The sequence below is a fragment of the Uloborus diversus genome, unplaced genomic scaffold, assembly GCF_026930045.1.
Source record: "Uloborus diversus isolate 005 unplaced genomic scaffold, Udiv.v.3.1 scaffold_309, whole genome shotgun sequence".
Taxonomy (NCBI): Eukaryota; Metazoa; Arthropoda; class Arachnida; order Araneae; family Uloboridae; genus Uloborus; species Uloborus diversus.
Window position 1 is genome coordinate 299 of NW_026558471.1, and position 144179 is coordinate 144477.

Below are 144179 nucleotides of genomic sequence, written 5' to 3' on the forward strand. Positions count from 1 at the left end.
CACGTCGAAAGAAGTTTTCGTTCAGCCATGAAGCTTTAAGTAACGTAACTTCTGGACCAAATCAACGCAATTTCCGACAGTAAAAGATGTTAACTGAATGAATAGCTAGTTGGTATGAAGCTGTGCCAATGTTTAAAACAATGGAGAAGAGATACATTGGGTTTATATGAATCTTTCGTAGAGCATAAAACCTGGCACAGTGCGTCAGAAGGAATCTGACTTTTTGAAATCTCACTGATATAGAAGATTTCAAAATATTTGTTAATTAGGTTAACCTCTCTACAACTAGGGTCTTTGTGAAGTGTCACATTAGGTCCAAATTGAATTAACTCATTACATTTATCCAAATATGAACGCTTTTATCAGCCTCAGAAACAACTAGATCAGGATAAGCACGGAATAAGACGGAAAAAAATAATGCTTGCTAAAAGTACTTGAAGTCAATTTGGAACTAAAATCCACAGCATTAGCAGTGAGATGACTTATTGTGCTCACTCAAAGTCTGAAGACTTCCTCAGTTGGAGCAACAAACTTAAAGAACGAAGGTTGAAACATGAAGCAACATTGTTACTTAATTTTAGAGCATTAAACTGATCTGAAGTTGCGGCTTTAGAAGCTAGATTAAGAACTGCATTTTGAAACATCTGAGAAAAATTTCAGATGAATAATTGGCAGAATCAGTAAAAAGACTCCAAGTTTTTCTGAAGAATAGAACTATGCTTGAATGTAGACTGAAAAATACCATTCAAGCTTTTACTATCAACAAAATCAAAATCAGAGATGGAAATTGAAAGTTTAAGATGTAAACCAAACTACTCATTTCGAAATTTTCCTTCGAGTTTCATGAGTAAGAGCTATTAACTCAGCGAACTTAGAGCGGAGAAGCACTTGGTTAATTTTCGGCGATGAACTGAAGGAAACAAACTTGGTAATAATACTCTTACGTTCTTTACGTATCGAAGGAAAAATGATCCAAAAACCTATACTTTTTCAGTCTAAGACTACGAAGTCTGTTCAGTTTAGATAATAAATTTACAAATTGGCTTCAGCGGGTATTCGATCATAAGTTAAATGAAAATCTATTGTTGATCTTAGCTATTGTTGGTGAATCTTTTTTTCATTGTTAGCTAGCATTTGTAATCTATTGCCAAGAAAGTACACACAAATTGTTTCGACTACACTACAAACAAAGCTCCTTTTTTAACTAACTTTAATAGTTATCGAGGACTTGTCAGATTCAAAATAATTGAATTCTAGAACACCTTCAGAGAGAACGAAAGTGTGTGTGATTTCTAGATTAAATATAATGATAATATTTATTTATTGCGCATGATATCATGAACTTGTTTCTTTTCTTCAGCTTCGTTTCACATCTTTTCGCTTTCGATTTCCAAAGTGCAGCTAACTCCAAAGTTTGCCTCAGGTGATAGAATTCTCACACAGCTTCCAAACCGAGTTTTAAGATAAAGCGAACAGCGTTTTCGTGCTAGTCCATTAACCTTTTAAACGCCGTAATTCAAATTTTTAATTTTTACTCTTAATTTTTTGCTTAAATGTCTCAATTTACCTCCAGTATAGCTAACCTAAACATGTTTTGGCGAAAAAAAAATTTTAAATAGGAATTCCAGGATGTTCCCATTTGGGAACATCGGCGTTTGGAATGAAGTAAACGGGAGGATTGATCTCGAAACTTTATTATTTCGAAATGGATGAAAAAATATGAATATTTTTGTTTATTTTACATACTATAATACTTTTCTCTTCTGAATGACACTTTTTCTTCCTTATTGTCCATGGTATTGGGGGAAGCAAGATGAGCGGAGTCTCGTTTCACATTTAATGCCCGTTTTCGCACGTTCTTCTGACAAACCGTACAACGTCTCTGAGTGAAGGGGACAAGATAATGGTTATCTGTTTTTAAATTCAGAACAGGAAGATGTGATTTAGGTTCAGGTCTGCTTGACACCTTCACTGAGAGTTAATATGATATCAGCTAGATGTTGCATATAATCCAGAGGAAGTATTTTGAAAAATAACTGCTGGAGATCCATTGCCTGAAGCTCGGGGAATTTTCCAGTCAATTTTTCGAGTTTTTTTCCTGGAAGATTTTCTTCCAACTTAGCATATTTTTTCCATCTGGGATAGGGTTCTTGTTTTCGCTTCTTTGCTTCTGGAGTCGAGCATGAGGTTGTGTTTCCCTTTTGATATCGTGAATTGTGAAGCTGATCATCTGAATTATTTGAACCTGTATCTTCATCGCTAAGCATCAAGTCAACATGGCCGCAGACATCTTTAGGATAAACTTCATTTAAGGCTTCATCATTTATGTGTTCTTCATCACTCAGACTCGCGTGTTTATCAGGCAGCAAAATACGAAGATCATGCTCGTGTTCGTCATCAAGTTCGCTGTTGAATAAGCTGTGCAAATAATCTAACGCAGCTTCTAACGTTAAAAACTTGCGAGGAGATTGCTGTTTATACGGAATGATAGTTCAAAAACACTAAACAGATTAAAACTACATTATTCTGAGTCTAAAAACAAAATTGTTGGTACGTATGAGACTCGCTAAAAGAAACAGAACGCACGTGAGCCGAGTAGTGAATTGAAATGAGACTGGTCAAAGTTCATAAAAGGCCCTTATCTTTATCTACCCGTCAGCCACGAGATACATTTTAAAAGTGTGAAACACATACAATTCATAGACAGTGAGTAGGGTAGAAAACAAGAATTCCAACCCCGAAAACGCGATTTACTTATAATAGAGAGAATGCATGAAGGCGGGTGTGAAGGTTATATTTACAATAGAATAGTGGTGTGAAGGGCAAGCTGATTGATAAAAAATGTATGTTCGTGAATGAAAGAACCGAGCACGCATATTCAACACAAAACAGATCTTCCACAACAAAATATTTGGAATAAAGAGGAATCACACTCAAATTCCGCGATTGACTAAAATCCCCCTCAAATACTATAGTCTAAGCGCCGATGTTCCCAAATGGGAACGTGTCGGTTCTTATGGAAATAACTCACAAGAAATAATAATTGGAAATATTTTGTTAAGTTGAAATAAAATATATGCCCTCTGGCTACTAAATAACGCCAATAAAATATTTCTTACGTCGTTTTCTTTAAAAGCAGATACAAAAAAACTTAGACAAATTCTAAGTTCAGAAATTCAGTAAATTTGACTTTAATTTCAAGATAAAGGTTAAACGTACTTTAAAAATTAAGAACACTTAAAATAAATTCATACTGTTATGTGTCATTTCAGAAAATATGACAAGTCTAAACAAATAATTAGGTTACTAAAAAATTCACAAAAAAATGTTCCCATTTGGGAACATCGGCAGGTAAAAGGTTAAATGGAGCGTTATGATGTTCGAAAAGAAAATTTGCTTTCTTTTTCTTAAGTGAAGTTAAAGTAAAATACTTTTTTTTTTTTTGACATTTTCTTGCTTTTGTGTAATTGAATCAGTAACTCAGTTTTTTTTCATACTATGCCTTCATAGATCGATTTCTTTCTGAGCTATATAATACGGAAAACAAGCTGCCTGAACTTGACTATAAAAATACTTGTTTTTAGTGGATCAAGAATCAAGTTGTACTGCATCAATCGAAGTTTATTTCGTAAATATTTTTTCAGTCTTCTTCCCTCTAAGAACGATTTCTCCAAATTCACGTATTGAAGTGGGTTGAAAAACTGGGAAAAATATACAATACAGCATATTTAAGAGTTACATAATCTTTAGATTTACAACCACCCTCATTTGCGTAACATTCATATAAAACTTATACAACGCAACATTGTACCGAAGCTAAATTGTCGTAATGTGAAATGGTGGTCGTTCTTAGGAAGTTAGGTGAGTTCTATGGGCTTTTCATTAGAATACTTCAACGAAGTTTTATACTTATTTCTCTCTTTAAAATACGCTAATATGTCGTTGCTACTTGTTCGGAGCAGTAAAATAAACTTTAGGCAAACTTGGAAAATCATTCAAGACTTTGATTTTTCAGAATCCTAAGGCCTTAAATCACTTTGAGTTCAATCAACCACGTTGTAGGTAAGTTCTTCGACGCGTTACGTTTCACTTGAGAATCAGCAGTGAGAGCACATCTCTAAAAAAACTCTTGGATGAAGCTGCACAATTGGTAGGTCGCATCCGCTCTTCTGTTGTTAAAAATGTATTTGATTTCAAATGTAACTTAATTAAAATTATTTTGAATAATTTTGAGATAAATATTTCCCGTTTGCGATGGTTGGATCTCTTGAACTCAAATAATCTTTACTAATAATATAGTTGAAAGTCTGAACCCTGTCAGGATGTCTGGATCTCTGTGACGCGCTTGACCGTTCAGCTGATTTCCATGAAATTTGGCACAAAAATTAGTTTGTAGCATGGGAGTGTGCACCTTGAAGCGATTTTTCGAAAATTCAATTTTGTTCTTTTTCTATGATTTTATTTTTACCACCATTGGTGGATTTAATTCCTCTGAACTGAGCGAATTACCATCACATGGACAAGCAAATTAACATAGCATATTGGCGAGAAATTCATCATCCATTATTTATAACTATACAGGCGAACCAAATGACCTTTCAATTTTCTACTCCGGGCAAAGCCGTGTGGGTACCGCTCGTTATTATTAAAACGCAATCCCACTAGGCATTTTCCCATAGCATTAGCACAGAGACCAGGGGGAATTTTGGCTAAATCTACTAGTGAACAGGGAGTACAAGTAGCTGTCTTTCAGTACTAGGAACCGGACTTATTTCACAGATCTGGATTAACACCAGTGTCATTAGTAAAACATTTAGCAGGATTGCTTGAGAAATTAAACATGAATCTGTGATCTTTGGGCCACGACTCAAGTGTCTTTCCTCATTGTCAATGACAAAACATTGAAGAATTTAGCAAACTTTTGATCAAGATTTAACAAGATTTAAGTACAGCATTTTCTGCACACGGTTTTTGTTTTCTCCCACCTCCAACTATCGCAAGAAAACAGATTCGATAGATCATTTCCCATTAAGCAGCGACTCCTGCAAAAGCTGCGTCCGAATGCATTTTCTCATGAAGTGATTCAACGTTAGTAGCAAAGCATGGGCCGAGTTCATGGAGCAAGAAAAACCGCCATTATAATGCTTGAATCTTAAGCTCGTGACAATATGAGAATGAAAAGGCACTGATACCATTAAGCATCTTCTTTTTGTATTTGTATTAATGCAGAATATTTTAGAAAAGTAATAGTAACTATATTAACCAAACTCAATAAATGATCCATATTAATTTTGTCATCTTCAAATGCTACACGTTCAATTTTTGATGTCTAACACTCACAATCATGCAGTTATCGGTGAAAAGTGGCATTTCAATGAAAATAATAGTTGCAATGTAGTTTAACTCCTACATCTACTACATAACAGCTGCCCTTCTCAGCATTCATAGTTTTCAAGGTGTTGCAAATTTGCTTACTTTTCTTTACTGTAAAAAATAGAACTCTCGGATTCCCTGATAAATTGTTTACATCACCCTTTGTGATATGAAAAAAGTAAGCTTTAAACATTCAAGTGGATTTAGCAACAACCTTAGTTGTTCTAATGGTTGCTAATTTTCTCAGCCATTAACGGCTCTGGTTGAAAAATTATATCCTAAATTAATGCTAGGACTTACGCTTGTGCAGAGAGAAGGTTCTACCGTTTTACTACTAGAAATAATTATAGTTTTATCATTCAGAATTTTGACAATATCTCCCCGAAAGTAAATAACTCTCCCTTGTCTGCTTGTGGATCTATGTCCATAGGAACTCTACCAAATTCTGAGGGATTGCAGCTATCCTCCTGCAGCTTTACGTTAAATACATTGGTTTCTGCCTCAAAGCTTGCAATTGTGGGCAAAGTTTGGTTAATTGACTAGTCAACTCGCTTACTATTTCATTTTGCACTCGTTTTCCATTACGATTTCCGACTACCCGACTTATGTCTCTTAAAATTTATTGTCTTCTCTTCTTGCGTAGCGATTGAAGTTGATCCCTTTGACGTACGTAGATATTACTTAAAACGAAACTGCAAAAGTCCGCTTTCAACCCTGAACTCTCAAAGTCCAGTCCCCTCCCCCACCTGCTCCTACTCGCTTTCAACTCCAAATCCACAGAAGTCAGGTTCGGATTTTTTTTTTTTTTTTTTTGAGGTAAATGAGCTCATAATTTTCTCTCTCAGTCCGCAACTCTGCCAGTGCTTGCGAAATTTGACTTTTTGAGGTAAGAGTGAGTCGAAGGCTCCAAAATTCCTGGTGTCGGAGTCGGAGCCGGCAATTTCTCTTCCGACTCCGCAACCCTGATTTTCATCCGCAATGGCGAAGGTATAATTCGCTAGAATTATATAATGCACAAACATCAACAGATAATGAGAGATTGTCCCTGGCAGATCGATCCTTGATATTCTTTGGACTTAAAGAATGCATTCCTTATTTGAAATCCAAATACCACCCACACAAAAGAAACTCCTTCCTCATTTATCAGTGTCAACATATTCCCTATCGCACTAACATATTTCCCCGAACTGTACTACTGTCCAGCAAAACACGCAACAGTTTCGCTTCGCTTGTCACTACTTTGCCACCTAGAATTGATTGATGACGAAAGCATAAATTACGATTGATCAAGGCACCAGACTCCAGAGAGAGTTGCAGTAACTAATATTCGGTCTGCATATCTCTATCATATATGCACCGCCATTTAGTAGGGAAATTTCGATTTGCATTCTGAGTTCTACGTGGTTCTCGTGACCTATTAAGTCTAATCTAGTTTGTTTTGTTGGTATAATTTTAATAAATATTTATATGAGTTCGTTCACTTTGGTAATTTTTTGCTTTACCTATTGAGGTAGGGTGTTATGCACCCTAGAAAAATTGAAAATTTTCAGCATTGTTAATTTACTTTTCAAGCCAATAATAATAATAAAAAGGTGAATGATCAATACGGAGTTAATTGAATACAGTTGAACATTTTGTTGTTTTGGGGTGAAATGAACCCTACATCCCGAAAAGAGTTACACTAAACGCAGTTTAAATTTTTGGTTACACAAATTTATTTTTGAAGTTTTTGTATTCTTTATAAGCCTATTATTTTCCTTCTACGTGACACAGTTAATTTTCAAATTTGTCTTTAAATAGCTTTATAATAGAAATTCCAATAGCTGCTTTTGTATACCAAGCTTTATAATGTTAACGTATAAATTGCGTTATTTGTATATATGCGTTAATATATGGCATATGAGTTACAAAGTTTTCTGTTTAGTTTAATATTCATTATTTCACTTATTGTTATTTTTTGGGTTTCTCAACATAAAAGCCAGTGGATGTTCAAAATTTTTTTCGAGTTTTTGGCACCAGATGAAAATGTGCTGTGAGTGGAAGACACCATTTGCACAAAAACTGCTGGATGAGTGACAAAATCACTGAAAACAACATCACATGTTCTTTTAACCATAACTTAAACGTAATCCGTGATACCTAGACAGAAACATTGCATTGTACAAACGTACATTTTAAGTAACTATAAATTAAAAAACAAACTTACCAGGGTATAGACCGCACAAATCACGGTTTGTTGCAGTGCAACGAGAATTGATGCAATATTAATTAAATTTTGTTTAACCCCTGTTACCTTGCATTTAATTTTAGTCTGTATTACGCGGTTTTTTTACGGCTAAGGGCATCCTTTAGCAGTTTTTTTTTTGTTTAATTTCAGTCTTCTAATTTCGCCAGGTGAGGGTGACATCATCGTTAAGTGACGTGAAAATAAGTATTTTTATGCATAAACAAATAGTTTTCGAGGTTTACTCAAGTGTATGATCATCGTAAAAGACATAATGCCAGGTTATTAAAAAAAAAAAAGTTGAGCATGTTTGCATAAAAAGGTTGAAAAAAGGCAAGCCAGGGGTGTAACTGTTTTCAGCTATTAAAGTTAAAATGAAACTACTTTGGAGAATTGACTGTGTGGGACAAATAAAAGACAATATTCTTTACGAATTAAGCTTAAAATAACAATAATATAATTAGTTTTACTTAAATTTTCTATGCGCCGCTAAAATTCAAATAGCGTATATTCACCCGTATGCAAGAAATAGAAAGTTGGGGTTACATACACCCTATTGCAGCACTAGCGTTGCAAGAAAATTTCTTCACTAGTTAAGGTTTTAAGGAACGATGTTCTAAACCCTGGTTGTATTTAGATGTTGTAGCACAATGCCTTCAATATCAATAAATTTAAAAAAAAGAAAAAAAAAAAAACGTGACGCACTAGCGCAGACAAATTTTCTTTAAGAGTATGGGTTTGTGTTATAGTCATAAGTCTTAGTCATAACGTCCTTACATATCTTTAAAATACCATACAAGGATTGGCAATATCCATGAAACAAAAATTCTTATTGGTCGAATCCTCTCTTACTCGAATCCTCTTTTGCGCTGCTAACATAGCACAGTGTTGAGTCGATGGATATTGGTTTACCAGTACTGGGACCATTGACATCGAAATACATAATATATTTCTTAGTAAAGGCAGGTTTTTAAATTGTGGAAGTCGATAAATTAGGCAAAAAATTAGATGCCAATTTTAATTTAAAATTTTTTTTGCACAATTGCGTAGTTTCTTCCGCACGGACATATCAATCGTCACTAACAATAGTGACTTACCCGAGAAAAAAAATAGATACATATATATATATTGTAACAATGCGACTTCCTCTTTCTTGAAAGGACGACACAGTTCTTGAGAAAAACACAGCTTTATTTACACTATGTACAGGAAAGATCGTTAACAACTGCTAAATTAATCATCAGCAATTAAGCAAATATCAATCAACACCGTAAACTCAGCGGTTACACACGTATTTTCATCCAAATACGAAAAACAACACAGCTGAATGCCTCGCAATAAACAGAGCTAATATACTCAGTACAAATTCTCAATCGAAACTGACTTTTTATCATGCGACGCGGCTTATTTATAGACATCGAAAAGTTTCCACAATATTCCAAAAGATTCCAGAAAATCGTAGACCGTTATTTTATTTCTTTCCATTCACAAATTTTATCATTCAGAAATGGGGGTACCGTATACTTCGGCCGAATGTACGGGGGCTGTATATTCATTACAAGAAACTATTTACAGGTTACGTTACTACAATAATTTTAGATGAAAGATAATTTAATAAACGCCGAATTTCGCTAGATTACGACAAATTAATCATAAAATTAATTACTATTTACAGAATTTGTAACTATATTTAGAGAAATTAAGAGTTTTTCTTGAGAACACGGCATATTATATATTCATGCAAGGACTGAAGTCCAAGGGCAAAATCCGCCGTCAGGAGCACTCAAAGTGGTATACAGGTGGTTTCTCCCCAGAAGCATCCAGCCCTCAAAACCTCCGGCGTACCCCAGATGACATCTGAGCGATTTGCAACTTCCGTTGAATGTTAAGTTTCCTTTTGTACGTCTAAAACATCGAAATCAAGTGCTGGAAATGTGGTGAAAAATCCTCATCTGCACTATCCAAATGGTTTCCGCCTGGCTTTCAAGCAGCTTCTGGCATAATTTGATGCAGTAATTGAGTTCCAGTGGTTCCTTCATAATTCTTATCATTGAAATACCAGACGGGAGCAAAATTATTCTCACGTTCTTTTCTGTTGGATCCCTGGTCATGTGGGAATTTCGGGCAATGAAGCAGCCGATTCAGCTGCCAGAGCTGCTAGTATCCTGGTTGATGATACTGTCCCTTTTGATGACATTAAAAACGCCATTTCAGAATGTCTTAACACGCATTGGCAGAGGACTTGGAATCTTGAAACACAAAATAAATTGCATTCGATCCAACCCTCGACAAAAGGTTTCAAATCTTTACAACTTACCAGGAGAGAACAAGTTTTATTAAGTCGTCTTCGCATCGGTCATACTAGGATCACCCATAAATACCTCTTATGCCGTGAACCAGCTCCAACTTGTTCTAAGTGTAACGTCAATCAGACAGTGTTGCATATTTTATGCAACTGCCCAAATTTTAATCAACTACGTTTTAAATACTTTAATGATTTTAACCCATATTTGAAGGAGTTGCTGGGGGACCCATCCCATCGCAATTTGTACTCTTTCCTCCAGGAGATTGGATTCTCCTTTCTAATTTAGTGTTTGTCTCGTCATTATGCGATTCCGTCCTGTCTTTATTTCTCAAATTTCTCAAGACATTATTTCATCTACTTTTTCTTTATCTACAATTTGCTTAAAGGTTTTTAACTTTTATTTGTTTTAAACGGCCGTCTTTTTTATTACTTGTACTTAAAGTTTTATTCTTTTTCCTTCAAAATGTACTTACTTTTACTTTATTTGACTATATTTATAGATGAAAAATAAATAGCATAAGATAAAAAAAATCGTTTGGCGCAGCATAGCCTTCAATGGCTCTTGCGCCATTATCCTCCACCTGCAGTTTTTCTTGCACTAAGTTGTGTGCAGTTTTACCTCTTGGCAAATCTGGTTCCTCCAATTTATCCTCCACTTTCATTTTTTTCTGCACTAAGTTGTGTGCAGTTTTACTGTTTGACAAATCTAGTTCCTCTAATTTATCCTTTAACTCCAGTTTTTTCTGTGCTAAGTTAACATCATCAGACTTTTTTATTTCAAGCAAACTTTCAGTAGTAGTGGAAGATTCTGCAAATCCAACTGCAGAATCTTTGTCAGTTTGAAACTCAATTTTTACACTTTTTGCTATTCTCATGTAGATTGTTTTCAATTACCTCATTAAACTTCTGTATTTTATTAGAACACAAATCATCATTTGTGACTTCCTTTTTAAATTTTTCCTGCTTAGGTGATTTTTGTTCAATATTAAGTTCTAGATAAGAAGGAGGTATTTCGCTGTTCACATTTGCATCTTGTTTTAATGTCTGCTTATTTTTGTCCAGCTTTGTACCATGAGCAAGTTTTCTTTTATCTTTCTTTAAATTATTTTCATCATTTTTATTTGAAATGGACTCGTGAATGCCTTCAATATCTTTAGGAACTTGAATACAGTCTAACACTAAATTGTCTTTACCTTTAGCATTCTCTGACAAAGTACTTTTCATTGATTTTACTTTCTTCTTTTTTGATTTTTTATTCACAGGATCATCGCTATCACTACTGGATGAACTGCTAGAAGAATCATCACTTCTAGTTCCTGATGCACTGCTAGAAGCACCCGAAGAACTGCTACTTGAGCTGCTGGACGAATCACTATCATCAGAAACACTTGGTTCAGTTTTTCGTTTTTTCTTTTTCTTTTCAGACATTGCTTTATACAGCATTTGAAGAGTAGCCTCAATTTTTTTCGAATTATCAGAAATGTCTAGGCCCGACTCCTGACAGAATTTTTTAAATGCTTTGTTTTTAAGCATTTGAGACAAAAGTTTATTAGTTTTCTTTTTGCGTTTCTTTGATTTTTCAGATTTCTTCAGATCTGCAGAACTGGGCTGAGATTTTTTCTTTCTTTTCAAAGTTTTACTATCAGAAATAGGTGACACTAACATATCCTTATTTTCTTTAAGTTCTTCATTGCTTAGCTTTTTGTTAGTTTGTTCAATTTTTACTTCAGATTTTAAATCATCACAAGTACTTGATTCTTTTTTCAAAGGAACATTTGTATCAACTAACGCAGGTAGCAGTTTTATGTCTAAAGATTTAGAATCTTCATTTTCTTTGATCTTTTCAAAACTTTCAGACTTCACATAAGGTTCATAACACTCAAGGTAATCCTGAGCATCAGCTCTGTCGACATGAGCATCATTTATTTCACACTTTATGCTTGAAGCAACGGAAATCTTTGCATCTGGGGCATCAAGCGAATGAGAAAAAGTTCCTACACCTTTCACTTCAAAATTATTTTCTTCACTCAGTGCCAATTCCTCACGCTCCAATTTTGTTGACTTTGATTGCGCTTTATCACTGCATATCTCATTTAAAGTCGGATGGACAACTTCAGACTTAATTTTAGACACACTGCTACCTCTACTATCATTCACACATTTTTCAATAGAAGAACTAATTTCATTTGCAATTAAATCTTTTAGAACATTGGAACAAGTTTCTTCAGAAACGAACTGTTTCTCAGAGTTTGCAGCTAACACCTCAGGAAGATTATCCTTACATTTTGCAGATTTTTGCTCAAGTTGCTCTGAATCTGCTGCCAACTTTTCCCTTTCCAAATTGCTTGCTTTTTTCGAATCATCTGACTTTTTAGATTTTGAATCTGAAGAATGCTTAGCTCTCTCTTTTTCTGGAGACTTGTTTCGGTCAGCATATTTTCTCCTATCAGTGTCTTGCTTGTCGTTATGCCGTCTATCTTTCGTCCTTTCTGACGATCTATGATCTCTCTCAGCTGATCTTCTGCTTCTACTCCTTTCTTTAGACCGCCTTCTTTCATACTGATCATACCTCCTTCCTCTGTCCCTGTCTTCATACCTGTGACTGTGTCTTTCCGGAGATTTTTTCCATTCACGAGACCTTCGCCTTTCTCTATCTTGTCTCCTGCTATTCCTCTCCTCTGAATGACGACTTCGTTCCCTATCGGATTTCCCTGAATGAGAGCTTTTGTCTGCAATGGATTCCCCGTCCTTTGCGGATGCTTCCTCCGGCTTTTCAGAGTCTTCAACCGCAACTGTCTTAACAAAAGTAAGGAATCCAAAGTTTGGCTTCTTGCTAAATGCATCGGGAGGATGATTTGGATACATCTCTGTTTTAGCTGATGAGCTATCTTCACTCTTTCCAGCATCCTCTTTATCACTTTTTGCGGAAGATTCCCCTCTGCTTTGTTCACTATCTTCCTCCTCTTCTTTGAAAGCTGAAACGACATCTGCACCGACTTTTTGATTGGATTTTTTTGCTAAACTAAATGATAACGAACCAGATTTTGATAAAACAGAATCCCTTTTAGAAATATTTGTTAATTTACTTTGAGAAAAAGCCATCAGCCTCTTTCTTGCTAGTGCTTTCCCAAGTAACACAACAGATTTTGACACAAATGGTTCTTCTTCCTTAGAAACTTCAAAATTATAAAAGTTACTTTCCGATATATCTTCAGCTGTCTTATCATTTGATTTATCAACATTTTCTGACCCCGTCCCTTGGTTAAGTACTGATGTATCACTGGCCATTTCAATTTGATCACACGGTTTAGTATCACCTTCAGGTAACGGAGGCAAATCCTCATCATCAGGAGAATAGAAAATAGTATTTAAATATAGAGAATCCCAAATATCAGATTCATCTTCATCCCCCCCCGTGTCCGTTTACCTTGTCGTGGTGGGGGGGCTTGCGGTGTGGTGAGTTCGGGGCGAGCTCTTGGGAGGAGTAGTGAACCCCCAGTTGCTCAAACAGAATATCGGCGGGAGGGGATTTTTTTCCCTTCCTTCCCTCATCACACTTACCAAATGCGGACGAAAACCCCTAAGCCAAGGTGTGTCAACCGTGCCTATGGCTGCGTGGTACCGGGGGTAGTCGGTGCCTCAAACGGGAGGCTTCAGGGATAGCAGGCGAACCCTGTCGTACGCAGCCTTACCTCTGTGTAGGGGGGCTACACAGGGGCTAGACCCCATTTTTCCCCCTAGTTCTCTGGTTTTTTTATGGATATAAACACAAAGAACACTTCTCCCCCTTGTGGGGAGCGTCAGACTGAATCGCTTACATCTGCAAAATTCTTTATTATCAAAAGGAACGAAAATCTAACATTTACCGCTGTATCCCCATTCTTAATTAACAAGGCATTAATAAATCTTATCGGCGAGTTCCAATCAGTAAAAAAGCTACGCACTGGCGAACTATTAGTTGAAATCAAACATCCTAAACAAGTTCAACCTATTCTAGCTATCAAACAACTAGGCTCATATCTATGTACAGTTACAGCTCACTCAACTCTTAACTTTTCTCGGGGAGTTATTTCGGAGCCAGACCTTCTATTTACATCAGAGAAGGAAATTCTAGAAGAAATGAAAGACCAACACGTAAGTGGAGTGAAGAGGATCACTATTAAATGCAATGGCGAAATGCAGAATACTAAACATATTATTCTGACTTTTAGTACGCCTATCCTCCCTTCACGTGTCAAAGCTGGTTATCTCTCCTGCCCTGTTAGACCATATATTCCTAACCCGCTACGGTGCTTTAAGTGCCAGCGCTTTGGGCATTCCAGACTGTCATGCCGTAGTGCAGAAACTTGTGCCAGGTGCGCTGAGCCCGGCCACGACAGCAATGAATGCAAAAAGGAATATAAATGTGTCAACTGCAAAGGAGATCACCCGTCCTACTCTAGAAAATGTCCAAACTGGCTCTCCGAAAAGGAAATACAAGTAATCAAAACCACTCAGAACATATCATATCCAGATGCCAGAAAAATTGTTCAGTCTCGTACGCCTTCAGCCGGACTTTCATATGCTGCAGCAGTTAGAAAAGTATTCAATTCTACCAGCACACAAACAGATCCTCAAATTATTAATACAATAACCAGCACTAAATCAACTAACTCTCCTAAATCAAAAAATAAACAACTCAATACCCCTAAGCCTCCACAAAAAAATAGTAACGAAACTAAAATATTAAGTACACAAATCCCGAGTTCAAGTTACCCATCTACAATAATTTTAAAAAAACCAACTGATCAAAAACAAAACAAAACTGTGGAAAAAAAGAAAATTATTCAAACGCGCGCAAAAATTGGGGTAGTCTCTAAACAGAGGCCCCCAAAATTTTATAATTTTAAAAAAGAGGACTTTTTACTTTCTAGCAAGAAAGTAAAATTAACAAAGTCCCAAATTGAAAAACTTCAACAACCTTCTCCCCAAGAGGAGGACGAGGATGTCGAATTCGAAGACCTTCCGCCATCCGACGATGAAGGATGGACGGACCATCCTCCTTCATGAGCTGCCCCCTCTTCTTTCGGCCGTTTCTCCTTCCTCTTTTCTCTATGGCCCTGAGCATTCTTTCTTGGAATTGTCAAAGTTACTCGCATAATGTCACGGACATCAAAGATCTTGTCGAATATCACCAACCGGCCATATTCTGTCTGCAAGAAACTTTCCTATCGCCCACTGATAAACCGAGGTTGAAAGGTTTCGACATATACCGCAAGGACTGCTTGTCAGGTGACCGTCGTTGTGGAGGAGTGGCTTTGCTAATCGCTAATGATTATGCATCTAGCCAGCTCAATATCAACACATCCCTGCAAGCAGTAGCTGCGCGCGCTCACCTTCACTCGCTGTTTACAATTTGTACTGTCTATATTCCACCTTCTTACGACTTGAGAGGCGAGGAATTGCAAACACTTGTAGATCAACTTCCTCCCCCATACATCATCTTGGGGGATTTCAATGGCCATAATCCTCTCTGGGGGAGTCCCGACTCCAACAGCAGAGGTTTAACAATAGAGAATTTTATCGAGGACAATGATCTCTGCATCCTTAATAACGGTGAAAATACTTATTTTCATCTTTCTACCCAATCTTACCATGCCATCGATCTCGTAATATGCTCACCTTCTTTTCTGCCACGTTGGGATTTTCAGGTGGAGGGTGGACTCTACTCCAGTGGCCACTTTCCTATCAGGATAACCTCTACTGGACGCTGCGGCCATCAGCAGCATCAGCAAGCTCGACTTCGCATTGATCGAGCTGATTGGGCAGCATTTACCCAGTTGGTAGAAATTAAATCAGAAGACGTGACTGATATTGATATCGATGTAGCGGTAAAGCAAGTAACCGACATCATCTTAAACGCAGCTAACGCTGCTATACCAAAAACCACTAAAGGCAGGATCAAGTATCCTAAGCCTTGGTGGAACCTTGATTGTCAGGAGGCTCATAAGAAACAAAAAAAGGCATGGAACACGTTTCGTCGTTATCCAACCACACAAAATCTCGTGGCACTTAAACGAGCTCGTGCTGAAGCTCGAAGGATTCGACGGAAGAGCCAGCGGGACTCGTGGCAGGCCTACGTCAGCACAATCACGACGTCCACCCCATCCAAGACTGTATGGGGTAAAATAAAAAAAATCGTTGGCAACTACAATACATCTTGTGCACCCATTCTGGAGAATAATGGTCGTATTTTATCCGATTACAAAGAGGTGGCTGACTGCATGGGGACTTATTTGACAGAAGTCTCCAGTGCAAATAACTATTGCTCAAAATTTTTAACCATCAAATCACGCAAAGAACAAAAAGTTCTAGATTTTAATTCAAACATTTTTAACCAATACAACACAAAATTCACCCTTCATGAACTAAATACTGCCTTAAAAAAATCAAAAAACACATCACCAGGTCCAGATCAAATTCAAAATAGCATGTTAAAAAATCTAAGCAGGTCTTCATTAGAAAATATTCTGCAGCTTTTTAACAGAATTTATTCTGAACATAGATTCCCAAAATCCTGGAGTGAAGCAATAGTTATCCCTATCCTTAAACCAAATAAACAATCTGATAAACCTGAGAGCTATAGACCTATAGCTCTCACTAGTTGCCTATGTAAAGTCATGGAACGGATGGTAAACGCCAGACTGATGCACATTCTGGAGTCACACCATCTCATATCCTCATATCAAAGTGGGTTTAGGCGTGGCAGATGCACAATAGACAACCTAATGCTTCTCGAAACATCAGTAAGAGAAGCATTTCTCAAACGAAAACATCTTGTCAGCGTATTTTTCGATATTGAAAAAGCATACGACCGTACCTGGAGGTATGGGATCCTCAAAACCCTTCATGAGTATGGGTTGCGAGGTAATTTACCCATCTTTCTCTCCAATTTTCTGAAACATCGTTCTTTTCGTGTACGCGTCAAGTCTGTTCTATCGGATACCTTCATTCAAGAAGAAGGAGTACCCCAGGGAAGTGTACTAAGCGTAACTCTATTCATTATAGCAATCAATAGCTTAATTGACCAATTGCCTCCCACTGTAAAAGGTACCATATTTGTGGATGATTTTGAAATTTCTTTCTCATCAACAAACATGAGTATCATTGAAAGACAACTTCAAATTGCAATCAATAAAGTAACCCAATGGGCGGAAGAAAATGGCTTCACTTTCTCTGCTCAAAAAACATTCTGTATCCACTTCTGCCGTAAAAGAGGACTTCACCCTGATCCAAATCTTCTCCTCAATAATCAACCAATAGCTGTAAAAGATCAAGGAAAATTCCTTGGTCTCACATTTGATAATAAACTAAAATTTATACCGCATATACACGATTTAAAAAAGAAATGTTCATTAAAATTAAATATCCTTAAAGTCTTAGCGAACACTTCTTGGGGTGCTGATACAGAGTCTCTGTTAAGAATTTACAGGGCTCTGATACGCTCAAAACTTGATTATGGATGTCAAATTTATGGCTCTGCTGCAAAAACCTATCTGAAAAGTCTGGATCCAATACATAATCAGGCACTGCGCATCTGCACAGGAGCATTTCGAACTTCGCCTATCAACAGTCTTTATATCCTTGCACACGAACAATCTCTAAACAATAGACGCCTCAAACTTTCTTTAAATTTTTACTTCAAAACAAAACCCTGCACCAATCACCCACTACATCTCCACATTTTTAATCCATCTAATGTTGCTTTATTTCTACACCGGCCTTCGATGACCCCAACATTTGGGATCCGAATGCGTCTGGTACTCTCAGACCTGCAGCTATCAGACTTCAAAACTGTTAACACAATAAAACTAATTGAACCATGGTGCGAAGTCATACCTTCTATAATCAATGATTTCTCAAAATTCCCAAAACAAACTACATCTAATACAGTTTATCAACAAGTCTTTCATGAGATCAAAAGCAAATATTCTGGATATAAACACATTTTCACTGACGGATCAAAAGCAAACGAACACGTCGGCTTTTCCACAATAATTAATGATCAAGTTACGGCAGAAAAATTAAACACATCTTGCTCGGTATTTACTGCAGAAATAAAAGCAATATTTTCATCTCTAGAATCAATAGCCCAATCTGTTCATAGAAAGTGGGTGATATTCACTGACTCAAAGAGTTCAGTGGAAGCCATCACTCATTGCGATAATAATAGCCATCCTATAGTCATCCAGTCATATCTTTTATACAAAAACCTTATGCAAAATAATTTTCGTGTTCTTTTTTGTTGGATCCCTGGTCATGTGGGTATTGCAGGCAATGAAGCAGCCGATTCAGCTGCCAGAGCTGCAAGTATCCTGGTTGATAATAGTGTCCCTTTCAATGATATTAAAAACGCCATCGTTGTAAGCCTCAACACGTATTGGCAGGGGACTTGGAATTCAGAAATCCAAAATAAACTGCATTCGATCCATCCCTCCACTAGAGGTTTCGGATTATTAAATATCACCAGGAGAGAGCAAGTCTTATTAGCTCGACTTCGCATTGGACATACCAGATTCACCCACAAATATCTCTTATGTCATGAACCAGCTCCAACATGCATTACATGTGATGTAAATCAGACAGTGTTGCACATTTTATGCAACTGCCCAAATTTTAATCTAATTCGTTATAAATATTTTAATAATTTTAACCCATCTTTGAAGGAGTTGCTGGGAGAGCCACCCCATCGAAATTTGTACTCCTTCCTCCAGGAGATTGGATTCTCCTTTTTAATTTAGTGTTTGTCTGGTCGTTATGTGATTTCGTCCTTCCTTTGTTTCTCAAGATATTTTTTCGTCCATTTGGTCTTTATCTTTAAATTGTTTAAATGTTTTTATCGGCTGCACTTTTTTAATATTGACACTTGAAGTTTTATGCTTTCCCCTTCAAAATATGCTTCTATTTACTATATTCTTTAATAAAAAAATAAATAGCATATAATAAAATATCGTTTGGCGCAGTATAGCCCTCAAGGGCTCTTGCGCCATAAAAACCAACTCAACCAAATCATCTTCATCAGCTGTAATAGTTGCAGCCTTCACATCATGTTCGACAGATTCTTGAAGATCATTGCTACTGTTCTCTAATTCATCAGCTGCTGAAGATTCACTTATTTCACATTGAGAGTTTGAAATATCTTTATTCTCACTTTGATTATCAACTGAGTTTGTTTCATAATCTAAGGGAGCAACAGGAGAACTATCTTCACCCTCAAAATCATCCACATTGAAGCTGTCTTGTGAATTGAAGGACTCATCTGCAGCTTCTACCAATTCTGTTGCTTCTGGATGCACTGATTCAGGAAAATCAGCCATTGGTGCTTCTTCAGAAGCATTGGAAGCCATATTAGACGAACAATCTTCGAAGTCTATCATGTGCTTGGGCTCAATATCATCATTTTGAAAATCACTGTCTGTGACATTTTCTCCATTTTTGCTATCAATCGCCTTGAAACCACCACCAGGTATGAATTTCTCACCAGTTCCCATTTCAACAGGACCTCTAAAAATAAGAAAAACCTTTTTAAAAACATGGAAAAAGATTCCCTTTCTTTAGAATAGTTTATACTGGAGATATAGCAGCTGTTAAATTATAACAAACTGAACTAAAAGCATCAAAACCACGCATGCTGACAAATATCACTGGATTTCTTTAAAGGAAAATTTCAATATGGGAATTAGTTTTTAGTAACAAATAAAAAATCAATATCAAATGCAAATAATAATAAAAAAATTTCCACACACGTGTTTTGAGGCTACAACAAATCCCTTTTCCCCAAGGCAAAGGAGGAGAGTTTATCAAGGGTGATAGTGAATTCAAGTAAAATTTTCTGAAACTTTGAACACTAGAAATGCATAAAATACTACTGGATAGGTCAATATTTCATTTATTTCAACATTTAAAAAAAATAAAAATCATGAATTTTCACGGAAAAAAAAAACCCTTAAGGAAAACATACCAGTAGTAGCCACGTCAAAGTTTATATTTTGAAAAATAGAATTTCAGGTCTCCCAGTGAATTCAAAAATGCATTAAATATACAAGAGGTATTATCTCCTGCATGTTTGACTCAATTGGGAAACTTGGAATCCTATTTTTTCAAATACAGTGGAGTCTTGAAAATTCCGAGGTAATTGGGGCTAACCTCACCTCAGATTACTGAAAACTCGCAATATCCGGAAAATTCTTCCAGATTTAAAATTTACACTACTCGGAAGACATAGGGAGGAGCACTTTTTACTTCAGGGTCATTCCATACAGATTCAACGGATGAGTATGCTCGACCATTTTTAATTTTTTTGAAACTCATATCCCAAAAAGATGCATATGAATGATGTTTAAAACCACTTTTATTTTTTCTCTAACCTTAACCCTTGATTTTTTAGAGGTCGTCAAAAGTCATTTTCGCAGTCAAAAATGGGACTTTTAGACCTTTGCATTTTGGCCAAAATCTATTTGAATTACATTTATGGCAGTTAATTTTTCGCTTTGATCTTAAAGTGCATAAGATGATAGTTTTATCTGCTGAGTTACGTGGCTGTAACTTAATAACTAAAATAATGGCAACAGGTTAAATTTCAAGGTCAAATGTAAAATTTTTACTCATTTCAAAAGGTCATAACTCGCTTAGGGGATAAAAACACAAAGTGAAGTATGGCAAAAACTAATCACTGGAGTCACACTAATGAGAAAATATAGCTGTAATTGTGTGTTTGTTTACCCTTTATAAATTACAGCCCCTCAAAGATCAGAAAATTGAGAAAAATGACATTTTTAGACCCCTGTAAACCAAAAGGGGATGGAATTAAAAATTTCTTGGCTAAGTGAATATTCCATTCAAGTACTATATATGTTATATATATTGTTTTGTGTATTTGGTTTGTAAAAAAGATACGGGTCTTTGAAATTGAGCAATTTTGCTGGTTAATTCACACACTAAAACAGAAATAAAAAGTGTGAAAACTTCATTGCACTTTCTTAAATTATGTATAGTGTGCTCTATGTAATATATTATATTGGAAAAAGATATTTGAAGTATAAAAATAATTATTTTAATTTGATAACTAAGAAATATTTGGACATAAATGAGTAGTTCATACATGATTGACAGCTTAAGTAGTTAATTTATAGACTATCTACACAAACAAATTTTCAATACATACAAACATACGCTCTGTACATTGCCTTATGTAACTTGCCTAAACACGTGCAAAAGCATTATCTACATAGGTTAAAGGAAAAAATAGGTGCATTTTTCATTTCTTGTTTCAGTGTTTTAAGAAAATGAACTCACACAATAGTACTATAGTTCTGGTGGTAACACAGCATGTGGCGTACTGAAATACTTTACTCAAATACACAACAAAACTAGAAAGAACTTTCTTAATTTATGTAATCACGAAACGGATGTCAATTTGAGAGCCGAATGGCATTTCTATGCAATATCACACGGTAATGGACATTGTAACAAAATCAGAAGAACCGTAAAAAGAATTGATACTACTAAGACTAGCTTGCAAACAGGGGCGTAGCTAAGGGGGGGGGGGTTTGGGGACAAAACCCCCCCCCGAAAAGTTAGTCTCAAAAAAAAAAGAGAAAAAGAAGAGAGAAGAGAAAGAAAAAAAAATGAAGAAAAGGAAAAAATTCCAAGCGATTACACACATACATATATATATATATATATACACATATATATATACACATATACATATATACACATATATATATATATACACATATATATATATATACACATATATATATATACATATATATATATATATATATACATATATACACATATATATACACATATATACATATATATATACATATATATACATACATATATATATATATATATATATATATATATATATATTATATATATATATATAATACATATATATATATATATATATATATATATATATTATATATATATATATATAGAGATATATATAAAAGAAGTAACCCCCCCCCCCCGAAAGTCGGGTCTAGCTACGCCACTGCTTGCAAAGAACTACTAGAAGTCACATTTTAATTCCTAAAGAAATGCATACCTTCTGCATTTTTGCTACTAAACATCGCATGTATCCTTGAGAGCATTCAGTATATTAAATTAGCTGAAAAAATGCTGCAAGAAAGGTTTCACTCTGCAAATAAAATTCCCAATACAACATTTAATCACTGCTTTATGCCACCGTATTTACATATTATCTCTATAAAATTATTGTCCCCTAGCAATAGGTATGAAGAATAGTGTGTTACTAAAAAGATTATCAAAAGAAAATGCCCATTATTGTCAAAAAAGTTATTACACAGCTTGTGTTGATCACTAAATTTAGAACTCCTGTCATTGTCTAGCTCCTAGTACATTTTCAAAGTATCAAATTATGAATGTGCCTTGGTAAAGCATTCCAAAACGCCACATACTTGAGTCACCATTACAACTATAGGACTACTAGGTGAGTTAATTTTTTCAAAACTACACTCAAACAAGAAATAAAAAATGCACTTTTTAAAATTTAAATTTTGCATATGTAATTTTTTTGCATATGTTTAAGGCAATATAGATATATTAATGTGTATTGAAAATTTGTGTGTGTAGATAGTCTATAAATTAACTACTTAAGCTGTCAATCAAGTATGAACTAATCATTCATGTCCAAATATTTCTAAGTTATCAAATTAAAATAGTTTTTTCTACTTAAAATATGTTTTTACAGTATAATATATTATATAGGCCATTTAAGAAAGTGCAATGAAGTTTTCACACTTTTTTTTTCTGTTTAAGTGCGTAAATTAACTAGCAAAATTGCTCAATTTCAAAGACCTGTATCTTTTTTACAAACCAAATACACAAAACAATATATATATATAACATGTATAGTATTTGAAAGGAACATTCAATTAGCCAAGAAATTTTAATTTTAATTCCATCCCATTTTGGTTTACAGGGGTCTAAAAATGTCATTTTTTGTCCTTTTTCTGATTTTTGAGGGGCTGTAACCAATAAGGGGTAAGCAAACACACAGCAAGAGTTACATATTCTTATTAGCATGGTTTCAGTGATTAGTTTTTGCCGTATTTCATTTTGTGTTTCCGTCCCTTACGCGAGTTATCCCCCCTTGAAATGAGTAAAAATTTTACATTTGACCTTGAACTTTAACCTGTTGCCATTATTTTAATTATTAAGTTACAGCCACGTAACTCAGCATGTAAGACTATCATCTTATGCACTTTAACATTAAAGCGTAAAATTAACTGCCATAAATGTAATTCAAATACATTTTGGCCAAAATGTAAAGGTCTAAAAGTCCCATTTTTGACTCGAAAATGTTTTTTGATGACCTCTAAAAAATCAAGGAATAAGGTTAGAGAAAAAATAAAAGTGCTTTTAAACATCATTCATATGCATCTTTTTGGAATATGAGTTTCAAAAAAATTAAAAATGGTCGAGCGCACTCATCCGTTGAATCTGTGTGGAATGACCCTTCATTGTGTACAGACAAGGAACTATCGGCTTCATACAAATTTATCACTCAAACTTTAACATAAATTCCCTTTTAATTGAGCCTAAACAAATGCGAACTTAATTTTTTCTCGATATCCGTACGCATTTATGTGTGCAAGACAACCAAAACATAACCAACCTCTCAGTTTGTTTTTAATTAAGCGCTTAGTGATAGTTTTTGAAAATTTCTGAGCTTGCTCCTAAATTGCTATATTTCTTCAAGCATTTGTTTGCTGTTAGCTAAATGAAATAATATTTTAAGTGCCCTTAAATTTCTAATAATAAAATGATAAGGAGTAAAATTTAGAATAGTACAGAAAACTGAAAGAAAAAGTATTCTTTGTCACAAAATAAAGTGAAGTTAAAAAAAAAAAAATCTAACGAGTGAGTGATACAAGACAAAATTATTGCAATGCACTACAAATTTATTTTATTGAGTTAATGATGATTCAAAACTGGGAAATAAATGAGAACACAACACGTGTAAAGCTTTTAATGTATTTTAAAGAGTCAAAATATTAATGAGAAGATTGCATTTGTTTACCGCTTAATATTTCAGTCCATTCAGGGACAAATTTCGAAGTACCGATCATTAAGAGGGATTTTAAATGTTCGTCTGATAAAGAAGATCTGTACTTAGATTTAATGTACTTCAATTTCAAAATGTCTGTTTACAACCAGTCACCAAGATGCAATCTTTCACCGATTGACTGTCCGTAAAAGGGTTACCAGCTTTAGCCAAAATATGGCTGACTTTGAAACTGGTTTTTACAGGCTTCACAAATATGTTTCTGAGTTGAAAGAGAATTTTTCAAAGAAACAATTTAATCCCCTCATAGTTTACGGGTTTAATTGAAAAATTTGCTCTTGTGTTTTGTATCAATGTCTACAGACATGAAAATTCTTTTAGAACAGCGACAGCTCTTTGTAAATAAGACACAATGCTTTATTATTGTTATCGATCATGAAATAATCGTGTGTCCACTGTTTATTAAAAGTACGGCACTCAAAATCAACTTTCCATTTTCTCACAAGAAGTCATTGTAATGCTAAATAGCACTATAAAAATAAAAGATACTGTTCACGATCGATGCGCACTTCGTGAGGCGTGTGAAACTACAATCTGCATATCTATAACGGGGTCGACATATACAAATTTAGAAGAAAGAGCAAAACCGCTTCGTGATATTAGAAGAAAAAAAAGCCAACCTGAGCAAAAACTGTCCTCTCTTCTAGATAGATTTTTTAAGGGCTTGGGAATCCACTTTCCCATATTTCTAAGCTAAATGAAAAATTGTGCGTGAATAAAGGACCAAAATTATGAAAATGAAAAACGAAGGGATAAATCAATGGTTGATGTTCTGCTTTAAACGCTATTGTGGGAAACTTTCTCCTTCTGTTAACAAGTTTTTTCACAAAGATCAGAATCTAGCATTAGAGTTTGGCAATAAACATTTAAATCTGATGTCAGTCTAGAACATGTTTTCCCTGGCGCCAGGAAATGCCCAATGCCAGGTGACTAACTGGAGAATGTAGGGCAGAGAAAAGAGATTTGTTCTCGAAAAGAGCAAAAAGAGAGATAGGGTTGGTGCACTTGTAGTTAACAGTAAAAAATGATTAAAAAATGATAAAAAAGACTTTAAATGATTATTTGTAGTTAAAAATAAAGTCTCAATTATGTTTCCAACAAGATTGTCTCTGTTCCGAAAAATAGAAAAAAGTTTGCAAGCTTCCTGCGGGCTGGACAAAAATCTGTTCGCGGGCCAATAAAAAATAAGAAAATGAACAGAACATGCACAATTCTTCCTAGCTTTTTTGAGGAAAACATTTCTAAATCTTTCCCAAGACATTAATCTTATTGAACATTAAAATAATAATTATAAAATAAACAAATTAATAATTTAAAAACAGTAAATAATACTAAAATATTTAAAGTAAAAAATAAGAGACGATTTTCTGCAATGCTCATGTTGTAGAAATTAAAAACTTGTGCATTTATGATTACAATAGCAAGTTCTGGCTAATTTTTCATTGAATGCATTTCATATCACAGTAAAAATAATAAATATTAGATAAATAATGTTATGATAAAACAGCAAATTTACACACAAAAGCTAAAAATTTAAAAGAAAACATTTGGTTCTTATTGCACTGATTAATTAATTTTCTTATCTGAAGCCAGTTTTTTGAACATAGAAAAATTCAAGTCACATACAAGAACAGTGTGTGTGTGTGTGTGCTTTTTTTTTTTTTGACTGAATTGGAAGGAAAAATCAAAGACATTTCCAAGAATGATTAAAAATTGCAATTAAAACATTGTTTTAAATTAATGTTTATTTATCCCAGAAGCTGCTAAGATAAAAAAAATACCACATTGCTTTATAGTATGCAATTTTCTAGAATAAATTTTATAGACATCATCAATCGCAATCATTTGCCATAACAAATAGAAAAGGGCTGAAGAATGCTTCCTTCCAGAAATGCATAGGTATGCTTTGATCATTTATATCATTTGAGAAAAAAAAACATGCTATTAATTTTTTTTTCATTTCATTTTTTTCTCATTTTGAAAGAATAGCTCTGAATCAAGACTTAAGACATTATTTCTAACAAAAGAGAGAAATATAATTTCAGCAATTGGAACAACAAAACATATTCATAAAATTATGACACATTACACTTTTATCAGTAGTCATACTTATTGCGACATGCACTTTATTAAAGTTAAAAAAAATATCAAACTTCAAAAACCGAAAAACTAAGTTAAAAAAAAACCCTTTGAAATAAGTACTAATTATTATATGTATCTTAACACCTAATTAAATTACTCAGATTAGGCTTAGATTATAACCTTCGATCCAACCAGCATCAAAGATATCTTTCGCCGTTGCATCTCAAATAAGATTTTAGCTTCATTATCATTCTCCTAGTTTGCTTCACTTCAACAGAGCAGAATGCCAAATAAAATACAAGATTCTTCTCCACTGAAAATGATATTTTTATGTGAAAATTGTGAATGTTTTCAGCGTTTCACAGGAGCAATTAAGCAATGCTACTAATTTATCAAGGAAAAAACTGAAAGGTTTACCAAATTATTTTAAAATGTCAAATAAACTTAACCATTTCTCATTGTTTTCACAGAAATGAACACTCTATCTACAAAAATCAGTCAATTAAAATTAACGACAAATATGAGGGTACTAGTAATAAAGAAAATGATAAAGCTTTTCATATTTTTTGACAAACAATAAATAAGAAAAGTTATTAAACTTTGTAAAATCACAATTAAGTTAAAACTTAAAAGGAAAAATAATTGAATGCGATAAAAACTAAATGTATTTCTGTAAAATCACTTTAAATAACAAAATTCTTTCCTGCTTGTAAATAAGCATTTTATTCTACCCATTGACGACCTAAATTAAGTCAGTTTTATTCTACAGTAAAATCTCATTATAGCGAATACTAATACAATAAAATATCTACATAGTCTGTCCAATAAATACGCGAACTGAGGCCACAAAAAAATTTATTCAGTAAATTACCGCCCATTAGCCAGGGCTAAAGCAGAAATACATGAAATACACCGCCAGCTCAGTCATCTCCAGCCGAGGACTGCAGTTTCGTGCTTATTAGCACTCATCAGCCCGGCATAGGAAAGTGACCGAACTGAAGATGGAAAAAACCTCTTAAGGAAGCCAATAGTGCCAAAGAAACTGGTAGCTAAAACAGAATTAGCACAGACCAGATGAGTGACTGAAGCAATGGTTCGGTTCAACTCAAAGATTGATGGCAAGGCATGGTATATTCAGTAATTAATGGGCGGTAATTTACTGAATATACCATGCCTTGCCATCAATCTTCGAGTTGAACCGAACCATTGCTTCGGTCACTCGTCTGGTCTGTGCTAATTCTGTTTTAGCTACCAGTTTCTTTGGCACTCTTGGCTTCCTTAAGAGGTTTTCCATCTCCTGCTCAGTCACTTTCCTATGCCGGGTTGATGAGTGCTAATAAGCACGAAACTGCAGTCCTTGGCTGGAGATGACTGAGCTGGCGGTGTATTTCATGCACAAAAAAATTTATTTTGCAAAATTTAGTAGACATCGATTTTTGTCCAAGTACTCTACATTCGTTGATATGCACTTATCCCATCTTCTTTTCCACTCTTTAAAAGCACTCTTGGAAGTCCTTGGCAGTTAGGCTCTTTAGTTGTCTCATCCTTTCTTGCTTTATTGAGTTCAAATCTTTCCATTGATGTCCTCTCATCACATTTTTGCATTTTGGGAATAGAAAAAAGTTGCAGGGTGTGAGATCTGGCAAATAAGGAGGATGATCATGGATGTTTCAGTTTTTGCCAGAAATTGGCAAACAATCAATGCTGAATGTGCTGGTGCACTGTCATAGTGAAGGATCTATTCATCGCCTTGAGTCAAATTTGGCAGCACACAACGAACACAATCTCTCAAACACTTGAGATCATGTGATTTGTTGCTCCATTATTTCATGAATTTCCATTTTCAGCCAACAGTAAAAACAAGGACAACAGAAACAAACATAACTTGCAACATACGTGCAGTTTGGCGATCTATCAAGAACTCACAGCTCATTGGGATCGCCGACAGTTAACGGGACCATTGTCCGTGTCATGGCCGCTAGATTGCATGAGCTCACATATTTATTGGACAGACTACATATTTCAATGAAATAAATGTTCAGTTCAGTTTAAATTGTCATTACATTGCTTCAATTCCATTATAATCAAATTCACGATACAATGAAAAAATCTTAAGACCTTTTGAAATTTGTTGTAACAGGATTAACTATGAAACTTCTTTTTTTACTTGAATCTTTCATATTTCATACATAATGACAATAAATCATATGGAATGAAACAAATTTCATACATTATATTTTTGGGTTTTAGACATAATACTACTGAAGAGTCAAAAAGAACTTTACATAACTAAAATGCCATCTTCGAACTAATTACATTTCCCATTTAAATTTTAAATCAATAAAAATGACTTTTGCAGCACACATTTGAAATTTGGAGACCCAGAACTTTTAAAAAACAAAAACCCTTTACGTTATTTAAAAAATAATCAAGAAAAAATAATTCTCAGTATGTAATCATCATGTAATTTTGAGTGCTTTTTCTTAAGTTTACTTAATTGGCACATAATTAAATCCATTAATAATGACCTGCCATAAATAACAAGCACATATTATATGGAATACACTTTTTTTTTTTTTTGAAAGAAGGTTACTTTCGGAATTTATTTTTTTTCCCCTTACAGTGGATTGCTTTCTGATTGGAACTGAATGCGGAAATTTACTTTTGTTTTGTTGCAAAATAAACCTCGAATTATCCGGCATACTGGAAAATTCGAATTCCCCGGTATGCTGGTCAACCTCGTTTTTTCCGGCATGCCGGATAATGCGGGGTAATACGGTATTTGTAACAATTACATTTATAGCTGTGCTTCTCAACCTTCAACATAATTTCTAAATTTAAAATTGCCTATAATTATGGGACACCCTGTTTTCTGTTTTCATCAATAAATTCAACACAAGATGTTTTTTCTAATAAATTAACCCTAACTTTTGTTTCATGTAGTTTATTACTGTACACATATGAAAAAAAATCTCTGCATACTTATTTTTACTGTGAATTGTATTTTATGCTTTTGTCTATATTTTTTGGAAGGGTGTATGAATGCCTTTAGAATGTATAGAACTTATGTATTCAAATTTCATCTAAAACAAAATGATAAAATTCATTTGTAACTTTTAAGGAGTCACAGTACCTTTCAAACATTTTTTAAACTTAAGTAAATTTTATATTTCTTTGAAACCATAACATGCATACTTATTTCTTAATCAATAATTTATTTTCAAAATTTAAAAATATTGCCCACTTTTTTAAAAAATTCAAAAAATTGAGGAAAATTTCAGTTTTTTAAAATCTATAAGGCTTTTTTATTTTTGCACTAATTCAAAAAGAGTTTTCTGCCAAACGATCACTATAATCATCTGTAAAAATCTGTGCATTCATTTGCTTATGAGTTTATTAGAAAATTTTCTGTGATTAATAATGTAAAAAATTAAATTTTTTTTAAAAAAAAGTTTGGTTTTTAAAGGTTTAACATGCTCTAAACATTCGAGTAATTTATAAAATGCCTATCCAATGCACAGTTTTGTCAAATATGTTATCCCACTTGCAAAAAGTATTACTTTAAAGCTATATCTTTAATAGAAAAAAATTCTTAGGGATTCTAATGACATGAAAACAGAAAAAAAACCATCATTGAGAAAAAGCAATTTAAAGTTTTTATTTTGCATAAGAACACATAGTGACCATGGCCTAAAACCACTCATAACTTTTAAAATATTTGAACTAAAGCAATGAAACTTTTCCCCCGTGTTCAGAGTAGTGTTTATTTCTGAAATAAGCAATAATTTTTTTTTTTTTTTTTTTTTTTGATTGTTTCATCATTTTTGAGGTACTGTAACCCCTTAAGTTTTAAAAATTTATTAAAGTGCATTAATGCAATTTAGAAACTGAAATTGCAATTATTATTTTTAAATTTTAGAACAAATAAAAAAGATGGTCTAATAAAGATATTATTAGACCATCAGGAGACCTGTCAAAATTTAATATGAATCTACACTGTTAAAATCAGAGTTGCCACGGAAGTTCAAGAATGAAATTCCCTGACATTTCCAGGTGGTTTTGAGAAAAATTCCCGGTTATCGATCTCCACCTTCATTTTGCAACATTAATATATACATCTCAAATTTTGATAAAACTTACCTCATTTTCAAACCTTACAAACAATGGTTACCAAATTTAATTTACTCAAGCTGAAATAATCAAAAATATGTACTAAGGGTGGTTCAATTTTTTTTTTTTTTCTCTCAGCTCGAGTCCAAAACACCCCTTATTTTTTTTAGACTTACTAACAGTATTATGCTGTAAAAGTTTTAGCTTCTTACTCAAATTTTAAGAGGGTGCTCAATGACCCCTTAATTTAACATTAGCTCTCTAGCATAGAAAAAGTCACAAATTTAGAAACATTTAATTTCCCCAGCTGTTTTTTTATGTATGTAATTATTTTATTGCAATGAATATGCATACAACTCGTGTAGATTATAGTATGTAACATTGTTTTTTCAGTTCAATGTATTTTTTTAACCCCCTCCTCATACTTATGAAGTTTTGAGGGAGGGGGTCGAGCACCCTCTTTCAGTTGGAATAGGAAGTTAAAATTCTTCCAGTATTTTACTATCCACAAGTCTAAAAACATTGAGTGGTGTCCTGTTTTCTAGGCGAAACCTTTTTTTTAAAGTGTATTTTTGAACTACCCTAATGTACTGACACAAGTGAAGCAAATCACTGTAATAAACAATTAATGTAAATGTAGCATATCTTATTTTCAATAGCGAGGAGCCACTGCCTTACATCAAGTGAAAGAACTGCAAAATTAAAAATTGTGACATCTGTATCACAAAAATAAAGTTAATTGCTAAAATAATCTGAACTAAAAACTTATGAAACCTAAACTTTTTCAATTATTGCCTTCTACCCCTCCAATCCATTGAACTCAAAGCGCTTTTAGACTTTGGCCTGTAAAAAAATCATGCATCTTTTAGCTTCACATATTTCCCCTGTTTGTTGCTCATAAAACAGGGGTGCTCCCCCCCCCCCAAGTTCAATGGCACAACCCCCCCCCCCCCCCAATATTTCTGAACGCCTTAGCGCTTTTATTTTTAACCCTCTTTTTTTATTTGTTTCCTTTTCATTTATTTTTAATTATTATTGTTTTGAAAGAAAAGTGTGCTCGCTCCCCAATAAAATACACACACAGATGAAAATAATAAAGTAAAATAATATGAGTAAATAATTTGAATAAAAATAAAGTAAAATAAGTAATTAAAAAATCCCCCCCAAAAATTTTGATGGCGCAACTTGCGCCATAATCACTCCTGTGGGCACCCTGTCATAAAGTTAAATTTTGAGCAATGATCAGAAACTTCTCTGATGCGCAGGTTTTTTTTAAAAATCGGATTACTTTTATTTTGAAAGAAAGAAGCGCATTGGAAGTCTTTAAAGATCACTACCAAAATACTAAAAGATTAGCGATACTTCTGTAAAAAAGAAACTTTCTAAGTTTAAAATTTTCCAATGAACTAAATTTACAGAACAAAATTGTTTAGAATAATACAATTTCATTAATTAATTTAAAGAAATAATATAAAATATGAAAAGATTATTGCGGAAGAAAAGTACCTTCTGCGCAGCATGTCCGCCACAGACTGCTATGGCGCACGCGCCAATGGCAGAGATTTGATAAAAAAGAACTGCAGGGGGAAGAAGAAAGAGGGGAATGACAAAACGACGAATGGGAAGGGAATGGCGACGAAAAAAACAACGCTGAAAGTTTTTTTTTTTTTTTTTTTTACGTCATAGACCGCGGGCAGCGCTAAGAACGATCGGAAATATGCAATTTTTCATTTTCCCTGATTTTCGGCCATTTTCATTTTCTCTGACAATTCCAGGTTTTCCCGGTGCGTGGCAACCCTGTAAAATCTATGTCTGGTTTAAAGTCACTTCTGATTGGTTGTAGGATGTCATGTGACCTTGATGATAGTCACAAAACAATAATGAGGAAAAGTCACCAAACTTGGTAACATTAGGCAGTTTCTGGTCAAATTCGGCAATATCTCTCAAATTTATCACCAAGCCCACTGACTCCTTGATGACATGAGATCATTATTGTGTGAGGCGTCTCAGTGGAAAATCTAATTCTTAAAATAAAAAAACTTAAAATTGCTTGCTTCCAAACATAAGGAAAAATGATTAGCCAGAAACCCACTGAACACAAAATTTACATTGAATTTCAAAAATTAAAATCAACATTACAGAAGAAAATGACAATAAAAAAGTAGATTATTCAGAGAAGTGGGTATAAGTAGCTCCTTAGAATAATAATAAGGGTAAAGGGGCATGTGACAGTAAAGAAAGAAGAATCTTAGGGGACACATTTCACAATTATTCTTTTAACTTAAAATTTTTTTTACATTGTTACTAACCTTATTTCTGCAGCTTGTGCTCGTTTTTCTGCAAGTTCGTGTAACCTCTTAGCTTCCTTTTCCTTCCTTTTATCCTCCCTTTTCCATTTTGAAACTACATTTCGTCCAAATTCTCTTTGTTTAAGATCCTTTAGGCGCTGTAAGAAAGTTCATAAAAAACTTAGTAAGCAGCACAGAACATAACTCATATTTTTTTATGAAAATACAATCACTGAAATATATTATGAGATTTAAAGCACAACTTTATGATTTCATTAAATTTGTTTTAGAATATGCATGCCACGAAAATAAAATAAAATCACAATTTAAATTTCTTTCAGGGTGTTCTAAACTTTCAAAACGAGAAATTTCATGTCTTACAAAAATTTACTAACATACGGTGTTGCACATTTTTAAATGCATTACATGAAATTCACCGATTATTTTATGTAACAAAGATGTCTATTATGGAAATGTTTAATGTCTTCTGCTACCACATGTCTCAACTCAAGCATAAAATTAGCAGTAACATTTATGTCTTTATTGATGTATTTTCATTCATCGATCTTCACCATGTAAAAACTTCCTTAAGCTCATGAAGACACATGTCGCTCATTTAGAAGAAGAGTGCCACAATACGAAAAATGAAATTTGACAGGAGAAGCGTTTGAAGTTGAATTCTTCAGTCCATTTGCATTAAGATACGTAAGTTTACTGTGCTCTCCCGTGGTTAATGTTAAAACACAAAATCTGTTGTTATTTTACATAGAAAATAACATCATTTGGAAGCCTTTAAGCAAAAAAAAGAAAATGAAAAATTTCATATAGTGGCAGTTTTTTTCCAAATGAGCGATGTATTATAACGAAACTAAAAAGTATCCACATGTATCCACTGACAAACACAATTATATACTTCCACGTCAAGATTCTCCACATGCATTGTGGGCAGCAATATGAAGTTGCAGAACCATATAATATGAAAATTTTGTACTACAGATAAAAAAAATTAATAAATAAAATAAACTACAATATATTCCTCACTTTGTAAATTCATTATCTACAAGAATGAATTTGTAACTGGTCACCATTCTTTTGTAATTCCATTATGAAAATGGTCAGTGCAATTCGAAACACCCTATACGTTAATACACATATAGATTATTATATAAAAAGCTTTAAAATAGGTTTAAAAATATTTAATTAAAAAGGATACAATTTCAAAATTCTTGCAACTTTTTGTTAATTGATGACAAAACTCAAATTATTAAACAGAAGCCTTTGGTTTTGGATTTTGCAAACCAATCAATGAATCAATTTTCAAAACAATTTGGAAGACCCATTTTAGATAGAAGGAAATTAACCTTAATAATTAATTTTTGGTAAAATACTGGTTGTACTTTAGCTGAACAGCAATGGTTAAACCATGAGTCTTAGTTCTGGTTCCCAGTAATTCTAGTAAAAGTTACCAGATTCCTACTGTTAAAAAAAAAAGCTATTTAAATAAAATCTTTTAAAACCCAAATTCTTAATGTATTGTGACCCATAAATCTTTTTGAAGTTATGATTTCACATACTTTATTGTTTTAAAGTGAAAGAATAAACTTCAGCGAAAAACAATTTGTATTTTTGCACAAACCACAAAAGCTAATAAAGTCTGAATGAGGGTGGTTTTTCAGCGGTTGGCACTTTTATGCTATAGATATGTCATATTCCATTTTCAAAAAATTTCTCAAAACTGGTCGAAACAACAAAGAGCTCACTAGCTCGCCAAACAATGCCAAAACCAATGTTGTTGAAATTCAAAATGTAATGTCTAGTTTTTAAATAAAGCAATCCATTAAGACTAACAGTTACATTAGAATTAAAGGGAAAAAAAAAACGCTACATAAATGAATCAAGTTTCTAAATACTGTCAGCCCCGCTTATAAAATAAAGCCTCCCGGAACAGAATATTTCCCCATAGACCCAATGTTAAAGATCCCCGCTTAATTGAATAATTTCCCCGGATAATCGAATAATAGTGATCAGCTCTCGCAAATATTTTTGCTGAGAAAACTTTTGAATAAGTTAGAAATAAACTAAGTAAGAACTTATATTCAGGTAAAAATATAAAGTAATATTTTTCGCCAACAACGAGCCAGAAAAACAACATTCACATCCCATCAAAACATTTCCACTATTCTATCAAATTTATTTTGTCTTCGCCTTTACAAAAAAAAAAAAAAAAAAAAGAGATAGATAATAAATTAATTAATATTAAATGTAAAACCTTGATAAAGCAAGAGTTACTTTTTATATTTTTCATGCTTACTTGTAATATATTTACTATGTTTTAGCCTTGATGTATTTGATTCTTTCTCTGCAATGTATTTTCATTTAAAATTAATTTCTTACTTTTGAATTGCTGTTAGATTTGTTTTCGCCTAGCAATTTCGGCATATAATTCACAAGCTTTATGAGCTGGGAGTAAGTATATAGAAGAATTTAGAGATAAAGCTTAAAAAGCAACAATAAATTACCTGCTTATGAGCATGATCATAAGAATTGATGTGGTTATCAAATTCGTGATATTTATAATATTGCTTCTCACACAAATCACAGAAGAAATTGGCTTTCAGACTAGCAAGGCCTTCTTGTACTGCTTTCTCTTTTTCTTGAACAGCCTACCAATTAACACAGACACATATAACATCAAATTCAGTAGAAAATAATCATCCGACAAAAAATGAGAACAAATGTAATTAAAAACTCTTGCTAAAAATATGCCGTGTATTTTAAGAATTTTATATATTTTTCCCGTTTATAAATGTAATTTATGTGTTGAATCAAAACTCAAGAGTGATTTTTATAAAACATGAAACTTAGTTAAAGGGGCCGAATCACTTTAGATGCAATTAAAAGTATCATTTTAAAGTTTTTTTTACTATTACATTTTAGCAAATATGGTAACTACACAGTTCATGAGCTTCACAGTTCAGGAACATGTGACAAGAATCTGGTAATATATGGAGGATGACACTGTGGTATCTTCAGCAGAAAAGAGCTCTTGTTTGTTATTTGCACTAAGTAAAATCAGAAGTCCTATATTTATTTTTACTTTACTTATGTATGCCCTAATCAGGGGCGGATTGGGTCCAGTAAGAAGGCGGCAACCTTGGCCTCCAAAGGGCCGAAAAAAAAAAAAAAAGAAATTTACAAAAAAAGTGCAAAAAGAAAAAAGGTGAAAAAAAAGAGAAAAGGAAAGACAGAAAAAGAAAACTATGGTTCACAGGTTTATGAGTTTAAAGAAAAGAAAAAGAAAGCAAAGTCTCGCACACAAGTTTTTGTGCAAGAAAAAGAAAAAAAAAGGAGATTTTGCACCAAAACCTAAAAAAATAAAATTATAACTAAAAACAAATTTAAAAAGTGTTCAGACTTGAGGGCGCATCGGTCTGCAGGCCAGTCCGCACCTAGCCCTTACTGTCCCCCCCCCCCCCCAAATAATTGCTACTACCCAGAGCTGCTGTTGGGAAAAAAATATTCAGTGAAACTAGCCATTGGGTTTGGGTCACCAAAAGAAAAGATAGTTTAAAACAAAATGATATTTCCATATGCATCATTTTTACAATAAGAAACCAAATATTTCAGGGAATGCATCCCTTTGCACCCCTCCGCCCAAACTACAGCACTGGCACTACTCAATTTATACTCTATTCTTTGAATCCCCCTTTCATTTACCTTCTCTTCATTTTACATATTGGGATTTGCATAATTTATTTAGAAAAGAACATGGGAAAACATATTTGTTTAAATAACAATAAAGTACCATCAAAGTTACGCAGAATACTCAACATAAAAGTACAAGCAAACCTTATATTTTTGTTGTAATTCAACAGTATCTTCCTTTTCAGTTTCTAAAACTCGACGTTTCTCAGTTGTTTCTTCAGCATAATCCATCTGTGAAAGTAGACCAAGAAAACACTAATAAAATATTTGAATTAAATTGATTGTGTAATTATATCCTGAAGGAATCAATGGAGTAAGCGAAGAAGTTGAAATTGTTGAAGAAATCTATAAAATCTATTAAGACAGCAATGAGGATAATTTTTAAATAACATGAAATTTATAAGAAAAAAGTGAATGGCCATGTTTTAAAATTATACAAACGACAAAGGCATATAAATTTAAAATTGCAGTAGATTCCCGATCATTCAAGTTCCTCTTAACAGAGTTACCAAAAAAAAAAAATGAAAAGGAACCTTTTCCCCTGTTTTGACAAGAGAAGAAAATCGTTATTGAATTTTGAAAGAAAATTGTTACAGATTGCTTTTGCTGTTGTTCACTTTGTTCTTCCACTGAATTTAAAGATTGTATTTGCCCATCAGGTTTAACAAAAGTTAATATCTCGCAGAACTAATCCATATCCTTTGCATTTTTAACTATGTACAGATTAGTGTCTAAACAAGTGCATGTGTGTCAAAAGACCGATGATAAGAAATCAGTGCTGCAAAACTTGTGCTCATTTGAAATGGGAAGAAACAATGTATTGTTAAGTTTTCCTTCTCTTGAAGGGAGGAAGCAAGCATTCCTTTCAAGAGTCACAGCCTGTCACAAATGCCCTGAACAATCTCCAAAGCGATGAAGCAACTATCGCCGATGCTTGCCATGAGTGGCTGAAACTAGCAAAGTGTTCGGAACTAATTCCACCGAGAGATGTCATTTTGAAAAGAATGAATTTAGCATTACAGCCTTTTCACTTTTTAGCTCTTATGACAGATCCAAAGTATGGAAATGATATGAATGATGGCTGCAAAACTTGTATTTCGCTACAGAATATTAAGAGAACACAAGGACTTAAATTGGTAAACTTATGTTCTGCTTTTTGCGTAACTAGTTTTGATAAGTTCATGTTTTGTGTTTTATTCGAAATATTTAACTTAAAAAAAATAGCGTAGATCTGCTTGAGTCTAAAATGCATTGATAAAGTGGGGGGAGGGGGGTCTGAAACTATGATGCTGCAGTAAATTAAGCTAACTTGGAATGAATGAGTACTGCAGCTGAAAATTGATTTTAAAAAATATAACAATAAAAGTGAACTGTTCATGTTTACAACCTTAAATAGGAAGTTTTAGCCGAAATTTAGAGAAAAAAATGAAAATAACAGACATATGCACTCAAATGAAAGAAACTTTTTTTTTTCAAGGTGGTAAAAACCATGCCAACCCTGCCTCTGGGGGGTGCTAGATGAGGGGTTTTTTGGCCTGTGTTCTATATTTAAAGAAAAGAGAAAAAAGACAGCTGTCTTCAGGGCTTCATCAAATCTATTAAGCCACGTATAATGGTAGGTACAGGGGAACCTGGAGTACAATGCATGTTTCAGAATTCAGAAAAGTGGATGAATGAGCAAAGTACTTTTTAAACAATTGTTTTAGGAGCATTTTTCACCACAATTGAACATTTTTCGAAAAGAAAAGCAGTTTTGCTGAGCATATGCCCCATAAAAGTGTAAATAAGAAACTAGCGAGTAGAGAGATTTAAGCTTTTATTTATTTATTTTTGCTATCAAATGCAACATATGACTTTACTGATAGTTATTCAAGGTAAACAAGAAGTTCTGTATAGAACTAAACGAGCCTAATTTCAAGTATACCAATATCGACTTTCTAATATCCGAACATCCTCAAATTTAGCTAAAATCGCAAATTATTTCAAACATAATTTTTTAATATTTTAAGCTGATTTCTAGAAATAAAATATGCCTCGCTCATTGAAAGAATTATATGCATGAAAAATAAATAAACTAATAAAGTAGTAGCACCTTTTAAACAAAGCAGCTAATACATTTTTTTCCATTAAAAAAAATCTTGAACCACTTTCAAAAAGAAAAAAATATTAATTAAAAGCTCATTAAGTAAATATGTCATATCAAAAAAAAAAGTTTGTTTTTCTGCTGTTGACAAAAGAAAATTTTAGAAATGAATTAAATGTAAAAACATTAAAGACTGAATTTCTCGGCCAAAAACTGAATACATAAATTGAAACTTTAAGAAATAAAAACAAATCATATTAATAAAAATAATTATTTCACAGTAAAAACCAAAAAAACATGGCTGCAGATTCGGAGTCAAACTGGTTTTGGGACGAAAGAGTTAGATTCGAGAGTCAAAAGTTTTAAATTCAGACTCAAAAATGGCATCGATCGTTTTCCCAAGTCTGCAAGTCTTCCAATGTTTGTGGAGTTGGACTTATTTTTTGATACAGCAGTCGGAGTCAAATTTCCGAGAGAAAGAGTCAGTCATTTTTCCTTCGTGCATAGATTTTTGCCAAAGCTACGAAGTCAGAGTCAAAGTTGGGGAGTCGGAGTCAAGAGCCCCAAAATTCTCAGAGTCCGAGTCGGGAGTAAGTCCTCGAGAGCTATTTCCACTAAAATTTGTATGAAGTAAATCTGCCTTTAAGTTTGGAATCAATATTGACTTTCAGTTTCCTCGAAGGCACTAATGTTAAGAGACTTGAACTTTTCGAAATTGAACGGAAAGTCGTTCAAATCAAAAAGATATTTTTGATATGTGTTCTTATAGAGACGTACCGAGTACTCGGTAATTACTCGGTACTCGGCATACTCGGTCAATTTGCCGAGTACTCGGTACTCGGCCAAATTCTGATCAGATACTCGGCCAATACCGAGTAGTTGCAAAAAATTGAATATTGTCCAAGACAGATACCAAAATTTATATTTAAAAAAAAAGAGCAAGCATTATATTCTGCAATAATTTACAATTAAAATTTATAAGTCAAATTTAAATTTTGAGAATAATGAAGTTTGTAATGCTTCAATGGTATAAATCTTTCTTTTAATGTCCCCAAAGTTTATTAAACTTGTTTATTAAAAATTATGCAAAAAAAGGCGAGTATAGAAAATATGGAATTTTTATATTAAAAATGGATATTTGCTACAAACAAAAATTAGTTATAAAAAATATAAAAATACCTTTGCTTAAAAAATTAAAGGAAATAAAACAATGTTAAAAGCACAGTGTAGGAACACTGCAGATACGTGTTTTGGAAGTTACAAGGAATTCCTTTTTCTATGCACAAAATGGGAGCTCGTGGATTTAAAGGCATCCGACAAAAGTTGGATTTTTTTGTTGAATGTCTTTACCTTCTCTAGCTCACATGTTATGCACTGAAAAAGACATTCCTTGTAAGGGGGGGGGGGGCGGAAACATGTGTCTGCAGTGTTCTTGCACATTTGTTTTATCTGCTTTAAAAAAATATTTATGTTTGGCGGACTAGAACTATAATTGATTGGTATACAGTGAAACCCCTCCTAACGGACACCCCCTCATATGTGGACAATTTTTAATTCCCCAGTTCCAATGCAAATAACATTATTAAACCCCTGTCCTGCAGACACCTCTCTATTGCGGAAGAAAAAAAATTGTCCTGTTAGTGTCCACATTAGAGGGATTTTACTGTAATTTGTTTTAATTCCAACTTGATTAATCATACCTTTTATTTATTTATTTTTAATTTAAAAAATCATTTTTTGGTAAAATTTTTGACAAACAAAATTGTTTATATAATGCGTAATTAAATTTCACCAGGAATTTAGTTTTAAAAACTATTATATGGACAAGGAGGTCTATACTACTATTCCAATAAGTTCAAAATTCATCACATGTGTGTCGGTGGTTCTTGTTAAAACATAATTGGTACTTGGTAACTCGGCCGAGTCGTGAAAGGCCGAGTACTCGGTAACTCGGTACTCGGCCGAGTAGTGAAAGGCCGAGTACTCGGTACTCGGCTACTCGGCCAAAGTACTACTCGGTACGTCTCTAGAGTTCTTCATCAAAAGCTTTTTCCTATAAAGTTTTGTTTGAAGCCATTTCGCCACTAAGTTCAAGATTTATTTTTGCCTTGAATTTCCCCATAAGTGCTAATGCTAAGTTTTTTTTTTTTTTTGAACTGGTCAAAATTGAATGAAAAAGAGTTTAAATCAAAAAGTGAAATAAGGGAATTAGTTGTCCTTGTCGAGATCTTTTGTACCAAAAGAGAAAGTTCAAATCAGATTATTCATTCAAAAGTTATTGAAGGGGGGGGGGGGACAGACAGACGGACATTTTTCTACATATCAATACCCTACTCTCCAATTCTTAATTTTTCAATATTTATTTACGTATTTGATTTATTTTTGACTTTTTTTTTGTAATTTTTAAGATGCATTAAGTCTTCTTTTATGCTTTTTTCCTCTTTCTCTGACTTTTGCTGGGAAAGTAGGCTAAAAAGGGGTAACAAAATACTTGACATCGGAAAACATGAAAGATGCTGAGTATTAGATTGTCAAAGCATGGAAAGAAGTTTAATTAACAACTTTGCACGAGTGATGAAAGATAAAGGCCCCAGAAAAACCTGACAGTAAAAATGAAGTTGCTGATGACAACCTTTGTTGAGGATGACACAAAAATTCAGGTTTCTAAAACCCTTGTGCTGAGTGGAGAGAATGAGCATAGATAAATAACAAGATATTGCAGATGACATGATTGCAAACTTAACAGAAAATGATGAAAATGAATCAGAAGCAAATAATGCCTTCATGTACAACTAAAAAGAAACAATGAATTTCACTGAGCAAAAAGGGATGTGCTTACAATTCCAGCGACACCAACAAAGTGGGACAACACTGCAGTACAGACCCATCTTGGAGTACAGCATTCAAATTTATTGTTGTGCCTAATTTATTGTTGTTACAAACCGTCAGAAACTTGAAAAGGTCCAGCGTAGTGCTGCTCAGAACATCACTGGTCTTAGAAATTCTTGTCCCATGGACATTGTACTTTTCGAAGCTGACCTACAGCCCCTTAGCCTTAGGAGAAGTGTATGCCTAACAAAATACTACAACAAACTCAGCGGTTTAGGTTCTCAAAACCGCACTTCTTCCTACTTCAAAAACTGACGTAATAATCAAATACTCAGGAGATGCAGTTCCTTCAGCCAAATGGTCTTTTTTAATCTAGTCGACAGTGCTGTGGAACCACATCACCTGACCCAACAGAGTGTCTTGAATCAGTCTTCTTCCATTCGGACACGGCAGTACTTGTGAATAAACGAAAGGATCTTCCTGCCTCTCTAAGGCAAATAGCTCTTGAGAGAATTGGAGAGATTCCAATTGATGCCGTTCGGGTTTATACCGATGGCAGTGGAATTTATATCTAAATGCAGAATCAGGACTTAAGAAAGCAGAGGAGAAACCCCGACTACAGCTCAGTATTTCGGCTAGTGAGATAATAACTATTGATGAAGCCTGTTCTATTCTGTCTCTTCCCCCTGGAAACAAAATTTGGCTTCTGTCTGATAGTGGATATACAATACAGCATGTCTAACTGGCAAAGGGTGAGGGATAATATTGGAAGTATCAATATTCAATAAGTTGAAATAGCCTTACATATCCCATCAGATTCATCTGCAGTGGATCTCTTCCCATGTTGATCTCGAGAGAAATGAGATTGGACACTTTGGCCAAGGATGGTGCTTGTGAGCATTTTGTGTTGTCAGCACCCCTCACCTTTTTGGAGATTTTCTCAAAAATAAAACACAAGAATAAGACCACTTAGATTGCCCCCCTCCCCAGAGCACCATTGGTATCAATGTTTTTATCCTGGAGGATCCCTGGCTCTATGTTTTAATAGACAGGATCAAACTATTCTTGTTCACCTTTGAAGTGGTCACCTTAGATCAATGAAACTTTTCAAGGGTTGCAAGAGCTTTGAAATTTGTTCCAACTGTTCTGAGCAGGCTTCACCAGAACACATTCTTGTGTGCTTGGGGATCTTGAAAGAGGATTTAGCTGACCATCCATTAACCTTGCTGGACTTTTTGAGGATGTACGATATCATGAACCTGGTTTAGGACTGCTGTCCAATGGGGGTGTGCAACAACATGACTTCTTCACATGAACTTAACTTTGTTCATCACTTGAACTTGCCCTCGTAATTCCACATTTTTATACAACTATTAGAAGTGTACCTCAAAAGTACTATAAGTCTCCAAATAATACAAATTGAATAGAACTTTATACTTCATTTGCCTAATCAGTGATAAATACCAAACATTTTATTTATTTATTTGATTATGTAAGGTAAACTTGTGGTCCCCATTAACTTGGATAACCGGCACTCTACTATATACCAAAATGGAATAGAAAAACAATTTTGATTATAATAAGTTTTAGCAAAAACCATAAGTAAATATTATTAGATTTTGTGAATAGCATTCAAAAACATTTGTTCCATACTACAGAAAAAATATAGCAACAATACATTCCCAGAACAGCCCCCCCCCCCCTAGAATACATTGAAAACAAATATTCTCTGAAGTTAATATCAGCATTGCCTAGTGATTTAGGTAAAATATTAGTGTTTGTTTTAAGAGACAACAAATAGCAAAGTAACAAAACTGAGATCTCCAATGTAATACAAACCTGTCTAATTACCAACATTGGCAGTGTCCTGCAATCCCCTAGGAGTTGCTATGCATTTAGACCAACACATGCTCTTTTGTTATTGTTTTGAAGTCGGACGATAAATATCAGTTGGTCAGCTACGTGCTGCACAATTTGATTTTTAAAGTAATCATGAGTACAAAATTTGTCTTACCATTTTATCCTTCAAAAAGATCCAGGAAGAAACAGAAATTTAATTCTACGAATTTCCATTGAAGATAAGCTTGGATTAAAGTAATAATAAGAAAAGGCAATTACATAAATAAAAAATCTTTTGACCTTTCATTAAACCATTTGAAAATGTCCATGATTAAAATGTTTTTAATTGTATCACGTATTTTAATACTGAGATTGTATAAATAAATATCTTAGTTTTTCAGAAGGAAAGGGCAAGTTTTACAATTCAATTTTCAATCAAGCAATTAAAAACTTAATTTTTTTTCCGATGTTTATACTCAACTTTTCATTGTTTTGAACTCCAAAAAAGCCAAAATAAAATTTACGCATTCAAGAAATTTGTTTTTGTAAATAATTTAATTCTTCTAAGTGCTCAGAAAAACATAAAAATCTCTCTCCAAAATAGTCGATATTGGTGAAATTCTCGCAAAAAAATAGTCAACTCGTTACAGCCTTCAAACTTGCATTTTCAATGTAATTAAGAAGGAACAGATGACTTGTCTTTCATCTGTTTTGGCACTTGAAACAACTTGAAAAACCCTGCCCAACTAATGATAGTTAGTTTAGAAATTTTAATTTATATGTGGAAGAATAAATATGAAACAATAAATTTAAAGAAAACACAACCACTTTCAATCAATTATTTTGACCACATAGTGCTTTGAAATCTTAATTTTCTTTAAAAAATTTCTTCAATCATTTTATTGCTTTCTGCAAAATCTTACATTTGTACAAATTTTGTAATTTTTGCAAACAAAATTGAAACATAGGAAAAGCTAAAATCAAAATTTGAAACAAATTGACGTAATTCTTGGAAAATGACAATTCTTAAGGAAAAGTGACTATCTCCTGGGGACTGAAATGGTAAATTGCAACCTTAAGTAAACGGTAAAAGGTCATAGGCGGATTTAGGACTGAGTTCCTGGGGGGGCAGGATTTTTTTTTAGCAACATTTTTATTGCCCCCCCCCCTTCCATGTTTTTGTCTTTTTCCTGTGGGTCATTCCGTGTCAAATCAACACAGTGATCAGACCTCACCCTCTCAGATTTTGATGAAATTTGGTACAGAGTTTGTCTTTATGTAGACATAATAAAATATAAAAATTTTTTTTGAAAAATATGAAACGGTTTTGAAAGTACAGCGCTGTGAAACTACCAAAAAGGGGTCGAAAAACGTGAAAGAACCAATTTTCAAAATGACCTAGAATCTTTTCTAATTAAGATAGAGAGTTGAAACAAGTTTCATTTGAAAGCATTTTAATGACCTTTTCAATGATATGCAACATGATTTAGGTCTAAGAAAAAAATATTTTAGTTAAATTTGAATTAAATTTTAAAATTTAAATTTCTCAAAATGCGCGGTCTTCAATTTTTTCAAAATTTTTTTTAAAAATGCTTATACACTACTCAAATGGCTGTAGAAGTTTCAAGATGGGCTTATAATGGGTTCATGTTTAAAAAAATCATTGAATAAACAACTGTTGGATCTACAACACAATTATAACATATAATATAACATGGTTTTAGTGTTAATAAAATATTTATGCATAAAAAATAAATAAATTATTTATAAATGTTTATTCAGTGCTGACTAAAATGTCTGAATGAATTTGAAAGTGGGCTTATAAGTGGTTCATATTAAAATAAATCATTGAATAAAGCAGTGATAACACAAAATAGGTATTAGATAACATGCTTTATGGCTAAAAAGATTAACAATCTGCGAGTAGAAGTAATTGGAGCCCATTTTGCTTAGGATTTTCAAAGTCTTATCTAATTATTTTCAAGGACTCTAGAATAAATTAAAATAAATAAAAATTATTTAACGCACTTCATTTGTACTTTTCAGTCTCTGATATTTTAGTACTTGATTGTAAATTTTTACAGTCCTGTTCTAACTTGAGAAATAGCTATTTTAAATTTAAAAGAGAAAAGTAACCATAGATTTCTCATGACAGCAACTTTTCTTCAGTTGCAAGTGGGCAGAAAACGAAAAGAAATAGAAGTATTGTATTGTGTATTTTTTCCGTGCTAAACAGATAGACAATATGCAGAAGAAGTAAGATAAAAGCAATCAATACAAAAGAATTTCCAAATTACTGCACTCGGGATTGAATAACTAGCAAGATATGAAACATATGAGTCACAAAAATTTATTTCAAATAATGTTACAAACGTGAGAACCATGATTTTTACATTTTTAATACAGGATGTGGCAAGAAGCTGAATTTGACATGTTTTGGCATTCCTCCCCCTCTACCATTTGTTAGACATTTTAAAATTTAAGGTTTGTAGTCACACGTTTTGAAATATTCAAGGTTTTCAAGCACTTAAAAATGAAATTAATTTTTTCAAGCAATTTCTATTTTTTAAGGAATGAATCATGAATTTTTTTGGGGAGTTAGGGACCCACTTCAAAGCAGGGGCCCTAAGCAATACCTTGTTTATCTTATAGGCTAATTTGGCCCTGTTTGTAATTCACTCTTACCTGCAATTTTTGCTTGTTTTTTTGTAATTTTTACGAAAATTCGTCAGTTTTTACGGTTAAAGAATTTTTACGATTTTACCAATCTTTGTTAGGTTTTTATAGACTTTTATAAAATTTCAGCAAAATTTTCCAAAACTTTTGATGACTCAATTATTTAGATTTCAATATTGGCAAGGACTGACTCACTTTGACTTAGATAATTATGACTAACCTTACTTTTTAAACAGTATTTATAAAATAAGTAAAATTGTACTCTCTCTCCAAGTAAAAAGATTCATTTAATCAGAACACTCAGATAACTGAAATTTATCCAGTTTGCGATAGTATTTATTCTCTCTCTCTCTTAAAAGAGAGAGAGAGAAGGAAAAAAAACTATGCTTTTTAGAATTTCTTAAAGGGCCAATTAATCTACTAAAAACATAAATATTATGCACAAATATACTTGAAATGTGGACACAAATCATAACGAGTAGCTCGTTAAGTTCTAATTTGTCAAAATAATCGCCAATTATTATAAGTGTTGCAGCTTAGTGTAAAGCTCGTTTAGCCTATATTTTCATTCATATACTTGCCCAAATTGTTTTCAGTCCAAAATAGTGAATTTAGACACGTTTTTAGCACCCCAGTGACAGCTGTTTTATTTGTATTTAATGTTCGTTTTTTTTTTTTTCCTTTTCTCCCATCAGAAAAGGACATTCGCTTTTCTCTTCATTTTCATTAAACTATTCAAAAAAGAAAAAGTCATGATTTTTTTTGTTTTAAGATTTTGGAAGATATGTTGTTACTATGTAAAGTCCTCCCAAAACTGGGGGGCATTGCCCCCTATGCCCCCCCTTATAAATCCACCCATACCCTTCTGAAATATTCAAAAAAGAAAAAAAAAATTTTTAATTTTTGGAAGCTGTGTTGTTACTACATAAAGTCCTTCCAAAACTGGGGGGGCATTGCCCCCCTCTGCCCCCCCATAAATCCGCCCATGTAAAAGGTATAAATCAAGGTATAAATCATAAGCGGCTAAAGGTGATGAAAGAAATTTTTTTAAGTACCTACAGCCAGTGGCATGGTCAAAAGAAGATAGATACTAGAGACGTACCGAGTAGCACTTTGGCCGAGTAGCCGAGTACCGAGTACTCGGCCTTTTATTATTCGGCCAAGTACCGAGTTACCGAGTACTCGGCCTTTCACTACTCGGCCGAGTTCCAAGTACCAATTATGTTTTAAGAAGAACCACCGACACACATGTGATGAATTTTGAACTTATTGGAATAGTAGTATAAACCTCCTTGTCCATATAAAAGTTTTTAAAACTAAATTCCTGCTGAAATTTAACTACGCATTATATATATACAATTTTGTTTGTGTCAAAAATTTTACAAAAAAATAATTTTTTGAATTAAAAATAAATAAATAAAAGGTATGATTAATCAAGTTGGAATTAAAACAAATTACAGTAAAATCCCTCTAATGCGGACACTAACAGGGCAAATTTTTTTTCTGCAATATAGAGGTGTCTGCAGGACAGAGGTTTAATAATGTTATTTGCATTGGAACTGGGGAATTAAAAGTTGTCCGCATAAGAGGGGTGTTTGCCTTTGAGGGGTGTCCGTTAGGAGGGGTTTCACTGTATACCAATCAATTATAGTTCTAATCTGCCAAACATAAAAAATTTTTAAAAGCAGATAAAATAAATGTGCAGGAACACTTCAGACACGTGTTTCTGCCCCCCCCCCCCCCCCCCCCGTTACAAGGAATGTCTTTTTCAGTGCATAACATGTGAGCTAAAGAATGAAAAGACATTCAACAAAAAAATACGACTTTTGTCGGATGCCTTTAAATCTACGAGCCCCCATTTTGTGCATTGAAAAAGGAATTCCTTGTAATGCCAAAACACGTGTCTGCAGAGTTCCTGCACTGTACTTTTAAGGTTGTTTTATTTTTTAAGCAAAGGTATTTTTACATTTTTTATGACTAATTTTTGTTTGTAGCAAAAATCCATTTTTAATATAAAAATTCCATATTTTCTATACTTACATTTTTGCGTAATTTTTAATAAACAAGTTTTATTAACTTTGGGGACATTAAAATAAAGATTTATTCCATTGAAGCATTACAAACTTCATTATTCTCAAAATTTAAATTTGACTTATAAATTTTAATTGTAAATGATTGCAGAATATAATGCTTGCTCTTTTTTTATAAATTTTAGTATCTGTCTTGGACAATATTCAATTTTTTGCAACTACTCGGTATTGGCCGAGTATCTGATCAGAATTTGGCCGAGTACCGAGTACTCGGCAAATTGGCCGAGTAGGCCGAGTACCGAGTAGTTACCGAGTACTCGGTACGTCTCTAATAGATACCCCTACTCCCAAGAGATTCAAAATTATGCATGAACATGAACATACAAGGGTTTAAAATTGCGCTCTTTGCCCTACAATTTTGAAAATTTTCATATACCCCCCTCCCCATGATAAATTTCTCGCTATGCCACTGCTTTCACCTGAAGCTGCAATAAAAATAACTAAATAAATTGAAAAAAGGAACAAAAATTCAGGACTAAATTGACTTTCAAGTAAAATAGAAGTCTATTTTAAATCTAAATACATAAACGGCTACTTCTGTAAGTATGTATGTACGGGGTAAGCTTTGAAACTATTAGACCGATTTTAACCATTTTGTCACCATAGACAGGTACGTTATCAGGAAGAAACATAGGCTATAATTTATTTCTAGAAAACTTACATTAAAAAAATTATTATAGAAAACAGTAAATTTCATGTAATTTCCCCCATTAAATGACTTTAATATAAAACCCGTTGTTATAAAAATTTGTTGCCTTACAACAGCACTATTAATAGTAACCATAATGAAAATTTTGAATCAAGGCTTCTCTGGAGCGAGCATGAAATTTATTGCGTTCTTAGGATTTTGGTCCTCAACCATGGCAATAATCGATAACGGTGCTAAGTAAAAAGACGATTGATTTTGGCAACAGTTAGAAAATAGAAAGCGTTTATAGTCTAAAATTACACAGGCTTGAAAAATTCGGGTCATGAAAAAATGATTTGTATGGTAATGAGTGACTTTTATTTGATTAGGTGCGCTTGAAAAATTGGTGCGCTTGAAATAAATGAGTAGTCTTGGACATAAATGAGTAGTTCATACATGATTGACAGCTTAAGTAGTTAATTTATAGACTATCTACACAAACAAATTTTCAATACATACAAACATACGCTCTGTACATTAACTTATGTAACTTGCCTAAACACGTGCAAAAGCATTATCTACATAGGTTAAAGTAAAAAATAGGTGTGTTTTTCATTTCTTGTTTTAGTTTTAAGAAAATGAACTCACACAGTAGTACTATAGTTCTGGTGGTAACACAGCATGTGGCATACTGAAATACTTTACTCAAATACACAACAAAACTAGAAAGAACTTTCTTAATTTATGTAATCATGAAACGGATGTCAATTTGAAAGCCGAACGGCATTTCTATGCAATATCGCACGGTAATGGACATTGTAACAAAATCAGAAGAACCGTAAAAACAATTGATACTACTAAGACTAGCTTGCAAAGAACTACTAGAAGTCACATTTTAATTCCTAAAGAAATGCATACCTTCTGCATTTTTGCTACTAAACATTGCATGTATCCTTGTGAGCATTCAGTATATTAAATTAGCTGATAAAATGCTGCAAGAAAGGTTTGACTCTGCAAATTAAATTCCCAATACAACATTTAATCACTGCTTTATGCCACTGTATTTACATATTATTTCTATAAAATTATTGTCCCCTAGAAATAGGTATGAAGAATAGTGTGTTACTAAAAAGATTATCAAAAGAAAATGCCCATTATTGTCAAAAAAGTTATTACACAGTTTGTGTTGATCACTAAATTTAGAACTCTTGTCGAACTCTCTCTCTCATTGTCTTGCTCCTACTACATTTTCAAAGCATCAAATTATGAATGTGCCTTGGTAAAGCATTCCAAAATGCCATATACTTGAGTCACCATTACAACTATAGGACTACTAGGTGAGTTAATTTTTTCAAAACTACTCAAACAAGAAATAAAAAATGCACTTTTTAAAATTTAAATTTTGTATATATAATTTTTTTGCATATGTTTAAGGCAATTTAGATATATTAATGTGTATTGAAAATTTGTGTGTGTAGATAGTCTATAAATTAACTACTTAAGCTGTCAATCAAGTATGAACTAATCATTCATGTCCAAATATTTCTAAGTTATCAAATTAAAATAGTTTTTTCTACTTAAAATATGTTTTTACAGTATAATATATTATATAGGCCATTTAAGAAAGTGCAATGAAGTTTTCACACTTTTTTTTTTCGTTTAAGTGCGTAAATTAACTAGCAAAATTGCTCAATTTCAAAGACCTGTATCTTTTTTACAAACCAAATACCCAAAACAATATATATAACATGTATAATATTTGAAAGGAACATTCAATTGGCCAAGAAATTTTAATTTGAATTCCATCCCCTTTTGGTTTACAGGGGTCTAAAAATGTCATTTTTTGTCATTTTTCTGATTTTTGAGGGGCTGTAACCAATAAGGGGTAAGCAAACACACAGCAAGAGTTACATATTCTTATTAGCATGGTTCCAGTGATTAGTTTTTGCCGTATTTCATTTTGTGTTAAAAGACATAAGCACTCAAATGAAAGAAACTTTTTTTTTTCAAGGTAGTAAAAACCATGCCAACCCTGCCTCTGGGGGGTGCTAGATGAGGGGTTGTTTGGCCTGTGTTATATATTTAAAGAAAAGAGAAAAAAGACAGCTGTCTTCAGGGCTTCATCGAACCTGTTAAGCCACGTATAATGGTAGGTACAGGGGAACCTGGAGTACAATGCATGTTTCAGAATTCAGAAAAGTGGATGGATGAGCAAAGTACTTTTTTAACTATTATTTTAGGAGCATTTTTCACCACAATTGAACATTTTTCGAAAAGAAAAGCAGTTTTGCTGAGCATATGCCCCATAAAAGTGTAAATAAGAAACTAGCGAGTAGAGAGATTTAAGCTTTTATTTATTTATTTTTGCTATCAAATGCAACATATGACTTTACTGATAGTTATTCAAGGTAAACAAGAAGTACTGTATAGAACTAAATGAGTCTACTTTCAAGTATACCAATATCGACTTTCTAATATCCGAACATCCTCAAATTTAGCTAAAATCGCAAATTATTTCAAACATAATTTTTTAATATTTTAAGCTGATTTCTAGAAATAAAATATGCCTCGCTCATTGAAAGAATTATATGCATGAAAAATAAATAAACTAATAAAGTAGTAGTACCTTTTAAACAAAGCAGCTAATACATTTTTTTCCATTAAAAAAAATCTTGAACCACTTTCAAAAAGAAAAAAATATTAATTAAAAGCTCATTAAGTAAATATGTCATATCAAAAAAAAAAAAAAAAAAAGTTTGTTTTTCTGCTGTTGACAAAAGAAAATTTTGGAAATGAATTAAATGTAAAAACATTAAAGACTGAATTTCTCGGCCAAAAACTGAATACATAAATTGAAACTTTAAGAAATAAAAACAAATCATATTAATAAAAATAATTATTTCACAGTAAAAACCAAAAAAACATGGCTGCAGATTCGGAGTCAAACTGGTTTTGGGACAAAAGAGTTAGATTCGAGAGTCAAAAGTTTTAAATTCAGACTCAAAAATGGCATCGGTTGTTTTCCCAAGTCTTCAAGTCTTCCAATGTTTGTGGAGTTGGATTTATTTTTTGATACAGCAGTCGGAGTCAAATTTCCAAGAGAAAGAGTCAGTCATTTTTCCTTCATGCATAAATTTTTGCCAAAGCTACGAAGTCAGAGTCAAAGTTGGGGAGTCGGAGGCAAGAGCCCCAAAATTCTCAGAGTCCGAGTCAGGAGTAAGTCCTCGAGAGCTATTTCCACTAAAATTTGTATGAAGTAAATCTGCCTTTAAGTTCAGAATCAATATTGACTTTCAGTTTCCTCGTAGGCACTAATGTTAAGAGACTTGAACTTTTCGAAATTGAACGGAAAGTCGTTCAAATCAAAAAGATATTTTTTATATGTGTTCTTCATCAAAAGCTTTTTCCTATAAAGTTTTGTTTGAAGCCATTTCGCCACTAAGTTCAAGATTTATTTTTGCCTTGAATTTCCCCATAAGCGCTAATGCTAATTTTTTTTTTTTTTTTTTTGAAGTGGTCAAAATTGCATGAAAAAGAGTTTAAATCAAAAAGTGAAGTAAGGGAATTAGTTGTCCTTGTCGAGATCTTTTGTAACAAAAAAAAAATGTTCAAATCAGACTATTTATTCAAAAGTTATTGGAGGGGGGGGGGACAGACAGACGGACGGACGGACATTTTTCCACATATCAATACCCTACTTTCCAATTCTTAATTTTTCAATATTTATTTACGTATTTTATTTATTTTTTGACTTTTTTTTGTAAATTTTTAAGATGCATTAAGTCTTCTTTTATGCTTTTTTCCTCTTTCTCTGACTTTTACTGGGAAAGTAGGCTAAAAAGGGGTAACAAAATACTTGACATCGGAAAACATGAAAGATGCTGAGTATTAGATTGTCAAAGCATGGAAAGAAGTTTAATTAACAACTTTGCACGAGTGATGAAAGATAAAGGCACCAGAAAAACCTGACAGTAAAAATGAAGTTGCTGATGACAACCTTTGTTGAGGATGACACAAAGATTCAGGTTTCTAAAACCCTTGTGCTGAGTGGAGAGAATGAGCATAGATAAATAACAAGATATTGCAGATGACATGATTGCAAACTTAACAGAAAATGATGAAAATGAATCAGAAGCAAATAATGCCTTCATGTACAACTAAAAAGAAACAATGAATTTCACCGAGCATAAAGGGATGTGCTTACAATTCCAGCGACACCAACAAAGTGGGACAACACTGCAGTACAGACCCATCTTGGAGTACAGCATTCAAATTTATTGTTGTGCCTAATTTATTGTTGTTACAAACCGTCAGAAACTTGAAAAGGTCCAGCGTAGCGCTGCTCAGATCATCACTGGTCTTAGAAATTCTTGTCCCACGGACATTGTGCTTTTCGAAGCTGACCTACAGCCCCTTAGTCTTAGGAGAAGTGTATGCCTAACAAAATACTACAACAAACTCGGCGGTTTAGGTTCTCAAAACCGCACTTCTTCCTATTTCAAAAACTGACGTAATAATCAAATACTCAGGAGATGCAGTCCCTTCAGCCAAATGGTCTTTTTTAATCTAGTCGACAGAGCTGTGGAACCACATCAACTGACCCAACAGATTGTCTTGAATCAGACTTCTTCCATTTGGACACGGCAGTACTTGTGAATAAACGAAAGGATCTTCCTGCCTCTCTAAGGCAAATAGCTCTTAAGAGAATTGGAGAGATTCCAATTGATGCCGTTCAGGTTTATACCGATTGGCAGTAGAGATGAATATAATGGATCGGGCAGTGGAATTTATATCTAAATGCAGAATCCCAACTTAAGAAAGCAGAGGAGAAACCCCAACTACAGCTCAGTATTTCAGCTAGTGAGCTAATAGCTATTGATGAAGCCTTGGTTCTCTTCTGTCTCTTCCCCCTGGAAACAAAATTTGGCTTCTGTCTGATAGTGGAAATACAATACAGCATGTCTAACTGGCAAAGGGTGAGGGATAATATTGGAAGTATCAATATTCAATAAGTTGAAACAGCTTTACATATCCCATCAGATTCATCTGCAGTGGATCTCTTCCCATGTTGATCTCGAGAGAAATGAGATTGGACACTTTGGCCAAGGATGGTGCTTGTGAGCATTCTGTGTTGTCAGCACCCCTCACCTTTTTGGAGGTTTTCTCAAAAATAAAACACAAGAATAAGACCACTTAGATTGCCCCCCTCCCCAGAGCACCATTGGTATCATTGTTTTTATCCTGGAGGATCCCTGGCTCTATGTTTTAATAGACAGGATCAAACTATTCTTGTTCGCCTTCGAAGTGGTCACCTTAGATCAATGAAACTTTTCAAGGGTTGCAAGAGCTTTGAAATTTGTTCCAACTGTTCTTCTGAGCAGGCTTCACCAGAACACATTCTCGTGTGCTTGGGGATCATGAAAGAGGATTTAGCTGACCATCCTTTAACCTTGCTGGACTTTTTGAGGATGTACGATATCATGAACCTGGTCTAGGACTGCTGTCCAACGGCGGTGTGCAACAACATGACTTCTTCATATGAACTTAACCTTGTTCATCGCTTGAACTTGCCCTCGTAATTCCACATTTTTATACAACTATTAGAAGTGTACCTCAAAAGTAGTATAAGTCTCAAAATAATACAAATTGAATAGAACTTTATACTTCATCTGCCTAATCAGTGATAAATACCAAACATTTTATTTATTTATTTATTTATTTGATTATGTAAAGTAAACTTGGTCCCTATTAACTTGGATAACCGGCACTCTACTGTATACCAAAATGAAATAGAAAAACAATTTTGATTATAATAAGTTTTAGCAAAAACCATAAGTAAATATTATTAGATTTTGAGAATAGCATTCAAAAATATTTGTTCCACACTACAGATAAAATATAGCAACAATACATCCCAGAACAGCCCCCCCCCTAGAATACATAGAAAACAAATATTCTCTGAAGTTAATATCAGCATTGCCTAGTGATTTAGGTAAAATATTAGTGTTTGTTTTAAGAGACAACAAATAGCAAAGTAACAAAACTGAGATCTCCAATGTAATACAAACCTGTCTAATTACCAACATTGGCAGTGTCCTGCAATCCCCTAGGAGTTGCTATGCATTTAGACCAACACATGCTCTTTTGTTATTGTTTTGAAGTCAGACGATAAATATGAGTTGGTCAGCTATGCGCTGCACAATTTGATTTTTAAAGTAATCATGAGTACAAAATTTGTCTTACCATTTTATCCTTCAAAAAGATCCAGGAAGAAACAGAAATTTAATTCTACGAATTTCCATTGAAGATAAGCTTGTATTAAAGTAATAATAAGAAAAGGCAATTACATAAATAAAAAATCTTTTGACCTTTCATTAAACCATTTGAAAATGTCCATTATTAAAATGTTTTTAATTGTATCACGTATTTAATTACTGAGATTGTATGAATAAATATCTTAGTGTTTCAGTAGGAAAGTGCAAGCTTTACAATTCAATTTTCAAATCAAGCAATTAAAAACTTAATTTTTTTCCGATGTTTATACTCAACTTTTCATTGTTTTGAACTCCAAAAAAGCCAAAATAAAATTTATGCATTCAAGAAATTTGTTTTTGTAAACAATTTAATTTTTCTAAGTGCTCAGAAAAACATAAAAATCTCTCTCCAAAATAGCTGATATTGGTGAAATTCTCGCAAAAAAGTAGTCAACTCGTTACAGCCTTCAAACTAATACTACTTATGCATTTTCAATGTAATTAAGAAGGAACAGATGACTTGTCATTCATCTGTTTTGGCACTTGAAACAACTTGAAAAACCTGCCAACTAATGATAGTTAGTTTAGAAATTTTAATTTATATGTGGAAGAATAAATATGAAACAATAAATTTAAAGAAAACACAACCACTTTCAATCAATATTTTGATCACATAGTGCTTTGAAATCTTAAATTTTCTTTAAAAAATTTCTTCAATCATTTTATTGCTTTCTGCAAAATCTTACATTTGTACAAATTTTGTAATTTTTGCAAAAAAAATTGAAACATAGGAAAAGCTAAAATCAAAATTTGAAACAAATTGGCGTAATCCATGCAAATGACAATTCTTAAGGAAAAGTGACTATCTCCTGGGGACTGAAATGGTAAATTGCAACCTTAAGTAAACGGTAAAAGGTATAAATCATAAGCGGCTAAAGGTGATGAAAGAAATTTTTTTAAGTACCTACAGCCAGTGGCATGGTCAAAAGAAGATAGATACCCCTACTCCCAAGAGATTCAAAATTATGCATGAACATGAACATACAAGGGTCTAAAATTGAGCTCTTTGCCCTACAATTTTGAAAATTTTCATATACCACCCTCCCTATGAAAAATTTCTTGCTATGCCACTGCTTTCACCTGAAGCTGCAATAAAAATAACTAAATAAATTGTGAAAAAAGGAACAAAAATTCAGGACTAAATTGACTTTTAAGTAAAATAGAAGTATATTTTAAATATATATACATAAACGGCTACTTCTGTAAGTATGTATATACGGGGTAAGCTTTGAAACTATTAGACCCATTTTAACCATTTTTTCATCATAGACAGGTACATTATCAGGAAGAAACATAGGCTATAATTTATTTCTAGAAAACTTACATTAAAAAAATTATTATAGAAAACAGTAAATTTCATGTAATTTCCCCCATTAAATGTCTTTAATATAAAACCCGTTGTTATAAAAATTCGTTGCCTTACAACAGCACTATTAATAGTAACCATAATGAAAATTTTGAATCAAGGCTTGTCTGGAGCGAGCATGAAATTTATTGCGTTCTTAGGATTTTGGTCTTCAACCATGGCAGTAATCGATAACGGTGCTAAGTAAAAAGACGATTGATTTTGGCAACAGTTAGAAAATAGAAAGCGTTTATAGTCTAAAATTACACAGGCTTGAAAAATTCGGGTCATGAAAAAGTGATTTGTATGGTAATGAGTGACTTTTATTTGATTAGGTGCGCTGATTTCAAGTATGACATCCATTCTCCTCAATCATATGAGAGATTTTCACCAATTGAGCTTTAGCATCCTCATATAAATAATAGTTGATGATCGAGTAACCCGAGTGTTTCAACAATGAAACTTGCGCCACAGTATGATAGGTTTTATTGTGACAAGGTTGAACTCGATCTGGTAACTTATTTATTTTACTGGTAAGGCTTTCATTTTAGGAAAACGAAGAAACCAACACAATTAATGCTTACTACTGGAGTTTAGGGTTAACCCATTGGTGTGAGGGTTAAAATTTCAACTATCAAAATATCACCAAAGAGACGATTGCTTTGTTCAAATGTAGAAACAATTTTCACTCATCATAACATGATGGGCGATTTTCTAATATTGTCAGAAAAGCATATTTTTTCTATTCTGGGAGAAAGGAAGTTTTTGCAAAATAGCTATAAGTTTGTTACTTACAAACGAGTTTATGCACGAAACATACAATTGGAAACAGTTACTAAATATATATATATATATATATATATATATATATATATATATATATATATTAATTTCATAGTAGTTAGAACAGTTACTAATAATTAATTAAAACAATTCAATAATAACGTAAGGCAATTTATTCAACTGGTAATATCGTATTAAAAGAATCTTTCAAACTTTTCTTAAAATGTAAAATAATCCCCTAATTAAATTAGGCAAATCCATAAACAACACAAAAACTTCTATTAATTGGTCTTTGTACACAATTTCAAACACTCTCCAAGTTTTGCTACTTATTTCGGAGACATTTCGAAAGAAAATGTTTAGCATCATCTTATGGTCAATAAAAATATTGCAGTGTTTGGTGACAATATCTCTTTGACGAAAATTAATACCAGACAGTTTTACCAAGTAGGAAGGGGGAGCATTTTTTATCCAAGGTATCCCAAAATGATTATCGCAAATTGTAGCAAGTATAGTGGGATTACAGGCGGTTACATTTTTTAAAGCCATTTGTATTTCAATAGCCGTATAGAGTAAATTTTAGATTATGCTCAAAAAAAAAAAAAAATACACTGCTCAAAACAATTAAAGGATATTGAGGTTTTGGGCTGATTTTGAACCTGGAGAACTTTTTGGATGATTGATACATTATCCACAGGCATTAGTAAAGTATTTGAGACAAAAATTACATTTGTATGGCAGGAAAAATACTTTTTTTCAACTTTTGGGTACAAAAGGGAAAAAATAGGCACTTTGTGCGTATAAGAAAAGTGGTAAAAAATTGGGGTTTTCTTAAAAGAAAATCGCTTCTAATAGGGGGTATGGTAACCCCAGACGGCCAGCAATGTAAGACTCCTCCGAGGCATGGAATTAATGAGGCTATTAATGAGAGGCTGGGGTATTCTGCCCCACTCCTCCTGAAGCACTCTTTCCGGTTCTTGGAGAGTTTGGGGAGGTGGTAGGCGTCCGAAAACTCGTTGCCTAGAATGTCCCAAACATGCTCTATTGGGCTTATATCTGGTGAACACGCTGGCCATTCCATTCGTATGATTCCTTCCGCCAAAAGAAAAACATTTATCAAGTAAGAACGATGTGGTCTGCAATTTTCGTCCATTAACATGAAGTCACTTCCAATTGCTGCAGAGTAAGGTACTACAACAGGTGTGAGGATCTCATCCCTACTTTGACGACCGATCAGAGTTCCATTTGGAACGACATGCAGCTCGGTGTGCCCATCAATGGAGATACCAGCATGCACCATAACACCACCACCAACAAATCTGACACTTTCAGGCGCGAATGCTGGATTGTTTCTAGTGCCAAGCTCCATCTAGATGAAAATACGCCATTAAATGGATAAAGACAAGAACTTGACTCGTCAGAGAAAAAAATATTGCTCCATCCATTTCTTCTCCAATTCACATGCTCTGTTACTAACCCCCTGTATCGCGACGATGTCTCGCAGCTAATGTGACACAGACCATTGGTCGACGAACATATAGACATACAGCATGAAGGCGATTTCGGACAGTTTGTGTCAAAATTGTGGGGCCAGTACCCGAACGAAGGTGTCGTTGTAGTGGGGCGGCATTCATACTTCGGTGCCTCGGAGCCGTTAAAGCTAACTAACGCTCTTCGTCGAGTGTTCTTGACCGTCTGCCACCGTGCCCTGATCTTGGGCCAGCATTTCCAGTCTCTAAAAACCGTTTCCATCTCGTAGAAATCATACTTTGCAAAACTCCAATAGCTTCTGCTACCTTGGCTTGTGTTTGGATTCCCTTTAGCCCTGACAACCACTTTAGAAAATTCTGATTCCGTTAAATGAGTTTGTTGAGGCATCGCATTGATCGAAACAACGTGCTTACTGAATGTCGATCATTATTTTCTGCTTTGTCTTACAATAAGTTAAAAGCGAAATCTCATTCGCAGCCACTGAAACGTTGTCTTTGACCTCAAACTTAAAATTTACATACTGCGACGCTTGACAAGAATTTGCATTTGTAACTCCCTTCTTCGATTCTATGCAAAAATATATTTGCTAATACCTTTTTTGTACAAAAACTTACAATATCCTTTAATTGTTTTGAGTAGTGTATATATATGTATATATATATATATATATATATATATATATATATATATATATATATATATATATATATATATATATATATATATTAACTGATAAATCTTAATTTCATACTTTATAAATTCTTCAAATTTTTGTATGCTTAAATGACGTTCTTTCGTTTCTAACTGAATACTATTTTGTTCTTTATACCTATTGCTATTTTACTTTGATGGGTAAAGAAGAAGCTCGATTTCTAATCACGTCAAAGTGGTGTTTTTTGAGTTCTTTAAGTTAAATGGAAAAGAATGAAAATAGCGGTTGTTTCTGATAATTATTACTGACCCAGGCAACGCCGGGCATTTTTGCTAGTATTTAATATGTATCCAGTTTTTGTGTATAGCAATGTTGTAATGGAGAAAATGAACCTTCTAACAGCAAAGTTGCCTCTAATGGCATATTTGGAGGAGAACTTCACTCTCATTGTGACAAAAGATGCAAAAGTCATGAGAAGGATGAATGGTAATGCTACTGAAATCAATAATGAAAATGACTGATCAAGCTTGGTGGTTTTTGAAATGAAATGAAGAGGGCAAGAAACTATACGAACATCAACTAAACTTTAAAAAATATTGTAAATTCATTTACAGTCAATTCACAATAACTCGAATCTAAAGGAACCAACGAAAAACTTCGACCTATCGGAAGTTCGACTCGCCGCTAGTTTCGGTTTTCGACATTTTAATTAATATGTGTACATATCAGACAAAATTACAGAACTTAAAAGTTTTTAAGCACAATATGCACAGTTTAATCAAACATAGAGAGAAAAAATTCAAAAGCATGATTTTGATTTCGGTACTGCTGGAACCACTTGAATAGAGCTGATTCTACTTCAGGAAAGGTGCAAATCTTAATTTGTTTCAAATTCGGATTCATGGATTTCACCGTTTTAGAAGGTTTTTTTTCTTTTTCTTTTAATGTCATTAACAGAACACTGTTTATACATCTTTAATGGTAAATAAAACTCTCTCTCTCCCTCGGGAACTTATCAGCAAATGATCGAACTAAAGAATGAAGGGGAATGCATCTCAACTTAAATCAGTCTTTGAATAAAGGTACAATCAGTTGATTTGATGACTTGACAGCTTAAAAGCAAATTCGTAGTCCAGCAACATGTCAAAGTGTAAACAGTACAGTACAACAAAAGAAAACAAGTTAACTCATTTCGGCGTGTGCAACTCCTTTATCGCACATCGACTCAACAGGTGCTCTTCTTGCTTTAGAGCTCTATTGTGCAGCAATTGCAAGTGAAGGTGAATTGATTTTTCTCTCATAGTCACTTGTTTCTTTCTCCTTTTCTTCATTCTTTCGAAATAAATTTTGAGTCATCTCTGAAAAAACCTCGAGTTAAAGGAAGTTAACTTTGAGATATTGAGAATAATTCCCATGGTATTAAAGACAAAGGGTCGGAACTTGATAAAAACTTTGAGTTATAGTAATATTCTAGTTATCGGATTTCAAGTTATTGTGAATTCATTGTATGCAAAAAAACTGTAGCTCAGTTACAGATAAATTTGAAGTCATGTTGTATACATTACTTTCTTTCATTGAGGCATTATAAATGGGAATAGAGGGCCTTAACTACTGTTCCTTGCATACATTTCGCATTGATTTCAATATGCAACAGCTAATGTCAAGAACTATCCATTTTAGATGAGAACAAAGGAAAACTATGGAAACTAGATGACAAATCACATGTCTGCAACTTGTATTTTTCAAACGATTCATTTAATACAAAAGAAAATTCATGCTTCCATGTGGCATCTCAAGCATTTGCAATTGAACTTCACTCCAAGCATTAAAGTGCAAAGGGTTAGAAACCCCACAGTGTAAGAGGAAACTTAAGGATGCAGATTCAGATTTTGTAAAAGTTCTTCATCATGTAAATTCATATGAAAATGAAGAAAACATGCATTCCTCCCATGTAATTTCTCGGGTAATTTTTCAGGTCACAGCACTGAATATGATAAAAATCTTTAATAAACCAACAATTTAATTCTCACAGATTTCGCAAGTAATGCAATTGAAACTTTATTTCCAATTTAAAATAAAAGTAGCAAAAAATGTCAAACAAGATTTTGTTGAGTTCAGAGACAAAGTCAAGGATTGAAATCCAAAATTATTAAATTAAAAACAGAGAACAAGGCATCAAAAGAAAAAAAATCAACTATCTATATAACACAATTATCTATAAACTGCACAAATTCTCAGAAGAGACAATAAGCAGCAGAACTTGAAGCAGCAGAATGAGATAATGGAGGCTGACTGGTCAATTGGATCACACCATTGTGGAAATCAGTTAGAAAACAAAGAAATCTTGAAAGCAGCCTGACGTACCGGAAAGAAGATCATTGCTGAAAATTAGCTTACTTTTTTGCAATAGCCCATGGCAAAGGACCAGTAGACGTATAGGGGCAGAAATAAAAACAAGAACAGCACTGTACTATGGCAGCAAAAACATGTGCAATGCCTAAGCTTTTTATGACATTGTTAGATGAGAGGGTAAATTAATAAATATTCTTTTAATATCAGTACCTCAAAAGTCCAAAGAAGAATTTTTGGGAGAGGGGGGGGGGGAGGATATCTCAGTTAACCAAATGACAATCTGAAATTTCCGCCTGAGAAAGTACGAATATGCACACATACCTACATCTAACGAGAAGATTTTCAAAAAATACAATAACAGGGTTGCCAACTGCTCTGTTGCAGAGTGGGAGAAAGAATGGTCAAGCTCCACAGCTCTGCGAAGAAGATATTTTGCTCCGCATTTCCCGGCTGAGCGTTTTCAAAAGAAATCCCATGTTCTCGTCTGTAGTGACCCTCCTGTCAGGAGATTTTTTGCTGGTGTTCTTTCTGAGGTAGAAAAAAGGGAGGATTTTTATTCCGTGGATGGGGAGGATAAAGAGGAGTGGAGGGGGGAAGAAAGATTTCAGAACAACATACAATATATTAGACAGCCCGGTTATCACAGTGTGATGACATATAGCGACTAACCAGAAATGAATAGGCTAATCAGGGCTTAGCATTTATAACTTTGAATTTTGCAAGATTGGTTAGCTGCTCATTTTGAAATGTCCGGTGTGAAACGAAAGCACACTCAGAGCTTTAGGCCTGAATATAAATTGTTGTGGCCTGTTCTAAAAAAAAGGGTTATTAAAGCTCAAGCGTATTTACTAACTTTTTGATCAAGCATAACTGCCAACTTGCCCAAGCATAACTGTCCAGACAATGCCGGACCTTTATTTAAAAAGATGTTCCGAAACTTGAAGATTGTTTGTGATTCTGCTTGTGGTCATACAAAAACCACATGCATTGTTAAGAGTTTCACTGTCAGTACAAAAGAAAAATTTGTTTTGACAATGAAAGAAAAGAAATTCAAGATGGCAACCGATGGGAGCAACTCTGCAGATGCAGAAATGTATAGTTACTTTAATGATGATATTGGAAAAGTAGTTATAGACCCCGAAGTGGTTTTTTGGGAGGGGAAAAGTAGGAAATAAGGAATCAAAAATTCAAAAAATAGGAAAAGTAGGAAAAAAAATCAGTTAAAAAAGTAGGAAAAAATAGGAAGAGATAGGACTACACACACGTCAAGAGGAAACAAATTTAACGTAAATTTTATTTTTAATATAAAATAAACTGTTAGTATTTTTGATTTAAAACTGTCCCAAAAATAAACTAACAGTACTTTTGAAATATTAAAGGGATTTAATGAAAGACCGAGTCACAAAACAAAATGAAAGAAACAAGCTGACAATCATTAGTATGAAAAATAAACTGGTGGAAACAAAGATATTAATTACAAAAGTATGAAAATATAATCCAAACAAAGAAACACCTTTCAACAATACAGTAATAAAAATTTTAAGTAAGGAAAAAAATGCAATATAGTGATTGCAAAAAAAATAAATAAATAATAATAATACGTAGGTCAGTCAGAAAGTTAGTTGCATTACTTAATAAATATGTTCCATCTAAGACAATGTTGTTGATACTCTGTGGCAATACTTCAGACGTGTACCTTAATAGTGTGACGTAGCGGATTCCCCAAGGCAAGTTTAGTTTTTCTGATAATCAGTCGCAAATGTGTCTTGACAGCTGCAAGTAGTGTCCAAATTGAAAATGTGTGGGATCACCTTCCGTAGCCGCCTAAAACTTTCACCTCCTGACTTCGATGTTTTTTCCATCCCATGAAACAAGAACTTTCAAAGCAACGATAACATTCGGATAACGAAGTGAAAGTTGAAGCCCAACAATGGTTATTGGTAGAGACGTACCGAGCACTCGGTAACTACCCGGTACTCGGCCTACTCAGCCAATTTGCCGAGTACTCGGTACTCGGCCAAATTCTGATCAGGTACTCGGCCAATACCGAGTAGTTGCAAAAAACTTGAATATTGTCCAAGACAGATACTAAAATTCATAAAAAAAAGAGAAAGCATTATATTCTGCAATTATTTACAATTAAAATTTATAAGTCAAATTTAAATTTTGAGAATAATGAAGTTTGTAATGCTTCAATGGAATAAATCTTTATTTTAATGTCCCCAAAGTTAATAAAACTTATTTTTTTAAAATTATGCAAAAAAAAGTTAAGTATAGAAAATATGAAATATTAACATTAAAAATGGATTTTTGCTACAAAGAAAAATTAGTTACAAAAAATATAAAAATACCTTTGCTTAAAAAATTAAAGGAAATAAAACAATGTTAAAAGCACAGTGCAGGAACACTGCAGACACGTGTTTTGGCGTTACAAGGAATTCCTTTTTCAATGCACAAAATGGGAGCTCGTGAATTTAAAGGCATCTGACAAAAGTCGGATTTTTTTTGTCAAATGTCTTTACATTCTTTAGCTCACATGTTATGCACTGAAAAAGACGATCCTTGTAACGGGGGGGAAGGGGGGGCAGAAACACGTGTCTGCAATGTTCCTGCACATTTGTTTTATCTGCTTTTAAAAATTATTTATTGTTTGGCGAACTAGAACTATAGGTAATTGATTGGTATATTGTTTCAATTCCAACTTGATTAATCATACCTTTTATTTATTTATTTTTAATTTAAAAAATAATTTTTTTGTAAAATTTTTGACACAAACAAAATTGTTTATATAATGCGTAATTAAATTTCAGCAGGAATTAAGTTTTAAAAAATATTATATGGACAAGAAGTACTACTATTACAATAAATTCAAAATTCATCACATGTGTGTCGGTGGTTCTTCTTAAAACATAATTGGTACTTGGTAACTTGGCCGAGTACTCGGTAACTCGGTACTCGGCCGAGTAGTGAAAGGCCGAGTACTCGGTACTCGGCCAAAGTGCTACTCGGTACGTCTCTAGTATTGGACGGAATTTCTTTGCAGAAGGCATCGAAAAACTTGTACAAAACCTCGAAAAATGATTAAATAATGAGGGTGGTTATGCAAAAAGGTAGATTTTAAATGGAACTTTTAAGATAACAATAAAGTTATTGTAAAATTTCAATCCTTTTTTTTTTTTGTTGTTTTCTTGAGCAATGCAACTAACGTTCTGACTGACCCTCGTCATAATGAAACTCATATTTTGATGCAATAAAACCATTTTTGTTCAAGATTTGTTTTGTCGACATTTCTTCGAGATCATCCATTTATCATTTGAAAATACTAACACTTTCAGCTCCTGTTGTCATGAACGATGGTACAAAAAGCAAAGCAAATATTAAATTAGTTTTAGTTTAAAATAATCAGCAGCTGACGCATTCTTGAATCAACAAGAGTAGCAAAAAAAAAAAGGAAAAAGACTGAAAATGCAGAACTAAAATAAATTTGTCCTTAAATACGAGACATAAAATTAATAATAAAATAATTAACTAAATACATAACGATATAAGTAAACTAAAGGTTTTTTTAAAGGGTTTGTATTATGTTATGTAGTTTTAGCATTCAACATAAATTTTTGTTTCAGCCACATCATTTATGGGGGTCAGGTGAGTCAATTTCTCCCTTCCCTGGCTTTGGAAAATTAATGCTTAACTATGCCAAGTTTGTGCGGTTTTGTTGTTTTCAGATAAAATTTGCATTCAGTATAATTCCTTGGCTAGCCAACCATGGGGGAAAAATCAAAATGAGGGGGCCGGTTTTAATTTTAATCACGCAATAAAAACGAATATTGTTTTATTACTTTGATGATTTTTTACCCTCCTTCAATCCTCACCACACAACAGAAATATTCTTTCGGAAATTGTTCACGAAATTGAAAGTGAGGGGGAGCACCTGGTATCAAATGCCTGCATATATCTCTTTCTCCTCCCTCATATGGAAAAACAAGAAAAGAAAATGCAATTGCGGGTAAAAAATTACAGGTTTTACTTATAACGTTTAACATCTAGCAAAGTTCAAGAAGCCCAATTAATTGGTAGTTTAAGAAAAAATAATGTTTGTTTTGTCAAAAAAGTACCATTAAAGCCACCCCATTGTTAGTAAAGAAAGCATATGCAAAAAACAACAACTACAAACCACAAAAATATTGTAGACATTCATTAAGAAAATGCTAAAAATACATACCAAATAATTTTTTGACTTTTCTAAAAGAAATTTGTATGTGGCTCAGCACAAATTGTACTTACCCAAAAGAGGATTCTTAAATTTATAGATAGCTTTTAAGTTCACTTTGTTAACTGCTAATAATATTACAGTGGCAGAAATATCAAATTCCATTTAAATTGAAATATATACAAGGCAGTGAGCAGCAAAGGAATGTAAGTGCGAAAATTTAATATTTGGAGATAACACCACAAATGGTTGCTGAACCTCTCCTCTGTTTTGGCGCAAGAGAACATCAAAGTCAAGTCCGAGAACAATTACATCCCCAGTTTTTAATTGTTTATTTAATGAAACAAAAAGTGTTACAATCCCATAAAAGTGATAAAATTTTAAGTAAACAGTCATATTCCACAATACAAAAATGAAAAAAGCTCTGTATGTCAGATGAATATTGAATAATTTTGTTTTTGTCTCTCCTGTAAGATTAGTTTCAATGGAGATAACCTGGTCTTCAAACTCATCAATTCAAATAAGAAATTTTGTTCAAAATTAAGCACTGTACAGGACCCATTGTAATGAGCCACTGAAATAAAGCACTCTCAAGGACACAAGGAAACCCTGTAAATGCTATTTCTTATTTAAATGATCTTTTGCTTCTAAGGGTAACAATGGTGCTAGTGGATTCAAGTAAACTTTTCTGAAGACGTTGTGAAATTTTCGAAAACTATGAGCAAGCAACCCTTAAAAACTTTTCAAATATGCATACAAAATGCATTGAAATCATGGAAGGGGGGGGATATAGTGTAAGGTTTTTTTTTTTTTTTTAAAATAATTTTTCAGTTTTAGAATGTGTCGCCCGAATGTGTCAGCCAGAGTATTTCAGAAACAGACAACTCAAAATTTTTGAAATTTGGATGGTATTAATTTCATAGCGTTTTAACAATGCAATGCATTTTTAAAAAATGAAATTTAACAAAAAATGCATTGGTGTAGCCTTTAACATTTTTAATTGGGACTGTTGAAAGCATCTATTAAAATAATAGTTTCAGAGTTCACGCAAAAAGTACTGAGAAATGTAATATGTCCAACTGAAAACATTTGGTTGAAACCATGGAACCTTTGCTTTTTAATCAAAAAATATAAAAGCATGGGATCAATGACATCAGAATTATCATTTTAAAAATCTACATGAAAAACTATACACTAAACATGGCCATTATTACTTCACCACATCTTACCTCCATTTCCCATCTGCCAAAGCCCATAATATCTGCTTTCAAGACAATAGGTAGAGGATCAAGGCGACCTACAAGTGTCATGAAATAACTATGAAAGCAAAAGAGTGCATTTAACCAGAGGTCACATACATACATAAAATGAGAAAGATTCTTCTCTTTTTTTCAAAATGTGAGAAAACATATAAATAAAAAATGTCTAACGAACAGGGTGATTTAGCTTTAATGTGTAATATACAAAAGAATTTAGTTTCAAAATATAATATTTCCAATTCAAACTACATTTCAAATAGTAAAACTAGAAGCACTTTTATTCTTTAAAAAAAGTAATAGCACTGGTTAGAAAATATTAATATAGTAGAACCCTGATTTCACGCTTTCCGTCGGACTATTGATAAAAGACGTACCAAGCGAAAAAATGTAAAATCGAGGACGGGGTTAAAAATCCAAGTATATTGTTTTAAATTAGGCAGTTACCCAATGAACTAAAGGGAAAATGTTTCTTTTTTTGTAATAATGTTTTTTTGTTTTTGGTTTTGTTTGTTTTTAACATTAAATTCATTTATCGCATGTTATATACATATATATATATATACTAACAATGTTTCTCAAATTTTATTCTTGGTTTGGTTGTAAGTTGACTTCATAGTTAGCACTTGCTAATAAAAATCACTTCAGAGTTTTCATGTATAGAATCGCTTGATCAGCTGTGAGGCATCCTCCATTATTTCTTCTTTGTTTTCATCATCTTCATTGCTATCATCAGCAGTGGGTATTAAATCCTACTGAAGGAATTTGAGATGTGATGAAACAATACATATGTTACTAACTTCTGGATGATTTTCACGAAGAAGAATGTTAGTAGTTCTGTTCCTCAACTTTCATGAAGGAAGATTGCCTGTGAGAGGAGTTTCCTTAGATTGGTCACCAAGGCAGCAACAAAAAAAAAAAAAAAAATGCTACAACAGCTTCAAACAACTGTAAAACAAATTTATCTTGAAAAAAAAAAGAAAAAAGTTTGTGTAAGCTAAGCATTTTAGAAAAAATTATTTCAATCTGTTAGTGGAGAAACATATTGAATGGAACTTTTGAAAAAGGGTAACATAAAATCTAGAATATTTTAGTATTATCACTACAGTAATTTTCACGGACCAGCAGCAATTGACGTCGGAAGTGAGATAACGTGTGAAACGGAAACGTAAAATCGGGGTTTCACTGTACCATCAAAAATAGAACTGATCCTGAATAAATGCGGGTCAGAAGTAGTTCAAGAAATTAGAATTCAAAAACATGCAGATGAACACATTTCTTTTCTGTATCTCAATCTGTAAAATACAATAACGATACTATAATCTCCTCCCCCCCCCCCCCTTCCAAAAAAATCCATTAACAATGATTGCTTTTAAAATAACATTCTCAGCACAGCAGCAAATACCACATAACAAGTAAAACCTTTGCTTGTACTGAAAAATTAGGGAGAAATTTTATGTTATAGAAACACAACAGTTCAGTTTTGTTTTTTAACTGAGTCAAAATATAAGTAGATACATGTATTTAACAAACAACAGTAGAATCTCAATTATCTGAATTGATGTTTGGGAAAATAATGCTTCAAGCTTAAGATTCCATACTTATGTTACTTCTTATTACATGCTATTAAACATGCTTTCTAAAAAGTTAAGTAAAATCACAAAACCTGATCTTTAACTCTAATATGTATTTCTTTGGCAAAAAGGTATAAATGTGTTATGAATATAATAATGATTTTCTGATAGGCAGTTATATTACTTGTGTAACCGAAAAATAATGAAAACGAATATTTCAACTAAGTGAAAAAACATGCAGGTTACATTCTTCAAAAGAATAGTGAATACAGGTGTTATCTGTTGAAAAAACTGTCAAATAGCATAAAATGTCACTATATGGCAAGAAATGACTTTGAAGAGTCCCTGTAGGTATACTGTTCACTGTCACAGGCGAGTAAATGGCACTAGCTGAAAAATTAGGTTTCATGATATTTAAAGAAATGCATTTTGGATCCAATACTAACAATAGGGAAACGTTGGTATTAAAAGTTTTTTTCCCCGCACTTTCTTTTTAACAGAAATCAAATAAGCAAGATCGTACAGTTAAACAAGTGTACAATAGATGACAAAAATGCAAAAAAGAAAGAGAAAAAATTTCAGTAACTGCCCTTTACCTGCCCATGGCAGTGTACTTTTCTGAGTCTTGGAAGTTCTATTAAGACAGCGAAACAGCGTTGAATTCAAAAACTGCTGAAACAATACTAACTTTCTGCTTTCCTTCCTACTGAAAAATGACCATGGCACTTTGAGAAGGTCATGGCAATAATATCTCCATCCAGCTGGACCATCAAGTACAACTTTTCACCATAAGACTAACTTATGACTCTTCTATAGTCCTGATTATTTGCAAGAAAATACTGCCAAGTAACTTTAAAAAAAAATAATAATCAAGTGCTAGGTTTCTTAGAGTCTTCCACAAAATTGTATGCTTTGACATATCCATCCTCCGAGATTGAGTAATTTCATGAAAAAACATTTTATTCTTGGAGATGAACATCTTGATGTTCTTATCTTTTCACATTCACTTGTACATTGTGGTCTTCCTGAACAAGATTTGGAATTGAATGTTATATTAGGGAGAAGGGATGTATAATTTTGTTTATACATATCATTAAATATACTTGTGTACCGTATTTTCCTTCGTATAATCCGCAGGTTCTAAAATCGGCCTGAAGGGAAAAAAAGCTTCCTACAATCCGCGGATAATACGATGTAAAAAGATAAAGTTTGAATTTAACATACCATTTGAGCAACTAAACTAAAAACGTGAAAAAGTAATTACTTTGAAGGCATAATCAAAATTAATCTGAAATATAACCTAAAATATAATGATTTCTTCTGAAATTTTGATTACAGTACGCTAATTACTTGAAAAACAAAGAGTCAAGACAAAGGAGCAAACGGTCTAATCTTGTGCAAATGGCTACCTATTTCACTTGTAATCTTGCTTATTTTACATGACCTGAAACGCCAAGAGGAACATTCAAGCAACGTAAAATAACCAACATACAGGCAGGCAGCGAAGAAGAACATGCATGCGTCGTAAAATAAACACCATTCAGTCGGCATACTGTCTGGATTGGTGAATCCTACTGTAAAAATATTGAGGTTCAATGGGTTGGTGTTAAGGGGGAAAAAAATCACAGATAATCCAATCCGCGGCTGTGTATAATCTGCACCTCATAAACTTTGCCTTTTTTAGCAGATAATCTGCAGATTATATGCAGAAAAATACAGTTTTAAAGAAATCTTTCTTAAACATTTTTAAATTCACATTTAAATAATAATTTTATACTAAATGTGCTCCACTGAAAGGCTAAATGCACTTAGGCATGCACTATTCGGTTTACCGAATATTTGGTGCCAAATAAGACAAGCACCAAATATTTGTCACCATTTAGTGACTAAATATTCGTTATATCCCTAATTTGTAGTTACCTCAATTTGACAATTATGGGTCATTCCTAGACAAACAAAATAAAAAAATTCAACAAAATAATTGTTACACAAATATATTTATTTGGAACACCACAGAACAAAAAGAGAAGAAAAAAACCCTTTAATACATTTCCAAACTGTTGACTATTTTAGTTTGATATTAATTGTCATATGTGCTGAAAATAAGTTTATTTTTATAACTGAAACAAAAAGAAATAAGATTGAATAAATGAGTACTTCCATCTCTAGGTCTTAAAATAAATTCCTTCATTTTATCAATTTTCAGCTCTATAATAATTAGAGACTTTTTAAGCACTTAACATTGCAGAGTTCTTACATTTGAAAGATAACAAAATTATTCAATACACACCTAGTATTACAAATATAATGCATCGAAAAGGCATCCCAAAAAAATTTTCCTTGATTAAAGAACAAAAATTTCAGAGAAATTCAAGTTTTAAAAAACCAAAATACCTGCCCATTATTTTACCATGTGTAATTTAATAAAACTATTTTCTAAATATTATGCACTTTATCCCACGAGTAAAACAAAAAATTGCAATTAAAGTCAATACAGCAAATTTTGCTTGATGTAGTGAAAAAAATCAGCACAAAAAGTCATCAGATTTTACGAAAATCAATTCTAGACATATTCTGCTCAGTCCGCCCTAATCCTTTACCACTACTCCATCCTTGTTTTTGAAGTAACTGGTAGCCCAAATTGTCCTGAAAAGGTAAAAAGATACATTTTATAAAATACCAAGTTGTTTCAAAACAACTTTTTTTTCTCAGTTCATAAAAAAACTATCTTTACATTTTGAAATGTTTTTTTTTTTTGGGGGGGGGGGGGACTTATTTTATGCATGTTCCTACAGTTCAATTTATCTATTTATTTTTCAGGGTTCATACCATTCAGGAAGAAATAAATTTAAGCACTTTTCAAGGCAAAAAAAATTTTTTTCAAGGCAATATCATAAATTTGTACTAAAAATATTGCATGCCGATTTCATTTACTGCAAACATAGAAATAAGGCAATAATACAAAAAAAAGTATGGGAAAATCAAATTGCTTATTCTACCACAAGAGACACTTTGTTGGAAGATCTACTGCGTCGAAAGTTTTTCTGAAAATGCAGGGGCGCCGACTTGCAAAAATCATTGGGGGGGGGGGGGGGGGGGGGCTGGCCCAGTCATCACCGGGGGTTTAGGGGGTTATGGAATCCCATGGAGGTTCCCCCCCCCCCAAATAAAGGTCGATTGTTGTGCCTTGAAAATGCCAATTTACATATTTTCTGGTGTGTATAATTTAAAAAACAAACAGTATGTGGCATGGCGTTTTCAAAGTAAAAGAATCCAAAAATTGGTATACAAATTTTTCTGGTTACTAGATCATGTCACTTGTCTTAGTAAGAGACATTTTTTTGTTCTATTTTATGGGGAGTCATGCAGTGCCGTAGCTAGGCATGGAAAAGGTAGGGCGTTTGACTTGCATTGAAGGGCACTGCCAGAGACGCCGACTTAAAAAATATCGGGGGGAAGGGGAAAGGATTGAAATCCCAAACACGGAAGCAAAATTTTTTGCGATGATACATATTGAACACATGTTCATATAAGATTGCATTGGTGAAATACTTTTGTAAAACTTTGAAGCACAATAAGATGATTTTTAACAGAATTTAAGCACTAAGGAACTTTTTCAAGGTTTTCAAGCACTTGAAAATGAACTTTTTTTTCAAACACTTTTCATGGGAGTACAAACCCTGTTTTTTTTTTTTTTTATAAAAAAGCAGTGGCAACGATTTGTCGGGGGGGGGGGGGGGCAACAGCCCCTCCACTTTTTAGGGTTAATTTATTTTAGTTTCTCAAAAAGGAAAAAAAAAAAAACTAAAAATTATGAAAAAAGCAAAACTGTCAAAATGTTCAGAACATAATCATTTATTTTACTTAGTATATCTGTTTACAAAACATCATTTTTTATCACTAGCAGCATCTTTTAGTTTATGTATTCACTAGTGGTACCCACACGGCTTTGCCCGTAATAGAAAATTTAAAGGTCTTTTGGTTCGCCTGTATATTTACATATAATGTATGGTGAATTTTCTTGCCAATTGGCTTGGTTACGATTTCACGTAATGATAATTTTGGTTTTTTCTCGTCCATCTTATGAGAATTTTGTTCTTAAAATTGGAATAGAAAAAGAACCACATGGAATTTTCGAAAAATCGCTTCGAGGTGCACACCCCCATGTTACAAACTAACTTTGTGCCAAATTTCATGAAAATCGGCCGAACGGTCTAGGCGCTATGCGCATCACAGAGATCCCGACAGACTTTCAGCTTTATTATTAGTAAAGATTCTTTAGATATTAGTAAATCATTTTCTTACTTAAACAAGCCATACTTGTTTTATAAAATTATTATTTAAGTGTTTGTGACATCTCAAAATACTTTGTTGTAAATAATGTAAGTCTAATTCACATTCTTAGTGTTTTTTTGGGAAAATTATTGTGTACATAATTCATGAAAATCTTAAGAAAAAGTAAGTTAAGTTGTTAGATTTACATCAATTACCTCTTGTTTGCTCTAAAAAAACGAGCCTTAGCAAAATTTTGTACTTTTTTTTTTTTTGCTGCCACTAAAAGTTCTATGGCATTTAGTTGTCATTTTTTTTTTTTTTTTTTGCCCCCATCTTTTAGTTCCAATTGCCACCTCTGTGAAGAAGCCATGGAAAACTCAGACATGTTAGGATTTTTCAAATGAAACCTTGGATTTTCAGTCAACAATGCGAAATTTTCCATTTATCTCAACCAAGTTTAGAAATTATCTTTTTTTGGGTAGGACTCTTGGCAAAAAAAAAAAAAAAAAAAAGTACAGTCAGTCACTGCAAATCTAAGCATTCAATAACCTATTTCATTTCAGTTTTTGATTTTCTTTCTTAGTTTAAGCTCAAAAAACTCAGTACATCAAATTCAAAAAATGGCTTTCAGTTACGAAATTTTAAACAACTGAACTAAACCCTTGAAATAATACAGTTCAGTTTAAAATGGTGTAAAAAGCTATAAAAAGATACAGTACCTGTGAAATGGGCTGGGTCATTGATGACTGTTCAAGTTCCATGAGTCCATCATCATACGTATCAATATTTTTGTCCTGGAAAAAAAAAAACATAACTATAGAGCAATTTATTCAACACATTTAAATTCCCACAATTCTTAGATGCAGTGGCAGCGATTTTGGGGGGGGGGGGGCACTTTTTATGGGGTTTAGTCATTTAATTTTATTTTACATTTAGAAACCATAACTAGAAACTATTTAAAAAAACCAGAAGTGGGAAAACTTTCAGATCATAATTATTCATTTTTATTTTGTATTTCTGTTTACAAAGCAATATTTAGCACAAACAGGGGCTGAATGACAATATAGAGTCAACGTTCAACAACTCAAAGTCCCAAGGGACAGGCTAAAAGCTTTGAGTTAATGCAATTTCCCCTCCCAGCCTTTTCAAGAATAATGTACCTTTTTTTTTATGTTAGAAAGACTATAACAATCATAGTTTAAAATAAAAAGAGTTATTAGTATAGTACAATAGTATTTTCAGAGAATAAATTTTATTAACATACTTACTTAAAAAAAGGAAGTTATCTATGTCTGTCTGCTTACTTTTGTTTTCTTTATCAAATCGAAGACATTCACTTTGTTAACAAATCGACTTCATGTGTTAAGCTAAGCAGCTAAGGTGTTCAATTTTCTTTTGACATAATTCTAAGTAAGAACCACACAACCAAATCTCAATCCTGAAGATTCTGGCTAAGCAGGTCAGGATAGCAAAACCCCCAAAATGTTAAGAAAATGGCCCGAGATAGCACAAGGTTTCCCTATTCCTCTTGCTCACATTACTTTCAAACATTATTTTGTCATAAAAGAAATTATTTATGTTGTCCAGTATCTTTCACTTAATCTGGCAATATTGCAAGGAATCCTTACCAACCTCTGGAGAAAAAGGACACGGAGAGGGTGGGGAGGGGGGAATATAGTTCTATAATATATTTTGTGAATAAATTCTTCTCTCATGCAAACTGAAAAAGCAAGCCACTGTAAAAGGAGAAAGAAAAAAAAATTTCCATGGTTTTTTTTCCTGGATTTTTGTGCATAAAATGAAAACAAAATTTCCCAAGAGCTTTGACTTAAAAGTTGTTCGAGATTCAGAGCCAACTGAGTACTGAAAAACACCGATGATTTTGGGACCCAATGAAAACTTTGAGATAAAAGAGTATTTGAGTTATTCGACTGTAAGTGGGCATGGTTCATGCAGTTTATTAGTATAATACACATCGAATATATATCCTTTTCCTCTGGAAAAATTTGAAATGAGAGGCCTAGTTTACAAATTAATGTTTTGAATTCCTATTGTATGAAAAAGAATATAAGGTAAACGCACTACGTAGTAGTGGCCACAGTTAAGCATAGTTTGTATATATTTTAAACTATGGGTCTACAATATTAAATCCAATTTTAAAACTCAATGAGCGTATCACAAGCTTAAAGCTCAATGAGCGTATTCGGCTATGATCGAAAATGGTCATGGAAGGTCATGACTTTTGGCAAAAAATGCTCAAAAATCATGAAATTTACAATTGGTCCTGGACTTTAAGTTCAAGAACATGCGTATTTATTGAATTCTACACATTAGATTAAACATATGCAACTTGGCCATTTTTTATGCTATTACATGTCAATCCCAATTTTTCACACATTTCAAAATTCGATTGCATCTGCTTCTTTAATACTCGCTCGTATTCCTTTTCTATGAGATTTTACTATTTGGAAATCTATAACTATGTATTTAGCATTATTTTAAACCCTCCTTATGTGTCTGATTGTATAGTAGATGACTTTTAGACTTCTAACTTTGCAGATCACATTCAACGCGGAAATTTTAAGTCATTCGTGCTGATTCAAGAGACTCATAAAAATCATCATTATTTCTCAGCTGTGTCTTAAGTTAATGAAGATTTTAGAAAATAAAATTAGTCTGAAGAATTAATTACGGACGTTTTGGACATAGATAAAATACAGAAAAAAGGGAATTTCCAAAGGTAAAATTTTTAATAAGTCTGTAAATGTTACATATTTCATAAATTCAGAAATTTTACAATATTAGTATCCTATACTAAAACTTTGCCAATAAATATCTGGTAAATTAATTTTTACGAACTTAATTTATTATTTTACTTTTTTCTCATTATTTATGTTATTTATTGTAAACATAATTGCTTAAATCTAAGAAATTAAAAATTACCTGTTTTGATTAGAAAAGGGATTACCTCGATCAAGCATTATGCCCTCCCCCTCCATGACAGGTTGCAATTGGTTCTAGTTGAATTCTTCTCCTCTATATAGTGATGTAAAATACCCGGGTATTTATTTTTAGGGGTAAATACCCAGGGTATATACCCGGGTAAATACCCAAAATGGGTATTTATTTCTAAAATACTTTTCTGTATGTATTCCATTATGTATATATACAACCAACCATATACGAAACAATAAATTTTTGCCCAAAAATTGTATTTTGATCACATATTTAAAAAATTATTTTGTGAAACAGCTTAGCAATCTAATATGATATTCACATTAAATGTGTTGGATATGCCTAATCAATGTTGATACCCAAATTTCAGATATAAAAAGCCATTCTACAAAAAGTTAAAAGCTTAACTGATTTAAAAAAATAGCAAACATCATTTTTTTGAGCTCCTAGTCTTTTATAACCCAGTAATATGTCCCTGCATGACATCAAAATGTAACGAAATGTCGCTCAATTTATTATTACTATTTATTTACCTATATCTTATGCAGAAATTTCCTCCAAACTTAGTTCAATTGTTCAGGTGTATTCTATATCACACACACACATATATACACACACACATACTATACATAAACATTTAAAATTTTTAATCTTTTTAGTCACATTTTAATACTACCTAAAACTTTTTTGCAAAATGCGCAATTACTAGGGGATTTACCCTGTCTTCGGATAAATACCCAAAAAAATATTTACCTTCCCACCGTACAGGGGAGCAAATGCAAATGAGCAAGGCAACAGAAAAGAATATTTTGCCTTTTTTTTTTTGCTTATTAATGTGAAAACTGTTTCTATATTTTCTATGTTATCACTTAAATATCAATAATATAAATAACACCATAGTCTTAATAACTTCTCAGTTTATTCTTCCAAACATCCCTCATGCTTCCTTTTTTTTATTTTGGATATGACTAACCTGGATTGTGATTTTGAAATCCTGAAGTTCATAATGAATTGCTTATACTTCTCCAATTATGACATTGAAAAGAAAGATTCTTTGGTTCACGATATGTTTCTTTCGTGATTTCATCAAGTCTTTCAATAAAAAATATTATAAACTGTGTAATACATATGTATATATCAGTTTTACCAATTATTTCATATTTAGATTTTTTAAAAAAAAATCCCAGTCACTTTTTTGCATTTTTTGTAAAATACCCAGTTTTTGGGTATTTATCCAGGCCTTGGGTAAATACCCGGGTAAATACCCAAAAAATATTTACCTACCCGCTGGGTATTTACCCAATCCACATCACTACCTCTATATAAAGCCAATTCCTGTTTTTTTTTTTTTTAATTTTATTAACTAACACGCTATTTAATAATTTTTTTCCCTCCGTGATTTGCGCCACTACCCACTACACTCTAGATCACACAATAATATTATATTAGAAATGAGGCAGGTTATTATGTAAAGAAATTACAACCTAGTGAAAGGAAAATCAAGTTGATTTATGAAAAAGCTTCCTGATTGTTGCCTTTGCTTTATTTTCCCATCCTTTAAGAGTTTGTACGTTTTTGTTTGGCAACAGTGGATATGTTTTGTTAGAACAGCTAAGATTTGATTTGAGATGTTTTAAGCGGTGTTTTAAGAAATCTTATTATAAGAAATATTAAGAAATAAAAGTATATGAATGGACAAAGTGGTGTACACTTAATGTCGTATGTAACATGTGGTGACCCGAAGTAGTGATTTTAAAGAAGGTCAGTACTTTTTTAAGGAATATCTGATTGAAAAACTTTAGTTTTTGTTTTGCAATGGAAAATCTTGTCAAGAAGCGATCTCCGTTACGAACATCTTCTACTAAGACATATAAGAATTTAATGGCCTTGTTTGAGAATGAAAATATTGCAATAAGTGATCTTAAGATTAAATTAGCTACTTTAGAACGCATTAATGCTGGTTTAATGACTTTTGACAGCAAAATTTTAGAACTTACGTTAAAGGCAGATGATGACGGTAAAAGTTATACTGTCGAATTTGAAGCTATAGAAGAATATAAAATCAAATTTGATGAAGCATTAGTTTACGTAAATTCTTTTTTAGAAAGTAAATCCCAGATAAGCGCTAGTATTAATAATGAGAAATCACAACTAAAACTTCCCAAACTGGAATTAATGAAATTCGGTGGTGAAGTTAAAGATTGGCAGTGCTTTTGGAGTCAATTTAAAAGAATTCATGAACATAAACAAATGGAAGAGGAAGATAAATTCGAATATTCAGTACAATGTATGTCTCCTGGTACAAGAGCGAAGGAGATCATTGATAGTTATCCACCAACCGCAGAAAATTATGAAAAAGCAATTGAAAGCCTCAAAGCAAGGTCTGGCTGCGACGAACTGTTAGTGGAGTATTATGTTCGCAAACTCTTGACTTTAGTTGTTAAAAATGCTACTAAATCGAAACTAAACATTACTTAATTGTATGATAAGCTTGAATCCCACCTAAGATCAATAGAGTCTATTGGGATGACAGCCGATAAATATGCTGCTATGCTATTCCCACTTGTAGAATCGTGTGTTCCAGAAGACATTTTAAGAGTTTGGCTAAGAAATTCTGCAAGTGAAGAAAAATCATACAGTGCAAGACTGAACCAGCTTCTAAACTTTTTAAGAACTGAAGTAGAGGGGGAAGAACGGATCACCCTTGCAAAATCAGGAATGAAGCAAAGTGATTCCTACAGAAAATTTCCAAAAGATAAGGAAGATATTATAATACCTACTGCAAGCAACTTGTTTTCAAGAGTAAAAGAAATTAATAGTAAAAAGAAATTAATAGCATTGTATATTCTGTGAAAAATCTCATCAAAGTAAAGATTGCTACAAAGCACAAAATTTAAGTTATGATGAAAAATTAAAAATCATGAAAGAGAAAAATTGTTGTTTTTCGTGTTTGAAAACAAGCCATCGAGCAAAAACGTATAAGAACAAAGTTCAATGTGTGTTTTGTGGAAGGAAGCACTACCTTGTTTATTGTCCAGAATTTAAGCAGAAATTAAAAGTTACGGTAGAGTGCAAACAAGAAAATTCCGAAAGCAGCACTCTTTCATCAACATGTACTTCAGGGAGAGTTTTGATTCAAACATTAGTGGTTGGCGTTCAACACGAAGGTAAGAAACTTCATCTAAGAGCTTTAATTGATACTGGATCCGAACTTTCCTATATTTTGAAGTCAAGAATAGAATCGTTAGGAATAAAATCTGAATCTCAAAGAGAATTAACGCACGTTGTGTTTGGAGGGAGAACATCTGATATGAATCATAAATGTTATAATATCAAGGTTGAGAATCTGCATACTGGTTATAGCTGCAAAGTTCCTGTTCTCAATCGGCCTATTATTTGTGGATCCATACCTAGTCTACAGAAAGGACCTTGGATAACCGAGCTAGCCGAAAAAGGAATTCATATCACTGATGTTAATTTGGTCAATCCGCAGATTGATCTTTTGATAGGCTCAGACTTTGCCGGAAATATTTGTACTGGAAAAATACAAAAATTAAGTACAGGTATTTTTGCCATGGAAACCTTGCTTGGATGGGTTTTAATGGGAAAATCGATAACAAGTGGAGGTAGAAATTCTATTGCTGCTGCAGTTACCTCACTTTTAATACACACTCAAGATATCAGAAACCTGTGGGAAATAGAAGCTCAAAGATCCTTTCGAACAGAAGTCTAAAAGTGAAATCGATAAGGCAGTAAACGATCATTTTATAGCAAGTTTAAGAAAAGATGATGAGGGAAGATATGAAGTGAAATTGCCATGGGTACATGACAAAAATCTTCCTGAGTATAGAGATATAGCTGAAAAGAGACTAGAAAGAACAACAACAAAGTTAAAATTGGAAGGAAAATATGATGCATATAATATGGTACTCAAGGAGTGGTTAAATGATGATATAATTGAAAAGGTACCACTTGAAGAATTGCCAAAATCTGGTTGCTACTTGCCACATAGAGGGATCTTCAAGGAAAATTCAACAACTAAGATCAGACCAGTTTTCGACGCATCAAACAAAAGAAAAGGCTTTCCTTCTCTCAATGATTACCTTGAAAAAGGTCCTAACACCTTGGAATTGATCCCGTCATTGTTAGTAAGATTTAGAGAAAAAAGAATTGGAATTATATCTGACATAAGAAAGGCTTTTTTACAGATAGGAATCAATGTAGAAGATAGAGATTATCTTAGATTTCTGTGGTGGAAGGATAGTGAAAGTAAAACAATACAAGTTTTGAGGCACCGCAGATTAGTTTTCGGTCTTACGAGCAGTCCGTTTATTCTTGGATCAGTTATTCGGCATCATCTGGAAAACTCATGCATCGAACATAAGGAAATTGCTGAAATGTTGTTGAAATCGTTTTACGTTGACAATTGCGTTACATCGTTGGACACAGAAAGTGAAGCTCAGCATTTTAAAGAAGTCTCTACACAGTTAATGGCAAGCGCAAAATTTGAATTGAGAGGCTGGGAGCTTACTGATTTCAATGTCTCAACTTCTGAATAAAAAATCTCTCAAGTCTTAGGAATGGTGTGGAATCGTGGAACTGACACTTTATCTTGTGATGTTGATTTAGGAGTTGAAATGATAGAGCCATTTTCTCGAAGAAAGTTACTTTCCGTTGCACAAAGAGTATTTGATCCGATCGGGTTTTGCGGTCCTGTAACATTGTATCCAAAATTACTTCTTCAAGAAAGCTGGAAGTCAAAACTCGGATGGGATGACGAACTATCAACAGATGTAACTGAAAAGTTTAAGAAGTGGTTTAAGGACTTTCATCTTTTGAAGGTGATTGAAATTCCAAAATATATGTCAATCGACAACTGTGTATCAATCAGTCTTCATACATTCTGTGATGCATCTAAATTGTCTTTCGCAAGTCATTTTCTTAAGAAGCGAAAGTAAAGATCAAGTGTCAGTGCAATTGATGCTGCTAAATCAAGAATTGCACCATTGAAAACGATGTCAATCCCTAGGCTGGAATTAATGGCATGCACAATAGGCGTACGTCTCACTGATACAGTAAAAAGGGCTTTAAGTATCTAAGACATTGAAGAATATTATTGGACGGACTCGACTTCAGTGCTGTATTCGATAACTCACGAAGAGACATGGACTGCGTTTGTAAAAAATCGAGTTAAGGAGATAAGGAAATTGTCTGACCAAACAAAGTGGCGACATGTGCCAGGTTCAGAGAATCCTTCGGACTTACCTTCAAGAGGTTGCACAGTGCACAAACTGATAGAATCTCGTTGGTGGGAGGGTCCTCATTGGCTGAAGTTGCCGAAAGAGGAATGGCCTCATTCTACTTTAATTGATGACACAGAAAAAGTTGACAGTGAGAGACGCAAGGTAGTTGCAATGGCATTAAATAATGTCAAGGACTTTTCTTCAAAAGTTTTCAGCTACTTTTCGACTACAAGAAAAATCTAGAATGATGGGATGGATATTAAGGTTCTTAGAAAATTCCCGTAAGAAAAGAGAAGAAAGACAGCATGGAGAGTTTAAAGTTCATGAGCTAGAAAATGCTGAAAAAGTAATAGTAAAGTTCATACAACATAACTCCTTCTCATCTGAGGATATTGAAAAATTAAAGTCCATCTGTGTGCTTGAAGATGAAGGAATTTTGAGAGTCAAGACAAAGATTTTCAGAAGGAAAGATGAAGAAAATTTTAAATGTCCCATAGTTTTACCCTCTGATCATCCTCTAGTGGAACAGTTAATTTACGAAATGCATTTGGTCTTATGCCACAGTGGAACTCAAGTTGTCCTGGCAGATCTTCGACAAAAATTTTGGATTCTTAGAGGCCGGAAGACGGTTCAACGGGTCTTGAAATAATGCATTCAATGTAAGAGATATGCGTCAAAGAAATTAGAAACCATGCCTGCCCCCCTTCCAGAAGAAAGGGTACGAGATGCATTGGTTTTTGAGGTGACAGGGGTTGACCTGGCCGGACCACTTTACTTGAAGAAGGGAGATAAAGCATGGATATTATTATTTACTTGCGCCGTGTATCGAGCTGTACATTTAGAATTGATTCCTAGCCTCTCCACTGACGGATTTTTGCTTGGATTAAGAAGATTCATAGCAAGAAGAGGCAGACCTCGAAAAATATATAGTGACAATGTAACAAATTTTGTTGGCGCGGTTAATCAATTTGCCTCTCTTGACTGGAGTAAAATACTTCAAGAGAGTTCAATTTTGAGAATTCAATGGGAGTTCAGCCCTCCTACAGCCCCTTGGTGGGGCGGGTTTTGGGAACTTATAGTCCAAAGGGTGAAGAAAATCTTGAGAAGAGTTTTGGGAAGAGCTTTCTTAAATTTTGAAGAGTTGTGTACAAATCTATGTGATGCTGAGGCAGTTATCAACTCACGGCCACTAAGCTATCTATCTGAAGATCCGAAAGGACTTGACACCATTAACTCCAGCAATGTTCGTCAAAGAAGTTCAAACGGTGGGAGTGCCTGACTTAGATAATTTAGACAGCGTCAATCTTTCTAAGAGGGTCAGATACCAACAAAGGTTGAGAAAGGACCTAAGGAAGAGATTTCGGGAAGAATATCTTGGTATGCTTGTTCACCAGCAGGCAAACAAAGCCCTCGTCACCGGAATAAAGGTTGGAGACATAGTCCTCATCGGTTGTGACAAAACGACGACTAGATTGGCCAATGGGACGTGTAGTAGAAGTGCTCCCAGGCAAAGATAATTTTGTTCGAGTCGTAAAAGTGAAAATTAGTCACGGAGAATTAATTCGTCCAGTACAACGTTTGTACCCTTTAGAACTGGACTATTTAACAGTAAAATATTAAAACATGTAGAAGCAGGGCCGATCCTAGGGTGTCGGCCGCCCATGTGCAAAGATCTAATGTGTCGCCCCTCAAGAGTAATTTGCATATTTTGACTAATCTTTGACGTCCATATAAATATTTTTTCAAATTTCTATATCAAGTTCTAATTTAAAAATGAAAAAAAAAAATACAAGAATGATGAACTTATTAAAGGTGCATGGAAAAGAAATTTTCGAGACTTCCGGAAAAAAGTAATGTTGGAGTCTCCTAAAATTCTTTCAAAATTGAAATCAATTTGAAGCCATTTTTTGTGACCGTAGATTACGAAAGATCGGCGCTCTTCCCGAAAATTTTCCGAAACTGAAGTTTTAAAAAAGCAGTTTTGGGTTATCTTTGTTGACGTTGCTAGAGGGAGGGAGATTCAATCATCTCCTATCAATTTTTTTCGAAATTGAAGTTTAAAACGCAAATTTAGGCTGTCTTTGGTGATGGTAGGGGATCTGGTGGCTTTCCTCTGGTAATTTCTCGGCTCTATTGTTTAAAAAACCCATTTTTTGCTATATTTGAAAACGATAGTTAAAACGCAAAAATATTCCGAACCGAAATATTTTTTGGAACTAAAATCCTTTTTAGGTTATTTTTAGGAAGGAAGGGTTTTGGAGCTCCTAAGTGAATGTTTCTAAAAGTGCAATTTTATGCTATCTTTGGTAACGTTAACAAAACTGGGAAGCTTTGGCGGATCTTTCGGATATTTTTCGATATTAATATCTTTAAAAAAAACACATCCATAGACTTTTGTCCATCTCATTTCGACGATTGATGGGTATATGCCCTAGCACCGTAAAAAGTAACATAAGCCAGGCAGTTCTCCTGCAGAGTTTTTTTAGAAAATCGTATTTTACGCATTGTTTGATAACGAAGGACCAATGAGCGGGCGGGGGTCCAGTGTGCTCTCACGAACTGTTTTTTGAAACTGAAGTCAATTTCAAACTGAGGGAATGGGATTAGGGGCTTCTCTAAAGACGCTAATTGAGACTATCTTTGGTAGTAATGTTTGGGATTGGATTTCTGGGCCCTCCATCGCAAAAATTTCGAAGAAGAAATACGAAAAATGTCATTAAGCAAATTTTGATGACATTAAGAAGGGCTGTCCTCTGAAAACACATTTTGGATTTTAAAGCCAACATTTTTAGGCTATGTTTAATTAAATTTAGGTGGAAGGGGTGAATCAAAGATTTAATTGGGTCCTTAAGATCGGGGGTTCAAACAGCAAAATTTTCCGAAATTAAAGTCCTAAAAACGCAATTTTAAGCCTTCTTTTGTCTTGTCAAGGAGGTCATGGCATCCTTTTGGATCTTCGTTTTGGAGCCACGTTTAAATTTACAACCCTGGGCAAGAGCCCTGATCTGAAACCGGGCAGTTCATTCGTGATTTTAATTCGAAAAAATGCTGTAAAGGGGAAAAATTACAAAATTTTAGTTTGTCATTCATATATGTTTGACTCTCAGGGGAGTCGCAATATTGCACTGTCTCTTCACACACCCGCAATATGAACCAACACAATATTCCCAAACAATCTATTTTTCTTAAACTATGCTATGCTGTCGGGAAATCGGCTAAACTTTGATAATTAAACATTTAAAACTCAGCATATTAATTTGACTTATTATAAGTTATCTTGTGAGAAATACTTGAGGAAATTTGCTTGATTAAAAGAACTGTATGATGCGGCCTGCGGCCGCCCTTGTGCGGTGCACACGCTGCACACCTGCTAGGATTGGCCCTATGTAGAAGCCGAGCACTCTGCAGGTGAAAAAGGTTTGAAACCGACTATAGATGATAAAACTGACACTATTGATCCAGGAATATGTGTCACCCCAGAACCGATTCAAACCAGATATGGTAGAAAAGTTAAAAAAACAAAAATTTTTGACATTTGATTTACAATTTATATTTTAATTTGTTTTCATGTTTATGAAGTATAATATTAGGATTAAACTACTTATAGACATTAATTTTATTATTAAAGTTCAATTTGTTAACATGAAAGTTTTAATATTTTAATAAGTTTTGATTTTATGTGTCAAGTATGTAAAAAAAAAATCAAAAGGTGGGAGAATGTTGCAAGCCTTTGCTTTATTTTCCCATCTTTTAAGAGTTTGTACGTTTTTGTTTGGCAGCAGTGGATATGTTTTGTTAGAACAGCTAAGTTTTGATTTGAGATGTTTTAAGCGGTGTTTTAAGAAATCTTATTATTAGAAATATCTATACATATAATAAAATAAGATGTTTGTGTGTGTGTGTGTGTGACGCGCATCCTGGGAAAACGGTAAGGCCTAGAAAGATGAAATTTGGTAGACAGGTGTAGTTTTTGCTGAAGTTGTGCACCTCGGCTTTGATTTTTGATATTTTAATTAGAAAAAAAGTTATTTAATGTTTTTTTGCTCTTTTTAGTACTTTTTACCTCACAGACCCCGAACCAATCGCACCACACAAATATTTTTTATACTATAGTGTAGGAAATTTAATTTTAAATAGGATGAATGAAAAAATTTTGAAAATAGAGCAATTTTCGTATTTTTTATAAGTTTTTGAAAAAACCTTTATTTTGCATTTTTTTTCTGGGTTTAGCTTTTTTCGAAATCCATCCTGCAAAAAGTATTGAGCCCTCAATTCCAAAATTTTAGTTGGTAGTAGTAAAAACATTCTGCCCCCTTCAGAAGAAAAAAGTTTTTAAAAATACGCAAAAGTTTTTTTATTACAATTTTTTAAATGCAGAACACGACGCGACCTGTAAGCATTGCCGGCTGAGTTCCGCACTTCCTAATCACGTGACCTAACTGAAATCGTTTGCTTTCAAACGTTCAAAGATTTCATATCTTTATTTTCCCAACTTCTTCTTCTTTTTTTTCCCCCCCTGGACGTTTTGCTATGGGGGGGGGACGTTATTTATGGGTATTTAGCGCCTCTTTTTTGCGTGCAATTTTAAGTAAATAAATAAAGCCCGCGGTATTTTGCATGATTTTAGTAGGGATTGGGGGTTAGAGGGGGTAGGGATTGGGGGTAGATAGAGAGATGATATTAAGTAAAAAATGTTTTTTTTTTAAATTTTTTTTACATAAAAAAGGATTGTTAATTACTATCAGAGGTAGATATGAATGGATTGTATAGATAGATAGATAGAGAGAAAGAGGGACTATATATGGACAAATATAGAGGTGAATACAGTAGATGGACAGTAAGAAATAGAGGAATTTCAACGGGGGATCAATGACCCCCCCCCCCCCCACACACACACCATGACTTTGAAAAATAATATTTTGATAATATTGATACAGTAACCCCTCGTTATATCGCGCTTTTCGGGGGACAAAGAAAAAGAGCGATATATCTGAAAGCACGATATAACGGAGGGTATTAAAAATAGTTATGTCTAATACACAAGTAAATTGGCATTCGCTCTTTTTGACATTGGATTCTAATGGTTTCGATGTGGGTACTATCACACCTATTGAAATTTAAACAAGATTGAAATTTAAGTAAATTTTCACCGTCAGAAAGTTAAAATCATCAAATGGCGAATGAAGACGATCTTTCTGAGTTACCGCGAGAAAAGAATGAGCATTCCAATACTCTCTTATTCCGAGTAGGTTTTCTAATCCATTTTACTTGCTGTAGAAAGGATGTGAAAAGTAAAAGAAACCAGATTGTTTCCAGGAAACTATTTCGCCCGTCCAGATCATTATTCCCATCTTTGATGCAAATCCTGGTTTGTGCAACCAAGTACAAATTTTTTCTGTACTAAAAGAAGGGCGTATGTTCTCTTCTACATGGGCTACTATGACGCTTGATGTCTCTCACTCCTTGTAAACGCAATGTATCAATACAAAAGAAGATGTCAAGTAGTTTACACACCATCTTAAACTGAAATATACTGTGTGGGTATGTACATTTTTATGACAGGAATTGCTGCTGCTTTTCCAGCGAATTCAGAAGAATTGCTTCCTTTTGTTCATTGACAAAATAGACCTTTTCTGTGCATACCATATGTTTTCAGAAATGGTTTCAAACTTAAAGCAAAGTTTTTTTCTTATTTTAGGCTTTAATATTTCGGGAGACAGAAGAAAAGAGCGATATATCCGAATGAGCGATATAACGAGGGGCTACTGCATATGGAGAAAAACATTGATTAATATCGTCGCTAAATTGTCTAATCAGCCGCCGAAGGCGGCAAACCTAGTGCAAAAAGGCGAAGTGCGTAAAAAGGCGGACCAGCTGGTCACCGCAGGAGGCTAGTTAAAAAATAAAAGTATATAAATGGACAAAGTGGTGTACACTTAATGTCGTATCTAACACTGATTCAGTACTGGACACTCTGTGGCCACTTTTGAATTTCAAAACTTTTTTGGTACCAGTAGTGGCCAGATCAACTGTCAGCCAAGAAAGAAACTATTTCGAATTGAAAACATTTGATACATGATCTTTCACATTTCATAACATGGTTACAGCTCTAAAAATATTATTTTCGAGCTTTTTTCTATTCATTATTCAACACAATGTTTTTATACCTCGTTATGGAGAAGCGTTAGAAAACAGCTGAAAAAACACGGACAATCCAGATGACCATACTGAATAGTTGATAACAATTTTCCATGATGATCTACCTACTCCTCCTTGAACTGTTCACTATAATATAGCCTGAACTTTACCTCCTGCAAGTTTGGATCCATCGGGAGACCTAGAATCCTTATTTTTCAAATAAAAACCTTAAAGTAGCCACTACTGGTTCGTTTACCTTACCTATGAAGAAGTTATTTCATTATTTAAGAGGAATGTTTTTCCAGCAGCCGAAAAATGTCATTTTGTTTCAGTCACAACTTGCACAGCTTATATTAATTAATTGAAAATAAAACTCTCTTACAAAATATTTAAATTTAAGAAACAAAAAGCCTTTTGGCAGATCTTATAAAGTTAATCGTCTGTTCAGGACCATTGGGAGTTAAAAACGAGAACTTTTTGAAGTTAGCAACAAAAACAAGACTTACACACAATCCTTTTTTTTTCCCAAATAAAAAAGTTGTTGTTCACAAAAGCAAAAAAAAAAAAGGAACAGAAAAGAAAGATGATTTTTAAAACTTCCATAAACTACGCAATTTTTTCCCCTTTTGCTCTTTTATTCCTTATTGGTATAACTTTGATATACCCCCCCAAAAATTATCCGCCAAATATGGCACTACTACGGACTTTTTAGTGTTGCTGTTTCTTATTTTGGTTTTGCCAATTTAAGTTTTTTTCAGCTTTTAGGTTTTTGCTGTTGCCAAATTTAGTATTTTCTTGTATTTTGTATCATTTTTTGAGTTTTTTAAAAAAAGTTTTATGAAAAAAAAGGCGCAAAAACAGGTATCTCCTTTGGTGAGAAAAAAAAGTCGCCAAATTTCCGATTTGGGGGGGTATATCAAAGTAGTTCCCTTTTTTTTTTAATATAAGCAAAATAATGCAAGGAAAAAAAAAACAAGTCATACAAATTCAAAACTTTTAATAATCATAGAAGAACATCCTCTGAACTTTATTAATTAGTATACTTTGATACACAGGATTTGAAATTTGCGATTAAAATTTTAGAACTTCCTGATCATTACCAACACCAATTTGAGTAAAAAGGGGCAATCATACAAATAACCAAGACACACACACACACACACAAATTTACACACACAGGTTTTTTCATTCGAATAGCCATTTTTAAACCACAGCTTACTGTAAAACATAACAAATTGATCAACAGTTTCTTACATTTCACAAACCTAGGGAATTTAAACTCAAAAATGAATTAACAGCAGTACAGATTAGAAAATGTGCAGTACCTCATAATCACGATCTTCGTGAAATCGGTTGAATCTTTCGGCCATTTCGTAAAATTTGAGATAAAAAAACTTTTTACACGAAATTCATGTTTAGATTTTAAATAAAAACATTATACATTTAAAAGAAATGTAGACAATAACATATCACACACATTGAATTTATTTTCATAACACCAATTCTATCCTCACTTCATTTCACTGCATTTACGGCTGTGCAAACTCCATGCTCCATAGATCTGGCACTGGAGCGACATCTGTGCGTCCGGCAGGAGGCCTTGGTTCGGTATCGTCTGCTAGACAGATGAACAAAACCCCGACAGAACTCAAAAGAAGAGGGGAGGGGGGGGGGATTTCAGTTTCGAACCCCGTTCGCTTCGTTTGCACTTTATTTTGAAAGATAACACATTCGAAAATTTCATTTCAGCACTCGTTTCATACGTCGCTTAAGCAAAGAGTGGTCATTTAGGTTGTAGCAGGGCTCACGACCACGTTTTCAAAACGTCAAGAAAATGTTACCTGGAGACGTCAATTTTCAGGTCAGAATGCCTAACCTAGCAACGTTGTTTCAGATGCTTTCCAGTTGCTTTCGGAAAACGCCACTTAATAGCGTTTTGCTTTTGAACTGCATTTTTAACAGGCACTTCATTTCAAAGTTTTCCGGGGGGGGGGGGGCAATGGTGTATACTCAATGCAATTTATAGGGGAAAAAAAGCACCAAAATACATTGTGTTTAAAATGCCCAAAATGACGGGTCTGTCATGTAGTTATTGCTTGTGCTAAATAATGTTTCGTAAACAGATATACAAAGTAAAGCAAATAATTATATTCTCTCTGAAAATTTTTACCACTCTACATTTCTTGTAATTTCTAGTTTTGGTTCCAAAATTGAGAAATAAAATAAATCTTCCGTAAAAAGGAGGAGGGGGGCAACCAATTGCCGTCACTGTCCCTACTACCAAGTACGTCATGTATACGTAGTCTGTCCAATAAATACGCAAACTGAGGCCATAAAAAGTTCATTTGCAAAATTTAGCCCACATCGATTTCGCCCTTTCAAAGTACTCTCAATTCGTTGCTCTATGAACTTATCCCATCTTCTATTCCACTCTTTGAAGCGTCTTTGAAAATCCTCAGCAGTTACGATCTTTATTTGTCTCGTCGTTTATTCTCGCTTTATGAGTCCAAATCTCCCCAGTGATGTTCCCTCATCACATGTTTTGCATTTTGGGACTAAGAAAAAGTCGTAGAGTGCGAGATCTGGCGAACAGAGAGGGTGGTGAAGGATGGTGATTGAATTTTTTTGCCAGAAACTGGTGAAAAATCAACGCTGAATGTGCTGGTGCGTTGTCATGGTGCTTCCATCCATCCATCGCCTTGAGTCAAATTTGGTCGCACACGATCTCTCAAACGCTTCAGAAGTGTGAATTCATCAATTTCGATGATTTCATCAATTTCCATTTTCTACGAACAGCAAAAACAAGGACAACAGAAACTAATATAACTTGCAACATACGTGCAGTTTGGTGATCTGCTAAGAACTGACATTTCATTGGGTGTCAGGTTGTCAGGTAACTATCGCCGAAAGTTGGCGGGACTATAGTCCGCGTCGATGGCCGCTATATTGTACGAGTTCGCGAATTTATTGGACGGATTACGTATGTATGTCTCTGAATGCCAGCAGGCGGTGCACTTTCACCCCCTGGCTTTTTAAAACAAAAAAACAAAGAAAGATAAGAAGTCTGGATTTGGAGATTTGGAATTCTAATCTTGTTTTTTGGAATCACGAATTGCGATAGAACCCTACTTGTTAGGTACTCTGTTGTGGGCTCACAAGTCGAAGGGCCGGGCTGATTCTGGGGTAAAGAATTCGGAGTCGAAGGTTTAAAATTGCAAGAGTCTGAGCAGGAGTCGGGCATTTTCCCATGAAGTCCGCAACTCTGCAAGTACTTGCGGAATCAGAGTCACACTGATTTTGGTGTAAAGGAGCCGGAGTCAAAGGCTCAAAAATTCCAGGAGTCTATCATTTTTCCGCCAACTCCCAGCCCTGATTGAAACAATAAGTGTAAGTAAAATATGCAAATAAAAGCTATTGGAAATGAGGATTGTGCATTATTGCGAAATTATTACACACCTACGTGAGCAAATGATGCCAACAGATTAACAGAAACAGATGACGCTAGGTTACGCCAAAAAAGTATCGGGGAGGGGAATTTTTCGAACAAAACTGGTCTATTCACTCGTTTATGCACGTAAGTGTTGTAGAACTAAAAAACAGATTTCAATTAGTCAGGCTTGGGTGACCTTTGAAAGTTTGGTGTCATTGGAAGGGAGGGTAAGAAATAAATATGACGGTCTAAAAATAGATTTTTCACTTGTTTTGTTTAAGTGGGTGCTACATGCAGGTAAAATAATCAATGGGGGGGAGGGGGGTTAAAGCGTAAAAGACCACAGGTAAGCAGCCACAGATCAACAAGAGTTTACTATAATACAGGTTTAAAAGAGTTTTTTCACGCTTTTGAATTTGAATACAAAAACTTACAATACTTAGAACAAACTAGGGGTAACTACAGTAAAACCTATCTAAATCTACAACGATACTGTTGGGACCTAAAAATGATAGTTATAGACAGGTTATCATTATAGACAGTTTGATTATTTATTACTGCCATTCTGCTTGAGACTAAGGAAAATATCGTTATAGACAGGTTATCGGTATAGACAGTTTGATTATTTATTGCTGCCATTCTGCTTGGGACCAAGGAAAATATCATTATAGACAGGTTTCACTGTATAAGCTATTTTCTCTCATGCATCATACGTTAACATCATAGCCAGTGGCGGATTTACAGGTTACTGGGTGACTCAATGCATTTTTGAAGTCTCTTTGTCAATTATTGAATTGCGACATGGTAAATCTGAAGCCCTGTATACAGGGCTTAAGGCAAATTCACAGCGGACTCACAGCAAAAGTGAATACCATATTTTACCCCTTATTTAATAAGGATAGGTAAGAAGTAAATCTTTTAAATTTCAAAAAGTTTCACCTCAAACAAATTAAAAAAAAAAAAATCAGTCTTAATTTTCTTGCCAATATCTATAAATTTTGGGTCTCCCTACAAAAACTCGATAGGGCTCCTCCTCAGACACCAGCAGTGTGCATTTGAAATGTTATTAAGTCTTTTTGCTAGTTTTTCCCCCATTTCTTGGGCAGTAGGACCCCTTTAGAACATGCCAACATTCTTCATATCTACAAATCGACAATCTAATTTTCAAATCGACAATCTATGCATCAAATATGGAAAAATAGTACGGATGCTTGCAGAGCAGATTCTAACTTAAGGTGCATTGAAGTTAAAGAGATAAATTTTAAAACTGGGAATGACAGAAAATGAAAATGTGGTTCTAAAGTAAATGTTACTTGAGCCTTTTCCACCCAGCCCGTCAGTTTATTTGTGATATAAATCTTCCATTTATCTTATATGGCAGCTATCATTGCATAAACCCTAGGGCTTTAATCATTGCAACCCTTTAAATATTTTTAGAGGTAGCTGTACAGTAGTAGTAGTAGTAATAATAATCACACTAGCCAACACCAAAAATGCATCCGGCTCACTAATAGCTATTTCCGAAGTATTTTGTCTCCCTAAACACAAAAATCACCATAAAAAGTTGAGATTAGCTCTATTTTTTAAGATACAGAGGCAACTAGGATAGAGAATTCTCACTAATGCTTTTTTTTTTCTTGTCAGATACACCCCCCCCCCCATGAGACTTAATGTCTTCTAAACTTCGACCCCAGGTTGAGATAGAAAATCTTACTACATGAAAACCGAAATGGACTTCGCGAAATTTAAAATCTGGAAAAAGAAATGCTCAAAATCAACCTCTAGTAGATCCACCCATTTCAGGCTTCCACCCATGCTCATCTTGCTGGGAATAATGAAGAACTTCATGAAAGCCGTGAACAAAGATGTTTTTCCAATACCTTAGAGGGAAATTTCCAAGATATATTTGAAGCTAAGGTTAAGGAGAGAATTTTTAAAGGCCTTTCATATACAATCAATTTTGAAAATCACTGTTTTTCAAAATAAATTTTCGAAGGAAGAAAACACCTTAGAAGTCATTAAGGGTGTATTACAAGTATTTTTAAGCATAAAAAAAAAACAGTTGGTCAAACAATTCCTATGGAAATTCTGTCACCATTGATTAATGATGTGTCTGTGAAACTACATTTTTTTTCACTTCTTCCAGGATATTTTGTTTAAAAACTAAAGCTATGAGCAGTGAGAATGAAGAAAGGTTTCAATAAAAAAAAAAGATATATTTACAATAGAACGCAGATATAAGGGTCATTGGTCTGAGTTAATGCTCACCAAATGCTGCTGATCTTATTACAAGGAATGGTTCTTTTTTGACGTACAAAAAGCAATCGAAAATGAAGCATTTACAACAATAAGCCAAAGCAGCCTCATTTTTCCGAAAAATAAGCATTGTTTAAAAAAAAAAGACCTATTTAATAATATTTATTGCACAGGATGTTTTTCCCTTTTAAACATTGCCTTTAAAACTATGTGTGGTTGCTGTGAATCTTTCTCCAGTGGACTTTTATGTATCCTGAAAACAAGAGCTAATAAAAAACATTCACTACCATATTCGTTTTTCTCAACCCAAAATTAGTAGGAATTCACTATTTAAAACCAGGATGCAGACAAAAGTTCTTTTTTGTTGACTAGTGTGATTAGAGCCCACATTATATGAAAATGCATATTTTTGCTTTTCACTTACTTTCAGATTTTTTTATTTTTATAAGCAAAAGAAAAATTACAAAAAGAATATTGTCGTTTAAAAAAAAAATCAGGCGACTAGTAAGTTTTTCTCGGGTTGCTTGATTTTTTAAGCATATTTGCGAATGCATATTACTTTTTGTTCATATTATTACCGAAAATTTAAATTTACCACTAAAGATATAAAAAATGCAAGAACAGAAACGTCATTAGTGTTTTTATTCAGATGCTAAAACTTTTATTTGCAAAAATAAAAAAAAATTCAGCTTTTTTTTTGAAGTTTTTACTTTAAATGTCAGGAACTTTCGATTACTGCATTTTACCATATGAATAAGAACACAGTACTTTTTGTGAAATGAAGAATTTTATTCAAATTCATTTTATAAACTTTTCTTCTTCAAGTATACAAAGTGTCTGCTTTCAGTCAAAATAAAATTCATTAAATTCTACACTTTATACTTTCAAGCTTTTAAAAAATAAATTAGAGTAATAAACAAGAGCCAAAGTTACATCCATGATGTTAGTTCAGTCAAAAACTTGTGTTCAATGTGAATAAATGGTAATATTTTTAAACAAGTAACTGCATTCAAATTAAAACTTTTCAAAGTTATTTGGCTACTCAGCATCTTTTAAATCAACCCAGTGAGGGCATAACTTCACAAACAGCTATCTGATAAAAACTATACCTTGGCTGTTCGAATACATTCAAATCACAGCTTTTTAACAATTACAAAGTTGGTAGTTTCAAAATCTCAAGGGTGTTAATGACATGATAAGCAAACAGTCTATTAAGACTCATCCAAGAGCTCAAAAAAAATGGTGTGGCTCCGTTTGTTAGGCAGAAACTATTGCTTCATTTGTAGAGGCTTCTGCAGGAGATGTATTTTCAATTTTCACAACAGGCTAGGAAGGAAAAGAAAAAAAAAAAACATGATAGATATAAATTTTTAACAAAGCAAGGCATTAGTCATGGACTTTAGTTTTATAAATAATGCATTAAAAATAATATTCATAACATTTCAAGCATTATTAAAGTTCGACAGTTTAGCTACTTAACCACAAAATCTGAGCCCTGGAGCAAATGATAAATAAAAATTTGTATCGTTATAGTTTTGCCACACACTAGCACATGAGACTTTTGTACCTTGCATTTCTTCGCTCTAACTTTGAAAAAAAAAACTGGTTGGGAAATTCACTGTTCACATACGAAAAGAGTTTTTACCCTGTACCTAAGAAAGCGGTTCTACCCAGCAAGTGAACAAACTCGTTTTGCGAAGTGAATTTTGGTTAAAAGCCAAATAACTATTGCAGAAGGTACAGAAGAAAGAAAACCCACATATACCTGGGAATGGGAAATAACTGGAATGAGGTGTTAAGCAAATTTTTTCCAGGATAGAAAAGCTTCATATGAACGAGGCAACGAAGTACCACAAATAGTTACATCATAAATAATAAACCACAATTGTTATACTATTAACACAAGGAATATTATTTTCACTACCCCAAGCAGAAAAAAAGCAACATATTTTTGTCCATCAGAAATCTGCAAGGGATTGCAAGTTAAAACTTAAGTTTTGTACTTTCAAGCATAGAAAACAATATGAAATAAATTGTTGTAACTCTTTTTTAAGGATTTTAGTGGGAATTATCAATTCAGGGTTTAAGAAGAAATTATTGATTAGTTTCTAAAAGTTCAAAATTATTCCCACAACATTTGAAGCACAGGAACCATACATTAAAGAAAAAGAAAAGAGAGAGAGAGAAAGAATAATTAATTTGCTTCAGGAAAAAAGGCTTGATCATATCAACTTTTGATTGAATTTCAACAACTATAATACTGGAATTTTTTAACAGGACTCCATGGTTAGTGCTTTTCAGATTGTTTCTTTGATTTTATTTCTCATTGCAAAAGTTTTTTCACTTAAGAATATTATGCTACATATTGGTTTTTTTAATGTGCAGTCTTGCTCTTCAAAATTGCAATTGTTGGCCTTTTCTTGTCCTATTAAATGCTTTTTTTTTTTTCCTTTTTGGCTATAAATTTTTTTAGTCTTGCACTAATTTGCTCCTGAAAGCAAGCAAAACAGCAGTTCTAATAACACTTTGAAATTTCTTTCCAAACATTAGCTAAGAAAGCTTTAAGTTATCACAGAAATAGTTTATAAAAAATTCCCATTTTCAATAAAAATTTTGCTTGAGAATATTGCTTTTATGCCAGGCCTGGGGATCTCCCTTTATCCGATTCTAGTATTTACTCTATGTGGTTAGTAACTATGTAGTTTCTAGAGGTTACAGGGTTAATACATTCATTATTAACCTTGAAATACTAATTACATAAGAAGTGTCACAAAGCTAGGCGACATGGTGCCAAAAATGATGCCAACTTGGCGATGTCTCTAAAATTTCCCGCCAATCTCATAAGCATAATGTTGAAACGGTTCGTAGCAGGCAATGTATGAAACTACTGTAATCTTAGGCGAAAATCAATGGAATAAACTTTAAGATATAGTTGAAGTTAGCCAGATTAAAACGTAAAAATGATTACTACTTACAAAATTTGTAACAATACGTTAGATTCAAGAATTCATAATATGGATATGGATATAGAAGAAAGTTTCGTGATAGCCACAACAAACTAATTTCATTTTCGATCGGCCTCGGAGCCTCCCGAAACAAATTCTGCAACATTCTGCCCACGGATGATAGGGAATTGGCAAACTTCCAGTAAAAACGAGTCCATCTCTATGAGGAGGAAAAGTAAAAATTTGATGTGTGTGCTTCGTCAATTCCAATGTGACACTTTACTTAATTTACTGTCTGTTCTCGAACTCCACGACTAGCAGCAGCAAACTGTTCCAATTGAAAAACGGGTGATGGTTTAAGGAAGCGCACTTCCGATGCATTCAATTTTTCCTTGTTCGTTACTTCCTTCTTCCTTTTACCCCTGTTTTGATAAAATCAGAAGAGACCTGATGCATGCGCAAATACGAGTAAGGTTTCACATTAAAATATTGGACAGCAGAGGCTAGCACGCATCTGCAAAAGCTAGGCTCTATAAAAACTAATAGATGCATCCGTTTCCACCTCTAAACTGGATGTTTGCCTTGACATCTCATCGGTGGTCAGACTTTACCAGGCATGCAAGTAACTAAAATGAGCTGATGTGTGCATTACATGAGCATGACTTCCTTTTACTCCAATTTAGACCCCACAAGGAGTCTACGTACCAAATTTCAACTTTCTAGGACATAGTGTTCTTGAATTATGCGACACACATACGCACATACCTACATACAGATGTCGTGAGAAAACTCGTTGTAATTAACTCGGAAATCAACAGAATGGATATTTCACGTGTATTTACATTCTTAGGCACTTATCCACGTGTGGTCGAGTTGAAAAAAAAAAAAAAAAAACTCACCATTCACTAGGGGGTGAGTAAAATGGAAATTAAGGTCGATTTTTGAGCGAAATTTTTTTCGTGAGTACAATACTTCCTTTTTTGTAAAAGGAAAAGGGAGTAAAAACAGCAGAAATCCCTCACCTGCTCAGCAGACGACTGCTCTTTTGAATAGCCTTCGTTCGTCTGAGCCGAATCACACGGTTCTCCGGACCCCCCCGAGGGCGGCATCGAAGACGAGACATTGGCTGCATCGTTTTCGTAGCCACTCCCCGGATCTTCGGTCTTGACCTCATACTTGGCCTCGTAGTCTTCCTGCTTCACCTCGTCTCCGTCCTCCCCCCTGCCATTCCTGGGCATGCGGTCCGAGCGGTCCGGGCATGACCGCCCCTGCGCGGTCTGCGGCGGTCCATCCGCGGTCTGTAGGCCTGGCGCGGGCGGGATCCAGAGACCCGAGCCTGCTGGTCTTCGTCGTCGGCTTCGTTGTCCTGGTGGGAAAGCAGATGTTATTCTCCAGAGAGTCGGTTCAACCAACGTCCCCGTAATACTAAATGTCTGTCGCTTTCTCACTTTTAACATAGAGCAAAAAGAAACTCGAATCGAGAGAACGAGGATACGTGAATATGGGTACTGAGGGGAATGAGGATACGTAAATATTGGTACGGAATGCTACTGCCATCTATCGAAGGTATTAGAAAACAATAGCAAAGAAAATAATTGGTTACTAACAAAATTATTTTGAAATTAAGTAATTATATATTTGATTTTAATCGATTGGATCCATCGGCATAGCAACGAGTTCATCTGATTGCCACTAGGCATGGCCCCACTTAATTCTTATAGGCCGTGGCAATCGCTGAAACCCATAGCAACATAGAGGGTGCTACAGGGCACCCGTTTCCATTTCTTTGCCACTAAATGGTGGACCCAGAGGTTTCCTGTGGCGCCTCTTGCGGTCAAAATGGGCGACGTCCGATCAAAAATAACAAACTTTGAAACATTAATATTGATTGGTGGATGCACGAGCGGCATTGAAACGTTGAAATTGATTGGTGGATGCATGAGCTGCATTGGTTCAATACAGAAAAGTCAAAAATTGTCAAGGTCCATAAGCGTAAGCGGAAATTTATTGGGGCCATGTACAAGGTGATAGTAGGGGAGATAACGACCGAAATTTTACGACAATATATATAAGGCCAGATTTTTTTTTAAATATTAGATTAGTTTACTTAAAAGAAGAAAACGCGAGTCTACCAAAAAGTTATCGTTGCAATAATTAATAAAAAATTTTGCAATATGTTGCAAAAACTTGTGAAATTGTCTTCTTTACTAATAATAAAGCAGAAAGTCTCTCTGTCCGGAGGATGTCTGGATGTCTGTAGGATGTCCGTAGGATGTCTGTGACGCGCATAGCGCTTAAACCGTTCGGCCGATTTTCATGAAATTTGGCACAAAGTTAGTATGTAGCATGGGGGTGTGCACCTCGAAGCGATTTTTCGAAAATTCGATGTGGTTCTTTTTTTACTCCAATTTTAAGAAAAAAAGTATCATAAATTACGAAATTATCGTAACGTGGAACCGTAACATGGGCACAAGCCAATTGGCGAGATACGAAATTATTGTAACGTGGAACCGTAATGTCGGTGCAAGCCAACTGGCGAGAAAATTCACTATACATTATTTGTAAATATACAGGCGAACCAAAAGATCTTTTGATTTTTCTATTGCGGGCGAAGCCGTGCGGGTATCACTAGTATATATATAAGGCTGAAACTCGGTAATATTATTGATTACGTATAAACATAACGAAAAATATATGTCTACCGCGTCCGAAGCGTTGCCGTGCCGTGTCTACCACCCACGCAAGGTGCGAAAAAATCAGTCAATTTTGACTTAAATATATAAGCCTAAAAATTTTTTTAGTAACTGTTTACAATGTATAAAATATAAAAACAAAAGTCTACCAGTTGTGTTATGTTGCAAAGGCATGATAGACGTCACGGAATGTCGACCTCGTACCTCTATGTACCGTTTATCGGGCCGCTAACACTCGCTCGAAAAAGTTTGCTTGTCCTCGCGAAATTTCAGTAAATAAAGCTGATTTATTTTTTAATAAATAGTTTAAATCCTGTTTTTATTAAAATTTTTAGTCTACCGTTACTAAGAGGTTGCTTAGTCTTTGGTAGAGGTTGCTTAAATTATAAAGTAGTTGGAAAAGTATGATTATTTTATCTTTTCATTCTTTATAAATGGAAATTTTTCAATTATTTTTTTTCATGATTACAATTTTCTATCATATTTAAATTGATATTCATACTTTTGTTACATTATTCATATATATATATATATTTTAACTTCTTCAAAAATATTTTGAATCACCAACTTTTCAAATACATTTCGTAAATGGGGAAGTAAAGCTGTTTATTCATCTACTGTGAAGAAGGGAGAAGGGAAGGACACGCCTTTAATAACCTTGGGTCTGGGGCCTGGGCCTGAGTAAGGCCCCTATAGTGGAGGAGCTGACGCATCCGCCATTTTGGAGCAAACTTGATCCAGTGCTTCGCGGCGATAGCGTTGCTGCTGATGATTATATTTCTTTAGCATATGTTAAATTGGGTCAACAGATAATAGCCATCTGCAGAACTGAAAAATCTGTCTTACTGCATTTACTGGAAAATAACAGATTTTTTAAAAAATAATAAGCACTGTTCATAATGCACTCAAAAGTACAAAATAACTTTTCTGGGTCAGAAAGGACAATTAAAGAATTCTTATAGTTTTCAAAAATTTCCAAGAAAATGACACCACAAACGAAGAAAAGTGCGGTTCTAGTCATGTAGAGAATGTTTTACCATTATCTAGCTTTCAATCATAAATTTGAGTGTTGAAACACGCATTTTTTTTCCCTTAATGGGAAAGTTTGGTTTAAAATGACTTGAGCGCACTTTTCTTCGTTTGTGAAATCTTTTTCTTCAAAGAATTAAAAACTACAGGAACACTTAAATTGTCCTTTCTGACCCAGAAAAGTTATTTTGTCCTTTTGAGTGCATTATGAAAAGTGCTTGTTATTTTTTTTAAAAAATCTGTTTTTTTAAAGTTTTTCGTTTTCAAACAAAATTTTAATTTAGAATTTGATTTTTTGGCGTTACGTTGTACCTTAAAGTTAAACAAATCATTTAATAAAATTCTGAAGTCTGTAAGTGGTCTAGTTGCTGAGTATATGCAAAAGAATGATTCACAACGTATAAGTAACTTGGGATAAAGATCCTAATACGTCTTTTTACTTAGCCCCGTTATCGATTATTGGCATAGATGCATAGATGAGGATAAAAACCCTAAGAAAGCAACGTCAGTGAATAAATTTCATTCTTGCTCCAGAGAGGACTTGATTCAAACTTTTCATTATGATTACTATTAACATTACATTTGCAAGGCAACAAAATTTATAACAATGGATTTTATATTTAAACATTTAATGGGGAAATTACATCAAATTTGCTATTTTCCATTATAACCGAAATAATGATGTTTCTTCAGAATTTTAAATTTTCAGCCTTAAGTTGTACCTTAAGATTAAGCAAATCATTTAGTAAAATCCAGAAGTCTCTTAGTAATCTAGTTGCTGAAATATAAGCAAAAGTACGCCTCAGATTACTCCATGACAATCAGGCCAAGTGTAATAAAAGTGCTTAAAAAACATCAATTCTGAACAACCAAAATTTCTCATCCATGATGGATTCTTTTTATTATATCTAATGAAAGAAATTCCATTATCTAATGATATTGAGAAAATTATTAAGTATGTTCAGCAGTATTCGTAGTAATTGTTTTCGACACGTACCCCGTTTCCTTCCATAAAAGATAACGAACATATCGTCGCCTCAGAGCAACAATAAGATATCTAATCCCAGAAATAACATTAAGATATCTTACTGTTGTTCTGTGGCGACGATATATTAAGTGGAACTCACAGAGGTCAAAAAATTCAGGTAGTAAACTAATCTAATAGTTTATAGTCTCTAGTAAACTAATCTAATATTTAAAAAAATTCTGGCCTTATATAAATAATGTATTAAAAACTGTCGCTATCTCCCCTACTATGACACTGTCCTCCGTCCCGGAAATCGAGTGATCTTACGGCGTCGCAGGAGTCGACTTTCGGTGTGGAGGACAGAGCTACTTGGCTGCAATTCAACCATGGCGTTGTTATGGCGATGGATTAAAATCAAATTGATAATTACAATTGGTTAATTTTGAAATAAACTAATTGTTTTCTTTGCCATTAGTTTCTAATACCTTTGATAGATGGAAGTGGCCTCTGGTCTCCACACTGAAATTGACTCAGTCTGTGTGCACTGGTTTTTGCTCTATGTTAAATACTAGAGGCATTTAGTATTATGGGGGCATTGGTTAGTTTGGCAGAAAAATTATACACACAAAAAATACTAACATGACAACCAGCAACAGGCTCTGGGCCCAGTTAGGCTGGTCCTAATCAGTTTATTATTCTCCAATGAAGATAAATGGTCCTTTTAAACCAATCTACTCCCTTACTCACAGTTGTTCCGAGTGCACACCACGCAATAAGTAGCATTTTTCCAAATTTCCAGGTTAGCCTGAGATTTGAATAGCTTAAACCCCTTGTCCTGCTTTCCGTACAAAAATTTAACCTATTGCCATTTTTCATTTTGATAAATTGAAACAGCTGAATCTATGAAAGGCTATGAGACTACAAGCAGTGTTACAAAAAGGAATTAAAATGGTGTCATGATGACACCTAGCATGATTTTCTAGGAGTCAAAATTGCTACTTTTAATGAGTCAAATATCCTCCATGATTATAAAAAATATATTTATTAAATAGTACAATGAAATAAAAATATAAGGTACTTTTGCAAACAACTCATAACTAGCTGCAGGCATCAAAAACAATATACAGAGGGTAGATAAAATTTTTAGTGAGACAAAGCCTTTTGCTTTCGACCATCCGTCCATTGAAATAAAAGGTGAACATTCTTCATTAATTTATCAATAAATTTGAAAGAAAACAAACGTTCAGTACTGATATTAATTAGTGATTATCGAATGATGCAACATTTTCACAGCAAGTATATCTGCTAAGTAGCAAATGTAACCACGCACTGTGTGCATCTATATTACCTAGTTATGTTAAATAGAAATGCTACACATTGTTGATAGCATATTTAAAAGGATCTTGAATATAATGAAAAAAAAGATTTTTTTTTTGAAAATACAAGATTGATTGTATTTAAAAGTTAGTTTAATTAATTTATCCTTTGCAGGACAGTTGAGCTACTTGTGATGAATTTATCCTTTGCAGCAATCACGAGTTTCAAGCGCAATGAGTCAGGAAAGAAAAGCTTGCATGTTTATGCAAAACTTTAGGCACCTAGGATGACTGGAAATCTAGGCTTCAAATTGAGACTAAAAACCACTTATTTCTAGCACTGACTACAAGTAAAGGTCACATAGCCAGATACGATAAAAAGAGAATATATTTTTTGAGAAGGAATTGGTATTCTCTTTCTAGGTTTTTGTTTTCACCTGTCCATAATTCAGAAATTGCTTTAAAATGGTGAACATTTTCAAAAACTATCACTAAAACTTTAAAACTCAGAAAATTTAGCTTTAGAAAAAATTGAGAAAATACATAATAGATTGCAGAACCTAGCTGGAGTAGCTTAAACACAATGTTGAAACGCTTAAACTTACGGAAAACACTACAGAAACACAGTCAAAACAGTGGACTGCAAAGGGAGAACCAGCTTCAAAAAAGGCCAAGACAGTTCCTTCTGCTGGACAATAACAGTCTTGTGCTGCTCAAGCATGTCAGGAATGGACAAGGAGAAGCTATTGGTTATAGGAAAAAGCTACAAGCCACGCGGCTTTAAGGGAATCAGAATTGACACTTTGTCTGTTGGATATCGGGCAAACAGAAATGCATGGATGACCTCTGCCCTTTTTGAAGAATGGCTGAAAGATTTGGAGAGATTATTCTTTTAAGCGGGGATCCTTAACATTGTGTCTATGGGGAAATATTCGGTTCCAGGAGGTTTTATTCATATATAAGCGAGGTATTCGTTTATCCGTTACCTGATTAAGCAGGGTTGACAATACAAATCACACTCTCAAGCCACAATTCTTAAGAAAATGTTTAATTACTCCTCATCATTATATATGCTGAAGAGTTGCTGCAGAGTTTGGTGCTTAATTGGCTTAAAATGCATTAAAAATAAAAAGAAAAAAAAACTTTTCTATTTGGCTTAAATTAGTATGTACTAAATGCTTCTGCACTTTTTGAATAGATTAACTGGTATTAACATTTCATAAACATTATCCGCCCCTGCCTTAAGCTACAGCTTTTGTAGCCTATAGGTAAATCCAACCCAGGTATTTTGACAGGATTTACCATGGCCCACAGGCTAAAACAATGAGTAATGCTTGTTTAAAATAAAATTTGAAAACTTCATTTTTTTTCAGCCTTAATCCTTCAAATGCAGTTTGTTGATATAATATTAAGGACCAATAGCTTGTCACAAAATACAGCGGCCGCCGCTTATATGAATCACGTTTGTTCTGAACAGTTTTGACTTCATAAAGCAGCTGATTCAATAAAGCAGTTAATTCCATAAAGCCGGATATTATTCTGTTTTTGGTAATTTTATTCATTAAAGCGGCTGATTCAATTGATCACTGATTCAATTAAAAGGCATCCACTGTAATACCAATATTTTGCTTTTGTACAGGTTCAATCAGTAAGTTATTGCTTATTTATTCATTTCCTGCAAATAATATAAAGAGAAAACATTTCTCTTAATATTATTTCCAGTGTTAGAAATAAGAATATAAATTTATGTGTGGCCTTGATGCGTAGGACAAGTTTCTAGGTGTCAATATGAGTGATCAAGTTGAAAAAAAATAAATTGAATATTAGATTTTTTTTTTTTTTTGAATTCAAAATTGATTGCATTTTGAAATTATTTTTATAAATGTATTCTTCATGTCAATGGCTGGTTTCAATTATGATGAGTCAGAAAAGAAAAGCTTTCATGCAATCTAAAAATTAAGGTGCCAAATTTGGCACCTATACTCAAAAATCTAAGTGTCAAATTAAAAACTGTGGTCTTAAAATGAGACTAAAACTGCTTATCTCTGACACAGATTATTCCCAAAATAATTTGTAAATATGCAGGATTTTTAAAAAATCCTGCATATTACTGTAAGAAATTTTTTAAAAATATTTCTTACAGTACTCTCAATAACTCAAAGTCCCAAGGACTGGCAAAGTCATTCGAGTTACTTTAAGTACACTTTAGGACCCAATAGAAACTTTGAGAAAAAAAGAAGATTCAAGTTATAAGAATTCCAGTCATTGCAAGTTGACTGTATTTCGAGATAAAATACCTCCACTTTTCGTAGGAAGGGCATTCATAAAACCATCCCACCTACCTTAGCATTATCACCTTCAACCCCACTTTGGCTTCCCTCCGTGTCACTTCTCGGGCGGCGAGGCCTGCGCCTGAAGTATCGTTGATAAAATTTCCTAGGCGCACGTCTTAGTCCACCACCACCACCGCCTCTAGGAATCCTATCATCATTTTTCCTTTCGTCTTGATCATCCTAACAGTTACAACAAAAAATACAGCATTGAGAACATAGCATAAGTTTAGTGTACAAATAAGAAAACCTTGCATGATTTTGGGACATTGAAAGAGAAATTGACAACTTTCAATATGCTGGACAAACACATTTTCAAGTATTTATTTTAAAAAAAATAAAGAAACTCAATTTCTTATTACTCTTTTAGAAACTAAATTCTAACAAATATGCATAGAAAATTTTTCATTTAATTCTTTAGATTAATAATGCTAAAAACTTAATTATAAAAATTGTGATTTCTTAGAATATCCTTTGCTTCTCTTCAAAAGTGGTATTAGTACTCTTATATTGGCTGCGAAAGTATTGTTGATTAGTTCAAAAGCATAAAATATTATCAATTTTGATCATTTCATTTTATGCCTTGAATGTTGGAATATCAGGTTCACAGGTGCTTCAGTTCTGATGACTATGATGGAGAACTATTTCATTGTTTTTTTAAATGAACAGCACTCCCCTTTTCCTTCTCAATACAGAGAAGCTCAAAAACTTTACAAAAATTAAATCAAATACGGTTGACTCTCAGTTTAACGACGCTCTATTTAACGACTTTTTCTATTTAACTACGGCTTTTCACGGTCCCAGATGGTCCACTGTAGTGTTAAAAGCATTCTATTTAAGGATGATTTCTAATTAAGGACGATTTTTTGTGGTCCCTTGAAAGTCGTTAAACAGAGAGTCAACTGTAATGTTTTTCACTTTTTTAAAAATAAAAATTAAATGTTATATATGTCTGAATCCATGATTAAAAAAATATGTACAACGTGAATAACTTTATAAACTTATTTTATACTAAATACCACAACCATATTTTCCTGCATATTATACACAGCGCAGGTCCTAAAATCGTCCAAAAAGGGAAAAAATCCTTGCGGATAATACGATGTAAAAAAATGAAAGTTTTGATTTCACATACAATTTTACAATTTTAGCAACTGAATTAAAAAATGTAAAGGAGTAATAACTTTAAAGACATAATCAAAACCCAAACTTACCTCATTGCCACCTTGATCAATATTTCGAGGAGGTCCTCTTGGAGGACCTCTGTAATATTTTCTAAAGAATGGACGTCTCAAAGGCCTTCGTGGTGGTCTTTGTGTGGGCTGATGTTCATCATCAGCATGATCTTGACTTTGACTGTCCTCACCTGCATCATTTTGTTGCTGCAAGTATATGAAGAGGAAAAGAATTAAAATGGTGGAATGCTCACACACATTTATATTTATGTATACATGAATCTCTGATTGTAATTTCTTTACAAACAATGATAGCAGGTATTATAAAACAACATGAGTACAGTATGAGACCCAAATTTTGGAATCCTGAAACCCGGAACATTTTTCTTTAAGCATATAATAGCACATATGATGTAAAATTTAAAAAGCAACAAATTTTTTTCTTTTTTCCATTTTTAATTGTTCAAAATTGTTAGTGGCCGGCTATTACCTGTTGAAAACACAGTATTTTCAGTTCAGTTTATTTTTGTGTCTCTTTGATGCAACGTGTCATGAGTAAATTAGTGTTCCGCTGTAATTTTGCAGCAATCTTTTAACATCTACTTTTAGGGTTAACAATAATTTTTTTTTTCTCTCATAAGTGTCAATACAAAGTCTATTGAACAAATGCACAAAACTATTTTTAGTATGAATGAAATCAAAGAAAGGGGGGTTCGACCAAACCAAGCACTGCGACCAAAGGTTAATTGTACTAGTCCCCAAACAAAAGTCTTAAAACAGAAAAGCAGCTGAAGTAAAATTCAGCAAACACCTAATAGGAATATCATGACTCTCCCACGGTTCAAGTAAACAATGACAAGGTGTTCAAACCTATAGGCAGAAAACACTTTGCAATCACACAGGGTCAAGTAATAGTTTCCTCATTAAAGAGGTAACCTCCGCAAATTGGATCATTACTGATACCCATTATAGCATGGTGCTGCTTTAAGGTGTAAATACCAGTAAGAAGACCAGAAGCCTTCCCAATATTATTTTTGTCAAGAAGCCAGTATTTTCAGCATATGATCCCCAGAGAGAATCAGGTCTGTCCTTAGGATGACAAGCTGAATATGTTCAAGATTCATCGCGAGATAACCTCTCCAACGGGATCTGGTTTCTCTCACAACATCCATCTTAAACATACTCACTGCTTGAGCATAGATAGGACTGTGGCTGACTTGTCCATACTTGTTAAGATACAACTTTTGTGTGAAGACGCTTGGTTTCTCCTGCCTTCTTAGGAATGGTTGGCCAGGTTGCTTTCGCCTCTCATACCAGCCTCTTCTTCTCCTGCCTGCACCAGCACCTGTTGCATTTTTGTGCACAAATGAGTACCCCCTGCCTCACTATTGCAGATTTGGTGGCTTGCAGACTTGCACCCTCACCTCCTCCAGCAGCAGCAAGGTTACTTGTTCTCTCCTTCTGCAGCAGTTTGTGCAGTGGAAGGAGTTGAAACCTCTGACCAAAGATGTTTGGTTCCTCCTACCATCTCGGGGAAGGCCGGCCCAGTGGCTTTCTCCCTCCTGTACCAGCTTACCCCTCTCCCGCTCGCACCAGTTGCAATTTTTGTGCAAAATTAAATAATCCTTGCCCATTTACAGCAGAGTTGGTGGGTTGCAGACCTGCAACTTTACCCCTCTCGTTCGGTGGATTGCAGATCCGCACCCTTACCTCCTCCAGCAGCAAGATTGCTGGTTTCTCCTTCAAGCCAGCCTCCGACTCCACAGGAGCTGGAAACTGTGAGGTGGTAAAAGGTTAATACCTGCACAACCACCCTGTACGAGTGTAAGGCTAAGTACAAGGAGGTTTTGCCCAGTTCATCCAGGGGTCCGTTCAAGACATTATACAACCCAGATGCCATCCATTCATCGGCACGGTGCCTCACACCTTAGATTGGGTGTCCATTTTAGTCGCCTCTTACGACATGCATGGACTACATTGGGACTATTCTGCTCCGGTCACCACACAGAGAATTTTTAGTATAAATATGATTTAATATATTTATTCTATCAATTGCCTAACATTAAAAAGCAACATCCACAGACAATACGCTGCTGCAAATTATCTCTAACTTACACTTTCACTCAGATTAATCAAGAAATAAAAGAAATTTGGCATGAATATCAGCAAAACCAGAAAAAAAAAAATGACAAATACCACACAACATGAGTACTTTCACTATTTTTTGAATCATAATCCAAAATTCGAAAAGGTCGCGGTACAGAACTTTCTGGATTTGGGGTCCTATACTGTATTGTTAACATAGTATGAGTATAAATTATCAACAAAAAAATATATTACCCTAAGCATGCCACTAAAAATTCTAGAAATTATTCAATTTTTTGACTCATTTAATTGCACTATAAACATAGGCGGATTTAGGACTGAGTTCCTGGGGGGGCAGGATTTTTTTTTTTTTTTTTTTTTTGAGCAACATTTTTAATTGCCCTCCCTCCCCTCCCATGTTTTTGTCTGTTTTCTAAGGTCAATGCGTAAGGTCATTCTTTACTTTTTTATGTCATTTTCATTACTGTGTGTAATCATGCTGTCCTTTTTAAATTGACCTTAAAAGAGAGGGGCTGGTATTAAGAGAGTAACGCAGTGCTCCCTTTTTAGTGGGATATAGAATATCTCCAGTTTTAGGGGGCCCGGGGGTTACTCCCCCGGAGGAAATTATCTAAAATGGATATAAAATTCTGAATTTTGAAGTCTTATAAGGGTTAATTGGAAATAGGCAAATAATTTTTTTTTTAAGTTTTACGCTTTAAAAGTGCTTTGTGATGCAAGTTAATACTTTAAAAGAAATGGTGCACAGATTTAGAGAATAGGTATCAAGAGTGTAACATGCAACCCATTTGAACAATTCTTAATTTACAGTGGCTCCCAAAAGTGTTCGACTTTCAATGAAATAGGCTCCAATGCATTGGTTAGAATTAATATTTCGGAATAGGTATTTAATTACAAGATCTATGATCTATTTTTAACAAAACTACACGAAATTTTTAAAAAAAACACTAAACCTTAATTTTTTAAAAATCAAAAACCAAAAAGTGCCGGAAATTTTATTTCACAAAAGTCTTCGTACACTTTGAAAAAAATGTCAAAAAAAAATAGTAAATAATCTAACTTTTTACAAAATTATTATTTAGTAGAGAATCATGGAGTATCAACAACAGTTTTTAAACGTCTGGGAATAGATTTCATTGTTTTTTCTTTCTTTTTTTCTGCAATTTCTGAGTAAGTATTCAGCCGCACTTCGAGTCTTACTGTTTTTAGTTCGCTTTTCGTTTCAATGGTGTATTTTCGTAATCTAGCCACCAGATGTTTCCAAATATGTTCTATTAAGTTTAAATCTGCCGACTGAGGAGATATTTCTAACTTTAAGGACAATTTTTGAGGCTCCAAACGCAAACGTGTACTTTTTATCGTCATTTTGATAAAAGAAACATAGTTGTTTCCGTTTACCAAATTTTGGGCTAATAGTTTAAACTTGTTTTTTAAAATATTCAAATGAACGGCATGATTCATTATTTCATCAAAAAACTCAAATTTTCCAAGTCCTGCTACAGTTATGCACCCTCACCCAAGAACACCTCATCGTCCTGATTAACTGATCCAGCTAAGTTCCTAAGATTAAATTCCTCATTTTTCCTCCTATTGACAATTTTACAACAATTTAACCCAAATTTATTTTCCTCTATAAGTAAGACGTTGTTCCAAAACGTTTTGAGCTTATTTATCATTTATTTTATGACGGAAAGCGTGAGCTTAGTGTTTTTCGCATGAACAAGAAAATTTCTGCGGGAAGAGGTCCCCTTTAATACAACTAATAAGAGAACTTGGCAAATAGTTTTAGGTGAAAATTAAACGTAAAATGTTTCATTCAGCTATGCAAAAACTTTTTCAGCACTCAAATGCGTATTTTTCATAATTTCTTTAACTGTAAACCTCCAATCACGCTTTGTTAACTTTGCCAATTGACCTTTTCTTACCTTGTTTTCGATCCGATTCTTGTCTTAAAAGCATTTTATCAAGCACTTCACTATAGAATAATATAAATTAACTAATTTACAGATATTTTAAACCAATTTATGTCTACTGTGAGAAAAAAAAACAAATTTCGAATCGTGTTTGTTGTTTTCTACGCATACCAGCCATTTAAAAATAATAAGCAGAATATTAGGGAATAAATAAACAAAAAAATAAAGCCAAATGACTTTGAAGGGTCAATACAATGCAAAAATAATAAAAAAAACGACATATGATAATTTTAATCATGAATTTATTCAAAAATATTTCAGTGTACTATGACTTTGGTGGTGTATTTTTTCTCTGTCTCTTTGTTTTTTGACAAATTTCAAAAATAAAATGCGGCAATATTTTGAAAAAAAAAAAACTACTGGGTTTTATTCAGAATGGCATAGGAATGGTGCGAAAAAAAAATTGGATTTCATATTCGAATTCAGTTTTGCGTTATTTTGGTTTTACTACAAAATCTCAAGGTGTACGAACACTTTTGGGAGCCACTGTATACACTTGATAAGAAATAAAATTGAAGCACACTTTGCTTTGGAGTTTCAAAGACATGTCTAATTATTTTCAAGGTTTGGTTGGTTAGATTGGGTTTTTGGTTCAAGAGCACTTGTAGGCTATACTGCGCCAATTCTTTTCAGGGATTTTAGAACTTATCAATAATTTGCACTTTCTAGTCTCTGAAATTAAGTAGTAGATTATACAATTGTACAGTATTGTTCAAACTTTGTAAGAAACGGCTATTTTAAGTTTAAAAGAAAAAAAAAACTTTAATTTCCTATTCAAAAAAGAAAAAAAAAGATTTTTTTTTTGTTATAAGATTTTGAAAGATAAGTTATTATTATATAAACTCCTCCCAAAACTGGGGAGCATTGTCCTCTTTGCCCCCCCCCCTCCCTATAAATCCACCCATGCTCTTCTGAACTATTCAAAAACGAAAAAATATTTTTTTTTTAAATTTTTGGAAGATGTGTTGTTACTACATAAAGTCCTCCCAAAACTGGGGGGGCATTGCCCCCCTCTGACCCCCCATAAATCCGCCCATGACTATAAATACTTCAGTTCACTGAACTTGTCAACAAAATCTAGCATACTTTACAACATATTAAATATCTCTTCTTATTGAGGGCATACAGATAACTTAGCATGACTCTTATTTAACGGCGACTTCCCTGAAATTTCACTTGCAATACAAATTTCACATAGATTAATAAACTCCCTCTTTACAAATTGTATACTCATTTGCATTTCCAAAATAAACTTTGAATACCCTGAGAAATTAATAGAATTTTTCATCATGCACTTACTCGAGGAGTTCTCGGTACATATCGTCTCCTAGGGAACCATCTCCCACGGTAACGGTTTCTATCAGCAGCATATGGACTGCCTTTGACTGAAGTGCCATTTGGTCCAGTGACATTTGCAGCTTCATTTCCCTTCTCGCCAACAACAACGTCAAACTCTACCACCTCCCCATCTCCAACACTCCTGACAATCTTCTTAGGATTATTTTTCTTTATAGCAGTCTACAGCAAAAATCAAATATGTATATTGTACATTTTCATATAGTATAAATATATGTACATAAAAACATATAAATAAAAAGAATATACAAATATAATTTTTGAACTTATTTTGAATGGAATAAATAGTAACAATAGAGGAAGCATATGCCTCAGACAGTGGCGCACACAAGGGAGGGGTCCAGGGGGTCCGGACCCCTCCCATAAGTCTTGATATTTTTCCTGATTGATTACGATTTTATGTATTTTGTTCGTAGAATAGTTTCAAACAAAGGAAACACTATTTTCAGTTCCAATGATAAGTGAAAAAATAAAATCCTCATGTTAAAAGATTAAAAAAATATTGTGAACTTTTCCTGTAATGAATGGTCTCTAAGAAGCAGAATGGGGGTTATAAATGAATACAATGTAATAACCATATTTTTAGTTTTGTAATTACAGATTAAAATTACATTCTATGAACTTGAATCCATTTTTTAATTATAAAAAAAGTAAAAGCGTAAATTATTTTGCTTTCTGGTTATTTATTTAAGCACATTTCATTAAATAATGTTAATTATTTATTCAGTAGTTTATTTTTCACTGTTTTTCCTTCTCGGGAATCGATTAAATAAAGTCAATATGCTTGACAGCGAATTGGGGTATGATATGAGAATGAGGCTTTCGATCTCGTACCCTCCCCTTGTAAAATTCTTGTGTGCGCCACTGGCCTCAGATGTTTGAAAATATATTATTGTAATCATTTCTAATCCTACCTGGTCTAACTCTTTGCAAGACCAGGAAGTCTTCAGGAAAGTCAATGTTCGAGGTAAGTACACAAGAAGAACCCACCGTGAGAGGGAGCGATCGTCGACGCATGCTCCGCAGCAACTATGTTTCAGTCTCTGTGTAGATCTCGTTAAGAAAACGTAATGTAAATACTCGTGTGTGTAAATATAGTCGTTTATGTTTCTAACTTGTTCAATTATTGTGTCCACACTCCACCATACATGTTTCTGGTCCGTCGAGCCGGAACAATAAATTTGTGGAAGAAGTGCAATTCAATTGTCAACGAGTAGAACATTCAAACACTATGGATAATCGCAAGAAGAAACGGAGCTACCTCAAAGGTAGGACCACTCGATTAATTAATATTCTTAACGATAAAATTAATTCAGATGCAATTACTATTGATGAACTCGAAATACATGGCTCTGATGCTCGGGATTTATGGCATGAATTTCATGAATTAAACACGGAAATTATTCTAGCTCAAAAGGATACGGAAATCGAGGCAAACGACAAAGAATATGATGAAATCGCATCCAAAATTGAAAGTTTAAAGGTAACAATTTCTAAAGAAATTAAAACCAAAACAGCAGGTGAGACCAGTACGAATAATACTTCTCAAGTATCAAATCAGTCTACTTCAGAACATCATTTGAACTCTGTTAAATTACCCAAAATAGAACTACCAACATTTTCAGGCAATTTTTGTGAATAGTTAAGTTTTCGGGACTTATTCATTGCAACCATTCATAACAATTCATTTCTTTCTGATGCTCAACGTTTGCAATACCTCAAGCTTTCGATTAAAGGCCAAACATCTGTTCTAATTCAAGCTCTGCAAATCACGAATGAAAATTACGATAAAGCATGGAAATTAATCAGTGATAGATATGAAAACGTTTCGGAAATAATTAATGCAACCCTAGACCGATTATTTTCGCAACCAAATTTAAAATCTGAGTCACTTTAGAAATACTAAAACAACCAGTATCTCATTGGGATACCATTCCAGTTTATTTCTTGAAAAAGAAACTGGATTCTCAAACATTACGTCAGTTTACATTGAGTTTGTACAGATCGGAAGTTCCAACATTCAAATCATTTTGCGAATTCATTGAAAAAAGCGCTGCAGCTTTAGCGTGTCTGAGTCATAACACACATGGCGCCGGATCATTTTCGTCAAGGACACCAAACGAAAAATCTTTCTCATCAAAAAACAAATTAGAGTCATAACATATCGCTGTTACGAACGCTTGTTTATTCTGTAAGGATAATTCACATGCAATTTATCAGTGCGATAAATTTCAAGAATTGCCAATTAACGCGAGAAAGGATTTTGTAATACAAATGAAAATTTGTTTGAATTGTTTAAGACCAAATTACTTTGCTAATACTTGTAAGAGTTTAAAGTGCAAAAAATACGATCGTAAGCATAACACTTTGCTCCACGAAACGGCAAATGCCAAAAATGAAGAACATAAAAGTGATACGTTAGTATCAAATCATTATTCGGAATCTAATTTGAATGCACAAAATGTTTTGCTTCCAACTGCTATTATTAACGTACATGACAAATATGGAAATCCGCATGTTTGTAAAGCTCTAATTGATTGTGCATCTCAAGCAAGCTTTTTTAGAGAAGATTGTTTACAGTGGTTGGGTATTTCACGGCAGCGAGTTAGCAGGGTTAGGTTCTAATGAATCGAATAAAATTTCGGGTGCAGCTCAAATTAAAATATCGCCAGTCTCAGATATTAGTTTGACACTCACTGTTGATGCATTAACCATCCCTAAAATTACAAACAATCTTCCCCAGAATAAAATTGATGATTCAAAATTAAAATACTTCAAGCATTTAATACTTGCAGATAAAAATTGCAATCAGCCTAGCACCATTGATGTCCTACTGGGTGCGGACGTGCTAGCAAACATAATGCTGAGTGGGCATATTGTTATTCCCGGAGAAAACTTGATGGCTCAGGAGACAATTTTTGGATGGGTTATCTTGGGAAAAGTATCAAAATTTCAAGGCAACTCGAATCGCGTTTATACTCACTTCACTCTTTGCAAGGAGTTCGAAGTTCAGAAGTTGTGGGAATTAGAAGAAATTCCAAACAAAAAAATACTCTCCCCTTCAGAACAGGCATGTGAAAACCATTTTCAATCCACATTTACACGTAATGATGAGGGTAGGTTTATCGTAAGGTTACCTTTTCACGATGATAATCTGAAATTGGGTTCATCTTGTGAAGTCGCAGAAAAGAGGTTGATTCAAAATGAGAAGAGTTTTGTCAGAAAACCCGAAAAAAATGAAATTATACAGAGAATTCATGCGCGAATATGAAATGTTAGGTCACATGGAACTGTGTTCAGAAAATGATAATTCAGGAGAACATTTCTATCTTCCGCATCATGCTGTTATGAAATCATCGAAATCATCTCAGTCTTCTTATAAGTTTCGTGTTGTTTTCGATGCGTCTGCTAAATCCTCAAGTGGAGCATCTCTCAACGACAAGCTTATGGTAGATCCAACTTTACAGGACGACATAGCGACCTTATTAATGAGATTTGGCTAACATAGAATCGCTATGACAAGCGACATTGTTAAAATGTATAGGCGAATTTTCATTCACCCGGACGACACACAATACCAAAAAATACTCTGGAGACAATCATGCAACGAAGAAGTCAAGGAATTCCGCTTGTTGACAGTCACATATGGCACAGCTTCAGCTCCATATTTGGCCATGAAATGTCTGCAACAACTTACAGTTGAAGAAAGCGAGAAATTTCCGCACACGTCTCAAGTAGTTAAATCAGATTTTTATGTGGACGATCTCATGACTGGAGCCAAGTCCGTTGAAGAAGCAATTCAACTGCAACAAGTAGTAATTGAAATGTTGAAGTGTGGAATTGAAATTAAAAAATGGTCATGGAATGAAGAATTAGTTCTTGAAAATATTCCCCCAGAAAGTCGTGCAACATCTTTGCCTCTGGAAATTAGAGATGATGTTAAGACCCTTGGTGTTCTGTGGAACCCAGCAACAGACACTTTTTCTTTTAAGTGGAATTTACCTCCTGTGTCAGAATTTTGCAGCAAACGTATCGTGCTCTCCTTCATATCTACAATTTTCGATCCTCCTGGTTGGATTTCTCCCGTTGTTCTTAAATTCAAGTTGCTTATTCAACACCTCTGGAAATTAAAGCTCAACTGGGACGAAAATCTTCTGCCAGATTTACAGCTAGAATGGAAATCTCTAGTCGAAGACTTATCTCAACTAAAAGAAATTAAAATACCCAGGTACATTCTTCAACCTTACAGCAACATCATAGAACTTCACGGATTTTGTGATACCTCTGAAAAAGCATACGTGGCTGCAGTATACATACGAACGATTTCGATGAATGGCAACATTAACGTGAAACTGGTTACTAGCAAGACCAGAGTATCACCTATAAAATTTGTCTCTCTTCCTCGACTTGAACTCTGTGGTGCATTTTTGTTAGCTAAACTTGTTCGCTTTACATATCGAGCGCTACAACTTGATTCAGTTAAGACATTATGCTGGACAGACTCCACAATTGTTTTGTGCTGGCTAGCATCACACTCTAGCTGGTGGAAAACTTTTGTTGCGCATAGAGTAGAAAAGATTCATGAACTTGCTCCTGAAGCTCTTTGGAACCACGTACACGGTAAATTTAATCCAGCAGACTGTGCATCACGGGGAATGACTCTTGAACAGTTACAGAACTTTCCGCTGTGGTGGCAAGGCCCAGATTTTTTGTATTTGCAAGAAGATATCTCTCACAAACCATTCCAATGCACTGAAACAGATGAAATTCGAGCAGAAGAAAAGAAAACCACATCTGCAACTCACGTCGCAACAGCGACAGCAGAAAACAGTGACATTCTGGAATTATTGCATAAATTTTCCTCGCTCTCTAAATTGAAGAGAGTTACAGCTTATTGTTTCAGGTTTATTTACAATTTCAAACGTTCAAAGAAAAAAAGAAATTTAGGACTACTGTCATCACAAGAACTTGATCATGCACTTAAATTCTGGATCAAACAAGGTCAAGAACAGAATTTTCATGCAGAAATAGATTGTTTGAAACATTCTCGCGCATTACCTACAAAGAGTAAAATCTTGTCTTTAAATCCTTTTCTTGATGATGAAGGGTGGGCGATAGTCTTTGCCATGCGAATCTACCGGAAAATCAAAAATATCCTGTTTTGTTACCTAAACACAGTTTTTTCACAGACCTGTTAATTTCTTCATTACATGTAACAAACTTACATGCCGGACCTCAGTTACTTCAAACCTGCATTCAACGTGAATACTGGATACTATCTGCTAGAGATACTATTCGACAATGCATTAGGAAATGCATGACATGTGCCAAGATTAAAGCTCAAACCGCTCAGCAAATGTTAGGCGATTTGCCAGCTGCACGAGTAACTCCATCCCGACCATTTCTTAAATGTGGCGTTGACTATGGTGGCCCTTTCTCCAAACGGATGTCAAAGAACTCCAGAGCAAAAACCTGCAAGGCATATCTATGTCTGTTAGTGTGCTTTTCAACCAGAGCAATTCACTGTGAACTAGTTAGTGATTTGCCAACAAATGCTTTCATAGCTGCCTTTAAACGTTTTATTTCACGTCGCGGTAAATGTTCTGACATTTACAGTGATTGCGGCACTAATTTTATTGGTGCGAAGAAAGAACTTGACGAACTTCATGCATTATTCAAATCACCAAACCGTAACGAGAAAATAACTCATTACTTATCTGATGAAGGTATCAACTGGCATTTCAACCCACCAGCTGCTCCTCACATGGGCATTTGGGAAGCGGGCATCAAATCTGTGAAATTCCATCTTAAGCGCATCATATCAAACGTAATATTAACTTACGAAGAGTTATACACGATCATAGTGCAAGTTGAGGCCTGTCTCAACTCTCATCCTCTCTCACCTCTGTCCAGTGATCCAAATGACCTTTCAGTGCTCACACCAGGACACTTTCTTACTGGTAGTCCTCTAAACGCTGTTCCAGAAACAGATTTTACATGTTCTAAACTCAACCATCTGACCCGCTGGCAACTGACGCAGTGAGGGCGTTTGAAAAATTCTGTGTTTGAGAAATTATAATTTTATAAACATTTCAATCTATGTTTTTCGAAATTCCATTTATTCAAGAAAAAGAACAATATTGAATCGTAAATTGTTGCACCATATTATATTAGCATCAAGAAATAAATTATTTATATGCAGTAAAGAATGAGCGACGTTAATAATAAAATAATCAAAACCACACAGCATCCAACATACATTTGAATTTTGGTGTCTTGAATTCAAGAGACATTTTTCGTAATCACAAATTTCGATAGCAGCAGAGTTGTTTGCTCAAATCAGCAGAGTGGAATATTATGAGCAGTGTATTCCACTAATAAAGTGCAATTAAGAAGCACTTAGTCTTGAAAAAGACTTTTTCTTTTTTTTTGAAAAAATATCGAAACGTATCCCAGAAGAAAAGGCAGAAGAAAACTTAGTCAACACTGATAATCAGTGAACGAAATGAAATCTTGCCTCCTCTCCTACTTATAGTTACCCGAATGCATAGTTTGTTATCAGTTGAATGTTTCTACAATACATGACAAAAGTAGATGCATAGAACCTAATCCATCAATAGTAACTTATCAGCACTCAAGCTGTAAGCCTGAACCACATGCACATTTTCTATTGAACTGATCGCAATACCCCGTTTCCTGTCAGTTTTTTTTCCCTTTATTCTGGTGCATTTAAAAGAATCACAAGGACCTGCTCTGTCACTTAATGATTTGCTTACAATAATTTGAAAGTGAACAACTTTCCCCAAGCATCCATTTCATTGTAGCAGACGCATTCTTTCAAATTTGAAATAGTCTAACTAAAGTATTGAATGAAGACATCCTATGTGTAGAAAGAAGGCATGCTTGGAAGAAACCATACTTTGAAAACAAAATCAAACAATTATCCTTTATCTGTCATTGAACCGATGTTTGATTATAACGCACTAAAATTTTCATACGCATTATTCAATCACTGGCTCTGTTTACTTGATTAAAGAATAGGCTCTTTAGAATGCCGAAACACGTGTCTGCTGGTCTTATTACTATATTTTCATTTTTAACATCACTTATCGCATTATTATTTCACTTATCGTCCGAATGAAAACATTTTGTTTATAATGTGATGGTTTTTGTTTTCTGTAATTTAGCTTCTTTACGAGTGAAAACTAACATGAATATTTTCCAAAAACTTCTAGCTGCGTAAAAAAAAACGTGAAGTTTCACAACGTTTGAATTAAGGTTATATATTAAGGCTATATATATATATAGGGTTATGTACCCTTTTTTATTTTATTTATTTTTTGTTGTCAAAATTAAGGTTTTAAAAACGTATGGTGTAAAAAGGCATTTGAAGGCCTTAAAAATTAATCGCGCTAGCTCATAACAAAAGCTGCCGAGACATTACATATTATGTGAGTATGTAGTGTGATTACTCACACAATTTTTTAGACCAATTTTCCGATAATTTTAAAGATACTAGTGAAGTGTATGGAATAAAGTTAAAAGCGTGCCGGTATTAGGATAAGAGCATTATCCAAGACAGGACAGTATAAAAAGACATTTCTGATCTTTTCAAACAGACTATTAGACAAAAAGTTGCTCAAAACAGTCAAACATTGGAAACTTTCTGAATGGAACAAAGAAAAAAAAAAAAAACTTGATTTTTTAAAAATAACTATTGAATATTATTCTTTTGTCAATTGTTTGAGGTATTTCAGAGAAGTTAGTCATCAAATGTTTTTAATTTAAGCCAGTTTAAGTCTAGTTAAAGATATTAAAGTAAAAAAAAGTCACTTATATCGTATAAATAAACCTAATGGACGGAAATTAAAGTCATATTTGTTGTTCTCAATACATAAATATATGAACGATCAGTTCAATAAAATGTTGCATCAAAATATGTGTTCCCTTGTCTCATTATTTAGGAGATATACTTTCTAATTTAGAAGAAAAACGAACTATCCTTATGCTTTCAAATAAGATCCATATTATGTCCCCTTTTTTGTTGAACTAACAGGTTTTAAGTTGCAACTAGGCAGGAAACTACATTCCACAGATTCTCTTTTGTACTAACTTTGATGAGCAGGTAGGCTGTCGCTCAGTGTCACGCGTCCCTAATGAAGCAAAAGGAACTCCCCACCCACTGCGGATTACGAGGGGGGTAAAATTCGTTTGAGAAAAGACTGACTCTTTATGGGTCCACCTGGTATTTCGGTGGTGACACGAATCAGAAATTCTAGAAAAAAATGGCCGCCGCTTGGAAGGTTAAAGGCATCCAACATAAGTTTAAATCCTAAACACTATATTAAATTTAGCATGAGAACAGGTGAAAGTGAAGATATGAAAATAAGTGACAGTGAAAAAGAAAAAAATGAGTGAAAGTGACAAAAGGTAAATAGGCAGATATGTGCGAGGAAAATTCAAGCAATGCCGAATGGTACAAAATGAAAAAGTTCTTGGACTATAAAAATAAAAAAAAGGTTTCAGTGCTGCTAAGCACAAATGCAACAGGTAGGATAAAACTGAGCATCTTGTCATTGGAAAAGTAAAATGCCCACATGGTCTGAAGAATATGAAAAAAAAATCTACTGCAAATGCTCGCTCAAAAATCTCATAAAGTGTTTATAGTAAGGGGCCCAAAGATTTAGATCACAATATGAAAAGACAAAGCAGAAATATTGCTTTGTTTATCGACAATGTTGGAAGCTACAAAGTGGAGGATTCCATAATGCTTTCAAATGCAAAAGACGACATTTCTACCAGCAAACACAACAGTTCCTTGACTAAATTCAATTAAAGACGCTGCAAGACGAGAACCAACAAACTGCTGAATTTTTGGATTAAGATAAAAAGGAATGGTGATGAAATTTTCAGTCTCTTAAAAAAACTCAACCTTTTAACTGCAATGCACTTTTGCAAAAAGGCCTGGAATGATGTGTCCTCTACTGTTATGAAGTAGTTTTCAAAAAGACAACTTAATAAAACCAAGTAATGATGAAGTTGATTAATGAGATGTTGAAATTGTCATGTATGAACAAGTTCAGTCAGAAGTCTGTGAAAAACTTGGTACGACACATGAACTTATCGACTTCAGGGCAATTCAACAAAAATGGGAAACTCAAAAATCTTTTTTTCTCAAAAATTAGGCATCATTTTGAAGCTTATGAGTTGAAGTGTATAAGAATATACTAAAAGTTATCACAAAAGCTTAAGCTTGAAAGAGTCAGGAGGGGTATACAGGGTAGGATAAAATTGATGTCAATATTAACGAGGCAGAAGAAATGTAACACAAAAAACGAGACCTAAACAAAATATTTTTGTCTTCAAAAGCTTAGGTGTTTGTAACATGCACTTTGATAAATTATGTCTGACACTAAATTGTCTAAAAGTTTGTGCTGCATAAATAGGATGGAATTATTTTACAAAACAGTATATTTTTTAAGCTCTGTTTAGCAGTGTTCTTAAGAGAAGCATAAATAAGATTGATTTTAAGAAAACTTATTCTTGAGTGCTGGTAAATAGGTACAAATGTAGAGAATTTATTTTTTTCAAGTCTTCTAAAAAAAAAAGAACTTATATTTAAAGTCTTTTAGTTTCAGTAAATATTAAGTCAGTTTAATGACAGTCAGCTTAAAAGTCAAATAGTAGAATAATTGACCACTAATAAAAACTTCATTTTTATCTAAATGTACATAACATTTTACTCTTTCTTTCATTAAAAACTTGGCATCTCTTATATAATTAAAAACTGAGCATATCTATGTATGTCCAAGCTTCTTCTCCCGAACGACAGTGAACTGACCATCAAACCAGGTATCGATGGATTTGTAATCTTCCCGTCTTCATGTTTGGCTATTTAACATAATCCTCCGATAAGAATTAGCGGAGACATCAATTAAAAACAGGGTTGGCCGAATCGGACCCAATTGGGTTGGACCCAATGGGTTTTTTTGAAAAAACCCATTTAAAAAAACCCATTATTTAGCCCACTTTTGGGTTTTTTAAATTTCCTGAGAATTTTTTTTTTTAAAAATAATTAATACAATTTAAACTTCTTTTTTATTTGTTCTTCACCACAGACAATGAACACAAAAAATGAATTTTGAGCTTTAATAGTATTTCTTAACTCCTAACGGCATTAAAAATATTCTTCAAAGATTTTAAATAAATATATTTAACTTTTTTCTTTAACTGGTCAATAAATAACTCAACTTATCTTGATCAAGTCCTGCCACGTCTGATTTTCTTAATATTTGTAGATTGTATAGAGGAAACTAATCTAGTTAAAAGGCTTTCATGTAAATTATTTTCTGCTAACCAACACGTCACAAATCTCGAATAAACACAAGGTAATTTTTTTAGAAATAAACAGATTTTTCAAACGGTCTACAGAAAACAGAACAGGTACAGTATTTTCATTATTTTACAAAAAAGTTTAATATTTCTTACCCTGTACACAGAAATAGAAAAACAGGCAACATAAAATTCAAAGAAATGTCTTGATTACGCTGGAATTCAGTAAAAAGGGATTTAAACGACTTGAGGCTCTACAGTTGCATAACAAAATGCATATTTGCATAACAAAATGAAATACTATAAAGTAAAATGCAAAAAAAAAAAAAAAAAAAAAATGTAGTAATTGAAAACGAACAATAGATTTTATCACTCGAGAAGTAACTTTGCCTTAACTGTTGGTAATAATGAAAATTAAAAAAATCTGAAACTTTAACATTCTTGGGTTTTTTCGTCTTTTATACTTTTCTTCAGAAAACTCTGAATTTTAACTAGTTTTCGAGCTTTTTACCCGAAGATAATTTTTACACTTTGTCCATATACTTATGCTACAATATGCTACAAGTACCCCACATTTTCCCTAAAAAAAGACAAAAAAACCCACATTTCTTTTTTAAAAACCCAACTTTAGTTGGGTTTTTTTGGGTTTTATTTAAAAAAACCCAAAAAAACCCTGAGTCCATGGGCTTTTTTAAAAAAACCCGGGTTTTTGCCAACCCTGATTAAAAACCATTAATTATGACTCTTAGATTTCAAAATAAAATTCCTATTTTTCGAAGGCTTTCCTCCATTCAAATTATTACTCAGTGCTTCCTCTCAATTTTCCGTAACAATGCTTTTGTTAAAATTTGTAGTTGTAGTATGAAGAAAATCGTTAAATGTGTGTGAAAGATCTGTTGCCATTTTTTTCACGAATATAAACAAATAAAATTTTAGTTTTTGTTTTGAGGCTTTTCCTGCAATCGGGGGATTTAAAATGTTTACTTTTTTTGGTTATTTTCCCGCAATCTGCCACAAAATTTTACTGATTTTTTTTTTTTGTTCAAGCCTGATTGTTGAACACCCGTCACTAGACATAACTATTATTTTCGAGGTGTACCGTGCAAAGCTGGGCGACGCAGCTAGTTACCTATTAAAAAAAGTGAAAATCCGGTATATTTTCTGAAATGTGCTTACAATTTTAATTAGTTCTATAATTATTTCTCGAAATATTTTGCACATTAGAATAACGATAGGAAAAACCAAATTTAAATTAAAAATTACTCGTTTTCTACACAGAAATGCCTTCGACCAACAAAGAAAAAATGGCTCGTCGGCAAGCCAAATTTGTCTCAGATCCAATAAAAAGAGAACAATATTAAAAATTTGAATGTGAAAGGAAGAAAATGGTGAGAAAAGTAATGAAAAAAATCAATGAGTGATGGTCAGTTGAAAAATTTCAAGGCAAAAGAATGCTTATGTTTCAGTAATTAGCAAGAAAAAAATTCAGAAAGAAGAACTGCAATGCAGACACGTTGGTCTTGAAAATTTCGGAGAAAGATTGGATTTTTCCAAAACAACATATAAGAGCAAGTGTCTCCTTTAAAAAAAGTTTACACACCGACACGCAATCCATCTACTTCTCCACACAAGGAAAAAGCTATTGTTGCATTACTAGAGAAAATAGATGACCAGGAATTATCTGCACAATCCTTGTCAACAAAAGCAGTTTCATCACTAAGCTTCAATTTAAAAAACCCCCTCAAAACTCTGGTGGAAAACTTCTACAACAATGATGAAATTTCATGGCAAGCTCTAGGGTGCAAAGATAAGTTAATAATCAGAAGTGTAAATAATGGGAAAATTTAGAAAAAAACCACATGCAGTTAAAGTATATGCTTAACGTCATTGCATGAGGAATATCAGGAATTCAGAAAAAATTACGGAGATGCAAAAATCGAGGTCAAGGACGGATACGAGGGAGGGGCAATCGCCCCTCCCAGAAATGTTTTAGAGTTGAAAGTCCCAAAATGGCAATTTTAGACGATCTTTGGTAATATTCAAAGGAGGCGTTGCAAGGTCATCCCGGAGCATTTCGCACTATTTAAGTTTTAAAGATGCAGTTGTAGACATCTCAGGTAGTGTAAGAGGAAAGAATTGGTTCATTGACTTTCCTTCAGTATGTTTTCAAAACTGAAGTTTCAAAAAGTGCAATTTTAGACTACTTTCAATGATTGTAAAGGAAAGGAGTTATCATTACGAAAACTGAAGTTCTGTGATTCCCCCACCCCCAAGCATGTGTAATCAGATACGCAGTAAAAGGTAAGTTGAAAAATCAACTATTCCCTCCGTGAAACATTTGTGGATCTGCTCATGATTGGGATATCTAAATTTCCAAGTTTGCATCTTAAGCACATTTGTCTATTTGAAAAGATACTACACAATGAATGTGTTTGTATTTATCATGAGAATGTGATGTTGATTTTACAAGCACTAAAAACATGCAGCACAGATCTAGTAATTTGCTTTATCAAGCAAATTACATGCAACCCTACTGTAAAAGATCCTACCATGCATGCTGAATGTCAGATTTGCATGAATGAAATTCTGTCAAACTATTGGTTACAGTCGCTGTTCCTGAATCTTATACCATTTATACACCGATTAGCATAATTCAGAAGCAGCCATTTTAGACTGTCTACTTAGATATGTTCCTATGAATTAATAGATACATTTAATGTGTTCCTTCGCCCTTAACATTATTATCGATACACAAATGAGTTTTTGTGCAAAAAAGAGATGTCCTGTTTGAGGAGATTTTAGAGGAGGATGCAATGCAAGCCAGATTGCTAACTTAGAGTTGTATCTGGAGAATGCAAGGAATTATTTTTTTTCACCCTTTTTTGTGGCATCATATCTGCAACTGGAAATTTTATTTTCCCTCAAGTGAAATATAGTGTGATTTTCTATGTGATGCTTTACTGGAAGATTAGGTTTGCCACCAAAAGTTGATGGATGACGAGAGAGTTATTTCCAACTGTTTTGTAGTATATGAATGTAGAAAATAAGCTGGTAACTGAATTATTTTCATTCCGTGCAACTCTGCCCTCTAGCGGGGAGTTCAATAAAGAGATGAGACGCCTGTTTATGTTCCGCAATGGCGGACATCTTTTTTCCCGCGCGTGTTTTGTCTTGTGCTTTGTGTTATAAATAATAAATATTATGTGTCGTCACCTGGTTGTAGTTCTTTGCAACGGATCCTACATCCTACTACATTGAAGAATACGAGTATCGTTCAAAATACCCCAGCCAGTGCCGCAAATTCTACAAACCGACTCCGACTCCGAGAAATGAACCGAACGAACTGTTCCTCATCCATGTTCTTCGCTTTCCACCTCTCTCAATCAATTAAAATTACCGTGCCGCAAAATGAACAGTTCATTGTCGATGTTCCATGCCAAGTACTAGCAGATCACCAACGCCCTTGATCAAGTGAAGTTACTATGCTATGTTAATAACGAAACAGAACTGTCCCTCATCTATGTTCCCTGCCAAGTGCCAAATACCTGCAGATTTTTACCGGTTTTCAAGTGAAATTATCGTGCTGTATAACAGAAAAAGAACCGTTCTCCGTTGATGTACTTTGAGTACCAATTACTTGCAGATTTCTACCGTCCTCGTTCAAGTGAATTCATTGTGCCGTATTAAAGCAAAAAAGAACTGTTCCCCGTCGATGTTCTTCGAGTACCAAGTGCTTGCAGATTTCCACCACATTCGAGGACAATAAGAATAACACTTCGTTCCTTTCTATATCGTAGTTAAGTTCGTGAAAAACCTTCAAGCAGCAATGATGAAAATATCGGTGAAATGCATGCAATTATATTTCTTAATCATTCAGAGTTAATTTTTTGATTCATTTGATTTATTCTTTGTATCATTAAGTGTTTTAATTCATTACATATTTGAATATTATATCTGTCTGGGAAATTAGTGTGAAAGATTTCGAAAATTCTGTTTTCAAATGTTGTTCCGTTATGGAAATAGTATCAAAAACAAAAAAGAAAATGTCCCCCCCCCCAGGTATTAAATCTATTTTTAGAACACGCTACACTAAGATTTTCCAGATAAGAGGGGGGGGGGGGGGGAGAAATGAGTTGGTGTTTTACATTATTCTTTCGGATCATTTTGATATTTATTGCCTGGCAATTATTTTTGGTGAAATATTGCTTTTATACTGTTGGTACTTTTTATTATACGAAATAATTATTTATCGTGTGCATTTAATTTTAGAAAGAGAATTGATTATTGCTATAAATATGTTTTTCTTTTACAGTACTTGATATTTGTATTTTATACTTTAATTTATTTTTAAAGTTTTCGTAATTACATGGTCCCAATTAGTGTATCTTAGTTTCAAAGGCCCTTTCTCTAAAAACTCACGAATTCACGTAACTGTCCGACAAAATGCCTTTTCTACTGCATAATAAGAAAGCAGAATTGTTCGAGATAACAAAAGAATAAGGATTAACGATTGAGGCGGATGCCACTAAAGTTAAGATGAAGGAAATGATTATCATTGACCCAAAATATGTTGAAGAAGATGTAAAAGCTATGATCGAAGTTATTTTGCAAGAAAGCGCAGATGCAGATAAAATCCAGCTAGAAGAGAGAGAACTAGGAAATCTAAAAATACAGGAGGAGAGGGAACATGAACTTGCAAAGTTAAAAATACAAGAGGAGAAACAATATGAACTGGAAAAAATAAGAATACGAGAAGAGAAGGTGCGAGCTTGAGAAATTAAGAATACAAGTGCTACACAAAATGAATACAGATAGTTCTACGGAAAATGCCTCAATGCCGAATAAATTTGTTCATGAAGCGTTCCACAAGTTTAATATGAAAGACGATATTAGCTTAAATCCAGGGCCGGATTTAGGGGAGGGCAAGCGGGGCTACTGCCCTGGGGCCCCCACAATAAAATTTTTACAAAATATCCTAACTTTCACATGTCGAAAATATCGGATATATACATGTATATCAAAATATTCGGATATATAACAAAGTATCGGATATTTTAGAAACTATGATCATCTTTTCGAACTCTGATTAGGGGCCTCCACACTTCCAAATCCGGCCCTGCTTAAATCTCTCTGTTTGAAAGATATGCTGAACTAATTTTCCTGCCGAAGAAAGACTGGGTTCAGAAACATAGGATTGATACCGATAGACGTTGCTCACATGATTGCCAGAGAACCGGCCGAAAAAGCAAACGATTACAACCACGTCAAAAGCATACTCTTAAAACGATTCAAATTGTCTCTGGAAAAACTGCACCAACTATTTATTTCGCATTGAAAAGTTACCGAACACACATGGTCGGATTGAAAACATATTTCGAAGGATGGATTGCAGGTTTGAAGATGGAAACTTACGAGCAACTTAGCGATTTAATTATAGCGGACCAAATGAAGAGAAAGACACCGAACGAGTTAAAGGAACATTTTTTGGATGAATGGTCTACCATTAATTCGCCTGTTGAATTAGCGAAGAAATTTGAAGAATATGAGGACGTACGAAGGACATTGAAGCTGAAATTGTCCTATTCGCTTCAAAGAGAAAAATACAGAGAAGTTAATAAGTTCGAGAATTTTTCACGTAACCCAGAACATTTTAGGAACAAAAATAGTAGAAACGAGAGAAAATATTTTCGGACGAATCGAGGTCTATCAGGGTGGCGACAGGAACTGTGAAAAAAAGTTCCCTGACTTTTCCCTGATTAAATTCACCAAATTTCCCTGATTTACGTTACCAATGATAATGGTTTTCTTTCTTTGCTCTACTTGAAATCCATTGTATGTTTGTATTAAATGCAGTATTTTAAGCATTTTAAGTTGTGTAAAGTTGTTGAACTAAAGATATATTTTAAAAAGATGCTACTTTCTTAATAAAATGGTTTTAAAAAAAAACCAAGACAATTTTTTTGGAAGGAAAAAAAACCCAACAAAACAGTACATTAAATTTTTATACATGGGAAGATTATAGAAAATTCCAAAAAAAAAAAAAAAAAACTTTACTTCCAGAAACTACTTAGCATAAGAAATTTAAGAAACTATTAAAATTACTCTTAAAAACATATGTGTATTTATGATAGAACTGAAAAGTAATTGAAATTATTTTGAGCTAAGTTTTCAAACAGTATAATAATTGTTGCAAGAATAACAAGTAATAGTGAAAGAATAGAAGTAATGTAGTTATTCTTATCTAACTGACATATTTATGCAAAATAGATGAAACCATTTGACATCCATTCATAGGGAGCTTTTCTCTAATCAAGAATATAGGTTTTAATGAATGAATACAGCATTTTAGCAATAAAAAAATTAAAATATTTACTTAAGTTCACAAGTTAACTCTACTTCAAATGATTTCAGTATGTAACGAAAAAAAAATCTTAGATTGCTTTGGTAGCAAACAACTTTGAATGCAAGAAAAAAAAAGCAATTAGTTAATATCAAAATATATAAAAGAATACAACTTGGTAATAAAATTAAAAAATTACTTAAGTCTGAAGAAAAGAAAACCTTTATAATCTGCGGTGACAACAAATAGTATAACGGCAAAAAACAAAGATTTTTAATTGAAAGTTCTATTTTAGCAATTAAATTAAAAACCCAAAGAAGTAATAACTTTTAAGCTTTTATAGTATTAATTCAAAAACGGCCAAAGATTTCTTCTTGAAATCGTGATTACAGTACTTAATTACTTCGAGACGATGGAATAAAGGCAACGGAGCTAAGGCATTAATGAAGGCTTTCTCTTTGCCTGTATGGTTGTTTATTTTACGTAGTATTGAAAGCGTAAAAGGAAATTTCAAGCTAGGTAAAATATGTTGGCATAAAATATTATTTTATTTTTATTCTCGGTCCACAGCCGATAATTTAAAGAAAATAATTTAAAGTTAAATGTACCTACTTTAAGCCCAGTCTGGTAAAAGTAGAACTAGTCAACTAGTTAGAGCTAACGCTTCAATCGACAATTCCCCCACGCCATAATTAATGGCGACTGTTTACTAAAACCATTGAAGATTGCATGTCTCGATGTGTCGATTCAGAAAAAGTTGAGTTGTCACCTGATTGATTCGAATTAATTCCACTTGTTGACCGCACGTGCTATGGAGAGGAGTACGAATATTCGCGGCAGTGGAATAAACAAATGAGTGATGGTTGAAGTAGAAGTTAGTGTGGTGATGTCATCGAGGCATGGAATCTCATTGGCTGATAAAACATATATATTGAGGCGAGTGGCATCACTCTCTCTCTCTTCACTTTGCAACGATCCCCAGTTTTGTTTTGATCGTGAAGCCTAGTTCGGCTCACGTGTCGGGGGTTTTTCCCCGCGGTGCTAGCGGGGTTTTTTTTAGTGGTGTGTGAATGGTGATGAATATTCACCTTGCTTTTCAAGTATTGAAATTTTCCAAGTCCTGGAATTAGAATGAGTCCAGGTGAAGAAACACTTGTGTTGTGTCCGGCCAATTGATATTGCCGAGGAAGTGAGTTCCTAAAGGTCTACCTGAGATGTTCACTGATCTCCGAACTGTCTAACGTTGCCTTCCTGTTACGGGCGTTCCTGAAGTGTGATCCGGGGGACTTTTTGTGTTTCTGGGCGTGGATCCTCCGGACTGGCCAGTGACTACATCGACAGATTGGTGATTTTTCTTTTACTTATTGGAACCACTTCTGTTGCGATATTTTGGGGGTGTTCTTTTATGAGGATATTGTATTACAGTTCTAGTCATATTTAATAAATGTATTTTGCTGAAACATGTTTTTTGCTTGTCTCCAACTTGACATTACATGGCCAGTTAATGTTGGCTTAGTTTAAATCTCTTAAACTTTGGATTTTTAAACTTAACTTTAATCATGCCAACAAAATAAACAACCTAACAGACACAGAAGCAATCTTAATAAGTTCATCCTGTGGTTAATAAGTGACATTCAATACTTTGACGTTGAGGAAAAAAGATGCACAAATATGCAGCAGTGTATAATCTCACCTCATTTATTTTACTTTTTTTGAACAGATAATTAGCGGAAAATGCATAAGGAATTAGAGTATTTAATTTTGTAAAGCAAAAAAAAAAAAAAAAAAAAAAAAATTTTCTTCATAAAATCAATTTTCCCTGATTTTTTGTTATTTTTTCAAAATTCCCTGATATTTCCCTGATTAATAAAGTTCCCTGACTTTTCCCTGATCTGTCGCCACCCTGTCTATACATCGAGAGAAATAACTCACCGAGGCAATTGATATGTTGTTACTGCCATAATCCAGATCATTACAGCGTAGAATGTCCAGAAAGACCTAGCGTTAATACGAAGGTTGAAGAGCCCTCAGCCACAATGGTACAATTTTGCTTGAGAAATTCAGAAAAAGAAATGGGGATAAGGGAAGTGACTCTAAGAAATAAAGTTTTTAATGCATAATCGACAATGGTAGTTCTGTCAGCCTAATACGCGAAGATATCAGCAAAAAAATCATAAAACCCTCTGAACTTTCGGAAAAAACAATTGCACTGTCCGGCCTAGGTAAACTTCAATCTAAAGGGTCTTTCCAGGAAGAGTTGGAATTAGATGAACAAAAATATACTTTGACATGGCATGTTGTTCCTGGACGGTATTTAGATTTTCAGGCGATCAAAGGTTCAGACATTTTAGAACAAGCATCAGTCTTACTAGGTAAAGAAGGCATCAAATTTCGGAAACGAGTAGAGGTAGTTTAGTTAATCGAGGCAAAAACTCAAGATAAAATCAAAATTGCACCTGTCTCACCCTCGAAAAAAAGAAAGAACGATAAACTGAGACTGTAACAGAAGACTTTTGAAAATCCCAGAAGATCAACATTCACCGCTAAAGCTTATAGTGATTACCGCACCGATGACAGAATACTACATCAGCAGACAACAGGAGTACCCTGAAAAAATATTCAGGACGAAAACAAGAAAACGAACTATAGGACGCGTAAAAAAGTGGGTAGTCATGAGGGTCCTAACTCAACAAGCTCATTGGCTGACATGCTAAATTACTATTCAAAAAAACAAATTTAATATTATGTTTCATTCTTTTTGTTTTGTTATATTTACTTTCATTGAGTTTTATCTAAAGTTTAATTATGTTTGTTTTCATGCATCGAAATTTAATTGTCAGTCACTGAGGCCAGTTCCTGCAGGATGGCTGATTCTGTGGGAAATAAGCTGGCAACTGAATTACGTTCATTCTGTGCAACTCTGCCCTCTAGCAGGGAGTTTGATAAAGAGAGGAGATGCCCGTTTATGTTTCGCGATGGCGGACGTCTTTTTTCCCGTGTGTGTTTTGTCTTGTGCTTTGTGTTGTAAATAATAAATATTATGTGTCGTCACCTGGTTGTAGTTCTTTGCAACGGATCCTACATCCTACTACAAAGAAGAATACGAGTATCGTTCAAAATGTCCCTAGACAGTGCCGCAAATTCTATATAAAAGAACACACAAAATCCAATATTCACAATCCTATTAATTCATATTTCAATTCAAGCCATAACATGTGCAAAAGAGAATGGTATTGTTTGACATTTTTTTCCACCTCAATGCTCTCATCGAGTTCAACTACTGGATGTTGCAGTTTATGGTGCATTTAAAGGAGCTTGCAAAGTTGCATTTAATGACTAGTTGCTAAATCATCCTGGTACAGGGGGTAAAACTGTTTGGAGGGTCAAGAATACTGACTTCACAGAATCAAAATTACAAAATACTGACCAATACTGACTAAAATTTAAAAAATTAACAAACTTTGGGGTAACAAAAGAGAGCACATACTTAGTAGGGTGGGGCGAAAAATAAAAAGTTTTTCCGATCAACTAGTAATAGTTGCCAAAAGTTGTCTTTGGTGATAGTTAGCAAAAGTGCAAAATTTGATGAAGATCGGATAATATCTTCAGGGGGCGCTGTGGTCACAAAGTTTTATTATAGATTTTTTCCCGGATTTCATGGTTAAAATACGAAAAATAATGCTGTTAACTTATATCATTGCATTTTTTTACTCATAAGATTTATTTATGCACTGAAAGCATATGAAATAACCCATAAAAGTTCTTTTATGTTATTTATTTATATTTCCAGCATCTTAAAAAGAAACAAAAAAGTAAAAAATAGTGACTTTTAGGACAATACTAAGTAAAAACTGATGAATTTTACAAAATGTGACACTAAAATTATGAAAATGCAAATATATTAGACAAATAAAATTAAACAGCACTATTGAAACAATAATAAACAATTTTAAAAATCTGTAAAAATTTACACTACATACATGATACAAATTTATGTGTCACAGTTAGAGCTTTTACGAAAATAGTCTTTTTTACTTTCATAGAAAGGCAGTTCCTTTCGAGCCTCTAAACGTGCACGAATGAAACCATCCCTGGCTTCTATTCCACTTACGGCCAGAGATGCATCCGTCACCAACTTTACGCAGCGCTCCACAGATTGAGTATGACAAGGAAATTTGCACATGTTTTGAAGAAAATGAGGAACATCTCCGGTTTTCACTAAGTCATGTAGCTCGTCCTCAGTTAGTATATTTGTTATAGGAGGTTCTGTTATAAGCACTTCTTCACACTGCCAATTGATCAAGTCGACATAGTCGGAAGAAGAAAAGTTAAGCTCAGGGATGGTAAAAGTACGGATATCATTATTGTTCACAGAATTAGTGTCTCGTACTCTCAAAATCCGACGAGCAGCTAACTGCCGTACATGCCTTTGATCATCATTTAACATCGCCAGCAAGATGTTTTCAGGATGTGCAAAAAAGGCGTTCCGCTGAATGACTGGATCGATGACATGTAACAGGTCGTCTGGCAAATAACGCGACAGATGAATAACGTGCCACAAGTTTCGTGCACCATCCTTGCATGCTGAGTTGCACTTAATTAGAAACCAGCAAGGTGTATAAACTTTAATAACGAATGAAACAAGCATTTTTAAATTTGCTGTTTGATATTCTGTGCCGATGTACAAACGCAAAATCCGACTGGCTGTCGTGAGCCATCTGGAATGACTCAATTAACCAGGTACTCTTTCAGAAAGGTGTACGGAGCAGTTGCCACTAATAACGGCTTCAAATATTTCCAGTAGATATTTCTGGTCAGTACTTAGGTCCCCTCGGTCGATAGTTGGCATGTTTTGAATATTGCACTCAACGGCTTTATATTTCACTATCGGTAGTGATTCGCAGCCTATCAACATTTTGCCAATAGGACCGCTGAATCCCCGGGGATTAGTACTTGGTCCATCCAAGTATTCTACTAAATGGCGAAGCAGCAATTCGTTGCAATGAAGCTGGCATATTAACCACTGCAATGGTCTGTGAAAGAATGTTTCAAGGCGCAAAATCACGCCACTTTTTCTTCCGGTATTTACTGCAGTACCGTCACATCCGACGGCGCACAACTGAGTAATATCAATTTTGTTTTCGACAATGAAATCCAGTATGCCGTTTGCAATTCCTTCTGCGTTTGATCGATTTGGCGAAATATGTTCTAAGTATTTATTATCTGGCAGCATAACCAGTGTTACATGTTCTTCAATAATTATTTTTCGATGATAACTGCCGGACACAGATTGTTCCAAGAACAATGTACTATCCTTTCGGCCATCAAAGTACAGACCTTGTACATCAGCACATTTTGGCCCTTGGTGATGAGCTTGCAGATTTTTTCTCACTTTTTTACGCTCTCGTTTCACTTTGCTTGGATCGATTATATTTGAAGATGTTTCAGGAGAAATTAAGCCCACGGTCTTCTAATATGGATGATGCCAACGCGGCCGCTGATCTATTCGAAACACCGTATCGGTCACACGTTTTAGAAAATTTGTTCAAACTGACTCTTGCTTGCGAAGTGCTTGCTTTATAATTTATAACTATAAATTCAGGATCCTTTTCGTCCGTACCTTCTATTGAATATTCTTTATCAATTTCTGTTTCTTCAGAACCTTCTTCACGGGTATTACAGGGTGGCGACAGGAACTGTGAAAAAAAGTTCCCTGACTTTTCCCTGATTAAGTTCACCAAATTTCCCTGATTTACGTTACCAATAATAATGGTTTTTTTCTTTGCTCTACTTGAAATCCATTGTATGTTTGTATAAAATGCAGTATTTTAAACGTTCTAAGTTATGTAAAGTTGTTGAATTAAAGATATGTTTCAAAAAGATGCTACTTTTTTAATAAAATGGTTAAAAAAACCAAGACTATTTTGGGGGGGGGGGGGGGAATAACCTACAAAACAGTATATTAAATTTTTATACAATGGAAAGATTATAGAAAATTAAAAAAAAAAAAAACTTTACATCCAGAAACCACTTAGCATAAGAATTTTAAGAAACTATTAAAATTACTTTTAAAAACATATGTATTTATGATAGAACTAAAAAGTAATTGAAATTATTTTGACCTAAGTTTTCAAACAGTATAGTAATTGTTGCAAGAATAACAAGTAATAGTGAAAGAATAGAAGTAATGCAGTTATTCTTATATAACTAATTGACATATTTATGAAAAACAGATGAAACCATTTGACAAACATTCATAGGGAGCTTTTCTCTAATGAAGAACATAGGTTTTTAAAGAATGAATACAGCATTTTAACAATAAAAAAAATAAAGATATTTACTTAAGTACACAAGTTAACTCTATTTCAAATGATTTCAGTATGTAACGAGAAAAAATCTTCGATTGCTTTTGTAACAAACAACTTTGAAATGCAAGGGGGAAAAAATGAAAAAAAAAGCAATTAATTAATTTCAAAATATATAAAAAAAGAATACAACTTGGTTATAAAGTTAAAGAATCACTAAAGTCTGAAGAAAAGAAAACCTTTATAATCTGCGGTGACAACAAATAGTATAACGGCAAAAACAAAGGTTTTTTAATTGAAAGTTCAATTTTAGCAATTAAATTAAAAACGCGAAGAAGTAATAACTTTCAAGCTTTTATCAGTATTAATTCAAAAACCAAAGATTTCTTTTTGAAATCGTGATTACAGTAAACTAATTACTTCGAGACAATGGAATAAAGGCAAACGAGCTAAGGCATTATTGAAGGCTTCCTCTTTGCCTGTATGGTTGTTTATTTTACGTAGCATTGAAAGCGTAAAAGGAAATTTCAAGCTATGTAAAATAAACAACCTAACAGACACAAAAGCAATCTTAGGAAGTTCATCCTGTGGTTAATAAGTAAGATTCAATACTTTGACGTTGAGGAAAAAAGATGCACAAATATGCACAAATAATACCTCATTAATTTTACTTTTTTTTTTGAACAGATAATTGGCGGAAAATGCGTAGGGAATTAAGAGTACTTAACTTTGTAAAGCAAAAAAAAAAAATTTTTTCTTCAAAAAATCTATTTTCTCTGTTTTTTTGTTATTTTTTCAAAATTCCCTGATATTTCTCTGACTTTTCCCTGATTAATAAAGTTCCCTGACTTTTCCCTGATCTGTCGCCACCCTGTATTAACTATGCTTTCCCTCTTCGCTCTTGATTCTTCTTCCTTTTTTCGTTCAAAACTCAGTTTTAATTTTCTTGTGGTTTGAATACCAATGTTTCCAATAAACATTTTTTTATCACCACGCTGATCAAAAAGAAAAAGTTGTTCTTTGGAAGGAACTTTGCGAGTCTTGTCGCAGTTACACGCACTGAAACGGCATTTATAACAAGCGATGTCGAAAAGTTTTTCTCGAGCTTCGGATGAAAATAACTGCATCTTTGCGTTAAACGCATTTGTTTTAACAGATTTTTTGTTCATAGTTTTCTTCAGGTTTTTATATTTGCCGTGAAAATGTCGAATCATTTGAACGATTCGTTTATGTGAAACTATAGGAATAGAGGAACAATGCCATATCTCTTCTAACTTCGTGGCTACGTCTTCTGCTATCTCAGTCACTGTGGGCTCTTTGGAAGAACTAAACTGTTTCTTTTCGTGTGCAAGAAATAAATAATACTTAAATACATCTTCATACGTAGGTAACACAGAATCAGACAAATTTTTTGGCGTTCCGAAAATGGAATCTTTTAACATTTTCCTTGTTTTTACTTTCGATCCAGCACAATAATCCTTCGAATGTTTTCCGCTCATTATGGTGTTAGAGGCGTTTCAATGCACTGAAAATATAAACATACACTGTGCTGTGCACTCGATGCTGCAGAAATGCGTCTGGAACTTTTCTCGGTTAGAGTTCAAGGTTGTATGACGTATTTAAATGGCATTTCACATGATTCTAAGAGCTCGACGGCAGTGTCTCTTCAAATTACGGAGTTTTTACAACAAAACCATGCATTGCTTTCTTTTAATGCTAACGTTTAGTGACCAAATTTCTTTTGGAAGCTATTCTATATGTTCTTAATACATACATGTCCTTTAGAATTAAAAAAGGTGAAATTAAAGTTAGAAAAAAGCATGATTTTTACATTGAAACCATGATATTATAGGAAAAAACAATGTTAAAACTTTGCGATCGCAGCACCCCCTGAAGATATTAACCGATTTTCGTCAAATTTTGCACATTAGCTAACTATCACATAAGACAACTTTGGAACTGATGTGATATACCCCACCCTTGGCGACTTTTTCCTGTTGGCGCCAAGAAAGCGTCGCCAAGAAAACGATGTATGACGACATACGTCATACATCGTTCTTAGCGATGCTTTTTTAGCGCCAACAGGAAAAAATCAGATAAAAAAACATGATCAAAGCACTTCAGAACACAATATATATAAAAACAACATAAAAGCACAACAAAAAGCATCACAAATATATGCTTCAAAAATGTATAGGGCCGGGTTTTTTTTGTAAACATATTAAAATACAATGAAATAAATTATTGTATTAATTACAAGTCGAAATTAATGCATTAATTTTTTTTTCATCATTTCTCCGGGATACGAGCCCTCGGTCTCATAGTACTTTCGTAATGAGACCTCGGCTCGCCGGCCCTGCCTCGGTCTCATTACGAAAGTACTATGAGACCTCTGGCTCGCCAGGATCAAGCTCAGCCGTTATCCCTCCGACTGTTAATATACATTACAGTCGGAGTATGATCACAGTTATGTATACTACAAGAACCCCTCAAGGATTTGTAAAAACAAAGAATTTTGGAAGTGAGAGGTTTTTTTTGAATTCTAAAATAAAGAACTTACCTTTTTATGTGGTATAAATATTCACACTCAGTCTAAAACAATACATCATATGACAATGGCACGTTACAGATACACACCACGTTGGAGTTAACTTTTAATTAAACTTCAAGTTTGAAGAAACTGGCATTTTCTAATGTTTTTACTTCAAAACACAACTACTGAATTTAAACTAACACAAAATAAGCATTCCTGTAAGGTATATTGCACGAAACAACATCACGTCGTAAAATCCCCCTAAGAGCGGAACATATGTGCACCTACCTCCACGGACACACGTGCGAAAAGAATTAGTTCACATCTGTACTTCCCAGGTATATTCTGCAGGGTTACTAGGGCTACCGGAAAAAGTTTTATCGCCAACGTTGGCGATTTTCGAAATGAGCTAAAAATTCTATCCTCGCCAAGGGGGGGGGGGTATATCACATCTGTACCACAACTTTTGGCAACTATTACTAGTTGATCAGAAAAACTTTTCATTTTTCGCCCCACCCTAATACTTAGTGAAATAGATATAGATTTGTTTGCAATATGCAGTAACATAATAAACAGCTAATTTGGTACAAATTTTGACTGAAAGTTTAGTTTAATTCATATATTTATTGTACAACGAATAAAACTCTTCTGAAACTAGGAAAATAAATTAAAAGATATTGTAACTGTTTAAAATATTATTAAGTGAGTAAATATTATTGAGAGCAGTTTTTCATTCACTTTTTTTCTTTGAAAACTCAGTGGAAAACAACTTTAAGAAAAATTCTGAAATTAGGAAATGCGAAGTGGAAAAAATATATAAATTATACTTATTCCTGTTAATTTTTAGTTTAAAACATCTTTTAGTAAAACTCAGAACACATTTAGAAGATTGGTTAAATTACTAATAAGCAAATATTTTTGCATGTACGAAAACTACACCTTGTCTTAAAAATATAGACACAAGCATAAAATACAATTCACAGTAAAAATACCAATGGGAGGGATTTGATTCAGTACATGTATAATGATAACCAGTACGTGAAACGAAAGTTGGGGTGATTTATTTTAAAAACACCATGTGTTGAATTTACTAAGAAAACTAGAAAATAGGGTGTCCCATAATTACAAACACTTTTTAAGTTATGATTTTTTTTCACACGCTTTTATTAGCTTCACTTGTATGTTTGTGAGTAACTCTCCTTTGGACTATGAGCTAATGGCTTATTACTGTTAGTACATTCCACCACTTTATGAGCGTTCGTGGCCGAGCGGTCTAAAGGCGCGAGTCTTCGCCTGACGTATACCTCTGGGAATCATTGAGCGTGCGTTCTAATCCATCTACACCAAAATTAAATTCATACTCTTGCAACTGAATTTTCGCCCACTTTTTGAGATCGGATTCTTTTAAAATTTGGAATGCAAACTCAGATCCCATGACAATGCAATATTCTATAATCAAATTAATTTATTAACGAAAAGTTATTGGTTTGTTCTAATTAACACGCTTTTATTAGCTTAACTTGTACGTTTGTGGGTCCAACTTTCCTTTGAACAAATAGCCAGTGGCTTATTAGAATTACGTACAACGTACAAATCAGAGCTGTGGAGTGTAACAATGTTTGCACATGAATTTACCAGAAAGCATTCAAAATGTCTGAGGCAAATAATGCAATAGAATACTAAGATACATTCAATTATAAATAATAGTTTAAAAAACTAAAAAAACACGATTTTGTAGCAAAATGAACTAAAGAGTTAAAAATAATCTTTGGTCAATTACTTTATATACTTGTCATCCAAACACTTAATTTTACTGTAATAGAAAAAAAGCGTGGGGAGTTGCCTTATTTTTTACACGGATAACAAGTGGAAGAAATTTAAGACAACTGATAAAAAGTCATTTAAAATGAAATTAATTTTTTCAAGAGCTTTTCCTTTTTTTGGAACAAATCACAAAATTTTTGGGAGTTGAGGGCCTTGAACAAAGTGGGTGCCCTAAGCTGTATCTTGTTTAGTTTATAGGTAAATCCGGATTTTTTAAATCTTTTTTAGCTTCTAATTTGTTGAAATAATCTTTGATTGTTTCAAGTATTGCAGCTGAACGCATAGCTCAATCAGAAGTTTTCAGTTCAAAATAGTCATTTTTAACACATTTCAGCTACCTAGTGAGAGCTTTAGTACTTGTAATACAGTGTACGTTGCCCCCCCCCCTCCTCCCCCATCAGGAAAGGAGATTCGCTATTTTCTTCATTTTCACATCTGAACTATTCAAAAAAGAAAAAAAAAATCATTAAAAAAGATTTTGAAAGGTGTGTTGTTACTATGTATAAAGTCCTTCCAAAACTGGGGGGCATTGCCTCCCCTCAAATTCGTCCATGATCGACTATCATTTGTCCTGAACAATAACACATTGCCTGGTGGAGCAGCATTTTCATTCTAAGGAAGATGCTAAAAATTGGATCGAGTTTTTGACAGCCTCAAAAGATGTTTTTCTGAAAAGGGATTTAAATTCTGCCAGAAAGATAGGAAAAGTTGTGGCTAGCAATGTTTTTTAAAACATAACATAAAGCAGGACTAGAAAAATCTTTGTCGTTTTACATGCCCAGCCGGGCATGTTTATCTAAATATTACAAGCCCAAATGAAATTTGTACAAGGCCAGTTTTTTTCTATTGGTATAAAAATAAAAACATTTGAAATTGTCGAATGGGACAAAAAAAAAATAATTTTAACAGCTGTATGTGATGTCTAATGATTTTGTTTGTCCAAATAAGATTTTAGCAGTGTACCATTTGAAATAAAATTTTGAGCTCCAGTACTTTTCTCAATAAAATACGTAATAAGGTTTTAGGAAGAAGCATTTGATAGAAAAATTACAAGTCCAGCTGGGTGAGTAAGGGTAAAAGATTCATGCCTGATTGGAATTTTTACATGCCCCGCGCATGTTGGGCAATATAATTTTCGAGCCCCGACATAAAGCATTAATTTTCAGAAAAAAAAAGATCTTATTCACATAATAATGATGTCTTTATCTTTTTTTCAATTTTCTAATGCATACCAACGAACACTGCCTCATGTGAAAGAAGCTTCTCCTGAGACTTGAAAACACTAAAAACTTACCTATGCTGCACAAATGGACAAGAAATATTACCAGACATTGCATTATTGAACATTGAAAGGGACATTAGATTAATTAGACAAAAATTATGTCATTGATGCATTTTTTTCAAAGGCATAAATAAGAGGAGACCTTTACCATCCATTAATGCCTGGTTTTAAAAAACTTATGCATACCTTGGAAGTGTAACCTAGTACTTATTTCTGCTCTATAATTGTTTTCAAGGCTACTATACTTTATTTGTAAGCATTTACATCCCAATAACATCTTAATCTTTTATAATTATACTTTCGTATGCATACCAACGAATACTGCATCATATGAAAGAAGCTTCTTCACTCTTAAGATGACTAAAAACATACCCAGGCTGCAAAAATTATTTTAGTACCTAATTATTTTAAATTATCATTCACAGTTAATATATTTTAGACTTTTTGGTCATCTATAATTAAGTTTATTTTTCACCAGGACATGAAATAAACCGGCAGGGACACAGGGATTTTGTCTAAAAACCGGGGTGTCTGGCAAGCCTACACTTAATGTAATTTTATTAGAGTTGATCCATCAATTTCAATGTATATCAGAAATTTTGTGACGTAAAAAAAACAAATTCCTAATGTGGATACAATAAAACTTATAAGATTTAATCATTACATTAAAATCTAGCATATTGAAATTTCCAGTACAAAGCTTTGTCTTTGGAAAAAATCTAAGCAGTTTATGGAAACTTCCCAAACATAACTCCAGAATAGCCAAATCATACTTTATTTTACAACTGTAGTCATATTCAAATATTTATTTAAAGCATTTGGTTATAAGTAAACTTCCAGAATGAAATCATAACTTATTAAATAGCATAGGTTTAGTTAGTACATTATTAAAATATAGAAATCTTTAAAAAGCCTAACAATAATGTGAAATTTCTAAATACTTTTTAAATTTTAGCTCGTTTTCAGATTTTTACAATTAAAAAAAGATTCAAGTAAAAATTTTTGTAAAATGTACACATATTTGCTATTCTTTTGATCGGGAAATGTGCATTATGAAATTTGGATAACAAAAATTTCCATATTACATTAGAGTTATACTAAAATCACTTTTACTTATTTTTAGAACTAGTCATTTTAGTAGTAGGTTAATTTCGAAAAATGAAATGTCTTATGATCTACGTTATTCTCTCTAAATGTTATGCAAAACAAGCAACTATTTTTCTTTTTTATACTGGAGAGCAAAAAGATTACTCTCCGTATTTACGCTTGGCAATTTGAGTAACCATATTTCATGTTTATAACATTAAAAGATAAAGACTTTATATCATATGTCTGGAGTTTAAACTTTGAAATCTTTCTTTTCTTTCTTTTTGTCAGTGTTGGAGCGAAAACAATTTACGATGAAATGGGAGTATATAATTAAATTGTAGAAATAAGCCATCAACAACCGCAATGTGACTCCAGCTCTTAGGCCTAAGGCTGTTCTACAACAGTTATAAAACACTTGGATTATCAATTACCGATTAATTTTTTTGAAGCGTTGATGGGCACGGACGATGGGGAAAGATCTGGATCTTCCTTGGTGTCCGACATCATCCACGCTTTGATAGAATTTCTGTTGAAAACAGCCCAGCCGCAAACAAACAAGCTTAATTTCAAAGCTCTATCTCTTTCCCTTCGCTCACGTTTTTTCTCAAACACAACTAGAGTATGATATTCATAGACAACACACCGCACCGGCAGTGTGAAAAAAAAAAATTGCTCCGAGCCCAATGAAAGGAGTTTTCTTATTGGTCGATTACATCTTCCTTACTGTAACAAATATTAAGCAATTCAAAGAAAGATGGCGAAACCCAAAACTCTCATTTTTTATCAAACAAAAATATGCTTATAGATTTTAAATCACCATATTTATGCATGTGAATATAATTATAATTGTTGGAGCAGGAAAGTGCAACGGTAGCAACTTCTCTACTCAGCCCCTCCTGCATGTTTCCTAAACTTCTCACCAGGTGGAATCACATGTAAGAAAGACCATATCTTGTTGTAGGAGCTTCTAGTTGTAATTAAATTCTAAGTTCATAAGTAAGTACTTTAAAAATGTAAATTTTATCTTCATTTTTTGTCCGTACAAAGGTTCTTATTGACACTTTGTGTCCCTGTGGAATTCTATAGCTTTCCGGCGTTTCCTTGCAGTAAAACATGGCTGATTCATAATGTTAAGAGTTAAGCCTTATGTATGCCACGAGTTTTTACTTATGTGATGTTTTTGTAATTAATAACGTATTCAAAAGTTAAATTTTCTATACTAGATCTTCTTGAATCTTTAGTAATTAGTTTTGTTTAAAGTCGAGCAGTTATTATCAAGTTTAATCGGTAACTCGTATAACGTGTTGCCGCGTTGCATGTTGGTTGAAATATCTTTAGGCTTAATAGGACACTTATTTACAGTTAATAGTTATTCATAACATTGATAAAAGTAGAGTAATTTCAAAGGTTTTGAAAAATGTTAATTTTCCCTGTCAATAATTGTATTTTACGGCCGTGTTATTTTCCAAAAAACGCGAATTTAGTGTGTTTTTGCCTTGTTTCACTCATAGTTCTAAATAAATAATAAAATTGTTTCTCTTAGAAGTTCCTTTTTTTCCTCTCTTCTTCTCTAGTAAATGCTTTTTTTTTCATAAAGTTTTTACTAAAAGACATTCTAAATCCTAGCTCACAAAATGGAAGGAGAAGAAGATTATTCTGCAGCTAATGCTGGAGCTTCTGCAACATATCCAGTGCAGTGCTCGTCTTTAAGAAAAAATGGTTTTGTTATGTTAAAAGCTCGTCCTTGTAAAATCATGGAAATGAGTACTTCAAAAACAGGAAAACATGGACATGCCAAGGTATGTATTCCTTTGTCACATTTTCTGCATGTTAGACATTTTGCTCGGATACAAGCAGTTCAGAGAAGCAAGGTTTTGAGTGTGACAAATGCTTCAAGGACCTTGGTTTTTACATTAGTGACTTTCCCAATACTGTCGTGCTAAGCTCGAAAGACTGATCTGTGGCCGAGCTTAAAATGGGATATTGCTTTTTTAAAGTTTTGTGCCTACGTACACTTCATTCAGATGCCGCCTTGTAAATTTTTTTTTTCTTAAAATATTTACCATTCACAGATAACTGTAAGGCATGAGTTTCTGTACTTGTAAAGAATTTTTTGCTTATGGGGCATTCCACGGTATTTTTGACATTTATGTAGAGTCCGTAACGTGACCTTTTTTGCCATAACTTTTTAATTTACTGTTTGATTAGCATATTATTTTATTTTGATCTTTTCCTACCAACACACCAGCTCAAAATAAAATAATTTGCAAATCAAACAGTAAACTAAAAAGTTATGGCAAAAAAAGGTCACGTTACGGACTCTACATAATGTCAAAAATACCGTGGAATGCCCCTTAAGACTTCTTCCAGAAGGTTATTCCCGCTGTGCTGCTGTTTGTCATAATTCCTGCAAAGATGGCATTTGTTGGTTGATTAATTACTGAAATGGTCATTCCTCGGTATTTGACTGAAATATCCCATACATAACGATAAATCTTGAAATTAAAATCAGAATTCAAGACAAATGAGAGCTGTTGAATTCATTATATTTATGACATTTCACAGTCAAATAATTGAAAGATCCTATAGCTGGGCAATTCCACCGTTACGGACGTAACAATCACAGACTTTAAAACACTCATAATTTCAATTTGGTTTCATAAAAAGCTACAATTTTTTTTTCTGTTGTATAGTTGGGTGTTATTAATGCTATCAAAAATTTGGGTGCAGATTGTTTTATTAGAAAAAGTAACAAAAATTAAAAACTACCTGTTACAGAAGTAACTCAGAAAACAGCAAAATGTATACATTGTCATACAATTGCCAATATTCCTGTGAATTATTCATAGATTTCTAAAATTTTCTTTGAAATACTTGTTCTAGAGATTTTAAGCTTTCTAAAACAATAAAGTTTTCATGGATACTGTTTGTAAAATTTATGATATAAATTTATATACAGTGAAACCTCCGAATAGCGGACAGTCAAAGGACTAGAAGTTTTGTCCGTTATTGGGAGGTGTCCGCTATTAGGAGGAGCTATTTAATTTACCTTTTTCAAAATGGGCTGTTGTTCCCTTTTTAGAACACAATCGAAACAATTGCGAAAGGTTTACTACATTTTACGTCAAGTGTAATTAATCTGTTTTTTCTTAATAAAGGTATACTGACAGCACACACTTGTCTTAAAAAGCATTTAATCAATCAAAGTAATCAGTTAAAACAGTTTGACATCTCTTTTTTGCATTACAAGCCTGTTTCTGAATATAAATATTTAAATCATTTACCTTAGCAAGTCTTTCAGTTTACCCTTTGCTCAGGAAAAAGTTTTTCAATTCTTTACTGTATTCCAGTGCTTCCGGAAATTCTCTACTTTTTATGGTTAATTTATTTATTTTATCTGGAGTATCACTATTGCATGATTGACAGTTGGCAATATGACCTTGAATATGGGCAAATCTTTTTCATATCTAAAAATTAAACAACCCAACGAAACCACGGCGCCATAAAGCCGACTACTACCGGCGCCGGTCTGCTCAATTGCATCTCCCGAGAGCCCCAGTTAGAAAAAGCAACCAGTTTCCCCTTTTTTATCTTAACTTTTGAATAGTTATTGTGTACAAAATTCATTAAAATCTTAAGAAAAACGTACGTTAATTGTTAGGCTGACATCAGTTTTCACTTATCTGCTTCAATACTATCAAAACTAGCTGTAACAAAATTATGACTTTTTTTTTTCATTTTTATTTTTTGCTGCTCGCAAAAAGTACCATGTCTTTTAGTTCTTTTTTTATTTTTTTCTGCCCCCAACTTTTAAGCCCCAATCGCTGCTTCTGCCCATTACCACCCTTTTAATTCCAAGAAACAGTGATAAGGAAACGACGGGGGGAGGGGAGGGGCAATATCAGTTGTGGAGGATGAAAAGCTTTGTAAGG

The 144179-nt window shown here is 33.8% G+C and overlaps 3 protein-coding genes across 3 annotated transcripts in view; 1 reads left to right on the forward strand and 2 right to left on the reverse strand.

The window, feature by feature from the left end:
- Positions 1-10474: 10474 nt before the first annotated feature.
- On the reverse strand, positions 10475-88449 carry LOC129233283 (dentin sialophosphoprotein-like). Its single transcript, XM_054867331.1, has 9 exons — positions 88292-88449; positions 73350-73424; positions 70925-71001; positions 66755-66842; positions 36378-36464; positions 35048-35191; positions 32550-32686; positions 18947-19445; positions 10475-13241 (listed from the first exon to the last, which is right to left on the reverse strand). The coding sequence occupies exons 1-9, from the start codon at positions 88334-88336 to the stop codon at positions 10749-10751; spliced, it is 3645 nt and encodes a 1214-aa protein (XP_054723306.1). The 5' UTR covers positions 88337-88449; the 3' UTR covers positions 10475-10748.
- A 5077-nt stretch (positions 88450-93526) lies between these two features.
- Positions 93527-113257, reverse strand: LOC129233284 (Y-box-binding protein 2-B-like). The gene is made up of 6 exons (XM_054867332.1): positions 113240-113257; positions 110486-110704; positions 105147-105314; positions 103945-104115; positions 96620-96963; positions 93527-93978 (listed from the first exon to the last, which is right to left on the reverse strand). The coding sequence occupies exons 1-5, from the start codon at positions 113255-113257 to the stop codon at positions 96796-96798; spliced, it is 744 nt and encodes a 247-aa protein (XP_054723307.1). The 3' UTR covers positions 93527-93978; positions 96620-96795.
- A 27886-nt stretch (positions 113258-141143) lies between these two features.
- LOC129233285 (eukaryotic translation initiation factor 5A-1-like) overlaps positions 141144-144179 on the forward strand; it is a gene marked incomplete at its 3' end in the record, with an annotated part of 12274 nt that continues 9238 nt past the window's right edge. Inside the window, exons 1-2 of the mRNA XM_054867333.1 lie at positions 141144-141243; positions 141874-142046. Coding sequence (XP_054723308.1) covers positions 141882-142046 — 165 coding nt within the window. The remainder of the gene's footprint in view (positions 141244-141873; positions 142047-144179) is intronic.

Coding starts and splice junctions, on each gene's coding strand:
- LOC129233283 (XM_054867331.1), bottom strand. CDS start 88,336: ATGGCCGAAAGATTCAACCGATTTCACGAAGATCGTGATTATGAG. Junction 73,425..88,291: donor ACGAAGATCGTGATTATGAG/GTACTGCACATT, acceptor TTTTTTTTCCAG/GACAAAAATATTGATACGTA. Junction 19,446..32,549: donor GCACAAGCTGCAGAAATAAG/GTTAGTAACAAT, acceptor TCTTATTTTTAG/AGGTCCTGTTGAAATGGGAA.
- LOC129233284 (XM_054867332.1), bottom strand. Junction 105,315..110,485: donor ATGTACCGAGAACTCCTCGA/GTAAGTGCATGA, acceptor ATATACTTGCAG/CAACAAAATGATGCAGGTGA. Junction 104,116..105,146: donor TTGATCAAGGTGGCAATGAG/GTAAGTTTGGGT, acceptor TGTAACTGTTAG/GATGATCAAGACGAAAGGAA.